General features: G+C 38.3%; 2 protein-coding genes across 5 annotated transcripts in view; both read right to left on the bottom strand.

Annotated features, from left to right (window-relative positions):
• Positions 1 to 4918: 4918 nt before the first annotated feature.
• On the bottom strand, positions 4919 to 93036 carry FANCC (FA complementation group C). Of its 2 annotated transcripts, none has more exons than XM_075078404.1 (15): positions 92965 to 93036; positions 78700 to 78873; positions 77008 to 77092; positions 71686 to 71780; positions 38226 to 38345; positions 37435 to 37499; positions 33426 to 33590; positions 30313 to 30469; positions 24575 to 24627; positions 20504 to 20603; positions 15738 to 15813; positions 14819 to 14900; positions 11411 to 11582; positions 8309 to 8509; positions 4919 to 6423 (listed from the first exon to the last, which is right to left on the bottom strand). In XM_075078404.1, exons 2-15 carry the CDS (start codon positions 78862 to 78864, stop codon positions 6280 to 6282), a joined length of 1680 nt encoding a protein of 559 aa, XP_074934505.1. In that variant the 5' UTR covers positions 78865 to 78873; positions 92965 to 93036; the 3' UTR covers positions 4919 to 6279. The 2 variants fall into 2 exon arrangements, with proteins under 2 accessions (XP_074934505.1, XP_074934506.1); XM_075078405.1 differs by lacking the exon at positions 92965 to 93036 and adding an exon at positions 92361 to 92451.
• Positions 93037 to 117408: 24372 nt separating this feature from the next.
• The window catches only part of PTCH1 (patched 1), a 75181-nt gene continuing 66349 nt past the window's right edge, over positions 117409 to 126240 (bottom strand). For 2 of the 3 annotated variants that reach the window (XM_075078203.1, XM_075078201.1), the window contains exons 21-24: positions 125536 to 125635; positions 123908 to 124162; positions 122300 to 122828; positions 117409 to 120622 (exon numbers count right to left, since the gene is read on the bottom strand). In XM_075078203.1, coding sequence (XP_074934304.1) covers positions 122301 to 122828; positions 123908 to 124162; positions 125536 to 125635 — 883 coding nt within the window. In that variant the 3' untranslated portion in view covers positions 117409 to 120622; position 122300. The remainder of the gene's footprint in view (positions 120623 to 122299; positions 122829 to 123907; positions 124163 to 125535; positions 125636 to 126240) is intronic. The other variant, XM_075078202.1, reaches the window with a different exon arrangement.

The following is a 126240-nucleotide window of genomic DNA, read 5'->3' as shown; positions in this document are numbered from 1 at the left end:
ACATGCCCCTTCCCTACAGCCGTGGCATCATCGTTTGTTTTGAACTATTGTTCCCTTCAGAAATACAGCAATATTGCTCTGCAACACTGCCGTTAAGGTTTTGTCATTGCCACCACTTGTCCTGAAACTGTCCATCATGCCCGAAACTCATTATCACCTCCTGTTCCTTTTGACTACAGGAAGGATTTTTAATAAGATCCCAATTTTAGTTGAGAGAAAAAATTGTCCCTTTGAATATAAAAATGCAACTACATTACATAAATGCTGAGCTTTTTTTTTTACATAGATGAAGAGTCAGATGAATAATGCCTCACAAGGTTGTCCATTTTATGTGAGAAAAAGTAAGCCCGTCTACTGATGTTTTTATGGTTTCTGTACACACCTTTTCTGCTTCTCTAGCAGTTGCCTCTGGTTTCTTCAGTCAAATCACACGAATGCACAGGTTCCCCCCTTGATAGCTTGGAGCAGGAATTAGGAAGCAGTCATACTAAGAAAACAATAGGACTGAAGTCTTTCTTAGGTCTTAAGCTAGCTGATTCTCTTTTACCAATATCATGTAGTATCAGCATCAGCTGTAGGATAGATGTGACGCTGAGAAAAACAATTGCTCTACACCACAGAACAAAGGTCAATGTTAAAACTTTGTGTATCTTTAGCATTATAGTTTATATTTTGGCATCAAGAGCATCTTGATGCTAGGCACCTAACGTAGCCTAGCAAAAAACCCAGTTGATTTTGGTTGCTTGATTCACTTTCGCCTAGAAACCCACTGTGGCTCATACCTACATTCATCTTGGATCCTGGGCAGACAGGGATAGGCGGGGGAAGAGAAAGAAAAGGCAATACTTCTGCCTAATGAGTAACTGCACCTGAGAGCTTGCTCTGCCAATATAGCAAGCAGCAGAATTGTTGAAAAGAAATCAAGATCAGAAAAGCTATGGTGAAAAACAGTCCACATCTATCATCTGAATCCTTTAAATCACAACAGAATTATCTTTCCAAAATGGATGTTATGGCTTAATTGCAAGGTTTGGGCTTGACATTTGCTCAGCATCCTTTTATGGCCAAGGTCAATCAGACCAGAGCAAGCAACTACAGCAATTCAGTCTGTCCCTGAACGTGTGCTGAACAGTGTATTGCTCACCATTGGTTATTTGTGTTTGCTAGAAGTAACCCACAAGAAAGGAAAGTTGAAACAGAATAGTGGTTTTTGCAACGCATTTTAAGAAGAAACTTAGTGGCCTATGGAGACAACATTTGTATTTTTGTCATGTATCCAGAAAAGATGGTAATGATCCTGCCTACTAGAAATTTCACAGATAATGCCTGAATTCACTGACACGCATATCAGTCATTTCCATCTTAAGAGTTATTTCTGTAGCAAATTTCAAGGCCTTTCTCCTCGTCAGTGTGATTCGATACTGGCTTTTCCCTCTCTATTCACAGCCATCTTAAGCTGATGTGGAAGTGCAGTACAATCATGAGATTAAAGGCACTTGAAACACTTACAGGGAACGATAATACAGATGAGAAATTCATATCTTTAGCTGCCATTACAAGTTAGTTTGGAACAAAAGAAATGGAAGTCCTATCTTTAGACAACATATACACAGTAGAAGTTACAGCATCATTAGTCAAAACAAAGAAAAGCTGCTTTCTCATACGTGAAATATTAAGGGAATTCTTAACAGCAGCATGCAAATGACATATTGTGTGCACCTGTTTTGGGAGCCCCAAACCCACACACTAAGAAATAAAACAGCAAGCATTGAATAAACTCTATAGATAGGCTAATTTGGCACATATGCATGGGAAATCTCAAGGACAGTGTAATTCAGAATGTGGATAACTAAGTGGAACGTTGATTACGGTCAAGAATTTATAACCATGTTCTTTTGAAGATGGCCATATGCATCTGCAAAAGTTCAAGGGCGTAACAGATATTTTTATTCAAAATAATAGAAAAGAGAGGGTCATTGTTCCTGAGGCGCTGCTTTTTTTATGAAATGAGTCTATCATCTGACATAATACAGAAGAGTTATGAAACATGGTTTTAAAATAGAAAGATTTGTTAAGAGATGGGAAGTTAGTTAAATGTACAGACCTATTAAAGACATAGTATTGCTGGTGTTTTTTCTGCTACTTGTTGACGTCCAGGTTAACTGTCTTACCTGGAACTGTAATTTCCTAATCCTATCAGCACTACAGTTACATTGAATATAAAAATCACAGCTAAGTTTCTGCAACTGAGTTTCAACATGCTGCATTTTTTCTTCCTTCTCACCCTCTCTCCCTTCATACATGTGCAATATAAAATACAAACTCAGTCACAATCCATGCCCACTAACTATATTGCTACAACTCAGCTACAGCCAGCTGACATTTCAAATTTCTGTTTCCGTGGCTGATGACAATCCAGTGCCTATCCCTAGCTGGCTCTTGGCCACTAAAAAGTCCCAGTCACTATGAGTACACTTAAGCCATCAGAAGGGGCTCATGAGGTTTATGCCTCTCCGGCAGCCAGACAGCTGGTTAAAGGGAGATGGCCAATGCAAGCAAGGGAAACTCCTTTTTGGCATTCGCTAGTGAACAGACCACCTAGCAGCAAATTCCCAGAATAAGTGACTCTCTGCTAAGGCGGCAAATGAAACAGCTACCATGAGCATATCTTTTAAATCCAGGCAAGCATTTAAGGAAAAATTGTATCACGAGTAAGAAAAACTTGCCAGAGAGGTAGGTGGAGTTAAACAGGCCCACATGTGAATACTGCTACGGATTAAGTGCTAGAAGGCTGCCTCTAGCACCAGCTAACTCAGCTACGTGGGTTTAACTTCTGGTGTTGCCCAGCAAAACATGCCGACTGCATAACAAACCCCTTGCAGGCTATCTGGAAAAGTATAAAAACATGGATTCAAAAACATGCTTGGTGCTCTTGTGAAGGACTCCTCCCATAACATTCTGGGTTTTGACTTGTCAAAATTGGGTCTAACAGAAATGCTCTTCAGTGTCAGAATTTCTCACCTTCCTATATCACATTTAATTAGCACAACATTACTCACACACATGAAACATTAGCATTTTTTCCTGTCATTGGATAATACAGCAAAGAAGTGGAGTAAACCTGTTTTAGTAGTGTTTGGTTTAATAACTGCAAGTAATTTTTGCTAGACATTTCACCCTACACTTGTATAATGCTTCAGAATTTTAAAAAATTTTTTTGAAAACCAAAATGAAACCAAACAGATACAGCCATGGCATGAATTCTAACTTACCAAAACTAATAGTAATTCACTTGCATCTTCAGTCGGACTTACTATTAACACCTCTTTGCACTTACAATGCTCCAAGTATGGAAACCTGATCGCAACTCCCAAAAATAACAGATTAACAGGTTATTGCTGGTCAGCTAAATTGCAATACCTGCTAACATACCTGTGCCTACCATATCTCTTAAAATAAAATGTATTCTGCTTTGTATACACACTGTACTAAGATCTCAGTTGAATGAAAGCCACAGAAGTGGCTTTTTTTTCTGAAGGAAATCCATAGAAACCACCCAGCCCCATGCTGGAAAGCTTGCAGAATTCAAAAAGCTATAACTTAGCAGTCTTAGACTGGAAAGAAACATCATCAACGAAAAAGATTGTAGGTGTATTCAAAACAACTCCTTGAAGCATAAAAATTTTGAAAAGCCCTCTATATTCAGTACAATATCCAGGATTAGTGTGTGTGCTGACATGGAGACTGGAGGGAAGGGAACAAGCTACTTGAAGCCTCATTTTAGGACTCACTGTCTGTTTCTGCATAAAAGTACAGCCCTGAAGGCTCCAAAGAACTTTTCCAGGACACAGTGATTACAGAGAAGACCCATCTTAGATGGATAATGCAGGAGCCACCATACAAGAAATCTTCCATTACTCAGATCTATCAAATCACGCTGTTGCCTTCCACTTGCAAACTAACAAAAGTGGCTTCAGCATGCCACAAAATCATGGTTTATATCAAAGTTAGATCATAATTAAAGCACTGCCAAAGAGCAAGGAAAAGAAATAGCAAAGATTTATAAAAACTATACTAAAAAAAAGAAAAATCATGCCACTACACATGTATCTTTTTAAAGTAACAGATAGCATCAAATAGGTTTCTTCCTTAAAGCCTCCTGAAACAAGCAAACCCTCCTTGTAATATTTAAATCATGCAGTATTTCTTAAGAAGCCAAAGTCAGGAAAACAAGAATGTACCGGTTCACTACTAATTTTGTTCTTTCTGCCCTTACTGCATGTTTCCTTTCTGCTTGAATTGACTTATCACTATTTAACTGGATATTTATTGATTTTGTTTAAGAAAGTGAGAAGACTTTTCATGTGCTTAGTTGGTGGGAAAGAAAATGACTGCACTGTGAAATAACAGTGAAAAATTAATCTCCAACAACTATAATACAGATAAAAATATAATATCCATATAATGAATCTAAAAGATTTTCAAGAATCCTATCTTGCAACTCTGCCAATCATTCCTTTAAGTAGTTAAAATTACATATAGTTGTAATATGGAGAGAACTTAAGGACAACCAGAGAATCTCACATCCAACAACCAGATTAGAAATCAAAGCAATAAAGAAAAATCATTCTTCCTTTAGAGACAAATTGTATATTATTTATCATTCTAGGTAGAACACTCTATACATATTCTCACTAGACAAATACCTCAGAGCCTGTGATCAACAACCAACTTTGTTTAATCCCATGCTTTTCAGGTATGATATTCAGGGAATAGAAAACTGGGTTGTTTGATTTTGCTTTTCTAGATATGTGTAGCTAAAAACAACTGAAAAATTTGCAACATATCTCTTTCTGATTTTTCATTCAGAAGTATTTGTAATCCAAAAAGAGGAAAAAAACTTTCTTCACAGATACACATTATGTATTTACTATTTTTTAATATGCTGGAATCAAATATTACAAACATTAACAAACTGAGAGGACATGTAACTTCTGTAATTTGGTCTGATATGACTCACTGGGAACAAAATTGTAAGAAATCAGTCAACAGCTTTACACAAAATATCCTTCCACTTCTCAGAGCCAAGGGACACTAAGCACATTGTTTTTCTTTTTCCTTGCTCAAAAACAAATGTTACATTCAGAGAGCTGTGTTAATTTAAGATACAGGCCTCTGATTTTGTATGCAAGGATAGTATTCCAAGTAGCATCTCTGAACATAGCACAAGTGTTGAGATTAAAGCTAGGTAATATATGAGAACAAAACTGAAAAGAGTTAAGATCCTCTGTTATTACTACTCTCCATGCTTATTTTTCTAGTTAAGCTAGAAACAGGTTCACAAAACTTCTTGGGACAAATACTTTCCTAAGGGTAAAACATTAAGCCATTGCTCCCTGTCCATGCTCTTTGCATGACACAAAAGCCTAATCAAAGAAGCAAGCAAACTACCACGGGACACAAAAAGGAAGGAGCTGAGTTGCAACCATATGCTCTCCTTAGGAAATTCGGCCCTCAAACTGGAAAGTTTCCTTATTCCTATCTTGTGCTTGCCCTTTTTTGTCTGAATGAAAAAAAAAAAGATTTCTTAAATGAATAAATGATAGCATGGCACACTGAAAGTAGGCTGTACTGCAAGCAACCTTCTACCTGCAGTACCTGTTGACAGAGACCAGCTATTCGTATAGTACTTTGCAGAGAACACTGTCCTATAAAAGCTGCAGTACTGAAAAAAATCATTTAGCAAATCTGAGAGGAGTTCTGGAAACATTCTCAGAAAGAACTAAAAGTTCAGGAAATACTTTTGATTTCCTGAGAACACAGAGGGCATTCTCCATGAATCACTCTCACTTGAGATCATCGTTAGTTTCAAAAAGCAAAATTATAGAACAAAACAGTTTAGGAACAACTTACCAACCAAGCAATTGGATATGATTTGTTAATAAAACCATGTGTAATCTGGGAGAAAAACTGATCCTCAGCCAGATAAACAACAAGGAGATGAGTGAACTGCTTTAAAGAATGTATGTCTCTTGTTAAAGAAGATGGTCAGAACAAAATTTTCACCCATCTTTAATACCTACTCTTATGTTCTAAAAGGTTAACATTTCCAAAACCAAGGGCCATTTTCAAATATATCTGAAGAAATACAAAGTTGAGGGATATGCTTAAGCAGATATTTTTCTACTCTTGGTAACCTGTGGTGCAAATGTTAATAAAAGCCTGACAAGTGGATAAAGATCTGACTTGTTGGCTTGATAAATAGGTAACATAAAAATTCTAAACTTTCAACATTAGTTTTTGAAGAATTTCATTCAGCAGCGTCACGGTCCTTTGGTTTTCTTCTCCATTATGATCCATCCTGTATGCAGTACGGATAAGAAGGCTACAAATTTCTTTGCTTGTATCAGTTGTCTCAGCAATCTGAAGGGAAACAGAGAAGATGGGAAATAATGCAATTATATGGCTAGGTACTAAGAATTCTCTGTTAATATATGCAACAAAACCACAGATTCATCCCTCACCACTGAACATGTGAGATGCTCTGAGTTCAAATGCAACTTCTGCCCAAGACGCCTCTTTTCGCACATCTTGGTGGAACTGAGCAACTTTGAGATTTCTACTGTTCTCTCAAATTTAAGTGAAGCAAATCAAGAGGTCAAGAAGTTTTTAAAGGAAACACAAATGGCCAGACAGCGTAACCATTTAGAAGTCATCTCCTTAGAAAACAACTAAAAGCACACGAAGGTTTTGGGGAGACAATTCAATGCTATAAAGCTTTCAAAAGTGAAAACAAATCCCTCCCCCAAAAGAAGACAAAATACCAGGAAAACACCCTTAGTTGCAGTGTTTGCAGATCAGGAGGGACTTTCTTCCACATTATCTCCTGTGTTAATCCCAAAGTTTACTAGGCTAACCAAAACCACTGCCCTGCATCCCAGTTTGGTTCCACACCATTCTGCCTGTCATATATTGCCTTCAGGCCTTTCAAATCACATGGAGAGCCTAGTTACACATTAATGATTACACAGATACAGTCAAAATTAATTAGACCTACATACTCGGGCCTACAACAGCTCATCACTACCCTGCAGTAGGGAATACTCAGAGTTTTGAAAGTCAGTTATGTTGCTTTCTATAAAGAAACAAAACATCGCCTTTGGTCTTCCTGAAGCAGTTTAAAGCAGCAGCCTAATATATTACAGCACAACTGCTCAACAGCCACACTCCTTGAAAGAGAAATACTAAAAACAGCAGACAGTAAAAATAAATATATACAACCCCCCTAATTATATCATTATATTCTTATGCTACTAAGAAATTGACCACTTGTGAACTTAACCTAAAATGGTAGAAATATCTTATTCCTTCTTAAACAGAAAAATGTTGTCTGTTTAGTCAGTCAGATGGAATAACCACTAAAATAGGTTTCCAGTTCCCTGTGTCATAAAATAAGACTCCTTATACATGACATATACCCTATACAGATAGAAGAACACACTGCTGCTGAAAGAAAAGAATCTTTTGAAGTGCTAAAACCACACACTAGCCCAAGACCTGCTTGCACAGGAGGCTTGTACTTCTTAAGACAGTATGGTTTCATTGTTAGAGAAGAATAAATTTCTAATCTCATACTAAGATGGCACTATTTATCTTGAGAGACAGAACCACATTATAACATTTGCACCAATATACCTGAAGGTTCTCATCAACAACAGCAAGATATTGTGGCATACTTTCAACATTTTAGTCCTCTTCAGCTTTTTTCACACTCTAAGTGACACTCTCTCAGGTCTTAGTTCTTTTTTCCTCTCAATTACTACACTGTCTTCCTCTCCGGCTTTAATAAAGCACCAAGCTTCTGACTCATCAATGCTAACACTTAGTAACCAGCTGTTTTACACAATGGAAAACAGAGAGAAGACAGTTCCATCATCTCTGCAGCAGCTGGATAATTAAGGGAGTGATTTATAAATGTGAAAAGCAAAATGTTTACACATGCTATCTATGCCAGGTGTAAATGAACTGTAGGTACCCCTTAACTGCAAGCTACTACTCCAACTGTTTCTGCAGCTGTGTAGTCAGGACAGCAACCTTTTCAGTGAGATCTTGTCAAGAAGTGTCAAGAAGGAAAATATTTTGACGGTAGCTGAAATATATATGTAGCACATTAGGTATAGTTACTGTAGTCACAATCTTCTTTAATTCTCTGTTATGTATTTTCTTTATTAAGAGGTAGGAACTTAAATCCAAAATGGTAAAAAAAATTTATATTTTACTTAAACTGAAAAAAGGAAGAAACACTTACATGGTAAATAAATTCCTGGGCAATCATATGTCCACCAGAAGAAAAGAGCAAAAAGTTGGTAAGAAGATGCGTGATAAGATGCTGGTTACAACACTTCTCTATACCCGTTACACTGTGTACAGCAGCCTCCAGATCTTTGACAGAAAGGACTGTACAGCTGAAGAACGTCATTAAATTATTGTAGACTGCTTGAGCTTCTACCTGTAAGAAACAGTTTCAAAGCACACAGGATCAGAGAAGAGTAAAGGTCATACCTATGGTATTTTTCCTTTGGATTTATTCACTAACAGGAAACAGAATCCTTGGCAGAAACTACCCAAACATTAAAAGAATTTGAATTTAAGAAGCAGAGAGAACAGGGAAGGAAGGGCTGTACACATTTCTTTTATACTGATTCACACACAGAAGTGGACAGAATGGATTTTTTAACTTTCTTCGGTCTTGCAAATTAAGCACGCAGGGCTTCAAGCCAGCATTTGACCTTTTTTAATAATAAAAGGAAATGGAGAGAGTCCCTCAGCAGAACATACTCAGATTTTTGCATTGTGGGAAAAAGAACAGAGGCTCCTCAAGGGCTCATTTCAGTATTGCTGCTTCAAATCAATTAAATCCCCATGCAACCTGACCTTGGCTGATAAAACCATCTGGTAAAAATGCAGTTTTTTCCTTCTTCCTGTGTTGTTTGTAACTTACGGTTTTACCTTTTGAGTTAGCCAGTAAAAACTAATTTTTAGTGGGAGTAGAAAACGGAAGATTTTGGCAACTACACAATGGAAAAGAACTATAAGCAACTATTGCAAAAAAATCCTAACAATAATTCTGTTCACTATATTAAAAATAAACCAAACAAACTGGTAGAAAAACCCCAAATGAGTAAGTGCAGGAACAATGAAAAAATATACCACTGCAGACCAAAGGAAAAGGACACCCATTTCTCAACCATGTTCATTAGGACAATTTATTTCAGTCGTTTACCTGACCTTGCTTTTCTCATCCCTGCCCTATTAACAATTCCAAATAAAATAGTCTGAAAAAGCTGCTGTTCTCGTATTATGTCCACAATTACATGTGAGGCAAGAAATGACACCAGAACCTAATGAAAGGTAACTGGAATTCTTCAAGATGCTTTTTCCCTCTGTGCATCTTATTCTTGGTGTGCCTCCATCCCATGTGCCAGAGACTGGAGACTGATACTAGCAGGCTCTGCTCCCATGAGCTCATGTACCCAAGGAGACTCATTCATAGTGCCAAAGTTACTGTGACCATCCTCCAAGTTTTGTTCCTCCAGTCTTTCAGAGTCCAAAGGTACGAAAGGGCTCCAATAAATTACTAAATATTGGGGAGCAGAATATTCAGTCCTGCACATATGAGTGAAGTCTAGTGAACAGCAAAAGTAGTCTTTTTCTTCTTTAAATCATTTTAACCCTACATACTCCACTTACAAGCTGCTACCTAAAGTAAGTAGCAGGAAGACAAAATCTTAAGTCATGAGTGTGTGCCTTTCCACACAAAAATATGCTGAATGGAAAGCTCCCCAGCTTAGCATCTGCCAGAAGTTCCCATCCCATCTTAATCCTCAACTGGTCAAAGTTGCACAGGTTGAGGAGGAAACCACTCCATTTGAAAGAGCTGAGAGCTAATCTGCCAAACTACAAATTAAAAGAAAAGGCAAATATCTAGCTGAAGGCAGAAGCTATGCATGAACTGTGAAAATGCTTCTGAAGTAGCCTGACCTGTGGGAAAAAAAAAAGTCTTACTTGAAGTAACTAAAGAAAAGAATCATAATGAACAGAAATATTAGACCTCTGGGAACACATGAGTAACAGCATGGGCTGTCAGTGGAAAAGCTTTTTTCTCATTAAAATTTGTCATACATTATGACAGAATAACAAACTGACAGAATAGGGGGGACACAGGGAGATGACTTTATATATGGGACACAGTGATTTCATTCTGTGGTACTGGAGTTAGAACAGTGTTCCATACATAGATCTGCACCTGTGGGCCTTCAGTTTCATTCACTCACGTTTATTGCTTGGGTGTTGCCTTTTTTCCCAAACCTGCATTCTAAAACCAACCCTGGTTTCTTTACTTCACTGAAGCTCTAACCTAACTCTGCTCAGTCAACATCTACCCCCGCCCCGCCCCCCCGCTTCTAGACTATAAGAAACTAAAGGGAAAAAATTTAAAAAGTGATTGGGATGTGAGCTTGCGTTTGTAGTGCCATCTGGGTGGCGGGAGGGGAAGGAAAGGAAATAAAATATTGCAGAACACACTGTTGTACATGGACCGTTAGATGTAAAATGAAAGCATTAATTTTTACTAGTGTGGTGTACTGAGCTGCATTTTTAAACCAAACAGAATCTGTTTTCAAATTACAGAAAACTAGAGGTGCTACAGCCAGATTTTGAATCCGGGCTTTGTAGATCAGATTGCTCGAGCTAGTTCAAATATGCATAATAGGTCTAAATTCAAGGCTTTCATGTATTTGCATGCATACACAGCACTCTTCATGCAGTACAGTGTGTGAGACTAGAATACTGCTTCCTTCTATTAGAAATCTAGCACGTGGGAATATAACGTACTTGTTACAATCTCATACATGCCAAAAATTAGTAAAGATACATATGAGAAATCAGAATAGATGGGCAAGATTGGGATTCAGGGCTGTGTCTGGTAAGTATCTTTACTGTTTCAACTGCTGTTGGGACTTCTCTTGTGTTTCCTTCTCAGAAGATGCCATTAATGCAGGAATGCTGAATTCTGCCACACAGTGATTTAAAAAATGCCATTCCCAGACTACTTTTACTTATGGTTAAAAGCACCCAAGATATTGGAAAAAAAAAAAGAAGTCAAGAAAGTGCTATTCTATATAATACACTACAAAGAGGAAAAGTGTTTTCTAAATGTCACGAAGAAAATCCACAAAAATTGTCTTCCAACTTCTCCACTAAAACACAATTCCCAGGAGACCTTGTAAAGCCAAAAGCTTCTCCAGTATAGACCTTTCATTTTTCTGGAGTGCACTATTTGTTTTATAGCAATAAGAGGTAAGCAAACTATTGACTGCTTATTGCTGCTTACTATCACTACATTACCCACAATTGTTTGAGTCCTTTGTTGATTTTCATTCTGAGGACTGTAGTAAAATGCCAGCAGCCACAGCAAAGCATCTGGTTCTACAGCAGCCTTCAGTAATTGTTCTGCTGCGATGTCCAGCCATTCTCCAAAACAAGCAACCAAAAACCAGATTTCAAAAAGGTTAGCAGGAGAACTGGAAAATAACAAAGACACAATTAAGTATTTCCTGTTATTTAACATTTTTAAAAGTCTTAAGTTAACTGCAGTGAGTGATGACATGAAAATAAAAATCATTAAACTACTCTTCAACAGATAATGCATTACCTGCTAAGCATACAGCCATGTACTACTCTATTATCTGCAGTCATGATCAAATGGGGAGATGTAAACTAATGGTAGCCATCTCCACAGCAAAAAGTCAAACTGAACGTGGAAGGAAAGACAGGCAGGAGGACAGCTGGAAGGAGATTAAGAACCAGGAACAATTCTTCCTATTAAGTTTGGCAAAAGTTTGAAGAACAGAGGTTTTTCTTATGTTTTATTCGTGGGAACTCCAAGAGCTGCTGTGCCACCCTTCCCAGGAAACTCCAAGACATCTTAAAATCTCAGGAGTTGATGAAGTCGTCTGATACCACCACTTAACCTGGAGAATGTGACAATGTCATAGTTGGAATAAACTGCTTTAACTTTAAGACTTTCTGAGGAGGTGGGAGGCACAGTTTTATGAATGAAGGTGTGGTGTGTGCAAATAGTATTCTATGTCCAGAGTACACTGGCAACTTATGTTTTCTACAGGTGTCCCAGAAATTATTGATCCTGTAAATGACAGAGTCTATATGCCACAGAATCTGAGGGTCTCAAAATCCTAACCCTAGGACACAAATCCACCACATTAGTATTCTGGGATAAGTGTGATCACTGACATCAGACATAAAAGATTTACATAGTGTGACAGAGTCATAGGGAGAAAGAGTACTGAGATGACTGCTATAAGAGTCACCGTTGTTGATATTCCACAGCTTTTGGAGGGGCAGCAGCATGGCTCAGACTGCAGGGAACTAGGGATGTGTGACAAACTCCAAGACTAAAATCCCTTAGCTAAAGGAACAGGATCAGCACTATTAAAGTCTTTGAAGATACTAGAATCCGGAAATGTAACTTAAAAACCTTTGCAAAAGCAAACAAATGTGATAGTGATCTAGGACAACAGCCCTCCCTTCAGCAAAATAATCTACTTATCTGACCACAAGTCAAAGTTGTGACAATATAAGTGTATAGGCTAGCGCTGAAACCCTGTGATGTACAATCAAAATGAAATTTAATTAGAAGTTAATTACTGAGAACAGATAACTATACTTCGCGAAGTATAAACAGTAGTTAAAACTGGAAGTGTTCATAGCTCAAAGGGCCCTTAAACAAGTCCTTGAACTTTAAGCATTAAACTAGTTTTAACAGGTACTTAGCAGAATAGAATTTAATTCTTGCCTAGAGACCCTAGGCACCGCTGCACTTGCAGCTCACCATACCTTTCCTGTACCATCACAGTGCCTGGTGTGGAGTCGTGTACCCTCCACTTCTGCCCACAGGGCTGTTTCTACCCACTCTGTAGTGGCACCTATGCCACTGCTCTACTCTAACTGCCAAAAAGTGGCCCTTCACTCTTTCTGGGACTTCCCCCCCCGCAAAATGTACATCAGTTGACTGCTTGTTTAAAATGTCACATAACATTTACTGTTCACTGAGATTACTGTATATAATAATAAATCATGGCACAGAAGCAATCTGTTGATTAGAAGTACAAAGAAAGCGCCTTACTGTAGGACTTATATTTGGTGTAAAATAAAATAATTGAAAAACAAGCTATATAAACAGAGAGCACTGACCATAAGAAGCAATAGGATATGCTTTATAGTAGTATATTTTGCTCCTCTGTTAATCCCATTAAGTAGAAAGGATGGGGAATCGGGAATAAAGCAATAAAACAAAATTGAATAGTTTCCTCATGATTATTAGTATTTAAAAACTTAAGCCAGATCCATTTTTGTTGTACCTGAGAGGGGTTTGGTGGAAAACATAATTGTTGCACATGTTCTAAAGGAAGTAAGAGGATGTTCTGGCAAGTACAATACTATTCAAACTAGTGTACTACCAAAGCAAAGGGGAGAAAAGACAATATAAGCCAAGAAAGGGCTAGGGAACAAAAGGAGAACAGGCATGCTTCTTTTATTACAACACATTATGAAGGATGATATTTGTTTTATTTGTTTGTTCTAAGTCTGAGTTACGTATTTCTTTAAGAAGCCAGGGTCACCTACTGGTCACAGTCCAAGGGCAGAAAGGTTTGACAGAATTCAGGGACAAACAAGCGAGACACAGCTGAACTGCAGCTCATACAGAAAGTGAGAAACTGCCAGCAGACAGCCCAGCCTCAGAGGGAACAGCAAAAAGGTTTTTTCTGCCATTTAACAGCAAAAATAAAAGCCTCCATGAGTTAACTAAAACCAAGCATGGATGGATGAAGGTATCTGCCTTCCAGGACACAGGGGGACAGTTGGTCTTCTTGTTTTGCAGGTCTATCTGGGCTAGGTGTTCCATGTTTTTATTGAAATATTTCAGGGTTTAAATGAAAATGAAATTGGTTTCTTTGAATTTTAAAGCTGTTTGATATTCTTTGGAAAGCTCACTCTCAGAGCAGATCTAAGCAGAGTCATACCCAAGATGTAAGCAAGTCAGATCTCATCACACACCTGATCAGAAAGATTTACAAGGCAGCAACAGACAAATATCTTATTTCATTCTTTCATATAGTTCTAGAGCATCTGCTACCAGAGCAGAATTCCTGTAGACAAACACTATCATTCATTATAGCAACTATTGGGACAAAAAAATGCTAAGGGCAACAGGTCAGAAACATGGGTTATCAGGTCAAAGAGTAATGTAACAAATGATACTGCATTCTAGCAGTCATTTCTTCATGAAAAAAAGTCAGGAACTTTGAATGTTTGCACAATCCTGCAGAAAGCCAATACAATCTCCTTTATAAAACAGTACCACTCACAACAGGCTCTTTCCAATATTAGCTGCTTTTCTAGTTGGAAGAGTTTTCTTGTTATTCAATCCAGAATCAGTTTTAAAAGTTTTGGGGGAGATGTGGGAGAATAGGCAAGTAAGTATTTCTGTTATACAGCTAGCTATTTGCCAAAATGAAAAGAATAAAAAGATTTTGTTTACTCAGATGCTATTGGTTGGGTCTATGGGTGCTACAAAGCTCAGGTTCTTTAATCTAAGTCCTATTCTTTAAAACAAAGCTCTATTTAGAGAATAATATGAAAGTGATGAAATGTAGCCACTAAAGACTTCAAATGACATGATATTTCACAAAGTAGCATACGCAAAGGACAAAAAGTTAGAAAATATAATATTGCTTACCTAATGTTTGTATCTTCTACTAATGCTTTGAGCATATCTGAAATGTGTTTCAAGTGTTGAGGCCAGTGTGTAGTTGGCAGTTCTGAGAAGGGAGGATGAAAATAAAACTCGTAAAAGTCTAGTCTGTCCAACTAGAACAGAACAGTGATATTAACCATATTAAGCTAGCATTAAAATTTGTGCAACTTGATTCAGCTATCACAAAGCATTTAAAACTACATTTTAAAATTTCCCAATTTTCAAGAATACCTATTACTGTGTTTCTTAGAACAATTCATTGACAAATCCATGTGAGGAAGTACAGCTAGTAAGAGTCAAATGAGGCTGATGTACCCTTGTGTAAATGCTACCTCAATATTAAATACATAATCAGTGGAGAAACATTCTCAGAGGCTCTTGTACTGAGCTGAAATTATTTCTCACGAAAAACTGTACCATATTGAGCAGTGGTTTCTTGATCTATAAAAATGGGAAACACGAAGAAAAATATTAGGTCTGCAATCCAAAAGATCAGCAGTATTCAAGCTTCAGAGACACAGCAAGGCTATTTCTTGTAATAGACATACAAATATTTTCGTAACCACCATTACTAATATTATAAGATAAGAATATTTAGCATTTTTACAATCTTGGTAACTTGTCTTCATTCCTAAAAAATTATGCACTCTTTCTTTGTTATTCACTTCTGGTTTAGTTTTCTTTAAAATTACTTCTGTATTATTGTTACATAAGAATTAGATGTTGCTGCAAAAAAATACATTAGAAGAATATTACTAAAATAAGTAACATACTTATGTAAGTCAACACACCCTATTCAGGAAATAGCAAAATTTCATCTTCATCCCTTTGAAGTTATTTTAAGACATATACAGATCATGCACATTGACTAACGCTGCAAGTATTTCATGAAGAAGCTTACCATAAGGACATCTGAACAAAGCTGTTACAAGAGGCTGGTGATGGTAAGGGAAGTAGGCCTTCAGTGGAAAATTATGCTAAGATAAAAAAACAAAAAGAAAAAAAAATTATTTTAAGAGCTTTCTGGTCAGTTTTCAAAACAAACCCAGAGTGAACCATCTCATCTTAGGCAGTAATTAACAGTACAGACTGGAGCAAGAGAACACAGAAACTCTACACTTAATTTTATGATTTTGCATAAAGAAAGAAGGGGAGTATTTAGGAAAAGCTTGCTTAGAGAAAGTAATTACAGATTTTTAAAAAACATGCATTAAAAAAGGTTCAGAGTATGAAGAAAATTACATCTGAATATTCTTGGGCTTTTTCCCTGTAATCAGAAAAGTCTTTGTTCTTAATAGGCAGAGGGAGACACTAATTAGTTTAATTTCATTTTCCAGTGTAAACAGGTTCACGGGTCATATTAAACTAAGAACTAATAACATCAAAATTGGAAACCTAAAATTCTTAGAATCTGATTCAGCACAAGGTAGGGTAGTCATAGATAGCAGACTTGCCCTCTATTTCTCTGGGTATGTGTGATTTGTATACTGCAAACGTTGCTGCTTGCCTGATTGAGACTAGCAGCAGCATACCTTTAACCGTTTTGTTATGCAAACATCTACTGCAGGCATGCCGAATGTGTAGGATGCATGTGCAAGTACAATATGAATTACCTTTGAGTTGGACTGAAAACTGGCTGAATGGCCAGGCCCAGAGGGTGGTGATCAGTGGCACAAAGTCTAGTGGGAGGTCAGGAACTAGTGGTGTATCCCAGGGGTCAATACTGGGACCATTTCTATTTAACATCTTCATTAGTGGTCTGGATGATGAGGCAGTGTTCCCTCGGCAAGTTTGCTGATGACACAAAACTGGGAAGAGTGGCTGATACACCAGAGAGTCTTGCTGCCATCCAGAGGGATCTTGACAGGCTGGAGAAATGGGCTGACAGAAGCCTCATAAAGTTCAACAACAAGAAAATACGAAGTCCTACACCTGGGAAGGAACAACCTCAGGCACCAGTACATGCTGGGAGCCAACCAGCTGGAAAGCAGTTTTGCAGAAAAGGACCTGAGGGTCGTGGTGGACACCAAGTTCAACGTGAGCCAGCAAGGTGCCCTTGTTGCAAAGGCAGCAAGTGGTATCTAATGCAGCTCAGCTCTGCTCAGCTGCATTAGGCAAACGATTGCCAGTGGGCTGAGGGAGGTGATCCTTCCCCTGTCCTCAGTACTGGTGAGCCGCCACTCTAGCAGCCAAACCTCGAGTACTATGTCTAGTGTTATGCTCCTTAGTATGAGAGAGACATGGACATACTGGAGAGAGTTCAACAAAGGGCCACAAGGATGATTAAGGGCCTGGAGCACCTCTCCTATGAGCAAAGGCTGAGAGAGCCTGGAGAAGAGAAGGCTCAAGGGGGATCTTATCAATGTACATAAATACCTGAAGGGAGGGTGCAAAGAAGATGGAGCTAGGCTCTCCTCAGTGGTGCCCAATAACAGGACCAGATGCAATGGGCACAAACTGAAACACAGGAGGTTCCAGCTGAATATCAGAACCCCCCTTTTTTAAAATTTTTTTTTACTGTGAGGGTGATGGAGCACTGGCACAGGTTGCCCAAGGGGGTTGCAGAGTCTCAGTTCCTGGATATATTCAAAAGCTGACCTGAGCAACTGGTTCTGGGTGGCCCTGCTTGAGCTGAGGGTTGGACAAGATGCCCTCCAAAGGTCCCTTCCAACCTCAACCGCTCTATGATTCTGTCATTTCAGTCTTCAAGTCTCCACACCAACGACCTTAGAACTCTTCTGTTTCTTTTATTTAGGAATAACAGGCTATTTAGCAAATAGGTCGTCTCTTGAAACACCGACTGGGACTACAGAATCTATAAAATGTGATAAATTTCTAAATCCAATGAAGACCGTATTTAGTAACTTACTTCTGTTGGGATATACATGCATGCAGCTTATAAACAAATGGAATGATTCATTCTTTCTCTACTCACTTTTTTGTTCTATAAACAATAGTTAATTGAAATTACATCACACTAATAAATACAGTATTCTCAGACAGTCTATGTGTCACTGGTACCATAAGACTCTAAAAGTCTACTTATCAAGTGGAATTAAGTTAATTTGAAATTAATAATTCCTACACTAAAGTATGCATGTCGCTAATTAGCTCGCACAAAAAATCCCCACGAAAAAGCAGCCCTTGACACAGCTAGTAGTAGCCAAGACAGCTTACAGCATGTTACATATGAAAACAGTATTGTCAAGTAAGTGAAAACCATTTTTCAGCATACTGTTTAAGCAAATCAAAAAAAGTTTGCTTCCTATCATACACACAGTATTTTAGGCAGTTCTTTCCTTACATAAGCCATCACAAAGTGCAAAACAAGGTAAAAGGATACAGAATTAGTTTGTATGTGGCTGGTGATAATAGTTGCCATGATCTATAACAGGAAGTAGAAGTTGAACATTGGCTTAAAGTATTTATTCAGCTATTCAAAATAAAATTTCCAGGTCAAAATCACTGACTATTCTAAAATGATTAAGGGAAAAAAATGCTGGAGAAAATTATGATTTCCATGAAATAAAAACATTAACTATAAGGTCATAAATTTACAACTAACACGACCCAAATATCCTTCGGTCAGCTTTCACTACCATCACGAACTTGAAGAAAATTTGCTTGTACAGAACATCGAAAGGATTATCCCTACAGTGATCTCAGCACACCCACTCTTAAATTTCTTATTTAATGACTACACAAATTATCTTCTTCCTTAAGTAGGTTTAAACTCCGTGTTCCATTCATATCTTTTTCAGTCTCCCAAAACACAGAGGAAACAAGGCTATTCCTAAACTCTGTAGCACTGTTTTTTCACACTCTTCAGCTTTTTTCTGCCAAACCTTATTCTCTCTAAATGGTCTACAAAGTTATTAGAAAACACAGCTATTTCTGACAACTTCCACAATTCAACAAACAATAGTTCTCCTACCTTGCAAACCTGTGCAACTGCCAGACATTACCTGGTTCTTTTGAAAATTTTGTGGACGCATCTGTTTGCCTAGCCTTTTTTCATTTAACGGTACCATAAATTGCTATGGTCTCAGATGCCCCAGTCAGAACCCTCTTCATCCTCTGTCGTTAATGGTTTTACCATTTCTCTCTGAAATGCTAATGGAGCACGTTATGTCCTGTCAAGAGCATCCAGATACCACAAAGATGGGTGCCTTATGAATAGATATACTATTGGTATGACAAAAAGATATGATCTGACCGATTTAAACAAAGTTTAGGAAGCAGTCCATGCCTGCAGTTTTGTACGCCAACTGTTAATTAACATTACAGTTGATTAATAAACTGTGAAACAAGAGGTTTTAAATTCTAATATGGAAGATAATACCTTAATTAAAGCCCCCTGAATTAAAGTGTATGCAAGTTAAACAGATGAAACTTAATATTTAAAACCACTTTAAAAAAGTGGGCAATATTCCATGTCACAATGCCAGCAGGTGAAGGACTTTCATCCTGAAGCAAATGCATCACCTGCACAATAGGATTAGCTCTTGGGTGTTTGATGGTTGTGGAATCTTTACTTGTATTCTCCACCCAGTCACCCCCACATGGGCTACACAGTGTTCTGCTGCCATGTAGTCAGGATGGCATGCAATTAACATGCACACCACCTATATATTAAGCAAGACAGCCACAATGTCATCCTTAATGCATGTTGCCTGAAGATAGAAGACACATTCAATCACACTGCTAATTAAAGGCCAGTACATCACAAGTTCCAAGAAGTCACAAAATTTTCTTAACTACCATGTCCCCAAAAAAGATGCAAAAATCAAAGCAACTGGAAATTTTCTTAAGTCTAAAGTGAAAGCTATTAAATGATAGGATACTTTCAAAGTTTTTGTCATATGAATTTGAGTTAAACCACCAAACAAAATGGTCAGCATGTGAAATGACAGGAACCTGCAAAGAAGCTTGCAACCTATAAACACAAGATATTTTCATCTCACCATTTTGAAATCTAAAAAACAAGGAACTGATTCTGCTCGTTTAAATTAACACATACAAAAGTAAGTCTACTTAATTCAGCTCAGTAAGACCTGTATAAAAATCTGTGCAGAAGAAGAGACACTAAGCTGGGAAATTTGAAGCTTTAGACAGAGGAAAAAGTTCTTAGAGGCCACTGTTGAAGACCAGAAGCTGAAATTTGTATGTATTCTATGTCTTTTACCTTTTGAACAGACAAATGTGACTATTTGGTGTCCTACTTACAATTATTTGGGGGAACGGGGATGGGGTTATTACCTCTGTTTCATTAGTTATCAGAAACACTGCTACTGCAAAAGGAAAAACACATCTGAAGCTTTTCATTCTTTGATATTTATCAAAGATGGATGACCATGATCATGTTCACTATGCAGGCAGAAACTTCAGCAGAATGGGGACTGCCCCTGCAAAAATCAGTTTAGATTGCAGGATTACTCCAGGGTAAAGTAAGGTAAATTGCTCTTACGTATTGGTTTCACACTATGATTTTATTCACAGGTGAAAATGTTTGAACTGAACTTCCGTATGTATATGCAGCTGTAGAGAGATGATATTATTCAGCTCATTATATTCAGTCACCATTCTTAACAACAGAATTGTTCTTTTCTTGTGGTGTTTCATACCTTCTCACTGAAAAGAAACATTAAGAAATAGATCTTGACTAACCTGCTTGTTTTTATTCTGATGAGCCTGAAGGAAGAGCTGTGTAAACACCTGTATTATGGTCATAACTTCTGGAGTTCCATTAGTTTCCAGCAGTGTGTTCCTAAGCATTGAAAAGTTAGATTATGACAGATCAGATAATTAGTCTGCCCGTCACGCCACTGTTAACTGAAATGAATGGGAAAAAAAAAAAAGGTACATTCTTTGTATGCTGTCAGTTCAAGCTGTGTCTAAGCTCATTATGCCAGTGTGGAAACTAATAGAAACACTAACTTTGCAGGTTTTTTAAATGTTATTTTTACTCTAAAAAAACCCCATATGCAACTCCTACAAATAAACTGGATTTAGTAAGTATATACAATATACAGGCAGGCACAAGTAATTTACCCTACCAATCGGGGAAAAAGTGTAAAACTAAAAAAGAGACTACCACAACTTTATTACGCAAATTTGGCATCTAAACAGTCTTATTGGGTTCAGAGCAACTATTCCCTTGCCTACAGTTAAGCGTACTTTAGTGCTTGGCAGGACTGCATCCCACAGGCCATCTCAAATTAGAGAGAAAGCACAATCTAGTACAATCTCCTGGGATATGGTATCTGCAGGAAAAAAAAATCTTGACTTAAACTCTTAAGTATAACACTCCTACTGGAGCCAGGGAAACTAACAAACAAAACTTGTTGATCAAATTTAAAAGTTACACATCTAAAAAACTATAGAAGGAGACTGAATTTAAATAGTACAGCTGGCTGTTCTATTCTATCAGGAGTCACTGTGACTCCTTAGTGATCATTAAGCAATGAATCAGAAGCACAAACAGAAATAAGCATATACTAAAGGCATACTTTAGATCAGTAATTACTACATATTTGGTTAGGGATGAGTGCATTCCAATGTGCTTTCAATGGTGAAATCATAAAATCCACTCTAGAGGTTCAGGAAGGTGAATGCTTTAACTGTCCTTCCACAGGGCATAATGTAACCTTGAGCAAATAGAGCAGAAAAGCATGGGCAGCAAAGTATAATTTTAATTCTCTAATTTGAAAGACATGTAGTAATAAGTAGAAAAAATGTTCACAGTAAGCTGCCACTGAGGTATAAGGTTTTATGAGAGAATTGTTTCATTCTTTCCATAATGATATAAAAGGTAAGAACACATTAGTGTAACAGAGACATTTCACAAAACTACAGACACAGATAATCATTAATACAAACACAAGAAATAGTACACAGAAACTCAAGACAGTCTAAGAGTGTGTACTTCTGTATAGCTGCACCCAGCAACAAAAAAAACTTCTACTTGGGAAATAAAAACACAAGTTAATAAGCCTGAGATAAAAAAATATAGCACAATCAACCTCAATAAAAAGCATGCAAACAGCAGGAACAGTTATTCCTGAAAGAGACCAAATGCTTAGATCATAGAAACATAGTGGTTGGAAAAGACTCTAGGATCATCAAGTCCAACCATCCACCCAATGCTTTATACATAAGTTTCATAGTTAGGTGATGATTTGTATGTGTTCTCAGAAAATCCACAGGGAGATGTCGTGCGTATGCAGGAGTGGTCATGGGTCAGCTGGATTCAGCAGAACAACAGCAGGGGGGAGTCCTGTGTGATCCAGCTGAAACTGCCATTGCAAGGACCTATGCAACACACTTTCCTTACACATTTAGAGAGCAGACAGCTATCCTTTTTGAGACACTGGATTCCCCAAACATATGTTACCCTATGCCAAGATCCCTCTTTTTTAACACTCTGTTATCTGTGCAATAGGCAACAAGAAAAATAGAGATACATACAGTATGTTTTGGATCTTTGCTTCTTCTAGCTATTCAAAATCAAAATTCTGCTTCAGTTGTTCCCAGGAGCCAGAGAGGTAGCTACCAGGTCCACAAATATGAGGAATACATCACCGGCTTTATCAGAAGGTGTAGAATTATTGCAGTTATGTTTATTTCCTTATGAGAGTTCAGTGAACTCTTGTAATCTGAGAGTTAGAGCACACCTTTATTTTCTTTTCAGATCTGTTTTCTTTTCCTTGAATTCTAATTCTATTCCTCTGGTTTAGATTTCTTTTATTCACTTTTTTATCTTCTGATACTACTGCTCTTATGTCTTGAACACTGCCAAAAAGTTGTTCCAGTTCATTTTTGGTTGGGGTGTTCTTGTTCAGTCATACCGTCCAAATTCCATTAACTCTTCTAATGCTGCTGCATTAACACCTACAACTTGTCCTGCCTAAATCTATGTTTCTTCAGTTGCATAGTTCTTCACAACAAAGACTTAACTACATAGTCTCTCCCAAGCTGATTCAAACTTTTCAGCATCTAATCCAGTATTATTCTGTTAAGTAGAAAAGCACAACATTGAACCTCACAGATTTAGGACTTTAGATGACATCAGATCTGTGCTTCTAACAGAATATGAACTCCCCCAAAATAAAAGAAATTTTCTGCCAGGTTTAGAAACATAAGTTTCCAAACAATTAAGTACAAGTTCTTTATCAGCAGCTCTCTATAATCTCACATGTGACTACTTCTAGAATAGTATCTTAATGTCTTGCACACCACTTGACAATAGTTGGAAGGATGTCAAAGACATACAACAAACATGAACACAAGGCTGCAGAAACCAAAAGGTCTCCAAAAGCGGGCTGATGTATATAGGTTACCTTAATACCAAGAGGACCTGAGACATAGTATTTTTAAAACTTATTAAGGGTTTAATACCAACAATGTAGAGGAACAGGCATACTAAGTAGAAAAAATGGAAAGCAAACAAGGGAGCGGAAATGTAGGCTGAGCACAGGAAAACATTATTAATTTCTAAGACAATTTGGAACACTAATAAAAGTGCAAAGTTCTATTAGGAATACTCTGCCAGACAGATTCCTGCAGTATCTGAGAAATGGCATCTCATCCATTTCTACTGCCTACCAAACAGAAAGGGTGCAAAAGAGTTACATAGCCTCATGTTACATTTAGAAAGTATTTTATATACCATGACCCTAAATAAGCCAAGAAGCTGAACAAATTTTGCTTCCTTATACCATCACAATATACAGCCTCCAGCCTACATTAGTTAGTACAGCTCTGTAGAAGTCACATAAATTTTCAAGTGCATTTTGCTTTGGGAAGGTGACTGGTCTCAACTATTCAGAAAATGGTAGCTGTGCTCAGACACTGGACCACAGCAACAGAAAGGACCGCCATAGCAATAGCTGCCAAGTGGTTCCACTCTCACAATACAGCAGCCTACAGTTTCTACAGCAAAGACTCTTCTGTAAGTGCCTGCACAAGCCTAAACATGCACAGAGACACACAAATGCCTCAAGATGTGGGAGCCCTTTTTTTCTTAAAAAAGGAAAACACTTGATGAACAAAGAATGTCAGTCACTAAATATGTTACTGTTGGATCGAAGTGGTAATACTGATAATCCTGGCAGTAGATCTGCTTAAAAAGAATGATAATATAGTACATCAAGTGAAGTGAAAAAGCCACTGAAAACTGAGTACAAAGGACTGGAAGCCCCCATGTGGTAAAAAATATATATTGCTTAAAAAAAATCTTAATGCATTCAGAGCCAAACTCATTATTAACAGGCAGATAAATAGTTTAATGCCATTAAGAGTGTATCTGGTATCAGTCCTGAAGACTATTAAGATAATGTAAAAAGGCTACACTGGTAAATCCACATTTTAGCTAAATTCCATCATCATGCTGGCATGGGCCAAACCATTTCAGCGTTTATAATTTTCACCTCAAAATTATATTTCAATCACAAATCTCTAATGAAGTATAAAATAAATTATAAATTATAAAAGCTAAAATAACAATGTAGTCAGCTGTATCAATTATTATTATAATGCAACTTTTATGTAAAGTTCGCAAGATTTTAAACATTTTTCAGTATTTGCAGTATGTTACCCAGAAGGGGACACTAGGCATACAGCTACAAAGACATCCTGAAATTATAATACATCCCAGATTATTATACTTCTTCTCATGAAGAAAACCTCAATGCATAAACTGACCATTGAAACACTTCCCACTAAAATTTCAAAACTTACTTGAAAATTTCATTAACAATCCTGAAAATGACAGGATGGCTTGCTGCTTGTGGCTGTTGATAAAAAAAATGAAAGACAATTAGTCATTAATAAGAAACAACTCAAATGCCACTGTATAATTGACAGCTTAACTCATGGATGCTATTACACTGCAATTACTAAACTGTAAATGGCAACCAACACTTATTAAAACCTCAGATTTTCTCAGAATTAGGTTCTTCAAAATTTCTACATCTAAGTCATGGAAGGAGATCCACAGCAATACCAAGCAGGCTAAAGAGCTGAAAAATGCACACACCTGGGATCCCAAACTTGTTTGTGACAACCATCACCAAAAATACTAAAGGTGGCAGATAGAAAGAAAAGGTTGTTGCACGTAATTGCTGGAGGCAAGAGACAGGGAGCAGATTTACAAAAAGCTTTTTCCTCCTCTTCACAGACAATCTCTTTTGGATGGACATTCTTAAATTCTAAGGTTTATTAGGCTTTTATAGAGCAGCAAGAATAAATAACTACTTACACATTCCCCAAAGTGTATTTGTCTAAGTTAAAAACAAAGTCATGCTTTGTGTTTTGAAGTTAGCACCTGCAGGTTTGATCAGAATATAGTTCTTGAACAATCTACATTGTTAATATGCTATTATTGTTGTTCAAGCAACGTCATTTTGATGTGTATCGATTGTTGATAGATAAACACATTTAATAAAATGCATTCAGGATTCACGGAAGGAATAGCGTTTATAAATGGCATTTATTGTAACAGCTTTAAGTGCCTGACACACTATTCCACAGAAAACTTTTATGCAGTTGTTTCAAGCTAAGAAGTTCCAAGTAGAATAGAATCTTTTTCCTTTTTAATCGCACACAGGCAGAATGAGGACATTACTCTATATGATCCCTATCTGATAGTCTCAGAAAATAAAGAGACAACCTTTAATACCAACTGTCTAGAACAGCTTCTTGTTTCTCACAGTTGTCTTTGCCATACAGGAAATACTTGGTGGCACCTCATCTTCACGTTTTACCACGCTTTGTCACACGGCTGTAGCTAAGTTGTCCTATTGAACGTGTGCCATCTAGTGTTGGAGAGTATTTACAGCCGGTTGTTCGGACGCATGAAGAACAGCATGCAGCTTGTTGCAAGGCTGGTCTCCAAACGTCCACTTCCCTATGGGGAGGAAAAAAACTGACTGGATGAGGCAAAAAAGAGAAATGTTCATCTCGGTTGTTTTTTTAAAGGAAAATTTGGACTCGATGATCTCCAGAGGCACCTTCCAACCCCAACCATTCTACAATTCTGTGAAAACAGCGGAAAGTGAGAAGTATGTTTTTCAGTCCTCTGGGCTAAACACTGAATTCAGCCATTTCTCTCCACTGCCTTTTCAGACACTCTACCTACCTTTGCACACATACTTCTGTGGTGGCATACAAACCCACTGTTGCTTAAGACAGGTTGAGCATAAACTAGAAAGGGTCCATCAGCACATTGCCGCACATAAAGATCAAATGATAGTTTTTTTGAACAACACTAAAATAAATGCTGTATGCAACGACAAACTCTCCACCCTTTCCTGCCAGATAGCAGCAATCTACAAGAAACCACAGTTAATAGCTCCTAATATTTAATCTACACTACACTCAGTATGTATTTCATTACTGGTATTTGAAAGGGGAAACCAAAAAAACCCCAAACTCCACCACTGTTATCTAATTCCACAAGATTCCGATCAATAGACTGCCTGGAATTAATCTGCATGCACTCAAAGTAAGAATGCTGTCACAGCGCGAAAGTCTCCAAGGCAGTTTGAAGATGTGCCTGTTTGCGTAGCAGGACTAGAGCAGGCAGTGCAGTTGTGCTGCGGCCAGCAGTGGTTCTGGAGTTTGGGACGGATTATCAATTTCAAGAGGGATTCTCATAGGGTTTTAATGATGTTGACATTATCTCCTTATTTTTTCAAAATAAAAAGGCATTTTGCATTTTAATAATCTTGTCTGTGACTATGCAATGTTTTTCACAGAAAGATCAGAAATCCAAACATGCTGTATACCAGGAGCTTGTCCCATCACCTTTAAAACATGCACAATATTTACAGCACAACACAAACTAAAACAGAAAGATCCAAACACAGGGAACTGGAGCTGCATATGTGACATCATGGTTACATATTTTAAGAACATGTGCTTCTTTAGAAAAAAAACCCACACAAACACACTGAGATTTTTTTAAAGAAATAAAATAGGAAAAATATACTGTGACATAAAGTATTACATACACAAGTTCTATAGAACTACACTACTTTTGTATCTGTATTATCAGAAAGAAGAATCCTAAACAACTAATTTACAATACAAAACCAGAGCTGAATACAGAAATATGAAAAATACATTTGTATCTACAGGTTGAAAGTAAATGGCACAAAGAGGGACAGACTAATAATCATATACTGCATTTTATTCCCATCATAGAATGCTCTGTAACAACTGCAAGTAAGAATAAACATAGGGAAACAAATTGTGCCCAAGATCACATAGCAACAGATTTGAGGTCGTAACACTGCAAATACCAGTTGTCTTGACTTCCAGACTCACATGCAATTAATTGGACACAACTCTTCTACCATTAAACACTTCTAGCTTTAAGAAACTACTACACTCCTGTATTTCAAATGTTATCTGTATTTCCAAATTGCCTACTTACCTGTATTCCTGAATTTTATATTTATCAATTAAAAATGAGAAATGTAACTTTTTTTTTTCTGATACCAACTGCTGAATGTATTTTTACTTTGAAGCATACACTTGTTTTGAAAGCACAAACATCTTTTTACAGAGGTTTAAAAAGCTCCTGAATTCATCAACATTATGAATAAATTAGTGTGCACTATTTCAAAAATTTTACCATAACAACACAGGTTTTGAAGACAGGCAATACTGAGGTAGCTAACTGTAACTTAGGTGGAATGTATTCCAACAGGAAAAAAACCTTCTCATTTTCTCTGTCTATCCTTCCCCCTTCTCCCTCGTTAATGACTATTTCGTTGGCACAGCTCCCAGTGAAAGGGAGCATGGATCCAGCTAGACTCAAAACTTGGGCATAAGGCACAGCTAGGGGGCAATGCAAGGGCATGGGAACCAGAGCAGTCTCCAGCTCGGTATCCTGTCAGGCAATACAAGAGTCACCATATCACCCACTAAAACTCTGGGTTTAGTTCTGTAATGCTGAAGTGAAAATAACAGCAAGGGAGACCCCACAGCTAGAGCTTTAACTGCAGAGCACAACGTAATTTCAGTTCTGGGCTGGACTTAGGAAAGCCAACAAGGCGGAAAAACAAAACCCAGCAGTAACAGATGGTGTTTAAAGCAGAAGCCGACAAGTTTTAAATCCTCTCAACCTATTGCACTTCTCTTGCAACATAACTTTGAAAGAAATAAAACTACTTTGGAAAGCTATCTAAGAACTGAACACAAACTATAACTGAGGCCGATTCATTCACATGCTTTAAAAATCTATTTATATACATACCTATGCATTTCTGGTAAAGCATAAAATTCTAATATGTGTATTTATTTAAATTTTAGTTGTTAATGCACACATACAAACCTTACAGTTACTTTAGAAAATAAGATATCAGCTCCCCCACCAAATTTTGAAGAAGCTAAAATATCATTTGTGATGGTCACTTAATCTGTTTCTATTACTTCTGAATAACTATAGAATTTCCAATATTAATTCCAGTGTAGCCTTGAAACCACAAACAGAATAGCATACTATATAAAACACAAGTTAGTAGACCATCATACTACAATTACTCTTGGAATTAAAATAGAAGAGTATTAGATATCAAGTTTCTTTCATAATAGAAATACAGTGGTTTACAGCTATCTGGGTACCACAGATGTCTATGAGGATTATGTACAGTTTCATTGCTGTGTCAAGATATTTTGTTTAGATAAGTGACTCTGATAATACAGTTATGAAAGAGCTTATTGAAATTTCCTTCTTACCATATACTATAATCAAATCACTTACATGTTTCTGCCTATTTGTACTCTAGAGGTTTTCTTCCAAATAGAAAAAAATGTATAGATCAAGTTTTGTCTCATGATTCCACTTTTTATTACCATACCCATAAGGCAAGCAGAGGCCACATCCTACAAAAACCACAATCCAACTGCCAAAAAATGCATACCTAAATGCATTCCTAAATAGATATTCAAATGTCTTTCAGGCAGGCTAAATTAATCATACTGTTGGATTCAAAGTGCTGTTATGTCACACAAGCATCTTTACAGAACCATGTACAAGCTGTACAGAATACCATTAAGTATTTTAGAACACAAACTCTGGATCAAATCTTTTCCTTCTATGCTGCCTCTCCGAAGCTTCTCATCCTATTGGTTTTAACTGGTATTCCATCTCCCATTTATGCACCCTCCCTCTTGTCAATGCCTATCAATCAGCAATATCCATCTTCCAACTGCTGTCTTCTTTATGCCTCCCTTCATCCTGCTCCCTGTCCACAGGAAGTCCTCTCTAAACTAGGATTCAGTGCTGTTGCACTCATCTTTCCACTCTGTGAATGCCTTATTTTGAAAGCACAAAGTCTTCGGAGCAGAGGAAATTGGGGACATAACCTAAGTGTGCTAGCACAGTAATGTTCCATTCTTTTCAGGGATCAGGATGTGAAGACAGGGTAAATACCAACACTGGTAATAAACAACAATAAATCAATAATTGAAACAAAGACTTTACTTCTTTTTATATATAACCTAGATATTTTTTCCCCCAGCCCTTTGTAGTACCATATGCTGTATTCAACTCAGTGTATCTGATACAGAAAAATTAGGCAGAGGCCTTGTGTATAGCCTTGTCTCCTGGGTTACCTACATCCCCAGATGACATATGAAGTGCTTTTGATGCCAAGCACTTTAATGAGATTTACAAGTATTGTAACGGATCCGTAACATAGAAATTTGCAGATTCAATTAAAAAGGAAGAATATTTAAAGGTATCATTCTTTTCCTGTCTAAAATACATACCCTGTAAGCAGTTTTATAGGCTGAAAATAAGATACTATGTGCCATTTTTAGTTCTATCCATTTTATGAAATAATTTAAGTACACAACACACATTCTATTTCACACTGTAATTAACAATTAAATTTACGCTTAGTGTTGCAGACTAGCTCATTATTTTGGAAAAGGTATTCTGTCATGTTTTCGCATAGGAAAGATTTTTGGTGCACCGCATAACACAGCATTTGAAAACAAACTTTAATTACAGTTTAGCAAATGTTTCAGATTAAGAATTTTGATCACATTTGCAAACAAAACCAAGTAACTAGGCAGTCCATAATAAAATAATCTACTAGGAATTTAAATTGTTTAAACTGCTAAACTCCCAAGGGTACAAAGATTGACGTAAAACCAGATTCAAATCCTCCCTGGACAAAGTTCGCCATTTTTTAACAAAAAGGCAGGTACTCAGTGCCCTTACCGGTCAGATTCTTGTCTCTTCATCCATTCTTCATCAGTGGATGAAATCTTTTTCTCTTTTACCAATTCAGTGTAAAAACTAAAAATTTAGTGACACCTGTAAGACTCAAGATTTGTAAGACTTTGCATTAGCAAGTTACATGCCACATGACAGCCATTTCCCTGAAAGATGCTGACATAAACTCTCTGGCACTTCTGAAGCATGAAGGAGCAGTATCAAATGTACTACATATTGCACATACCAGTAAGGATTTTTTTATGACACCAGCCACTTCTTCCAGTGAATTCAACTGAATGGAAACCAGCTGGTCTAAAAGATATACTGTGGCTTTTTCGAGGCTTGGTAAGTGACGAAGCCAGAGACTGAGGATAGCTGATTCAGTGAGGGAGATCTTCTTCCTGGTTTAGAAAGAAAAATACCGTTTTCCCTGAGAAACTGGAATGAAGACAAAAATGTGCTTTTGGTTTTTTTAAAGCACATCAGGGAAAAAGAAGACAAAGATCAACCTGTATCAAGAGAGAGAAAATCTTGCTTAGAGTACTTTGTTCAATATCAAATCATAATGGCAAAGAATAACAGGGCATCACCACCTATCTACAGTTGAAACCTAACCACATGGTTTTAAAATCCAAACATTTGGTTATGGTGGATTCCAGCAAATGGAAACAGAACTTTTAAGTCTGGAATTCCTTCTTCTCTAAAGGAAGGTCCTGCCCGGCCCTTGTGCTCTTTCAAACCCAGACTGCTTTCTGCAGACCGACCTGCTCAGAAAGTGTCAGCAGCTGACAGGTAAGCAGGAAGGTCCTGAATAATTTAACTGCTGGCTAAATCAAAGCATTACCTGTCTTTGCAAAGAAATAAGAAAAAATCCCTAAACCCGAGGTAGAGGCAGGTAAGTCTCTGGCCCACCAACACTGACCAGAGCCCTTTAAAAGATAAATGGTTAAGAAGGCAATTATATCTTCAGCTAAAACTTTCAGCTATAGCTCAGCTGAAGTATAGTGTTGTATCACTAGGAAATAAAAGACAGTTTATTTTGAGACAATACTGTAATTTGTGTGGACCAGCACAAATCAAAACATACTAAAAGTAACCACCTAAGGAGAAGAGCTATCACAGGAGGAAACATCCTGGAATATTTTTGCAGCTGTCATGATAGTTGCAAATTAGAAGGTTAAAAACAAAGAAATACATAAATAACAAGAAATATGTGCTGTGGTCTTAAATAGAGTTAAGATTAAAAAAAAATTAGGCTGGAAAGTAGATATGTGCTAAAGCCACTGATAAAAAAAGAAAAACATCAGCAGAAAGAAAGATTTAGCACCATTTTAGGATCTACTTTTAATGTTTGTATTTTACCACACATATGTTTAAATATCAGCCTTCAGAATTCTAGTTTCCATCCAAAAGCTGTATTTATTTCCATTCAAAACTACGTAATAGCTTAATTTAGAAGTGTATATCTGTAGACAAGAAATATATCAAAGTACATAAAATGTACTGCTCAATTTCAAGATTCTGTTTAATTAAGAATCACTACTAAAGCACATATGCCCATCAGAGTAAATTTAGAGTGACAAGAGATTACTCAATTTTGCCACAATTCTCTTCTTTGTTGTTTTTGTGGTAGCATGGCAGGTAGTGTTATGCCAGGAAAAGAAATCTAATAAGCTTACATAGAGGTGTTCCAACTCTGAGATTTAAAAAACATATAGGAAATAAACTGTAGTCATTATCCTTCTGCAACTGAACTTGCAGATGGTCCCACTGGGGCAATGCTGAATTCTATGGAGCACCCCAAGTCCCAGTATTTGGTAACCCTATTTCCTGGAGCAGGCTTTACCCATGTTCAGAAGGAAAACAAGTGTTCAGAACACCATGACAGAGTTAGGGAACTCAGAATTCAACTGTTAAAGTGGGGGAAAAAAAATAAAATACAAGCACATTCATGTTAAGATCACATGAGCTTCAGTGATAGGCCAGGAGTATAGCATGCAAAGCATGTGTGAGCCTACATGTGCTCTCAGGGAAGCCATATGATTTTGACATGGGCCCTGCAAGACTCACTTAGTCAAGAGCCATATCAATGGAATTATTTTTGCTCACTGTGATAAAAAAGTAGTTCAAAAGGTAAGCAAAAGGACATCTATTTCAGTCAGAAGAAACTTTTGTAACCATCTAAAGGATTCAGGCTCACACTATGAAGTGGCAAAAGTCTGTCATGGTGGACTGCCCGTTGGCTCACTGGCATCAGTATAGACCATCCATGCTGAACCTGTGAAATTGCTCTGAAAGTTTTCCAAACTGCGTTACTGCTTGTGGAACATGTCCAGTCTGAAGCCATGGAAGATGAGCAAGTGAAAGTTAGCTCTTTCTTTTCTGGGACACATCTTTCACGCCTTCACATTCCTTTTTCACTTCATTTCATCAGCTTCTAGTAACATGTACAAATCAGTAATTGTGCTTTTCCATTAATTATTTATTTTTGCTGGAGCCATCAATGGACCAATGTATCAGTCTTCACTGGAAGATCTCAGACATTATCATGTTTGGTACAGAGGAAGGAATTAATACTTTGATCAAAAAGGAGATGAATGGATAACTGAGGTAAGTGTTCCCAAAGGACCTCTTTTAGTATATAAAAAAAAGTTTATTATATAGTCCCTCAGCTACAACTTGAATAAAGCAACTCTCAAACAAAAATGGGCTGTGCTTTCCCTGATGTCTTTCCTACCCTGGCATAGCCAATCTTGCTGATGTTCAGCTTCGCCCAGCTGCCTTTCATCCATAGACTGATTTTATCAAAACAGTGGTTTCAGTGCCAGCAAAACAAGCAAAGTTATAGTTCACAAATTGTTCCTACCAGACTCACTAAAACTAATCTGCTGAAAAAGAAGAGAATTTAGAATCTTGAGAATCAATTTCACACACACACACAAAAAAAAAAAGAGAAATACGGAACCACTCAAACGTAAGGATCTATCTTGTACACAGAAAAATACAGATGGTTCTCAAAATGTCGTTAGGAATGTTGATACATTGATATGAAAGGTAAATAACATTTCTATGGAAAGTGATCATATCTTCCACAAAATTCCTAAAATCCATTGAAGACTTTAACCACCATTTTAGAAAAAAGGTGGGACAAAGTCCCAGTCAATATTAAAAACTGTTATGCCACAATTTGTGTTATCAGCATTTCAAAATTCTGCTTTGGCCTGCGACCTGAGCTCTACTATTCAACTGCAGAGCATGTACAGAGCATTCAGCATACAAACTCAGAGAAAAGACATTTAACTGCATTAACGATCTGTATGAAAAGAGCCTAAAAATCATACAGACCATACTACTTACTTTAAAAAGGCCTCATTCACAGCCTCCAGAAGCTCCAAACTGAGAATTTCTTTTGATGCACCTCCATGGTAAAGAAGAAGAGTTTCCAGAAATGGAGTAAGATCAGGCAAAGTAATGAGGGGGAGACAGAAACGGGACACAGCATTCACACAACTGGCTGAAACTCTGAGGGAAAAATACAGTTCATATTTTAGAAACATATAACTTTAATTTCTAAACTGATAAGGTCAAAAAAGATTTAAATAATTACAGAAGATTAAACGTAAGAGATGCATACCTAACTGCAGAAAAATTATTTACTGGAATGACTGTTGACATGTCATTACATATTGTCTGAAGAATCTTAAGGAGAAGTCAGATAAAATTTTGATATTTTAGTGCTCAAGGCAAACAACGTCAACCCAATTCTGAAGTGCAGCCAGTTGTGTTTGCTCAGTAATCACACCCTTCCTACCATGGAATGCTTTGTCTTTTCCAAAATCAGAGAAGAACAGGTAAGGAAGGCTACAGATTCACAGCTTCCATGGAGGTTTGCTAGACCCTCACAAGAGACCACCCAGCTGCTTTTAAGGCCTCCTGTTGTTTCCTTGAACATTTCCTCTCAACAGAAAAAACTTTTATGAACCAAACAATACGGAATCCTGCTCTCTTCAAGTGCTCAGTTGAAAAATTTTTGTCTTACAGATCTACAGTTGAAGGAAAATGAAACACTCTTGGATCTTAATATACGAACCACTTGACCTGCTTGCTAAAACTACATGCTTGGAAATAAAGACAGTGGAATATGGAACATAAACAAAACATGGAACCTTTGGAACATAAACAAAAATAAAAATGGCACACAATGTAAGAGATAACATTTGCAAAAGGAAACCACAAGTTTCCCAGAGTATGTATAGTTTCTAGCACATGAAACTGCAGGTTTTTCTAGATGCAGTTTTGACAGGAATATATTTATGAAGAACTTGAAAATACTGAATTCTAGCATATTAAAAAGTGCTAGGTTGTTTGTAAAAGGCTTCATTGAGTTCCTGCAAGTTTCTCCTGATTCCATTGTTCACTAAAAGGGGTGCATTCTGTGCAAGCACCTAAAACTGTTTTCTTTGGGGAGCCACCAATACAGTGTATGAAGAGCTGAGACAGGAATTACACTACAGGCTGCTCTGAGTAAGAGCTAATTCTGTTGCCCTGCATGTATTAAAGCTACTCCCAAATAGGTGTTGCCTAATGGTCACTGGCATATGCTGGGACAGAAGTGCTATGATTTGTGGACATGGGGTACCCCATTGTGGTTCCCACAGTGAAATAAAACATGACACATTTTCAAAGACTCAAATTTCTGAGTAGGTACCTAACCAAATATGTGTTAAAGCTTCGTACGCTGAAATACTTTGAGATGCAGTTTTACTGTAAGAAGTGTTTCTGTAGGAATGGTAATTCTTGGGCTGATATTTATTGTGCAGTAGTGTTTTTCAGGATATATATGTAAAGTTCACAAACCCAAAACTCTTTAAATCAGTCCCCTTTACAAAATTCTATTTCTAATTCCTTACCTAGGACTAGAAAATTTAGCAATTTACTTTACTCTTAACTTTGGAAGAAAAACCCTGCAAATGCAGTTTTCTTCTTCTGCTAAATAATCTTCAAAATATGTTCTTGGAGAATGTTGCACAGTGCATTCCACTGTGTGCAATGAATTTGCACAGACATTGTCAACTGCATTGCTGTCAGCATCACTGAATGGAGAAATGAGGCAAGGTACACCTCTAACTCCTACTTGAATATACAGCCATATCAAAATTTCTAGGATCAAAACAATCCTCGTAGAGTTCAAAGTTTTCCTTTTCTCCTAGTCGAATTCAGGAATTTCTCTTCCCGACAGTCTCATTTAGCTTTTCAGCTAAGCCTGTTTCACCCTACTTTACAAAATGTGAGTGGTTTGTTTTCTACATGATACAAAACTTTGTGATGATCTTCATTAACTGTGTGCATGATTTTCGCACTAAAGTCAGGTCTAAATGAATTCAGCTTATTTACTCTTCCTTAAGCAAACACCTCAGTGCAAGAAGGAAGGGAGAAAAACAGCCAAGCTATTGGCTTATGATATAAGGAAGATATTTCAGTCAGCCTCATCTTTCCTATAACTTTACAGGCTATGTGGTGTAAATAGGTCATGGAACTCATTTCATCATATCAGCAGCTTTGACTCTGAAGATCAATATAATATAAACAGCAGAGTCATAAAATTAAAAAAGACACAATTTGAGTATATAGTCTATATTAAAAATATCTATCCTTATTTTTACTTTTGTGTTTTAGCTGGAATACACTTAATTTACATGCATTCAAAACGATCTACTAACGTATTCAAATATGATAATTTTTAAAGTATTGACAAAAGACTATGATCAGTATAAGGGCACAAATTACAAATTATAGAGTTAAAAGGCATGATCATATCAAAAATAGTGACAACAGTAGCATTAGGCAAATGTATTCCCTTTTTTCTGGTCACAGATTTTGGCTTAATTCACTGTATTTACGTAGTGTGGATAAAGAAGGTGATTATTCTCACTGACTACACCTAGACATGTAGAAACACCCCACACAAGATGTCAAGGTGATTATTAGCATCTCCTGATAATCTGGATTGGAGATTTGGCCAGAACACATCACAATTTCCTTCCCACCCACTTTCTCAGACTTTCATCCTTAGAGAACCAGGCTGAACAAGCAGCTAAAGGGTGGAAATACTATGTGCTTGGGTACATTTAAAATAGTTTTATATCAAACACACAGTATTGCCACACTACTGTTTGGTACCAGATCAAGGAACTAATAGCAGGAAAATGAGAGGTTCTTGAAATAAGCATGGGCAAATTTTATCATTAAAACAAGTGCAAAGTAATTTCTATTCTATGAAATTAAACTACCACTCACACAAACAGTGGAATAAATTCCTTTGGAAATTTTTTTTTTGCTTTTTCTTATAGTAACCACCAGTTAACTTTGGCTATAAGGACACACACAGCAGCCAACATTATGATTATGAAGTTCATGAGGTTCAAAAAAGCCAAATGCAATGTCCTGCACCTGGGTCTGTGAAATCCCCAGTATCAATACAGGCTGGGGGATGAAGGGATTGAGAGCAGCCCTGCAGAGAAGGGCTTGGGGGTACTGGTGGATGAAAAATTGGGCATGAGCTGGCAATGTGCGCTTGCAGCCCAGAAGGCCAACCATATCCTGGGCTGCATAAAAGGAAGTGTGAGCAGCAGGCTGAGGGAGGTGATTCTGCCTCTCTACTCTGCCCTGGTGAGAACCCCCTGCAGTGCTGTGTCCAGCTCTGGAGTCCTCAGCACAGGAAAGACATGGACCTGTTGGAGCAGGTCCAGAGGAGGGCCACAAAAATGATAAGAGGGCTGGAGCACCTCTCCTATGAGGAAAGGCTGAGAGAGTTGGGGTTGTTCAGCCTGGAGAAGAGAAGGCTGTGGGGAGACCTTATTGCGGCCTTTCAATCTGTAAAGGGCGCTTCTAGAAAGACAGTCTTTTTACCAGGGCCAGTAGTGACAGGGCAAGGGGCAATGTTTTTAAACTGTAAGAGGATAGATATCGGTTAAATATAAGGAAGAGATTCTTTACAATGAGGGTGGTGAAACACTGGAACAGGTTGCCAAGAAAAGCTGTGCATGCTCCGTCCTTGGAAGTGTTGAAGGTCAGGCTGGATGGAGCTTTGAGCAACCTGGTCTAATGGAAGATGTCCCTGCCCAGAGCAGGGGGGTTGGACTAGATGGTCTTTTAAGGCCCCTTCCAATCCAAACCACCCTGTCACTTTCAAGTATAAACTGTTATCTGAAGAAGAACTTAACAAGCTTGTCCACACCTGAAATTATCTACATATATATCCAAAACTTTCCAACTGAAGCCTAAGTTGCCCAAGACTGTAAAAAGGTCCTCACTGAACTGTAACTGAACTAAAACGTATCAAAATGAAGTTTAGATTAACACCTACCTCCCCTGAACTTTAAGTCCATTGAACCAATATCCTCTGACTTCTGTTAGTAATGAAGAGACCATCTGTTAAATAACATAAATAACATAACATAAAATAACATAACATAAAATAACAGAACATAAAATAACATAAAATAACATAACATAAAATAACATAACAAAAAAATTAAATTAAATTAAAATAAATTAAAATAAAATAAAATAAAATAAAATAAAATAAAATAAAATAAAATAAAATAAAATAAAATAAAATAAAATAAAATAAAATAAAATAAAATAAAATACACATACTGCAAATAAGCAGACATTAGTTGCACGGTTCTCTGTGTGACTGACATACCATGGAGGTTTCTCTGTTCACTCAGTTTGATTTTTTAATATTTTAATTATTGGTGCTAAATTAAAGCTGATCAGATCACTGAATAAATTAAGCTGCAAAACATTTTTTGAACACATATCTGAAACTAAGAAGCTACTTATTTTAGCTTTGCTCCCCAAGACTTGAGGCAAAACTTTAATGACAGGGCAAATATTGTTTTTCTTATAACACATCAGCAAGAGGAATCTTGTTTTTATGAACATTTATTACAGTATACTCTAATAAAAATTTTTCTCATTTGTCCAGAGATATCCCACTTCATTTTTTCCCTTAAAAGGCTGTAAAAGTAACTGAGGTAAGAAAAGATGAACAAAGTCCAGTACATGTTCCTTATAACAATGACAGCTCTATATGTGCTTATAAACCGGTGATTTATTATTAACAAAATCCCAATTGCACAAAATACTTACCTTTTTAACTACGTGACTATGATAATTCGCTGACGTGTAGCCAAGAGTTGATAGGAAGGTACCGGTTTCAGCTTCATTACTTTCCCACTTAGAAGAAGAAAGGAAATGGCACAGCAAACTCTGTGAAGAATCAACAGAAGGGCAGTAAAAAAAAGTATTAGGCTACAACATGCTGTGTGAAATGAACTGTCCGCTATTGAACTATACCGGGGGTAAAATCTTTTGATCAGTTGTGGCCATGTCACACCATCAACACAGAAGAGGAGGCAGCTCCCATCAACCACAGGAAAACGCTGCAGCTGCCACAATTAAACGTGGGTTCACACACCAAACAATTTCAGCAGTTGTGCTATAGCAATAGAGACCATCTGTGTCAGAACCAGAGAGACGTTAGGTAGGTTGCAGTTCTCTGGGAGCCATTTCTGATATCATCTGGATAGCAGTAGTCGTGTTGCTACACAGCAAAAAAACTCACCTGTAGTCTTGATCAGTACCATGATCAAGAAAAGAAAGCACAAAGTTAACATTTACTTTTCCATATCACTCCTTCAAGAGGCCCCAGTATTTTTGACGGGATTCAGGGTCTGGCCTAATAACTTAATTTTCTTAATTTCCTCATTATCTTGAGAAGGTAATAACAAAATTCTAGTTTGACATTTACTTCTCTACCAATATCACTACACAATGCTTTAAGTCACATTTAATAAAAGCTTTTTAATACATCATATAAAAATCAAAACAATCCTTTGATGATAGATTCCAACTAAAGTCAGATTAACATATTTGATACACTGGTCCTACAGGCACATACAGAGGATTCTGAACATAGTACTCTGGTGTCATGCTTTCCCAGTTCTTCAGCGCTATACTAAAGCTCGGCTGTCTTTCGGACAGATCTTACACCCAGCACCTTCCCAGCTGAACTCATTTATGAAAGCTGTTGTGGTAAACCTTGAGCAGGTTTTTGCATCCTGCTGTCATAAGGGAGCAGAGGTAGTTTTATGTTTCTCATCAAATGATCAGCTCTGATTTTGTTAGCTGTCTTTTCTTCCTGTCCTCTGTTGCTGCATGCTGATACAACAGCAACTACATACCCTTTCCAGAGGTTCATTTCAGGGTTTTATATATCACTAACACTTAAAAGTATAAACTAAATTACACTTTGTATGGCAATAAGTATAAAAACCTTTGCAAAAGAGGGTCAGCATTAGCAAACACTGAAAAAGACCTTAATTTTTAAATTATGTAATTAGAAGGAAAGGTCAGAGAAAGCTCTGTGAACTCCATGGTCTTAGGGTGTTTCACTCTACATATTCTTTTTAAATGAGGGCTCTGATGAAAGATTCGAGACTAAAAAAGTAAAAATTAGTTAACCATTTTTTGCTTTCAGAATTCCAAACCAAATATTTATGCACACTTTCGTTGTGCCCTAAGCAACTGCTTCACAAGTCCTGGAATTAGATTGTCCATGTTTGATTAATGTCAGAGAGAAGATCGAATCAGCAGAAGCACACAAGACATCAAAGAAAATTCAGTACTATCAAAATAAGTAACAGGCATTTGGAACATCTTATTTATAGTACTTTTGTTTAAAATTATTTTACTACGTTGCAGACTTATGTTAAATGCTTAAATATCCTTTTCTTTCATCGTGAACCTTTTCTCCTACAAAGCCCTCAACAGGAGAAACTGCTGTTTTACCGCCATCTAGTGACTTTCCTAAAACTAAGGAGGAAGAAAAATGCTTGACAGCACAGTTTCAAAGAAGTAATGTATGTACAACTTCTGCATTCTTGAGAAAAAGACATTAAAATGTGGATTGTCAAATTGTACAAGCACCTAAATATATCAAAAGCTAAGATTAAAATCCACTAAACTGTACGTTCTCCAAACACCCCTTAATCAATTTATTAATATGGAACTATATATATTTTCATCGCCCTTTGCAACTATTACTAAAGTTAAAATTTGCTTACAGAACATTATCAAGGGTTCAGACAAGTAATTCCTACAAAACAGGATGGTTTGCCAAGTAGAATGAGATAAGGGATCAAACTGCAAGTTCAAAACAAAATAAAGGAGGGGTTAGCAGGAACAAACCTGGGATGCTACTTTTGCTAGAGGTAGGAGCAGGGTTTGAAAAGTAAAGTTTGTTGGGTTGCTCAGTGAAAGACTTGCAAAAAGCTTCACTGAGAGAAAAACATAACAAGCTCTGAAAAAGATTTGACAGGTTGACATGGCAGCTAATGACAGCTAAATGAGGGAGTAGCTTAAAACCCTGTAACACTAGAAAATACATTATCTAGTGACCCTCTCTGTAACTAGAATTTTCCTAAGGATAAAACTAATCCAACATTCTTTATGTGAAGAGTAATTTCAAAATTACTTTTCCCCTACCCGTGTGTAACAGGCATTGTCAGTTAAGCAATCAATAGAGGAAAAGACAAGACAAAATTACTATACATTGTCAGAGTCTGCATATGGTCTGCAATGCTTTCCTGGTTTTTTTTGTTTAGTTTGTTGGCTGGTTGTTTTTTTAGTCGGGTTCTCCTTTTCTGAGCACTTTACTATATCCATGCTAGGATTTTACAGATCACTTTAGTTGTTTTTTTTTTGGAACACACAAAATCTCTGAACAGCCAGAAGAGGGCAAGGGGAACAGGGGTAAGGAGATTTTGTAGACAGGAAGAAAGGAGGTATTAGGTATGTATAAAAGAAATGTATGTAATAAAGGTGAAAAACATTTAGAATTCAGTTCTGTATCTTAGGTATTTCATTTTACAGATGCTATTGCCAGTGCAAAGCCTCAGACGTACCTACATGCAACAAAGATAAGAAATTCGGTAACAGTAATTTAAAGCATTTCTCATTTGTGGTTTAAATGCTTTCTTTGGTCCCAAACATGTCCAGAAAGTTCTTCTCTCTAGAAAATGTAGCAGATTTACTGCACATAATTCTGGTTGTGATAATTCTTTTACTATGGTATACTGCATTAGCAGAAAGCTGCCTGAAAGAAAAGTAAATATTGACAATTCACTCTCTTATTTGACAAAGGGACTGTTAGATGGATAAAGAATCAGCTAGATAGCTGTCTCCAAAGAGTTGCACTCAATAGCTCAATCTCCAAATGGAAACCAGTAATGAGTGGTGTCCTGCATGGTTCCACACTGAGACCAATACTATTTAATTAATCTTCATCAATGGAATGGGACAGTGGGATTGAATGCACCCTCCACCAAGCTATGTGGTGCAATTGATTTGCTTGAGGGAAGGGATGCCATCCAGAGGGACCTTAACAGGCTTGAGGAGTGGGCCTGTGTGAAGGTCACAAATTTCAACAAGGCCAAGTACAAGGTCCTGTATCTGATCAGGACAATCCACCATATCAATGCAGACTGGGGGTGCTAATATCTTTAATATATTAATAACTTCATCAGTTGTCTGGACAAAGGGATCGAGTGCACCCTCAGTAAGTTTGCAGGCTACACCAAGTTGTGTGGGAGTGTCAATCTGCTCAAGGGTAGGAAGGCTCTGCAGAGGGACCTGGACAGGCTGGATCGATGGGCCAAGCCCAACTGTATGAGATTCAACAAGATGACATGCTGGGTACTTGGGGCACAACAACCCCATGCAACACTACAGGCTTGGGGAAGAGTGGCTGGAAAGCTGCCTTGCAGAGAAGGAACTGGGAATGCTGGCTGACAGCTGGCAGAACATGAGCCAGCAGTGTGCCCAGGTGGCCAAAAAGGCCAATAGCATCCTGTCTTATATCAGGAACAGTGTGGCCAGCAGGAATAGGGAAGTGATCGTGCCCCTGTACTTGGCACTTGTGAGGCCGCACCTTGAATACTCTGTTCAGTTTTGAGCCCCTCACTACAAGAAGGACATTTAGTTGCAGTGCTAGGTTAATAGTTAGACCTGATGATCTTAAGGGTGTCTTCCAACCTAAACAATTCCATGATTCTATGAATAGATTGAGAGCAGACTTGCAGAGCAGTACTTGGGGATACTGGTGGATGAAAAATTGGACATGAGCCAGCAACGTGTGCCTGAACCCCAGAAAGCCAGAGACACTGGAACATGTTGCCCAGAGAAGTTGTGGTTGACCCATCCTTGGAAGTGTTCAAGGTCAGGTTGGACAGAGCTTTGAGCAAATCATCTAGTGAAAATTTCCCTGCCCGTGGCAGGGGGTTCTGAGTAGGTGAAAGTTAAAAGGTCCCTTCCAACTCAAACCATTCCATGATTCTATGATTTGTGTAAGGCAACTGGTTTCTTGAAAACAAGATGCTTTCAGCTGTTCTATCACATGATCCTCTTGCAACAGTACACTTCTGTGGAAGTACACAGTGTGGAAGGGGTAGTATAATGGCCAGAAATAAAGCTTATACCTAATAACCTCCAACTAAAGACTATTTTTTTCTTATGCTATTTCCAGCCACTTAGCAGGTAAACTGAATAAGGCAAACTCAGCTGATGCAAGAAACTGAATTTTCCAGTTAGAACATGGAAAGAAAGATAAAACAAGCAAACCATACCAAGAGATAATCTCTAAAGAGACAAACTAACTGAGAACAAAAAGATCATCAGGTAATAATTTTCTTATGATATTTGCCCATGCTCTTTCATCCTATACATGATTAACTAGGTTATCAAAAATACACTGTAAACCAGGAATGGCTAATTTTTAATTAAATGGCAGTGAAAACTTGTTTTTACCTCAAGCTTCAAAGTTCATAATGTTTAAATTCCAGTAATTCTCAGATCTAAAGGGACTGTATCAGTAGTTATTTCACATCATACTTATATGTAAGTTTCTCCTTTCACTTTTGAAATCAAGACTTTCATAAAACACTATAGGGAAATCTAGAAGGCTTCGGGAGATTTTCTCACAGAGTTCCTTATACGATGCTATAGAAATAACAAACTTAGTAATAGGTTCCATTATTGCATTATGAATCCCCCACAAAGCACTGTGGAAAAGAAAAATACATAACCTTTTATACAGCCACAGCATGGATTCCTGGGGTCAGAAAGACTGATGATTTTACAGAATCATTTCAAATCCAACAGAAGGTATTCAAGAACATGATGGGAAAGCTGTCAATACTAAATGCATTCCTGCATTGATGATCTTAGTCATGAATCCTAGCCTAATCCAGCAAAGCAGACAATTTGAGATTTACATAATTGTCAGTTACTTTGGGGAGTAAATCAATTACCAGTCACTGTCTAATCCACTAATGCCATATTCTACAAGCCAGAAAAATGGATGAGCCTGTGGCAAAAGTGCTGCATTCAGAAGGAAAAATAACAAGGTGTCATGATTCTGGCAAATGAATAGCGGTCAGGCATACTGTGATATCAGAAATATCTTTCTTGATTTCCCTCACCACTGGCTAAATAGGGAGCAGGAAGGAAACCACCTTGGTTCTAGTTGCAAGATACATCCATTCCCATGGCCTTGGATTAAAGTTCTGCAACAAAATCCCTTTCAGCCTAAAATTGAATTAATGATTTTTCATAAAGCCCTCACAATGACCAACTTCCTTGAACAGCCTTGACAGTGTCTTTATTTTATTGGTGTAATTTATACTGAGTAATAGTCTAGATAACTCAATTTAACATCTACTGGTGCACTGAGATTTCTAATACCCTTAACAGGCAGATAATCCTAGGATCATTTGCATGAAGACATAAAAACATTTATTTTATCAGTGTAAAGACAGAGCTTCATATCTACCAGGCTTTGTAGTGGAGGAGGCCTGATTTAACATTTACTCCTCTGATTTACAGATTGGTTATAAGGCTGTCCCTTATTAAATCACTCAGGGAAGGTGGAGGGAATGAGAACAGATTTGAAACTGAAGACTTCTGAGAATACAAATGGATAAAAGAACTCTCTGTGTTCCCTGGTTACTGTCCAACTGTATCTAAACAGGACTAAGCAACTGAAAAACATTTCCTACTTATCACTTTTCAATTAAGCTAAGCCAACTCTTTTGGTATTCCTCTTTAAATAATGAAGTCTGATTTCCATGTGCTACAAGGGCTTTGTTGAGTTACTCTCCAAAGTTTGCTTCTCAGAGACAACCATCTCTTAGAGCATGTGTCTATGAAACCCTGGAAATTATTTTCCTGGAGCAGAATTTACCCCTCCACTGAGATAAGTAGCACAGTACCAGGCAGATACCTACTCAGCTACTGTCCACAACTCCAGAAAGGAGGAGGAGGTGCTTTAGTCTTCTGATACTTTACTGAGCCTTTACTAAGCAGGGATCCAAAAGCTCTGAAGCCTTTTCCCTCTTCTTTCTGTAATACAAAATATCTTCCTGCTCATGCCAATGGGAAAAAATATAGAAGCCTGAATTAAAGGCACAATTACCTCTGAAATTAGACATCAACACAGAAATAGCACTTGATTTTTATTACAGGACCACATGACAAGTTTTATGCTAGTAACTCTATTAGTGTAGCAACTGTTCCAGAATTTATGACACAGTTTCAAAGACATTCCAGGGGAACCAGATAAACCAATTTGTTTCTGGAAACTTCTCAACACACTCTGTCCAAACTATTTATGATTCTGAATGTCCTCAGAAGCAGATGTGAAAATCAACAGGGGCAATATATTTTGGAGAGAGGCGATGGATGGTTTCACTGGGATGAGCCATTCAAACCTGATACTGATTAGGACTTCCCAGCGACACTACTGGGCTCTTTTTTCCAACTTGGATGAGTCAGTCAAAGCTACAGATAGAGCAGGACGGAACAGAAGGATTAATCATTTATCCAAAAGGATAATTCTCTTCAGTATATTCTCCCTGAAACATAGAGTGACATTATTTTTTGAGAAGAGATCATTAATGACATTTTGCTGAAAATTATGAACTATGTGAATTTGTTGGAATTTGTACAACACAGAAACCCAAGGGTGAATTTCTGAAATCTGTTCAAGTAACAGGTTTGTTTCTGACCTTTACCTCTGCTTCGACGGGAACCAGATTTCCTCAGCTCTGCTAAGAAAAAGCAGGTACAATAAGAAAAGCTAAATCTTATTCAGAGGAAGCATTAGAAGTAAGTGCTATTTCCTCTTTGCATTTTACCAGATTTTGGAACGAGTATTTCTTGTATAGCAATGATTTCAAGAGTCTGTACATCAATTTTGTTCTTAGGTGTTCCCTGTACAGTCAAATGGCCCATTGCTTCCAACACAGGTCTAGAAGACAAAGAGATCAAGGTCTATTTCCAACCTGGCTTTAAAAAGACTTCAAAACTGTATAATCAATTACAACATTAATGGTAAGTTAGATAATATGATTTCCAATCATTATTAAAAAAAAATAAAAATGCTATAAAATAGGTACAATTTATTTCTTTAAATAGGTCAGAATAGGTTAGAATAGAGGATTCTAACATCCCAAATTACTTCCTAAATTATTTAAACAGAGTTCTCAGGAAGCAAGGTATACACATTGGTCTAATTTGTTTAAATGTAAATTAATTTGTTTGTTTGCTAGATTTCAGCAGCTCAGTCCTAACCAAATTCCTCCAGATACTTTTAACAATATTTTATTTAAAAACCTGTCTGAAGGCTTAAGAGTTTTATTGTGTCCCATGCTTTCTAGATTGAATGATCGACAATAAAACACAAACAGTATTTTTAGAACCTTTCTACTATGAAATAAACAGCCAGTTCTTGAGAATCGTAGTGCCTAAGTCAGTAAATGAGAAGGCAGGACGCTCATTCACAGACTGCTTCAACACCAACTGTTTATGAAATCAATTCTGTGAGCAGGATGCTGACCTAACAAAATTCATATTATTTCCACACACTTATCCAATCATAACAAAGTCTGAGACTTTTAATTCTGCTTACAAGACCTCTTGCTCACTTGCTCCTTGGTTCCAGGAAAGGACAGAAAATCAGTTTTCCACAAACCAAAACCAAAATGTAAAAGAAAATAAGGTAGTAAAACATCTTGCAGATTTAAATATAACATGCAGCTTTCAAAGTACTGTTTTACTCTAAACAATTCTATATTCTCAACATTTTATAAACATCTCAGTGTATAAATTAGGGGAAATTATATGGCATATGTTTGTTAACTTAATTATTATCTGTATGTAAGAGTGTATTTTAAAAGCTAGTAGAAGACATTTCTTAACTACTTACCATCGATAACCAAAATCTCTAATTTCTGCTTTAAAATTAAAGTTGTTTAAACACATTTCAAATAGACGAGATGTTACACTATGGATACACATATATTTCAATGATTAGCTAGTCTACACAACCTCCCACTTTACCAAATTGAGTCTATTACAGTAACCACTGAGAGGTTTTGCACAAAGAAATCACTTCAGTTTCAACCTAACTTTAAGAAAGTTTAGAATATTCTTCAGTAATTTACTGGATCAGGGCCAAAGTGCCTAAGTATATGGTGGGGAAGGGTTTTCTTCCCACATTTCTTTCTGACATTTACTGTCAGGAAGGGTTTTTTTTTGTTTCAGCACAGTTTATGGATACACATACTTTGCATTTATGGATGGTTTTCATTAGCTAAATTCTATACCGGCACACTAAATAAAATTGTTGGCCACAAGTACATGTTTAGGATTTATTGAAGCTTCTCATTTTTCTCCTTATTCACTTGGAATGACAATCTGACATCTGCCCACTTCTAAATATTCATTGATAACCATGAAGGACTAGTTGATGGTAAACAAATTATTCTGCTAAACACTCCTACAGAGACAAAGGTCTTGCCATTTAAGCATGTGATCAAGTTACAGAAAATCTACAGATAAATGACTAGACTGAGTGAGTATTACTTTAGAGTTAAAGAAAATTCAGGAATAATATTATACTTTCACAAAATTAATGTTGCCAGATGCACTGGCTTCATTGCTTTTCACATATTCCCAGTCAGGAAAACATAGACTCTATGAAGTTCTCCACACTGTACCTGATGCAACAGAGCCCTTCACCCTCTACTCTCCTCGAAGCATGTAAGCAGGCTTACCTTCAGTCAGCATCTGCAGTAAAGCTGCTCAAGTGCCCTTACCTTAGGCCAGTTTCTGTAACTTTGCTTCCACAACTGTAACTGCAATTTGTTTTTCAAAAAAAGTAATAATGGCAAAAATACACAAAAGGACCACGAAAACCTACTAGAAAAACTTAACTGAAAAAAAAAAATCAAAAACCCATTCAGACAGTTATGGTTTTTTTTTAGAAATTAATGTATGCTATGAATTGTGTTAATCTTTCTGATACCTGTATCTTGTTAAAAAGACTAGGCTCATATTCTACCTCTGCTTCTTAAAATTGAAGAAAAATGTTACATACTTCTATACAATTCAGAATGAACCTGATCCTACTTTCCAAACGATATGCAGCAAAGAAAATTATGGGAAGGGGCTGGGGAGGGGGGACAGGTTGCATTGTTGTTCCCTCACCAATTCAAGCTCAGTTAACTTCTGTGAGACTAGTATAGGAAAAACATGTTGCACTACTACTGTGGCTAAGACCACACAACTTTTTAATGGATGAGTTCCAAAGCCTAAGCTCCATCTGCAAATCACTAACAAACCCTTGGAAATCATAAGAAAGAAGCTAAAGAATTGTGGCTCTGGCAAGCTTTGAGTCTACTCTTGGCCTCAGACAGGAAAAGCTGTTTCAAATCTCTTTTCTTTTTCCTCCCTCTTTAAGAAGCACCCACCTAGAAAGTGCTATTACTCTTTGTATTAAAAAATGGGAGACTTCTGCTGATGAAATAAAACATACATTTACACTAACTTACAAAAGGAAATTCAATAGCTTTACCAGAGTCAACCATAAATCTTTTTTTTTTTTTACAGCCCTCTGGTTTAACTAGCCAGAGATTTAGAATTAATTTCCCTCTTCCCTCCACAATTTTCAAAAAACAAAATGCAAGCTTCCCACAGAAGAATTCCTTAATTCCACAGAAAAACTATGAGGATAAAAGGGATGAATAAATTTAAGTTTAGAAAGAGTGGATGCATCATAAAATGGTTTTACTTCTTGTTTAAATCTGAGAGTTCAGTAATTTCTAGAAAAAAGATTATCCTGAACATGCTTTTTTCAATAAATGTATGTGTCCAATGTCATCTCTATATTTCCAGTAGGTACATGTTGCAAATACCCCAGAATCACCTAACGTAGAATGATATTCAGGAGAAATTACTTTTAATCACTTGGTTTTGGACTTCGTAAGTATCAGGTTGTTAAATGTTTAAGGGAAGGAAAACTATCCCTGAACTTCTTAGCAAAAAAGGACAAAATATCTCTATAATGGTGATGCAGCAGCTGCAGGTAACTAATTATATTAGGCTGAGCAAAAATATCTAATGCCAGTAGAATTTCTTCAAATAGAGACCTCTTTTCGTTTGTCAGTATCAAATCATTTTTCTTTACTAGAGCCACCTGGCTCTGCTAAAGCACTGAGAAATGTCAGCTGGCTAGCAAATTGTGACACTTGCTGTTAAAGCTTGGGGAGCCTTGCAGGAAAGCGGAATCCTTAGTTTCTCATTTGTTCTTTGAGATACTTGGCTTTTGTTTATTTTGGCCCAGAAGCCAAGAAATTATTTACATTCATGTTAGCTTGGCATTATTAAAGTATTATCTATTTGGAAAGAAGAGTGGTCTGTTTTCTCCCAGCCCATTCATATTATCATATTATTTTTAACCAGAATAAAACGGTAATATTTGCAAATTTGCAAATCTTGCAAATTCTCTTACATCCTACCAACGCAGTTATCTATAGGTGACTAGAGAAGGTCCAAATCAGCTTAGAAAGTTGATTCATAAAGGGGTTAGTGCGAAGGCTAACAGTTTATATGTATAATCTTCAATAGGTTAGAAACAACCAAGAACTCCCTCCAGTTGACTTTCTCAAAACTGAAAGAACAACAACAACAACAACAAAATAATGCCAGTGAACTCAATAAAACTTCAGGACAAATAGCATCAGAAATTAATTATGTGCTGGGTATGAAAACCCATCTTCATTCTTAAATGTTCTCACACTACATTAAAAAAAGCCAGCCCCATCTCTTCCTGTATGAATATTTCTCAACATCTTCAATCACCCTCCTGTCCTTTATGAATAAAATTGTTTTAGAACTTATTCTACTAGAATTCTTTAATATATACGATCACTGTATCAACCACTTACTCATCTTAGATTCATGTCAGTTCCAATTTTCACTGCAATCTTCCCCCTCCTCCAGAAGCAACCCACTCAACCGTACCTAAGAACCTTGCTTTTTAACCTACTAGAGGCAGAACCGTATATTAGCAAGTTTAAGAGGCATGTATGTCAAATCTTTAGCATGAATTGCTGGGAGAAGTGCGTTTCCCTAGGCAGTCACACACACTTCAACAGCTGCTGCAGCTGAACCAAAATGTTAAACAATGGTTCCAAAATCACTCCATCTCTGGCCCATGTATTTTGTTTATGCACAGGACATACACACCAGAGACAGTAATAAAGAGGGCCAGCAGCTCTGAGGAGCCTGTTTCCCTTTCCAGGTTGGTACCCAGGACACAAATAAATCGTACAAAGGACTGAAAAAAGTGCCTTTATCACTCATTTCTCCCTTGGGACGCATTGCAAAGCACGCAGACTTGGTTCTCAAAACTGAATTTTAAGCAGTAATTTTAAAGTCGAAAGGTCCCATATCGCATTAGGAGTTCAATAAGCCATTGGGCTCTAATTAATGATGTCAGGTCTTAGAAGTGTGCATATATCTCATTTAACAGTCTTTTGCTTTCTGTTTTGATTCAAACAAAAATTTACTTTCAACTATCAGTTACCCAGTGAAAGTTAAGACGTTTCTTTCAAGCTCATTTGTACACTTCGTTCCACATATGCTCAAATACAATGTAAAAACTCATCTATCAGAATGTATCCTTTTTTGCCTATACACTTAAGTAACAGAATTACAGTCTCTGTCCTCAACTGCAGTCGATTTACATACTCCAAAAAGGCCTGTAAATGAAGTGTAAGTATTTGCATGATGCCAAATTTAGCCTTTTAAATCTATTTCATGAAACTCAAGATTCCAGATGAGTATGTGTCAAACATTAAGGAGGTGACATCAGCTTCCAAAGCAGTAAACTGGCTGCCAGGTTAAAAAAAAAAAAGTTCCTCTTCATTTTGGGTGGAGGAATAGTGCTGTGCTAATGGCTAGAGCAACAGTAAAATATTTTAGAGAAACAGTAAAACAACACCGAAGCAAAAAAAAAAAATTGAGACAATGAAAACAATGAAGAGGAAGGGCTTTTAAAAAAGGATTAAACATTATACTGCACTTAATATAAGTGCAGAGGTTACTTCTTATTATGAAATTTTAAAGTAACATATTTTAACCAAAAAAAACCAAAACAACAACAAAAAAAACACACACACACACACACAAAAAAAAAAACCACCACCAAAACAAACCCCAAACAACTTTTTGAAAAGTCTATACAGATAACATTATATACCGTATATATATATATATATATATACCATGTACTTCAAGCAGAACCAGTTTGGTAGGAAGCATGACCTATATGGGTTATGGCCATATGGGTTATGGCCGACAGAAGCAAGCAGGCAAAAGGAGGGGCAAAGAGACGCTATACTTTCTCAAAATTAAAAGACCCTAAAAGTCTGTGGAGTGCTGTTTACTTCAGCTCTGTTTTACAACCACTGCTGCATGGAGAAGGGATTGACTGAAATGCCTGCAGCCGTGGCCACCCACACTATGGGAAGCACTATGATTAAAGAGAGTGCTACGTTCTTGTGTCTGCCAGCGAAGTCTGCTCCATGCTGTAATTATTATACTTGCAGTCTTCTTATAATCTATTGCATCTGCTGCGGCAAGTCTCCTTACATTGTCCAACATGAAAACCATTGAACATGAACAGCAAGTTATTTTTAATGTGCACAAATGGCTTGAAAATTGGATACTTTAAATACTCCTCTTTTAAGTTTGTGAAAACATTTTGCCTTAGAGCATAGCCAATGCCATAGTGAAAGCAGATCTACCACTGAAACATTCACTTTAACCTACTTACCAAAAGTTACAGCCTGACACAACACCCTTTTACCCCACATCTTTATAATGAGCTAAGTTGTTGCTTTAGATCTTTAAAGCACAAAAACTATGTGAATTGTGGATTAGACACGTATCTAGAGAGCACTAAAATATTACAGTTCCATCCATCACTTTGTTAAGTGACTACACACATTGCACATTTCCGATGACCCTATGATTTAAATGCATTATAACTTCTCCCCTCTCTTTAAGAACATTTAATATTTTATAGTAACAGTAACTTTGAAAACAATAAGCCCTAAACATCAATGTAAGTAGCAGTTGTCCTAGCAGATTTCATTTTGAATCCTGATCTCTTCAATAAGTAGTAAAATAGTTCAAAACTTGTATTCCATGCATTCTCTTGATGCTGTTTGGTGCTCTATCACACAAAATTAAGCAGTACAATGCTGTTGTTGGAAGCACAACACAGAGCTGTTATTGCACTGCTCCCTGCCAAATTTATGAGGCAGTCTGTACCATTTCAACAATTTTGCCAGGAGTTGACTGCGTAGATGCTCCTGTGAAAAGCACAGATTGTCTACTGGCTATAAATACAAAGTGTTACACTAACTAGTGTGCCACCGCCTAGCAAAGGAGGGAAGAAGGCTGTACCAAAAGCAAGGCTGAATGAAAAAAATATCAAGGACTGGGTAAAAGCGCATTTGTCTCCACCGCTCCAGACCACTTCCTGAGGAAATGTCTTTAGACTCTCTTTGATATAAACCTTTGATTAGAGGTAAGGGTAAATTCCACATATAGTGACTGAGGAAAAGTGCTACAAAGACTCCTGAAGGACCAGAGAGAAATACAGAAAAAATTAATGGGAAAAGTATAAACAAGATACATACTTTAATCACCATCAGATGTCTTTCATCTGAAGGAATACACTATGGTCTTTTCAGCGATCAAAGTTCCTGATGATTATTTGCACAGGTTAGATGAGGAATGACAACTCCTCTTTTCCAAACATACCAAAAAAACCATAAGATCCCTAAAACCACTAAAGTGGTTAGTGAGATTCACTAAAAAAGTGAATCTCAGAAAGTGATTAAGTAACTTTGAACCACTTTGCTTCCCAGAGACCTAACATTTTCCATTTCTCTCTTGGACACATGCCCCCTGGAACACAGACGTCTCTCTTCCCACAACTGCTAGGGAAAAACAGATCCCCTGCTCCACACCTCCCTTTCTCTCTTAAACTGGCATTCCCATCTGATTATTTTGTATTTTACCTATAGTAAAATATTATAGTGATACTAACACAAAGATAAGAAATAGTCTAAAGCAACTAGTTATTTATCTTAGTCTGAAAATTACTAAAATTAGTGTTCTCCCCTTAGAAAGGGAAAACTTAGAAAAACGAAATTTCAAACATACTTGTAATAAAATCATGTTAAAGCCTATGCTCTGTGACACAGATTTTCTCCTCTAACTTTCTCAGTAATAATTAGCAGGTGAATTATGTTCATAATTTTAACTCTAATATCTCAGTTCAGCTCTTAATCTCCCTCTTTCAAAACTGTCTAGATAAGACGGAAAAAAACACCTTTCTCAGTATGACCTCTTGCAATTCATAAGCCTTTTAATAGACATGTTACCCATATATATAATTAATATTGTATTCTTATCTCATAGAGACCTTTTTTATTGTAAATCCAACTTTATTTTAATATTTTTCTGCATCAAATAGTCTTGGGACCCATTTGCCCCTGTGGAATGACAAATGACAAATGATTTAGGTTCTTCCTAACTTAATAAAGCAGATTAAAGAACAGGTCTTGAAGTTGACCATAATTTGTGCACTAAATATCTTCTTCACGTTACCTTAAATTCCCACCTCCCAGAAATATGTGACCTTGTAGATTTGCTTTCATAAAGACAAGAGAACACTTAAACAAATGGAAAAGCTTTTCACATTATATTTTGATTAATCTTAACATATCTTGTTCTTTCCTAGCATTTTCTGACGTGTTCTTAACCATCTGACAAGGCGTGCATATAAATAAAAATAGTACATAGTGAGTTTTATTATAAGGTGACAAATATACTGGTCACAAAATCAAATCAACACTCTTCTACCAAAACTGCAGTGTAAACCTACATCTTGATGTATAAATAAATGCATCTGTATTAAAGTTGGCGATATTACAGATAGAATGAAGAGATGGAACACTGTCTCCTTAAATCACAATGATCTAATTTATACTAAACTAAGCTTATAAACAACAATAGGAAAAGCAAGCCAAAAAAATGTTCTTTTATGATGGCCTCACCCTCCATTAATGTCATTCCTTTTCTTCTAAAAACTATAGAATAAAATGCAGTTGCAGGTCTTTAAGATGTGCTGGCATACAGACATATATTCCATCAACAGGGCATTCCAGGAAAAGGGAATGTTTTGCAAAAAGAGCATATCTTACCCTGCCCTACCTTGTGGCAGATGTGTGACCTCAAAAGGGTAGTATACACCCTAATAAATTCAATACCTACTAGAAAGAAGTTGGTAAGGAAGTTAATAAATGTTAACAGCTCTTCAGGTTATAAAGAGAAAACCTTTTCTCACTTTTGAGTACTTACCTGAATGCAAATTCATAGTGTGGGAAACTTCAGCCTAGCAGAGGATCTTGGAGTTGTCTTAGAAAAAGACATTCTGCCAAGGATGGTATTGTTTCAAGGACCCTCCAAGAGGACTTATTGTTTGGTGAACACATGAATAGAACTTCATCCCACACATACTGGAATGAGGCCCAATTTCTGGTGGAGTGTGCCTGGATCACTTGAATAATTTTGCACTCCTACAGTATACCCTAACAGAACTCCAAATCTTTACAGACATTTTCTTCACGCAAGCACTATGCCATGTTTATTTCAGCAACTGAAATAAAACAAATGGCAAGAATAACATAAGGTTGGTTTTTTTAAAGACCTAAATGTGAAGAAATATTAAACATCAGTTTTGGAGAAGAAAACAGCAAAGTGAAGCTAAGCCAAATATACAGACAGGAACTACAGCTGGAACCCAAAGAGACTAAGATATACAAACACTAAACAACCACTGATGCTGGGGGGGGGGGGGGAAGGGGAGGTGTGGGGGAGAAGGTACACCAGTCTCTAACCAACAGATGAGGACAGGAACTATAAAAAACCAAGATATGGAGAAGTTCTGGGGAAAAGGATCCCTTGTTCATTACTGCGGTTCACCTCAGGAAACCCTTGTAATCTTGTATCATAAAGACACCTTCATAAAGTCAAGGAGAAATTACAGACAAGTGGGTTTGACGATTCACAGTATGAACTACTGCCCACCTCAAAGAATATAATGTTCTATCTTTCTTTTTAATTAGGCAAAATACTTCTTAAAAATATTACCCACTATCATCTGGTTAGGATGATCAGCAGACAAGGATTATGAACAGTCTTGAACTCTCGAATGTTAATATGCAAGCTTCTCTTGACAGGACAACAAAAAGATTAAAACTGTTCAGCAGCTGTGAAATTGTCTCCCTGTCCAAAACTAGGTCACTATAACAGTCACCCAGGATAAAGGGGCAAAAAGTGAAACCAGCTCCCTTGACAGATGTTGAAGGACTTACCACCACAGAAGAAAGACTATTCCTGGATGCACAAAAGCTGAGTGAGTGGATTAGATATTGAGAAATCATTGTACATTTGAAGCTTAAAGGACCCCAGTGTGAAGTCTTATATAAGAAGTAAAGGCACTCGACTCAAACTTTCAGGTGAGATTCTAGTCTGACAGTACAGAGTTAAGGCCTTCCTAGTGGGAAAGTAGTTATGAAAGAACTATGCTAATGGACATCAAGTCAATCCTAAGGTCCCTTCTATTACTTCAACCAAGTGTATTAAAGGAGACTATATTTTTTATTGTTTACCTGAAGAACCATGATGATGAAAATATATGACATGTATGTCAGCCTGAGCTGCTAAGGCACTTTTGCATAGCAAGTTGTCTTGACAGAAGAGAATAAACCTCCTGCAACACCCACTGATAGGAGGAAGACTTTCACAGAAATCACTGGTGCTAAGGAAAGCCAAACACGTGCTCATAAGCATGAGCTGTTTTGAAGCACTGGTACTTACAGCGAGCGAGTGTTCATAAGGGAATTTGAGATTAGACTTTGAAATTCTGTCTACGTGACAGAAAAAACTGCTCCATTATAAAATATATTAGTCAACCTCTCTCTTATTTTTGTAGCAGCCTGTAACGGCTACAAATTACTCCACTAATCAGATTGAATCAAGTCATCTAGAGTTCCTGTGTGGACCTCTTACTTGCCAGTTAGACCAAGGAGAGAATGCTTGGATGGAGAATGTTCTTTGGGGTTTCACTTTCAAGGGATTTGGAAAGTGCCCAGGGAGCAGATAAAGCACTTTGCTGTCACGCACTTTCCACACCACGGGATGCTCCTTTCATCTACCAGCATACTGCCTGTTCCAGCAAGTTTATAATAGATAGCATCATACCCAGCATCAGTTTATTCTCAATCTATAACAAATGCACTCATCTTTGTGTTTCAGAAATTAAATCAACAAACTTTGCTTTGGCCATCCAGGAGAAACACACTGTGACCCTTCAGCAGAAAAAATTAACACCTAATAATCTGTCCCACTTCCCCACTAAAACTCTTTTCTATCACCATCTGTAGAGCTGTTCTCACAGTGCTCAGATTGTCCGGTTACCTCTCTATACTATACAAGTGGCAACTGAAAGACACAGGAAAATTAGCTTAATTGCCTAAGCCTTCCTAAAACTTTTCATGGAAAGTTTTAGAAACTGTATTCCTAGGTCTTCTAATTCACATCTGCAGAAACATCATATTTTATCACTCAAAAATAATTCAAGGCAAAAGTAAGACTGACAGAAATCTCAATCAGAAAACAAAGAAAAAAAATTCACTAGCGTGGCAAAACTCAAAACTAGCTTACGTATTTGGGCCCTACTAATATACTATATAGAAGAGTAATTCAAGCACTATACATATGCTGGATATGCTATGGCTATTAAAAATAAGTGAATAAGGAAAAAATCTTTATTAAATATAGTGTCTTATAGGGACATTATCTCTAGGAAATAGAGCAATAACCAAAGGACTTCTATTTTTCTAAAAAGTAAATCTATGCCTACCCAGCTTTAGAGGATTCTCACTTGACTTGTCCTGCAATTTCAAATTCTGAAATAAGCCTTAACAGATTTCTTTGTATCATGCCATATTCATTTGAGACCAGCCTAAAACACCTCTGTCAAAACTAAGAATTCTTAAACCTGTGAATAAGCTTTATTATTCTCTTTTAATATATATTTTTTCCAGTGTTTCAAAGGAACCACCATAACAAGGCTTAAAGAAACCATCAGAGTTCTACAATACCCTCTCTTGGTACTCTCAAACTGACAGCAATAATCAGAACTATGTTGTTGTGACCCTCTGAACTATCATTCTTGAACTCTTAAATTACACTCTCTAATGCTACCTCTAACAATTACTATACATGGTATGTTTGAAATGAGACAAGCTTAATTACACAGAAACAGAAATACCATAAAAATAGCTTTCTATCTAGCTAGTATCCTGTCTCTGACAAAACTCAAATGCAGAAGCCTTAGGAAAACTTGTGTGAACAGAGCAGGCATCTAGTTGTATCTTCCTTATCCCTCCTTCCTAGAGGTTTCGCTGCCCGCACTCAAGGTCAGCTGTCATACAGTACTGTGGTGAGCAAGAGGTTTAAGAAGCTGGGTCCTTCTGGCTTCACTTGGGAACCGCATTTAAGTACAGGCAAACAAGGCTTTTGGTCCTTACCTGAGCTATGTTGCAGCCGCGCCTGTGGCTGGTCATGCAACTTGCTGCTCTGGAGCCTGACTCACAGCTGTGACTTCCCAGCTTGACCTTGGACCTGCCTCATCACTGTGAACCTGGTCTGGCAATCACTGGACTCATGGCTGACCCTGGTGACTGTCACTGAACTTGCTTTGCTCATCTTGTGCAACTGCACCATTTCTGCATGTCGTGGTTCAGCCTCAGCTGGCAACTGAACACCACGCAGCCGCTCGCTCACACACCCCCCCCACCCCTGTGGGATGGGGAAGAGAATCGGACGAGCAAAAGAACTTGTGGGTTGAGATAAGCACAGTTTAATGATTACAATAAAATGATGATGATAAATGATTATGATAATAATGACAATAATGTTAATATAATAAAAGGGAAAAGGAAGGAAAGGGAAAACAGGGAAAAAAACGCAGAAACACGAACAATACAGCCGCTCACCACCTGCCGACTGACGCTGCCCGTCCCCGAGCCACGATTGCTCCCTCCCTCCCCCCGGCCAGCCCCTCCCAGGTAGCATATTGGGCATGACGTTACATGATATGGAATATCCCTTTGGTCAGTTTGAATCCGCTCTCTTAGCTGTGCCCCCTCCCCTCCCAGCTTCTTGTGCACCCAGCAGAGCACGGGAGGCTGGACATGTCCTTGACTAGTATAAGCGCTACCCAGCAACAGCCTAAACATCTGTGTGTTATCTCAACAGGGTTTTTTTCCATGCTAATTTCAAAGCACAGCACTATACCAGCTAGAGTGAAGAAAATTAACTCTATCCCAGCTGAAACCATGACACTGCATAAAGCCACAGCTGCACCTGCCTTCTAGTCACCTGTGGATCCTGGCTTGCCTTCCCCCATGGAGCAGCCTACCCTTGGCCCTCCCTCACACCTAGTGTGTCAGTGTCCATTTACCTATGCTCAGCTTCCTCTGTCATGTAATGGCCTCAATACTGAACCTCACAAGATGCCACTAACAAGTCTTTTCAATCAGCCTCTGCCTTCAGTACTCTCAGATCTAAGCTTTGCCTCACTGAGATTTTTCCAAATGCTTACTGGATTTTCCAGTAAACAGCAATTCTGCCCAACATCTGAATTTATCTTTGCAACTGCTATATTTAGAGGTGAAAAGTGTTTGATTACTAACTTCATCTTCATACATTTTTCCTGAGTGGCCACAACTGGTTTATTATCCTTTCAGCTGAAGTTTAATTTCCACCAAAGAACAACCCCAAACATTTTACTGCGAGAACTGAGGCCAGTGAAAGAGAGGGAGTTCTTACTCTTGCTTTTCTTAGGCCCATGATACAAAGAGCAACATTTTCCAGTTTTAACTGACACAACTGTGGTGATACCTTTTCTGGTTTTTTTTAGAGAGGTGGTCACAAGAATTGAGGATTATTTTCATAAATCCCTTCTGTTTCTCAAACACTTTTCACGAACTGCACAGAATGTTTATTAAAGAGTTTTGCACAACACACTCAAAAGGATGGCTCAAGGAGCTTGATTAAGGACATAAACTGCATTCTGAAGACTTTTTATACAGTCCATCCACATACATGATATTCTTCCGCAGTACAATCTGTCTTGCTATACACTTCTCACAGGTATGTTACATCTATGCAAGGGCATTTTTGCTTGTTTCATTTAACTCAGAAGTTCTGCTTCTTTCAAACATGGCTTGGAGCTTCTGCCCATATTCTTTATTGTTGGTTTGGGTATTATTATTTTCTTCCAGATTCATAAAAATACTTGATTTTTAAAAATATGTTGCTGCATTCTGGTGAGACAAAATGACTGCTGTAGCCAGCCCAAATGACAGCCAAAGAAACAATCAGTTTTCCCTATGGAGAGGGCTGAACTTGAAAACATTTGCTCTGTTTTCCTAAGAGCAACTATTAAGCCAGGGTATTACAGCAAGCTTAATATCTGGCATTTATCTGAAATGTTACTCCTTGTATGTTACCAGACATCCTCTTTTTAAATATTTAATCCAGTAAATTTTCAGTGGTTTTGGTTTGGGTTTATTTTGTACAAGGCCAACAAATATACCACTCGGGTGTTCTTCAGAACAGCCAGCCTTCAGGAAAGAGAAAGGGTCATGGAGTATTTAGGCCTCTTCAGCTTTATTATGCATGCTGAGTATTACTCTTCTGAACTGGAAGATTTTATTCCCTTTTTCTTTGTTTTGTTTTTGTTGGTTTGTTGTTTTTTTTTTTCCCTGTCCTCTGTGCCAGCTCCTGGTAAATGTTATGAAGAGCTCCACCAAGTATTTTTAGATCTGCATGCCCTTTCACTCATCTTTCTTTTTTTTCCCCATCATAATTTATTTGCTAACTGGCTATGACAAAAGGAGCACTCCTTCTCCCCATATTTTAGCTCTGACTGACACAAGCTTGTTTGCTTTTGACAGAACTCAAATTGTCAAATTGCTGCTTAACAAATACAAGGCATCAGAAGTTAGGTCTACACCTGCTAACATTTGTCTCACCCCTGGTTCCAAATCCTGATCACACTGTGATCTCTCACCTGAGAGTCAGCCCTTAAGTTTGTAAAACCAGGTTTTACACATCTGAGTCTTTTCTATGTCCTTTCAGCTATACAGGGGGTGGAATGTTGGCATTTAATGTGTTCTATCTAGTCAGAACAGGTTTTTAGTTTTTTGCTAGTATACATAACTGAAAAACCACTCCAGATTAAAGTACCCTTCAGATACCTGTTTTATTCTGCTCCTAAAATCTAGTCTAAAAATGTGCATATGCACTGTGTATCAAGAGAGGTGGACTAGGTGAGCAAAACACAATTTTATAGTCACTGCCATTATTACGTATTTAAACTTCCTTTTACTATTAGAATCATAGCATGGTTTGGGTTGGAAGGGACCTTAAAGCTCATCTAGTCCAACCCCACTGCCATAGGCAGGGACACCTTCCACTACACCAGGTTGCTCAAAGCATCAGGTTTGAGCATCAAAAACACCAGGTTGCTCATCCAACCTGGCCTTGAACACTTCCAGGGACGGGGCATCCACAGCTTCTCTGGGCAACCTGTTCCAGTGCCTCACCACCCTCAGAGTGAAGAATTTTTTGTCTTTCAGTTTAAAGCCATTACCCCTTGTCCTATCACTACATGCCCTTGTAAAAAGTCCCTCTCCTGCTTTCTTGTACTGAGAGGTTGCTATAAGGTCTCCCTGGGCTTCTCTTCTTCAGGCTGAACAACCCCAACTCTCCCATCCTTTCCTCAAAGAAGAGGTGCTCCAGCCCTCCTCTGGATTGACTCCAACAGGTGCATGTCTTTCCTGTGCAGAGGGCTCCAGAGCTGGATACTGTACTCCAGGTGGGGCCTCACCAGAGTAGAGGGGGAGAATCACCTCCCTTGTCCCACTGGTCATGCTTCTTTTGATGCAGGCCAGGATATGGTTGGCCTTCTGGGCTGCAAGCGCACATTGCTGGGTCATGGTGAGCTTCTCATCAACCAACACCCCAAGTCCTTCTCCTCAGGGCTGCTCTCAATCCAGTCTCTGCCCTGCCTGTATTTGTGCTTAGGATTGCCCTAATGCAGGTGCAGGACCCTGCACTTGGCCTTGTTGAACTTCATGAGATTTGCACAGGCCCACATCTCAAGCCTGTTCAAGGTACCTCTGGATGGCATCCCTTACCTCCAGCATGTCAACAACAACACATACCTTCATGTTGTCAGCAAACTTGCTAAGGGTGCACTCAATTCCACTGTCCATGTCCCCAAAGACGTTAAATAGCACCAGTCCCAATACCAACCCCTGAGGAACACCACTCATCACTGGTCTCCACTTGGACATCAAGCTGTTGACCACAACTCTTTCAGTGCAACCATCCAGCCAATTCTTTTTCCACGGAGTGGTCCATCCATCAAATCCATGTCTCTCCAGTATAGAGACAAGGGTGCGATGCAGGACAGTGTCAAATGCTTTGCACAAGTCCAGGTAGATGACATCAGTTCCTTATCCCTTATCCACCAATGCTGTAACCCCATTATAGAAGGCCACCAAATTTGTCAGGCACAATTTGCCCTTAGTGAAGCCATGTTTGCTGCCACCAATCACCTCCTTATTTTCCATGTGCCTTTGCATAGTTTCTAGAAGGATCTGCTCCATGATCTTGCCCAGCACAGAGGTGAGACTGACTGGCCAGTAGTTCCCTGGGTCTTCTGTTTTTCCCTTTTTAAAAATGGGCGTTATGTTTCCCCTTTTCCAGTCAGTGGGAACGTCACTGGACTGCCAACTTCTCAAATACAATAGATAGTGGCTTAAAAACTTCATCCACCAGTTCCCTCAGGACCTGTGGATGGATCTCATCAGGTCACATGGAGTTGTGCACCTTCAGGTCCTTTAGATGGTTTTGAACCTGATCTCCTCCTACTTCATTCTGCCAGTCCCTGCCTTTGCCTTCTGCGACTTGGGTAGTGTGGCTTGATCACTTGCTGGTGAAGACTGTGCCAAAAAACTCACTGAGCACCTCAGCTTTCTCCATACCCTGGGTAACCAGGTCTCCTGTTCCCTTCCAAAGAGGGCCCATGTTTTTCCTAGTCTTCCTTTTATTACCAGCGTACCTGTAGAGGCTTTTCTTGTTGCCCTTGACATCCCTGCCGGATTTAATTCTACCAGGGCTTTAGCTTTCCTAACCTGATCCCTGGCTGCTCCAATAATTTCTCTGTATTCCTCCCAGGCTACCTGTCCTTGCTTCCACCATCTGTAGCCTTCCTTTTTGTGTTTGAGTTTGTCCAGGAGATCCTTGTTCATCCATGCAGGCCTCCTGGCATTTTTGCCTGACTTCCTCTTTTCTGGGATGCACCAATCCTGAGCTCAGAGGTGTGCATTTCCCATCCTGTCCACAGGATATGAGCTGATGTGGGATTTAAAATTGGATTAAAATTTTCAAGAATGATGAGAACATTAATAATAGCATTGCATAACAATAAATTTTCTAAAATTACATTAAGTTCCAAGTGCTTCAATGTTCAGACCAATCATGAATTATAAGAATAATCTAAAAATCTCCAAACATAAACAAAAGAATATCATAAAAAGGAATCACTAGTCTGTAATTACCGAGCATTTCCTGCATGTTCACAAAAGCCTCCAGAACAGGCAACCATTCACAGCAGAATATTTGGAAGACTATTTTTGTTTGTTTCTATTTTTATGAGGCATATTTATTTAATAATTGCTCTTAGTTTTAACTAAGAATGGAAAACTTTTGTAACACAGAAGAGCTTAAGTTAAAGTACAATGCACAACAGCTAATTCCCAGTTTTTACCTCTTGTTACCAACTCCAGTGAATGGCCTGTTCATGCTTATTCTGTAATAGCATTATTTTACACGCATTAATTTGGTTGCAGAAGTCAAGTTCAACTTGGTCCTTCCTTAGAAAAAGCGCTCATGTTTGTCATCCTCATGACAAATTTGACAAATTAAAGGCAAACTACTGCATAATACTGCCTTTCTAACAAAACACATCCAGGTGGAACCAGGGAAAGGCTGCAATGTTATTACCATGAGTTTAATCTCTAGCAACATCTAAATTACCCTACTCTAAGAACAGTGTGTGAGAGTGCATGTTTCTGTCTGTACGCATGTTTGCATGATGGACATAGCAGCAATCACTTAATACAGAGAGTACCATCTACTGGTATCCAGTGGTACAAGTTTTTGCAGCTTATTATACTTGCTAGAGTTGCTGTCCTAATACACTGCAAAAGGCTCACTCTTAACAAGGTACCAGAAACAAATGGGTGCTTTGTTGTACCTGATATTGGCGGGAGAGCCTCGTGCCTACAGCAAATAAACTTTCTAAACCAGCAGCAGTAAAAAAGGTGACAGAATAAATAAAAACATGGAAGCAGCAAACAAAATAATATGACAGACTATCAAAACCATTCTGAAATAGAATGATGTCTTGTCCTTAAAAATACAGTTGCAGGACCATACATAAATGGATCACCATGAAAATGTGTAGGAAGTTTTGCCTAGGAAAAAAAACAGCAGAGGAGAAATACAGAAAACCTGCACTGTTCAGAATACTATTTGTAATTTTGTAAGAGTAAGGAAGGACGCAGCTAGAGGAAATGAATAGATGTTTCATTTTGATTCTTTTTTCTAAATCTATTTGCATGATCTTTCAATGTAACCACTTCAGAACCAAAAATGTTTCCTGAACTGTTTGTGTACAGTGTTTAACACAACAGATCCTCAGATACAAAGCCTCTAAGTAGTAAAAAAAAAAAAAGAAATAAATATGAAGAACTAGTCATTATCATAACAACAAGTGAAAACACAGGTAGAATTCTTCCGCATCTCTGGAGTAATTATGGGTAAGACGACAAAAATCAGTTCAACTGTATGCACTGTGCATACAGGAAAGAAGATCATTAAATTAACTTTCCTATTAATGAGTATTCTGAATTGTTGCAAAAAATTTCAGGAATCTTACCGCACAATTCACTAGTGCAGGCATCATTGGACATCTAAGACTCAAAATAATGCCACACAATCTGGGCAGCAGTGAATCTGGCTTCTAACCCAGAGACTACTATTAAAAGAAAATGTTCAACTTCCCTTAGAATATGTATTGGAACGCTATGAAATGGAAAGCTGTGTACATATTAATATAAAACAAACATATCTGTACCTGCATGTAGTATGAAGAATGCCACCTACTGGTATCTAAGAATATAAACCACTGTTCCTAAATTAGTAAATAGCATAAGCAGCAACAAAGTTGCTATTACTATGTACTGTGAACAACTGTGTCCAGTTCCAAACTCTTCCTCACATACTTGGCATACTGTATTTTCACAAATACATATAAGCCACATATCCTGCAAAATAAGCTTCTTCCCATAAAACAGACAGAGGAATAAAATACGATTTTCTTATTCTAAGGCCTTAAAAACTTATTGCAAGCTTTGAATAAAGAAAGGGGGCTTATAAGAAACAAGGGGACAAACTCTTCAGTAGGGTCTGTTGCTATAAGACAAGGGGTAATAATTTTAAACTAAAAAGAGTAGATTTAGATTGGACATAAGGAAGAAATTTTTTACAATGAGGGTGGTAAAACACTGGAACAGGTTGCCCAGAGAAGCTGTGGATGCCCCATCCCTGGAAGTGTTCAAGGCCAGGTTGGACGGTTCAAGGTCATGTTGCATGGGGCTCTGAGCAACCTGATCTAGTGGAAGATGACCCTGCTCTCTGCAGGGGGGTTGGACTAGATGGTTTTCAATCGTCTTTTCCATCCCCAACCATTCTGTAATTCTACAAAGAGAATTATAGAGTCTACCTCCCTTTTTCATCTTCATTTCATTTCACATAACAGCTGTTTTGGATACTTCATAAAGGTATGATGAGAAACCCTGCATTTTTCCCAAAGATAATCTAGTCCCTCTCAGTTCCATCATAATTTTCTGTGATTCCTTACTATCCTTATTGTGATAGAAATACTGAAAATGCTTTGGCACCTCATTCCAAATAGAAGCCAAAATACATTAAAACATATACACACATACACATTTCACACTCCCTGACCTTAACATGACTTCTTTCCATTTTTTTTCCAGCTATTCTCCACAACTTTTCTAGTTCCATCAACGTCTGCTTTCTAACTTTTCTTGTCATATTTCTATTTAAATTTGTATGAGACTTCCTCAGAACTAAATGATCTTGCAAAGTCTCAGTAAATCAATGAGCAACTCTTTGCTGACAAAACACTAAGTCCAATTAAATCCTAAAATTTTAAGAAACTTCATTTTGCTGAACTCTTGTTTTTATAACAGTGTGGTTTTTCTCCTATTCCTGAATACTGTTGCCTAACTAAAATATGTGTCAATGAATTGAACTATGAAGAATGACAAATATGGTAACAACTGATCAGACAGCTGGATGATCCAAGATACCAGCAAAGCAGCACTTGACATCGGAGGAGGAAAGGAAAACCACACATAAGTGCAAGTTTATCGTGAGAGGTAACTAAGCATTTCAGTGCAGGTGCATCTGTCCAAAGAAGTAAATCACAAACTCTTCCATTTTGAACCATCACTGAGAGACCATCCTTTCAATGTTAATTCATCACAGTCTTAGACATATTGCTACACAGAAAGTAACGGTCTTAAAAACCCATTTTGCTGAAAATTCTGGCACAGATTCAGAAGTAGGGGTGAAAGGTCAGTGCTTCATTAACTGAACCAACTCAATTAAAATTGTAGTTTAATTAAAAAGTCAAGATGATCACAAGAAAAAAGGTCATCTGGAGAACATCACTAAAAATCTCAAACATCCTGTGCTTAATTGGCAGTAAATTTCATGATTTGGCCTATCTGAGGAGTAGCAATCCACTGCGTAACACTAATACAATTTAATACAATAGACAGAATTCCACCAAATTGAGTCTAAACAAATACAACTTGAAGGTACATCAAAAGGTTGGCATGTGGAGGATAGGTATGTGCCTTCCATTCTTCTGGAAAACAAGACTTCCATTCAGATGCTTTAATGTCTCCTCCACAGGAGGCAAGTGTAACAATACTAAAGGGAAAGATCCCACACAGCAGGCCTTGACATCATGTTTTCAGATTTATAACTGAAATTAAAAAAAAAAAAACAAAACAAAAAAACACAAAACCCTTTTTACCAGAAGCATTCAAGCATTGCTGTACAAGCAGGGGTTCTACTAAACACATACCATATTAAACTAATGGTTTTCAAACATGTTTTCATGTTTGCTATTCAGAAAAGTAACAAGATGACATTGAAGTTCTGGTATACCTCTTATTTCCCTAAAAAGCAGAGAAATTCCAGCAAGCAAATGCTGCAGCTTTACCACAAACACTAAATTTGGCAAAATGGAAATCCTTTACCTGAAAAGGCTACGTTTGCATTCTCAAAGAGGTACTCTCAAGTGGTGAACTTTGTTCACTGAGTGCTGACAGTGTCCAAAGGAAATAATGTTACAGTCTCTGCTTTCCATTGCAGACATTTGGAAATAAGTGGTGTCCACCACTGTTCCACCAACATTGCTTAGCTCAGCAGAAAATTGTTAAACTCAAAGAGGGGGAGGAAAGGACTGCAGACCATAATTCAAAACTTTGATCTTACAGCAGAAATACCTCAGCAACATTCACACATGATTAATAGATGAGTCAGAGTTTTAAAGGCACTTTTTTCATTAACCACTTTTAGTATTTTCACAGAAACATTATTTTTACACAGATCTATTGAGGAACTAGAAACTCACTGACACAATAAAATTAAAACTTTCTGAATCAAAATTTTTACATCAATTTGGCATCATACCATCGTCAGTTCAAAAATTACCCAGAATAACACTGGTAAGAGAAAACATGTATGAAATCTTCAAGAAAGATAAACCACACAAGTGTCCTTAGGTGTTTTCCAAAAATACAACAAAAATTATTTTGTAATTCCAGTGCCATTAAAAATTACACTTACAAATAACACCTGTTACTTTTGCAGCCATTAGTACAATGTGGCCTTGCATAGGAAACAGATACCCAAAAGATCTACATATTTCCAGAGAGGAAAATTTGGCCAAGCCCAAAAACCACCTCTAAAAACACATGGCAAGGCTGGTAGGCCTTCCACTCCTATATTTCAGCTATTATATATACACTGTCTTGTTCCTTTATATTCCTTCAAGGGATAGTAAAGCATTGAGAAAATTAATTTTCTATTAAAATAAATAAATGAACAAACAAAAGAGGGATATTAACTGGTCCTATTTTACCTAATTTGAAAAAGAGATGGGCTGTAACTCTTTTTTTCACATGTATGGCCTTCCAAAACAGTACAACAAAAGCAGCACTTGAAACGAATTCCAAAGACATAAACAATTCATAAACACAGTTTATAAACCGATCTCTCTAGTTGCTGCAATGTAATTGCACAAGTAACCCACAGTGAAAGGAAGTTGGTCTAGCCCCACCAGACAGAGCACTTGTTAGAACCACTTACTGCACAGCTCCAAAACTCTCTCCTCAGAGAAGACCAGCTGGAGAACCTAAATCACTTTCTCAGAGACTGGTTTCACCGGGTCATGATTGATTTCATTAGTGAAAAATCTGTGGCAGCATGTATCTTGGTTTCCTACACTGTGTCTGGCTGCATAGACTTACGGAACCCAGATTCCAGCACTAAAATTCAGAATCATAAAAAACAAATTCTACCATTTTAAACTGTATCTGATCCTAAAAACACTGCAGTCTACATTGCACATTTTAATTAAATTCCAAGTCACTTCTTTGCATGTTTTATTCTTTCAGAGGACCTACAGACCTGCACGATCTTGGTTTCTGAAACTTACTAATGCGGTGCAAGTGGGTTGCTGTCCCTCTTGTCATTAAAAACAACACAGCTTTTCTGTGACAATGGCAGGAAAGTTAAAAAGCAAGCACGCATCAAATACATTTTTTGCTACTTTGAAATGCAATTTAATAGCTGAAAACAAAAGACCTGAGATCAGCCTTCCTGTCAGTGACCTTCGGCCACAAAGTATTTTTTAGGAACTCACGCTTGCCATGACAAAAAGGAACGTGTCATTAAAAGTTAATGTACATAGCTATAAAAACCAAAGGAAGAATATTCACCACTAAGTTGACTGAATAATATAATTTTACAATCAGATATAACTTTGCATTTTGGGAGGAAAATTTTCATGTAAGCCATATTTAAAACCCATAGAAGTAGGAAGCAATCTTTAAACGTTTTTCTTTTATTTTTTGTTGTTATTTTTAAAATTCATTAGTTAGTAGACAGCAGGTAAAGTCATCTGTCTCCACTACACTGTCTTCTTCATTTTTTAGTTGTTTGGGTGGGGTTTTTTGTTTGTTTGATTGGTTGGTTTGCTTTGCTTTTTTACATTTTCATTGTTCTATCGTCAACTGAATGTACACCCACAGGACCCAATTTATTTGATACATGATGGGTTACACAGTGAACTACGCTTAACTCTCAGCTGCAGGGCCAAAGGGCAAAACTACTGTGAAGGTCACTTCCAGAGAAGTTGAACAGCAGTTTCTATATGTAAACTGCTTTTCCATGACTCCTGTATCAGTGAGTATGGACCCAACACAGAGCCCCATTCTGTGTGGTCATGGGTGGCTTTCCACCCATACCTTCTAGGGAGAGCTTAAATAACTTAGATAATCTATAATTTCATTCCAAGTACGGGCAAAGTTTTCCATAATACTAAAACCTTAAGTGGCATTCAAATTTCAGAGCTTTATTTAAAATTAATTTCTGGATTTCAACTCCCTTTACATCATGTAGCAACAAAACGACCTTCCTCCACACCCCCAAGAATTTGTTTCAACTGTATACTTCAGGCTTTTGGCCATATTTTCCACAGTGTACCACAGTGTATTTGGCATCTTCTCCACCAGAGAGTGAATACCCCTGCTGTGAAGAGCTCCCACCATATTACAAACAAGGATGAGATCAGATCAAACCACTTCAGAGGTTGGTCATCCAGTCAATATGAAAACTGCTGATGCAAACTTCAGATATGGCACTGTCAGCAAATGTGCCTTGATCCCTCGTTTGACAGTGTTGTGTTTAACCTGGCAGGCAGCTAAACACTACACAGACATTCACTCACCAGGGCAATGGGGGAGAGAACTGGAAAAAAGGTAAAACTCACAGATTGAGATAAAGACAAGTTAATAGGACAGAGAAAGAAGGGAAAATAGTAATAGTACTACTAATAAAAGAATATACAAAATAAATGGTGCACAGTGCAACTGCTTACCACTCATTGACTGAAGCTTAGCCAGTTCTCAAGCAGCAGCTGCAACCCCCGGCCAATTCCCACCATTTTTTTTGTTCAGTATGACATCATATGGTATGGAATATCCCATTGGCCAGTTGGGGTCAGCTGTCCTGGCTGTGTCCCCTCCCAGCTTCTTACACACCTCCAGCCTCCTTGCTGGCAGAGCAGTGTGAGAAGCAGAAAAGTCACTGACTTAGTGTAAGCACTGGTCAGCAACAACTAAAACATCAGTGTGTTACCTACACTATTCTCATCTTAAATCCAAAACACAGCACTATACCATCTACTAGGAAGAAAATTCATTCTATTCCAGACAGAACCAGGACAGACAATCTTTTGAGACACATATTATATGAAAAATAAAGTAGTTCAAGAGGAAACAATGTTAAGTATGCACCAGGTGGGCTGACTTACTGAATGTTTATTTTTTAAAAAAATATGTTATTATCTCACATGGCAAAAGAAACCCTTGAAGAGAAGCAAAATATTTAACTTCGGTTCTTCCATACAAACAAGCATGATAGCCCTTATATCACAATTGCTGGTAACTAGAATCACAGTGCTGATTAGGAAAAAGAGATAAAACCACTTTGTTCAAAAAGCTTTGCGATGATGCATTCTGGACAGCAAGAAAACAAGAAGAAACTCTGATGACTAAAGGAAAAAAGAAGTAATAATACTCTTTCTTTAATCTCAACTTCTGTATCCTTATGCTGTGCATTTTACAACCTCCCTTACCCTTTCTTTTTTAATTGGAAGCTTTCCAAGAGCTGTTTCTTTCCCTCCCATCAAAATATGAATGTATTACATTTCCGATCATATTATGCTACACCCACTTCAGGCAACTAAGGAAGTGCTGAATGATAAAAATAGCTAGTAAGACATGTTTGTGCTTTGAATCCCTCCATGCCCTCTTCCCTATCACTTTTAGGTTAACTCTTGACCCATCAAGTCACAAATACTATTAAGGTTTATTCAAACACACACAGTGGGTGAAAAATTCCTGCAGATTACAGTGAGGCTTGAATCAAATGCTTACATGTTAGTTCCAGTCTAAGACAGCTTCAGGTGGCAGTGCTGTCAACAGCAGCAGTCCCACCTTCATCCATCCCCAACTGTTTGTTCTTGTTTATTGGATAGTTTTTCTAACCTCAGCAACACCAGTTGCTGAAACCAGTTCAGTTACATCAAGCAGATAAGGCAACTGATCTAGATTAAAACAACTGGTTTTTTCCCCTCCCAGAAATGGAAGCTATCTGTAGAAGATTGTCTGGGTACAACTCTCCCTCACCACTTAACAGTATTAGCGCATATGCTGCTGCTGCTAATAACCAAAAAAATGAGAAATTTTGCCCTGCATGATAACTAAGTGCATGCTATTGTGCATCCCATATGTTATTGTGAAGACTATATCCAACCAGCAAGACTACATTAGAAAAGGCAGAATTTTTTTTTGCATCACTTTACTTTGGTACTCAAGTATTGCTGCAATGTGAATTCCAAGTATACTATTCTCAGGAAAAACCTCATGAAAAAGGTGAAAGACAGGATGATTTTAGTTAGTATTAAGTTGTTGAGAATTTCATGGCGTGTGGTGCAAGCAATCAAATAGGTACGTATAGGCATCCAAGGGCATCTGAAAGTTTGTAAGAACTTCCTGCTGAGAACTAATGCACCTAAATCAACAATACCACGTAGTTACAGTTATTTACCAACAAAATCAGCAGTGTCACTACCTATTTTATAATAGTTTTTACATCCTGGTATTTTATGCATACCTAGATAAACTGATATGTACGAAGTCAACTAATTAAGAAATTAACTACTTGGAGAAGCCTAGAAGTACCTTCAGCTTTATCAGACATGTACATAAATGATGAGCAGGCTGCTACATTCTCACTAGTAGTGAAGACTATAAGATATTAAAAAAATATATTAACAATTCCATTAATATTTTTAACTGTACTTTGATAGGGACCTACAGAGAATGCAAGGACATAAAATCAATAACAATGCACCCTCAAATTGCTATTCAGCAATGTAAAGCATTAAGCATCACTGTGCTGCAAGTTATTTACATGTTGATGTGCTTTGCTAGTTCAGTGTGGAAATATATAAAATATGAACAGATGTGCCATGCAAAACCCTAAATTTGGGATTAAAGTTAAGGATTCATTATTCCTTAAGTCACTAAATAAAAATCCACACACAAGCACTAGCCCTCCCCTCTGCCTTTGATGAAAGTTTGGATACAATTAAATTCTTCATAGGCAGGAGATTAAACAAAAGCAAAAAAGAATTAAATTAAAAAGCAATTATAAGCTGTTTTCAAAACAAACTATGGCATTTCTCCAGGTTATTTATTTTATCCTAATTGAAAGGTTCTTTTTTTTTTTAATAACACTTGCTTCCCTTCTGATTTGTGGTCATTGCTCACTATTCACAGTTACTAGACTTGGTGAATATACTAGATTAAAAGCCATATAAACTATGCACTTCAAAATGTCACATCTTTTTAATATTTAAAATAACAGACTAGCACTGACTGTATTATAATTAGAGCGATACATTTTTCAAGACGATATGTATGTCAGTTGTGTTGGGAGAAGTTTCTTAAATGACAGTGTCTCTATGCTATAGATGTAGCACCTTTAAATAATCAATTTAATTCAAAGCAGTCCTGGAAAGGATTCATTCACTTACCCGTATCCAGCTGTTGGCCTTCAATTCCACAGGGTTCTGTGGTTCACTGCTGTATAGACAACATAAGCACCACATCAGAGTCTTCTGGCTTTCATCTGCAGGGGGAAAAAAGCAAATAAGGATATATTCAGAGAAAAAAAAAAAATCAAAACACTGACAGAATTACACACAACAATCCCTATCCACCCACAAAACTAAAGCCCTAAATATCAGTCTCAGCTCATAATGCTTCTATTCTACCAGATTCACACCACACATTTAATGTTATTCATATGTAGTTCTTGTGTAATTATTTCCTTCAATAGCAATTTAAAAGGTATCAAAGAGTCTACACAATATTTAGATGGTCTTATGTAAATTAATCACTAGGCCATGCATGTTTCTTAAATAATACTTGAAGCTACTCTCAAGGAAATTTCCATTCAGTATCTAAATAATATCATTAACAATAATCAACAGTAGTAAAATAGTTATTACATTTTGTCCAAAGCTCACACAACTAAAGAATGCTCACTTCTGTAAAAGTTAAGTTTGTGAAGTATGAAACCATTCGTAACAAGAATGTAAAACAGCGAGTTTTCTGTAAGAATATATTAAGATTCTCCATGCTTCATGAAAATTACATTTCTGCAGACAGCAGAATAGCTAAATGCTGATGGAAAAGTCCTGTTGTGATTTTCTGTTCAGGATCAGATCAGGTTTTACTTAATTCTAACCCACTGTTGGAAATGAGTTAACTTCTCTAAAAATGTACTATTACTGAGCAATACTGTCACTGCTCAGATGCGCAGTTATTATTATAGAGGACCTGATTATTTGGAGTAAGCAGGTGAAGAGCCACATAACTTGTGATTTTTTCCCACAACTTTGTTTTCAATAGGCTTTTTTTTCTTCAATATTCTTTGGCAGATACCAAGAGTGTCTATACTGAATTTCACCCCAGAATAAAACTGCATGATTGTAATAAAAATTTTGAAAACTGGATGTAGTATTGCAGCTCTGATATAGTATTCACTTAGTAAGCGATATTATTCTTGTTAAAAATAATACAAATGAGTAATACCACATGAGTTTTAGAAATTGTATTAGGAGACAATTTGATTATCAAGCTCAACAAGTGATTTATTTTGTTTCCTGTGTATTTGTTATCCAGGATGTAATAAACAGTATTATTTAGAAGTGCTTTGCTGACAAAGCCTAAAATAAAAATAAAAGCTCCGTTAAGCAATGCCTGTATTTTCACCAGGTGATCAGAGAAGTTAATATTGATTTAAACCAGTATTCTTCAATAAATGTCTAACATGCCTGTAGCCCATTACTGGCCTCCCACTGACTAACATCTCTGCACAGAAACAGTTTCTCAAACATACACATTTAACTGAGTACAGTTTGGGGTATTCTCCCATTATGCATTTGGAGATTTTTGTTTTTAACATGGATTTTTACGAGGCTAATAACTTCCTAGGTTGTTTAAGACTGGAGTTAAAGAAGACATCTTGCATACTGCTCAGCAGAAGTTCGAAGTATCCTTATACTTGGACTATAACTATATCCAACTAGCATTCAGACGTCAACACTAAGAGGCAACTCTAGAAAAAGAAAGGAAAGGGGTGAAAGAAATGCATGTAACTGTTAATTAGACTTCTGGGTGAGAAGACTTTTTGCTACACATGATGACTTGCTGCATACTATAAAGTAAATTGCATATATTGTTGCCTGTCAGGAATGTAAATCAGTATGATGAAAGCTAAAATGATGAAAACAAAAGCTCAGGTAAATGATATACCGGAGCACTTTGCCAGCATAATGAGTTTACACAGGTTTAGCTAGATACATTCAAACCTCAACCTAATTGAAGCCAACTTATATTGGTGTCATAGCTATGCGAACAGTTCCCAGAAATTAAGGTACTTGTACATCTTCACAATAATCCCAGTCAAAATTATTTATTGGCTACAACCAAAAATGAAGGAGCTTCCCATAGATCTGTGAAAAGTAGGCAAGGGGACCATACAGTACTCTTTGTGCAGTACCCAATAACACTCTGAGGGCTGCTCTCAGGTTCACTGTTTTCTTGTCGCAACTGCTCTGGAACTGGGGAGGAAAGATGGGAAGACTGAGAATAAGGGGTAAAGATCTTAAAATAATTATGGCAGCTGCAAAAGATAATCACATCAAAAGACCAAACACAGCCACAGAAAACTTACTCATGGGTTTTTTCCTCCCATTTTTCTAGTAACTGTGATCCCCATGGAAAACATACCATCATGGTATGCACTGAAAACCATTATCAGGATACAAACGAAGGCATTGATCTTATGGCATGAAAGAATGCTCACTACTCATGTAAGTACCTAATTAATACTTCCAGAGGAACAAAATTAGTAACTGAAAGTTGGAAATCATATCCCAGAAAAGGTCACCAACTATCTAGTGGACATCTTAAGTAAGTTAACGTTGTAATTCCAACTAAAGGAATGAAAATATTCTGTAGGAAATTTAAGACAGCTTGGAAGTCATTTTGCGGAAGAAAAAAAAAAAACAAACAACAACAACACCACGAACAAACAAAAGCCCAAACCTTTATGATTAATCAGATTGCACTTCTTCTCTGCCAGTCTCACATCAAAAAGAAAAAAAAAAAGGCAATATTTTTCTCATAACACAGTGTGGTCTCAATCATCCTATGATAAAGTCAGTTTATAAATACCCTGTCATGAACAGAGCCAGATGCAAGGAACTAATAAGAAAACCCTAATATTACAGCCAGAAATATTCTTTTTAGAGCTTGCTATAAAATTTTACTGAAATATATCAGAAAATGTTGATTAGCTAAACCTGAACTTTCTGTGGAAAACGAATGCATACATAAAAATGCACACTCACACACATATACTGACATACAGAGCCACCAAGAAATTTCCCAGCTTTTACAGCATTAGTTTGGGATTCAAGACATTTGGGCTCAAAATTCGAACCAGGAGGGTCCTACTGAGAAGATAATCCCCCAGCCCACAGAAAAAACATTGGAATTCCTCACCAAGACTGAATTCCTCATGTATCCCTTGTGGTTTAGGACCACAAGTACAGCCATGAGATTTTCTTCTGTTGTGCTTCCTTCACATTACCGTTCTAAATAAGGCTAAGTTGGTCACCTCCTGCTCAGGAGTGTTTATGAGGAGATTATTTTCCCTTGGGAACCACACTTCCTGCACTGAGTGGTCAGCTTCCAGCACCAACAGACATTGCTCTAAGGCAATAGGCGTTGTGGTTTGGACATGATGCAGAAGTATAATGTTTTTCCTCTTCCATTTATTAGTATGAAAGACTGAATTGAACAAAATTAGTTCCTTCTACTGCGAGGGTGGCCTGGTCTCAGACACATGCCTGAATGAGCTATTTATCCAAATCAGAAATTACATGAAACCCACTTGAGAGTCAGCATCTGCTATAGCCAGCACTATCTTAAAGAATATCTTCAGAACTAGTGCCAAAAAAATATAAAATCTGCTGAATCTAAAATGCCAGCAGTCCAAAGAGTGCTCAGGTGGCTCTAAAAAGAGGAAGTGGTGGGAATGTATAAGCAGGCATCTTCAGGTCTATTGAAACCCAAAAATCTCCTTGACTCATCTTTAAGCATTAAAGTGAAGGATTCCATTTTGAGGAAGTGAAGTTCTCTGAATTGGCTTGCTTGTAACTTTGAGACTGAAATTACCCTATAGTAAAACTCCATTCTCTTACAATCCTCAGAGGTGATGATCAACTTGCAGAAAAAGTGCTTTTTCTTGTATCAGAAAATGCTGAGGGATCCTAAAGAAGAGTAAGTAGAGGAAACCAAGAATGTATTACTGGGACTGCTGTGAAAAGGAGGCAAAAGCAGAAACAGATGGCTTTCAACTTTGATGAAAAATACAAATGAAGCTACTTTCTATACCGCCAAATATTGTCAGCTCAGAAAAACTGATGTTCTAAAGACTTGTATATTCCAAACAAAAACTTAGAAAAAAAGCATGTGTGTAATTGACACACATCAACTGTTATCAACATTCTCAAAACCTGGAACTATGATTTAAAAGGGAACCTTTTAAAAACCATTGTAAAAATAAGTCTATAAAGTATGAAAAGGCTTTTCTCAAAAGGTGGCACAAAAGCACACATTTGCTGCTCTGTGAAAGTGATCTATGTTTAAATCTAGGATTCCTTCCCAAATTTTCCTTTCAGAGGGGAAGTGCTGACATAACACACATCTACCATGTGTTTTGCAGACAAGTTCATTCTGCCTGTGCTGACTAGAAGAAGGCAAAGCCAAACCAGAAGACATATGATCACTTCAGCCTAATGCCATGCTTGACTTAATAAGCCCTTCCAGGTGAACACAAAAATTGTCCTTTCCTGTATTTCCCCAAAAGGAAGCACAAAGCAGAAGAGGCAAAACGCAAATTTCATGTTGTAGTAGTAGAAGACTGGCAAAAGATTATTTTAAGGGCCTCACAGAGAAGCTCAGAATTAGTTTTCTGCTTACAAGTAGATCCCGAGTCATTTATCATCATACCAACATCTCAGTTCCTGAGAAATGTACAGGAACTGCTGGTAAGGTAGCACAAGTAGTGTGTCCTCCCTCCCAAGAGTTTTCCTGTTCCCAATTTCTTTTCTCCTCTTTATTCTCACCTACACAAACATACACTACCAGTGAGAGGCTTCTGGTTTTTCACATGCGTTTTTCCTATGTTACTGCTTTACTATTTTGCTTTTGATTCAATGTGCATTTTCACTAGTTTGCAAGAGGGGAAACACACATTCAGAATAAACTCAACAAAAACAAACAAAATCATAGCTTAGTAGAATTTTAGACTTATGGAAAAAAACAAACTAAGGATCAGAATAATTAATTCTTCTATATTAGCATATGTAATAGAATACTCTGATGTATTACTGGAAGAAACTTCTGTTGAAAGTAACCTCAAACACTAGATTCTGTACATTTTGAGATCCTAATAAAATGTAATTAATACAACAAGAAAGTAAGAAACACGGAAATCATGATGCACATAAACACTCACTGGGTTTAAAACCTACTGCTCCCAAGTCAAGATTCTGTAACTAATCCATGAAATTAATTATCTCAAAAAGTAAATTTAAGATTTCTCAATGCCATATATTTAAAAAAACTTGGCTAACCTTTCCATCTCAATATTTACTTAAGCAAATAAGAATGCTGTGTTTTATGGAAAAAAATCAAAGTATATAACAAGTTGTATTTTCCTAATTCCTACAGAATAAAATTTATTGAACTGCTGCTAAAATATCATTACACATTCTTACCATATCCTATAACAAAAGGATTCCAAGAAAGTCTTCCTAGAAGCTGGCCAGTTAAAGGGAACTGCTGGATTCCTACAAGTGAATCCTGTTAAAACATAAAAACAAATGAAAAGATAATAAATATACTGCACATCAAAAGTAGGTTAGGAGAACTGTTAATGATATGGTGGTTGTATATTACAGTCTCAATGGTTTTGCTGTGAAATGCTCTGGAAGCAAAACACCTGCAGGTATGAAACAAACACAGAACTTCCTGGATTGGCTATAATATCATAATTCAAATAAGTTAAAGCTTAAGTAAGTAATTTCCTCACCTAATACTTAATTATGGTAGAAAATTTGTTCACTTACCTCATATCCAGTAATCAGAAAACAGAATTAGTAACCAAGATTTCATGATAATAAAAGCAAAATTAAACTATACCTTTGTTGATCCTCATTGCTTTAATATACCATCTCAGTTTCTGAAGAAATTAATACCTACTGTGGTATTTCACTAATTATCTTTCTGTTACTTTCACGTGCTTTCTTTAAATTAACTTACCTAATGACTAGCCAATAAAAAACTGGAATTTAACTTTTAAACAAATAGAAAGCAGCTTTATTATAGAAGTAGTAGACAATGCAGTTTATCTACAATCCTGTGTAGTCAATCTTATTTTTCCATTTTTGTAGCTTTACTATCTAATAAATGAAGGCTTTTAAAAATGGTGCTGTGCTGAGATAACATGCAAGTAGCAGGAACGATAACCATCTCCTGCTGCTGCAGTAAATTCCTTACATTTGTCTCACATTTGGGGCTAGCCCTAGACTTTCTGGGGCCATATTCACAAGGTCCATTTCAGGCCAAGCCTCAGATTACTTGAAGTAGCAACATTAAAAATAGATTTTTATTCCCCCTCTTAAGAAATAGACATATATAAATACGTGAAGAAACACTACTCCCCCAAAAATCTTTTACTTAAAAGGTAAACTCATTTCAGAAAAAAAATAACAACTCTGCAGGCTTCAGATAAGTAGAATATTTAAAAATAAGTACTTCCATAAGAAGTCAGCCACAGACTATAATGTAATATTTCTAAAGCTTATTATGCTGAATACATACACTGAAAAAGCCACACTTAGAAAAACATATACATAACTAAACATATAAACAACTACACTCACTTTTTAAAAAGTGCTCCAGTGAGTGCAGACAATAATTATATTACTAAAGAGAACAGCCAGCAACGTATGCCAAAGATCTGATTATGCTGCTAGAATTCACTAAGTGTGCCACAACGGTGGGGTTAACGTGTCAACAGACTCTCTAAGATTTAAAGGATCAGTTACAGTTTTGCATGTTAAGGTCTTTAAATAATCCAATTTATGACCTGACAACCAGAATCAAATTTTTGTTTATTTTAAAGAGTTTTTTAAAGAGGCTAGAGCATTGGCTGGGAAATCTCACATAACAACAACCAATCAAGAAGAAAAAGCTCCTTTCACAATAAATCAGGGAAATAGGAAGCACACTCCTGGTTGCATTACCTGTGACTATTTCCCCAATTTGCCTCTCTGATCCAGCAATACATTAGGTCAATAACACAAACCTCTTTGCTACTGTTAGCTTCTGTTTTTGTCAAAACAGGGTACAGACGGTTTCTGAGGGTGTCTTTAGAACAGGTCAGTCTTCCTTTTAATGTCACTTACCATATATTTTAAAGTTTCATAAACCTGATGTAGAAACTCCTGGAGCTGGGGCAAGTGAAGGCACACATTCTTCTGGGATTCCAATGTGGTGGTTTGACCCCATTCAATAGCTTTATCCAACCAATACTCAAAGTTTAGTTTGGGCACTGTAGTGTCCTGGGCCATTCCACAATACTGAAAAAAAAGATTATAAGTCCACATCAGGCAACACTGGCTTCAAACTAAGAAAGAATATGGGAAGAAGGATTTCTGTTAACTCTTTTTGTGTTCACATGTAAAGGGGGGCGTGAGGGGTGTCTTTGTATTTACACCTCATAAGGGTGCCAATTTTCTTTGTAGTAGTAAGAGGGTAAAATAATAACCCCATTGTGACAAAGTAGCAAAGGGGGCACAGTAATCGGTAAATTACCTTGGAATGTACCACCCAGCTGTGTCTCAGGCTTTTATTATCTGAATTTGTCATCACCAGTATTTCACTCAAAGTATATTATAATAATGTGTATGCATTTATTTAGAAAGTTTTGCCTGATGAAAAACTGAAAAATACCTGTTTCAAGATAAATGAAAGCATTAAAATAAGGCTCAATCAAAACGAAAGGAGTTAGGGGGCCTTTGCTTGTTTTAAGTTCTACATTTGTAAATGACCATTAGTTTTAAGTGCAAACAGAATATTCACCTTAAAGAAAACTAAAAAGTTTAGTATTTCAGCTGGTTTTCTTTGTATTATTACAAAAAGTAGAGGACAAACTAAGATCACATGCAGCTTTACATATAACTCTGTTCTGAATAAAAGCTGTATCATATATCATCTATATCCAATGGCATACTTCGCAGTAAAAACTGGGTCTTTGAGAGATGAACATTATTGCCAAGCCAGACTGTTAAAATCTAACCGAATTGCCCCAGTAAAAGACACCCCAAAATAACCCCACACGTTTTTTTCTGCTTTGCTATTATATTTTTCGTTGGCAGAAGGACAGAGAATAGCACAGCAGGCACTACACCAACCTTTAAATCTCTCTGAAAGAAACACCTCATAGGCTGAAACAGCAAACGAGCTCTTGCAGCCATTCAATCATTGTTCTTTCTGTCAAGACTGTAAAGACAACTGTCAATTAACACAAACGTGGTGGCAGTTTTCAGAAATGAACTGTTGCCCACTTGGAGACATTCAGACACTCATGGAAGCAACAGAAATCAGTGAATATTCATCACCAAAAAAAATAAACCTGAACCTGAGCAGCTGCCTTGCGAATCAAGTTTGCTTTATAAAGCTAACCCTTAAAATCACTTCACTTATATAGCATCCTAATCTGAGCCAGTCAAAAAACAAGTTTATTAATGATCTTCAAATTAATCTCTACAAGTAATGAATAAATAAATAAATACCCCATAGTGAACCACAACTATTATTTCACTTTGGATCCTGTCCAGCAAAAAAAAAAAAAAGTAAAGTAAAGCTGCTGGCTTGCCAGAGTTCAATGCATATTTGCCCTAAACATGTTCAAAGTAATGTTAGCAATGCCAATGCTTTTGTGTTCTTTATTACACTCCCATTTTTACCTGCAACTGTTGCTGTCAACAGAACTCTAACAAACCTGTACACTGCCAAGATCTTACTGATCCTCTGCATATCAAAAACAGGCTAAAAGGCTTCATCACCACAGCTCTCTGAAATGACATAGGTCAAACACCCAGCAGCAATTAGCCATCAAACACTCTCATCATCACTGGGACATAACAAAGACTTTAAGAACAAATTAAAGCCAGGAACTGAATGTACAGATTTGAGTAAATTAATGTGCCTGTTTGATGTTTGCAGGTAAGATTAATCCTCCTGAGTAACTGAAGAATAAGTCCCTTAACAAAATGGCTCCTAAAAGTTTAAGAAAAAGAAGGAAAAGGAGGGGGGGAAGGGGGGGGAAGGGGGACCATGAAGACCAGCATTTTGTGGCCAGTCACAGGAGTTCACTATGTATTAACAGAGAATTCAAGGAACAGAGGAAATCAGAGCAAATCAGGCAGGCTTTTCTTCTATGCCAGGCACCTGTGACTACTATTCCAGTACGCAGAATGGCACAGCCATTACAGGGTGAGGAAGGTCTTTTTCCAGAAGTCTGAAATCCCAGCTCCACAATAAGAAAGGTCTTCTATCTCCCTTCTTAATTATAGCTAAACTACAGCTAATCTGGATTGCTGGTCCAGAGAGGTTTCTTAGCAACATCTTGGCTGGTCAAGAGCCATTGCCTTATCGAAAAAACTGTCAAAGACTGATGTACATTCTTGTTTAAATACAAAAAAAAAAAGTCAAGGAGGATGTCAGCACAAATCATAAAAGAAAGGAAATCTTAGAAGTATATCTATACTATATGTTACTAACTGCAACTATGCATTTTTTTACAGTTTCTGATAGTTAATTCCCTTAAGATACCTGTCCTGGGTATCGTGGATATGAGCAAAGCACACTGCCGTGAACAGACTTGTACTAGCCACATAAATAAACCTGTCTTTCCTTCACTGAGAAAACAAAGCACTTCTGTGTTCAGCGCTATTGAAAATCCTCAGCTGAAATGCAGTATATTTTCCACAGTTGTCTTGTAGTATGAAAGTATAAGCAAAGGACTTGAACCAAAAAAACACACCTATACATTCTAGAGTTCAGAGCCTATCTTCAGAAAGACCAATACTCAACTTGCTCCTTTCACATCATTTTATGTCCGTCTTCTAAAAGAGAGGTCAGAAATTATAGCTGCAGTCTAATGCTCATTCATGGATAAGCTTACAGGCAAAAATGGAGAAGTCAGTTTTCCATCCCATTTCTAAAGTGGATTAAGTGACAAATAAATGTGTTTCCCTGTACAATTAATTTTCTGAAACTGCTCAAAATACTCTAATATCAGAAATAAGGAGCAAGTGATCTATATGACTAAAACAACAGGTAATTCACAGTGCATATCTGTAATAAACTGTGTTATATACACTGAAAAAAAATTGAAAATAAACCATTAAGAGTGACATGAATAACAATCTTTGTTTGCACTCTTTTTGGGGGCAGGAGGCAAGGTTGAGCACTTATGTAAAGCTTTATACAAGAACTACTCTTGCCAATTCAATGGTAGCAGAATACCTTACAGTGACTGTTAGGAGCTGAATCATAGCATAGTTTGGGTTGGAAGGGACCTTTAAAGGTCATTTAAGTCCAACCCCCCTGCAATGTAAATTTTCAAAAATTATCATCACAAAAAAAATCTGCAAGTGCTAAAAATATTGCTATTATCCGTTTTGGGATACCCTTAAATCATACTGTTATAAAACACATCCTGAGATTTACAGAAGAGTATATTAAAGTGACATTTCCAAGAATTGCTGCAGTGTTCATATAGGCCATTGGCCCTTGTTTAGCACTTAGTATGCACTTCAATTCATATTGATCAAGAACATGCTTAATCCAATATGCACTAACGTTTTGCTGCATCACAACACTGCTTATGCCACACTAAAAGAAAACTAGAAAAAAATTTCCCAAGTATCTGTTCTGTTTGCAATAGCATGATTTTTTTAAACTGTACTTATATGTTTGTGTTCTTCAGAAGCCTCCAATGAGATAGTTATATTGGTTGTTTATTTTAACTACAGCATCTAGTCCTGAAAAGAACAATTTTATTAATATAGCTTACTCTTCTCTTCACCTCAACATTACTGGAAAGCATACAGTAAAATCACTGAATATGTAAATAACATAAAAAGAAAACATAACACACCAAGCCTGACACACAGATTGTATCTCAAAAACTGCCACAGGATATGTAGTTTATTAACAAGAGAAATATAAAACTATTTGTAATTAAATATAATTTAAATGTTCAGATCCCAGTAAGACCCAGAACATATTAGAAGAAATTATAGATAATAAAGACTTGATTAATAATTTGAGTTGTCATACTGCCAAGCATATTCCTAAAGTCTCTTTCAGGTTCATTTCCACTCTCTTCATTTAGCTGGGTCTCCTTTTATTGCAGCTGCCAAATCAAAGACTGCTTCTTATTTATGACTATTTACTCCACAATATGAGAAAATCAGAAGCTGGATTTACCGTGAATTGCCTTAAAATATCCTTTACTCTAGAAAGAAGGGGAAGAAATAGTCCTCCTCTCTCAGAACCCCCCAGTCAAACCCTCCTGGGCTTGTACTTTCAAGCACAGGGAACCCTGTGGAGCTCAGGCATGAGGGTACTTGTATCTTTCAGAAACTGAAGGCAGCATTTCTAACAAGGAATGGATTAGCTTTATTCTGTCAAGTGAGCTATCTGGATTAGTGTCTGAAATGTAACACTTCAGTCAGTAACTTTTGTTACCACATCTTGAGGCAAAGCCCTACAGTATACCAGGGCACTTCACCGAACAACAGAGTTACTGCTACATCCTACAGAACGCACACACACACAAACACCTCAACTGCCACAGCCTTCCATCTTAGGCCATACCTGAATACTATACAAAGTTTTCTGAAAAATTCTCACAACTATCTCCTTATCAAGAGTCTGAAAATGAAATATTTGTGCATTCAATATGTAAAACAGTAAAACAATGAAGATTTTTTTCTCTTGATTTGTAGAAATATTTTAAAGTAAAACCATAAAAAGAGAACTAATCAAGTGAAAGATAAGTAACTTCCTTATTATTACAAATCCTGAAACTCAGGACTCAGCTATAATAAAAAGGGAATATGTGGATGCTAAAACATTAGAGGTCCTCAGGAAGAATTTCTGTCAATCATGGAAAATTCAGTAACAAACTTCCATAGCTTTCAGCGTCCCCAAATCTGGCTTTAATAGATTGCCAAAAATTACCACTAACCTTTTATTAATTTGTTTGTCTTTAATCTTATAAATTCAGCTGTTACTTTTAAATAAATAAAAACATTTCAAGGAGAAGGATCTTTGAGACACAATACCATTCAGGCACAATATTGCCTTATGTCACAGCATTCCAAATAAATGTGATCAAAACTTGCATTCAAGATATAAAGCTCTTATTGTATACTTTTATTTCTACCAGTGATAAGTAGCTGCACACTCCTAATCAACACTTCACTTTCGATTACTCCACCTCCTCTCTCAAATCTTGCCCATCACCAACCTCAGCTTGTGAGGAAAAAAACAAAACAAGAAAACAGTTAAAATACTTAAATGACATCAGGGTCCAAAGGCCCCAAGCAGAACAGGTCACCATTGAGCTAACAGAACACATAAACATACATTCCAAATTCCAAGCTACTTTTAGGACTGTTAATACTTACAAAAGCAGTAGAACAGTCCTTTCGTGCATGTTTATTACTCTAATAGATATTAGGACACTAACACTAGGAATCAGGAGGCTAGATATTAGGTAAGCACTTCAGTATATTATATAAGCGAAAGATACCAGGATTCTGACTCCTTGATTAACCCCCCTTAACTCGATTATTATAGAGTACGGTTGATACACCAATAGAGCAGAAGACCATTAACTTACTGTTTCCATGTTTCAAAGATGATGACAATCATGTCACAAATTTACTATCTAATGGATGATATTTTGAGGTTATGACAAGAGAAAAAAAAGGTAGCAGTTATCCAGAACACAGATACTATTTTCTCAATTTATTATTTCTCTACATCAAATGTCTATTAGGTTCTTTCACCTTGTCCCCACAAGCATATTTTTAATCTTCACCATGACAACTCTCCTTTTACTTGCCAAGACCAAAAAGAAAGTGTAATATATACTTAGTTAGGCAGTAAAATCAAACATGATTTATTTCCTACTTTAAAGGAAACTTATCACTAGCCCACGTCTCCCAGACAAAATTAGAAAAAGTTTATTAGGAAAAAAGTGAATAATTTTTTTAGAAACTTCAGAAAGGCCCAAGAGTAGTAAAGACTATGTGAAAATTAAAAATATGTATTATTTATTCCTAGCATCTTACTTTTCAGTGTCCATTGTTGAGAAAATAGGTTCACAGGCTGGTTTATAGGTTGGTATTAAGTATAATTTCACCTTACTGGCAGCCCAGCAGCCAAGAATAATCTAGAGAGCAACTTCCATATTGATTGCGGACAGCATGCTTACATCCAGTGTTGATTAGTTCTGATTTTTATATTTAATAACTTTTCAAGGTAAGAGCAAGTAGGCCTATTCCTCTTTGGGCCTCCATCCACAGATATTTTACAGCAACAACAAACCACTATTATAGAAAACTGCCTGTCTATATGCAGACTTTCCAAATTAAAACTAATTGCATACAAATATATCTTCCTCTGGAAATAAGACCAAAGAACAGAGTTTTGCCAAAAGAAAGGAACCAACAGAAGTAGACACTCCAGAAAGAAGAGCTGCTTTGCAGGGAGATCTGGATAGGCTGGAAGAGTGGGCCAGCAAGAACCTTATGAAGTTCAACAAGGAAAAGTGTAAGATCATGCACCTGGGAAAACATAATCCAGGAATGCAGTACAGACTGGGATCCACCTGGCTGGAGAGCAGCTCTGTGGAAAAGGACCTGGGGGTCCTGGTGGACAGGAAGCTCAACATGAGCGAACAGTGTGCTGCTGCGGCCAAGAAGGCCAACAGGATGCTGGGTTGCATCAAAAAGGGCATCGCCAGCAGAGATAAAGAAGTCATTATCCTGCTCTACTCAGCGATTGTCAGGCCACACCTGGAATACTGTCTACAGTTCTGGTCCCTGCTATACAAAAAGGATGTGGACAGTCTGGAAGGGGTCCAGAGAAGGGCCACCAAGATGATCAAAGGACTGGGAAGCTGCCATATAAGGACAGGCTGGGAGAACTGGGTTTGTTCAGCCTTGAGAAAAGGAGGCTTAGAGGGGATCTCATCACCATGTACCAGTACTTAAGGGGTAGCTACAAAGAAGATGGACACTCCCTTTTTACCAGGAGTCCCATGGAGAGGACAAGGGGGAATGGACACAAGTTGCTCTTGGGGAGATTCTGATTAGACACAAGAGGGAAATTTTTCACATTGAGGACAGTCAACCATTGGAATAATCTCCCCAGGGAAGTGGTTGACTCGGCCACGTTGGACACCTTTAAGAGTCATCTGGACAGGGTGCTGGGCCATCTTGTTTAGACTCCGCTCTTCCTAGAAAGGTTGGACTAGATGATCCCTGAGGTCCCTTCCAACCTGAGATTCTGTGATTCTGTGAACACTGGCTAAGCAGCACACTAAATCTGGTAATCTAAATAGCTGTCAAGCATATGGGTGGCATTATAATTCACCATTTAGACTAACAATTCTTCTAGATAAAGTAATTAACTCCTCTATTTTGCTCCTCTGTATTTGTTTCCGCTATTTAGTCCAATAATTAGTATTTTAAAAATTTGTCAGCTCTACCTTCTGAATTACATTATCAGGTCTCACTGGAAAAAGAGCCCAATTTTCATCTTCAGGGGACTCTGGCCACTAACAGGGCTACTTTCATGGACAGCATAGGTACTAAACCTCTTGCACAGGATTAACCTGAGTAACATCACTAACAGCAAAATTATGTTTCTAGCTGCATTCGGTTGCCCTGCGGGACTGGAGAAGACTCAATGACCTGAGGAAGCATGCATTGATGGGATTCATACAAGATCTCACTTTCTAGAGCACTCCAGAGACACAACACCTCCCTCTCCCCCCAAAAGGACTATATGTTCATAATAAGGCCTTCTCCTTCCCATTCATCAGGCTATAAGCATCATGACCAAAAAAATACTATTTATTAGCTTTCCCTGATAACAGCAACCACTTAACACAAAAATTAGTTTTAAAACTTTCTGATTCTGATGGCAGGCTTGTATCGCAGCAGATCTTCCTTCTGACCTACCCCATCTCAAGCAGCTAAGAATAAAACCTTATTTAATGGGAAAGGCAGAAATAACATCTCAGCATATCCATCTAACTCTTATCTTTTGCCCAAGGGAATAGCAAAAGAGTTTTAGGAGAGATACTGCTGAATTTTACAGATGTTATTTGTTACCTTTCTATAATGAACCTTAACAGGACAACAAGGCAATTATTTATCACTTCCATATCCAAAAAATGCAATTACAAGCCCACAGAATGGATGACTATGTTTCTAGGCCTAAACTGAATACAAAGTGTGATCACAAGCTGCTGGAAATCGCTCCTGCAAGAAACACACCAAGTTAGTTATTAAGACTCCAACACCACAAGTATTGATTTTTTGAAGTTAAGAGGACAAAACAGACAATGAGGTGAAGTACATTTGCATCTCTGGCAGAAGGTTCTGTACCACACCATACGATGCCCTAATTTAAAAGGATTTCAATGTCAGGACTAGCCAGATCAAAATCCAGCAAGGCCCACATAAAGCTGTCTGTACCACAAGGCAGGGAATCAGAGGCATATACAAAATGGAAATTTGTTTCAAGGCAATAAAGCAAATCCCAGATATGACCAGTGCACACTGACATTAAGCAGATCAAGATGCCTTCCAAAACAAAAGCCAGACTTGAAAGAAACAGGGGGCTTCTCGCTCACCCTTTAACTCCTTGCTTGTTCTTCCATATCTGAATTTCTTACCTCCCATCAGTACACAGAGATCTGCCACAGAAAGGTAAAAACAATATATGACAAAATACAGCAGAAGCTAGAAATTACATACTGGGCATGGTGAATGGAGCACAAACAGGTACACATCTTGTTAATCTTGTAGAGATGGGTCAGTGAAGTACGTGTCCTTTCAATGTATTTCCTCAGTAAAGCAAAAACTTACATACTTTGTCTTGCACGATCTACATAGCAAACCTAGAATATCATCTTCCTCCAACTAAGCTGTGAGGTAGATTCTGCAAATGGGTAGCACGGTCCAAAAATATTCACCTTTGTTTCACCATTTAAAAAAATAAAAGGGAGGAGGGGGTGAGGCAGAAGACAGGAACACAATCTATTTAGACATAGAGAATTACTAGCCTTTCTTTCTTCAATTAAAGTGTAAGTTAACACTAATGGGCTTCATGCTTCCAACAATTTTGCTTCTTTAATAGCCATCCAACTATGCTAAATTCAAGATATAAGACACAGATATAAGACAATACCTGGTCCATACTGCCTATGGTATTGATACCCAGAGCTGTTCATACAGTGTAATGTGTTGTCTTGCTCATACCAAGTGAATTCCTTTTCTCTGAAAATCTCTAGAACCGTTTAAGAATCTCTAGTATTGACTATAGTAATGAAGCCCATACCTTTCATTGAAATTCTTCAGCTCTACAGTTAAAGCATTTCTACATAGGAGTAAGGAAACAGAAGCACAAACAGAAAATGACTTATCCGAAGTCACTGAGGAAACAAACGACAAAGAGATAAAAGACACAAATCTCATATGTTCTAGCCCATTAGACAACACTGCTTCTCAAGGATTTCCTGTTATTCAACCTAAGCTCCTCAAGCATGACACACTGGTTTATGCAACGGTGAAGGGCAATATTCCACCAAAAAGAAAATGACCACACAACAATCATGGGAAAGTATTTTCTTCCCAAGTTTTATTATACAGACACCTTTGTATGAACTGTAGTGACAGCATAATATGTGTAAGTAAAAACGATACATGTTTATTCTAACATCAGCTGAGGCTACTGAAATTCTGTGGAAAGCATTCACATTGGCCACACAAAATGAAGGCAAGTTGCAAATGGAAGAATGCATTTCTCTTCAACATAAAAAAGCCCCACTTATCAAAGCATCTCATACTTTTCTCCCCTCTCTCCCTGACTACTCAGACCCAGATACAGCCACAGAATAAAATCTTCTGAATAAAGATGTATTTATGGGACTAAGTACACCTGACAGAAAAAGCAAAATGTATTATTCAGAAGAATAAGAATAACTTAATGACATCCACATCAACATTTACACCTTTTTGTTGTACATTATTTTAACACAGTCCCACAGACACTTGTCCCTGGAGTCCATTGACAAGGTTTCATGCTATTCACAGGCATTAAATCAGTCTATTCATTCTTTGCAAACAAGAAGAGATAAGTTTCCTCAGAAACATCTAAAGCAAAGGCTTTCAGTGATTCACTCAGTCAAACTCATACTGCAGCAAGAATTAGCTATGTGAGCATTTAGATTGGAGTCAGAGCACTGGCATTCAAAGCAATGAGGCACTGATTTGGGGAATTCTCAGTCACAATTATTCCTACATATTCTATGAGCATGTACTTTCTAGTGTGCTAATAGTGGATCCTGTGACTTGGCAGTAAAAATTTTATCACATCTGTTCAGGAAAAAACACTCACAATTTAGCAATACCACCCTTGGCATGATATTAAAGCTATATATTTCTGATATTCTATGGGAAGGGAGTTCCTTATGAATTTGCGTCAGCTGATGATAGATGAGAACTTTTAATGTACAGCATAGGAAAATAGTATTAGCTAGTGGTATGTCTCTTGTCCTCTTCTCCTTGGACATTCACATATGTCAATCTACTTGTATATTATGATACGTTATTACAGTCACTGTTCGGAATATTTCAATACTGTCACATAGTCAATCAAGATTTATAAAACAAACATGTCTAGTGAATCTTCTAGCAGGGAGGAAGGACAGCCTTGCAGTTTGGCCTCAGGAGTCAGAAATCTAGAAGTCTGATTCTCACTCCTGACACATCCCACACGTGACACTAAAGAAGTCATTTAAGTTTCCAAGGCCTGTTCTACTGTACCTCTACAGGAGCCTGATTAGTACTTTGCTAATTTTAATGTTTAACGGTAGAGTGTACTTCTTTTACTTTTTTTTTTTAATCAAACTAAAAATACATATCTGATAATATCAGATTCGCTCCACTTGCAGGTAAAAAGAATTTATTCTTGTCAAATATTAACAAAGTTACTGTGCTGCAGGAGCCACATGGACTTCGTTTTCCAACATTACCATAACTGATGCTGTGCAGATTACACTTAAGCAAGTCATCTGTCTTTAGATTGTGTCCAATAATATCTGTAAAATTCATGACTAGTTATGTTTATGAAAACGTAACTCATGGCATCGCTTTCCTACAGATTTATCTTTATGATTTATTTATTATTAATTTAGGTTTAGTTAGTTCATGATTAATACTAAAAAAAGAGTATATTTTTGTACTAGGGATAGAGTGTTCAACTCTGAATTGTCACAAGCTATTTGCCATAGCCATCTAAAAATCAATATTATTTCAATATTATTTCTGTAGCACGACTAAGTCTTACTAATTTTTAAATACTTTTGCAATACCCACAAAGTTATTAGCCATCACAAAGGAAAAATTATTTAACATATTCTACATTGCTGTAACCCACAAAGTAGCTATGTGGTCCTAAAGTGGTCTCAGAAGTTGGTGGGATTTGCAACCGAATTTCAAGACACAAAGGATTTTTTAATTCCAAAGCTACATGAAAGAAAATACAGATTTTTAATAAGCATTATCCTGACTTCATTTTAGCAACATTAATAATAATGACAGTAATTTATGATAGCATTAACCAGAAAATTCAGTCTGGGAATACCCTACTTGATGAAAATTAAAATTGTTTAATCCAAGATTTAGCTTGATTTTTGAAAGCTGTTCTAGTGTTTGTACATGCAATAAGATCTTTACAACCTGGCATACTTTTGCACATTTTTTAGTTCAGCTGGCACAAAATATGCCATATTCACAGACAAAATTCTGATAAGTCAAGACTGAAGATTTTTATTTGTCATTAATCTCATCCAATATATGCATCTTCCTGTAAATATGAAAAACCATTCTATGTATATCAAAGGACTCTAAGATTTTCTGAATTATTGTTTCAGGAAGAAATTGTTTCACCCATCCTTCATCCTTCACAAGATCCTTCACCCACCTTTTGAATTATATCTTTGTTAAACAAACAGCACCTTCACAGCTGTATGTCAGTATACTGAAACATATGGTTTAGGGGAAAAGAAAGAAAAGAAATAATGGTTTAAAAGTACATTGAGTGCACAAGGCTGCTCCATTAACAGGAGAACAACTGCATGTACTGCCTTCAGATTGGTATCCTTTGTTGCTTTAACTCTCCATAACATCACCCTTAAAACCACAACTCTTTTAGCCAGGGTATCCTATGGCTCAATTAGTGCGCATACCACCCAGTTGGCTCATTTGCATGTGCTGAGTAGATGGAGGACTACTGCCAAACAAAATGTGGAACGAGTGTCTCTATCTTTGACCCTGCCCTCAATTTCTAGAAAATACATAGGAATTGAATTATCTTCAAACCTTTACCCTGCTTCCAAACTTGGTTAATATTGACTAACGTGTTCAATTCTTAGCAGCCAAAGACAGGAAGGATCTGTGGTATCACACAGATATCATTACCTGAGGAAACTAAGACAAAAACCACGAAATTCTTATCAACACTTGATCCATGCCTCTCAGTGAAAAGACAACCTTCAGGATCTGTGCCCGACTCATACTTTCCTGCTGCCATGTTCTCTAAGGCCAAGGCTCCACTGAGGGACAAGATTAGCAGTATAGCAGCGTTTACATTCTCTTTACAAACCCATCAGTGGAGGACAACCATCACAGCCATTCAGCAGGCCTGCTTCTGTCCAAGAGATGGCAGTGGTGAACAAACAGCCACATAGGAAAGAGAGACTGCAACAGGGAGGGGAAAAAGGACAAGTAACAAGTAAGAGGGCTTTTGAGCAATGCCAAGATTCAACAGAGAGATGCCCGTAGGCCTGTCAGTAGCTCACAATGTAGTTTGATAACTTCAATTTCTGCTTCAAATGTCATATGATGATGAACTCTTATGACACAATTTTTGAACCTTGAGCAAAGAAGGGAAGATGAAGATAAAAACAAGTAACACTGTAGATAATCCATCTAACTCTGAATCTAAATTGAATGTTACTTCGTTTAGCGGCTGCAGACAGGAAAGCTTTCCTTTTTCAAAAGAGATTCATAGAGTTTGCACTCAGGGGAACAAAAAAAAAAAGATCTTTAGGTCCTTAAAATTACATACTGGAAAAAAATCCCAAATTCTTAGTATTCTCCTGGTTTTCAAAGGCCTGTCCCACAAATTCTACCGAAACGATTCTTCACTGTGATATAGAGCTATAACCATTAACCCCTTTTTAGTTATTCTTCCACATCAAAAATGATGATTTGTTAAGATTTTGAGAGCGTAAACTAGTTAACTACTTACATTTGTGAACCAATACCAAAAATAAAAATGGGAACTTCTCCCAACACTTACAAGGCATTGGTCTTCCCTAAACTTTGGTTTAAATAGAAGGACAGCTACACAATCTGACAGTATACTAAAAAAGCATACTGTGTGGAAGTTCCTCCTCTAGAGCAGATGTCCAGAAGTGTCAGACTGCACAGAACAAAAGTTGGCACATCTGCTGAGTCAGAAACAAAGCTGTAAACTTTCCACTCCCTCTCTCTGTGAACGATCTAGGGAGGTATCCAGGTATTACAGCCGCACTGACCTTGTACACATTTCACAAAATGACATTTTATCGCTCACTTTCCCGAGTTCCTAGAATGAAGAGGAAGAGCAAGATGCAGAGAGCGCAGATGTGCCAAGTCTTTTTTTTTTTTCCAAGTGTTTTCACTTGCAACCAAGCACCAGCTGTTACCTGGGACGCGCATGCGCTCCAGGAACCTTCCTCTACCACGGGCCATTCCACCTCCCGCAACCCGCTGCCTGACCGGCGTTCTCACCGGAAGGCTCAGCCCTTGCTTGGGGAAGCACCGCACAGCGGCCTCCCCCCGGCCTATAGGCGGGGACGAGGCACCGCGGCGGCACGGCCTCGCACACCGAGCACGGCCCCTGCGGGCACGGAAGAGCGTTCCGGGGGGAGCCGGGGCGGCTCGCCCCGACCCCTCGGTGCTGGCACCGGGCCCCTCGGCCGGTTCATTGCCGCCAGCTGCGGCGGGGAGCGCCCCCCGGCCGGGGGCGGCGGCTGCGGAGCCGGCCGCCCCCACACGCCCCCTCCTCAGCAGGACCCCGACTGCCGCCCGCACACCCGCGCATGCGCTAACCCTCCGCCGGGCGCCTGCGACCACCACCGAGGCGAGGCCACCGGGGGCGGGACAGGAAACACCGCCCCCCCTTTCAGTCAGTGGGAAGGGCCCCGCCGCCGCGGTGGAGTCCCCCGTTCCGGGAGAAGGAACGGGGACCCGCGCCCTGCGCCCCGTCCCTCACCGGCCCTCGGCTCCGCCCCATCCCCACGGCCTTACCCCGACGCCCTGCTCGCGCCGCCGGTTTGGGATTTTCGCGCGCTCCGCCGCGCGCCTGCGCGTGGGGGCGGGGCGGGGCGGGGGCGGGGCAGCGTTAGCCGCCGGGCGCATGTGTGGGCTCGGATACTGCACCCTCAAGGGGCTGCGAGGGGCGTGTGGTGCCTGCCTACCCAAAAATGTATGGGGCGAAACAGCACGAGATGGGTGAAGCCTGTGCGAGGGCCAAGCTAACGACTGTGCAGGGAGGTGAAAGTGATGAGGCGTTGTGACCATTTGGCTGTGGTGGCCGGGTGAGGGTCCCTGCCCGGGGCCCACTGCCCTGGTCTCTGACCACGAATGAATAAAACGCTTTGTTTCCCCCCGCTTCTGGTAGGGCTAAGTGCAAAACCTATTAAACTTCGGCTTGTTTTCCAACTCGTCAACACCAACAGGCCTTTTCACCTGTCTGAAACAAAAGCAAACATTACGAGTACAGATGTACAGTAGATAAGAAACTTTGAATAAACCTAGGGTTTGAAAAAATACCTGATTAACTGAAATTTGTGCTGGTGCTAAAATCAGAAATGCACACATGGTGCACTTCACTAGCCCTCAATTTGTTAAAAAGCTTCAGTAGTAAACTGCCAAGGCCTGTATTCTGTCACTTAGCCGCTGCTGAGTTATGCTCGTCCTCAAGGAAATCTTGAGGACCTGGTGATGATGTGCTGAAGATACCAACACTGCACAACCTGACTACTTAGTGCAGCTTTGCTCACCCCTCACTAGACCACTCACACACTCCTATCTTCTTCACCTTCCTGTCATTCTTCTTCTTTGGCTCATCTGCTCAACTCTTCCTCCTATTCACCCTTGTAGTTTTCCCACTCCTGACTGGTTTTGCCTCCACACTCACTACTTGCAGTGAAGAGGTGGTGGGAAATTGCTGCTGTATTTCTACCTGTCTTTTTGAGAAGCCATCAGCACTTAAAATTTCTTTATTTTCTGTCTCTGCCTCCTCCCAAACATGTATGCTTACACCACTTCGTCCTTTCTTCCTCCTTGAAGAAACTGTGGACAGTGAGGCACTCATTGCGATCCTAACTACAGAAAAACAAATTATTTGAAAGAACAAAGTCACTAAGGGAAAAAGTACTTATCTTGAACTTAGGTTGGAATGTATCTATTCAGATGACTTTTAAATTAAATCCCGCTGACATCGTTAGTCTGAATTGACAGGCTAGTTTTTATTAGATTTATGTTCAAGATTTGTACTCTGCATGAATGTAGGACTACCACTGCTGCTAAAGCTGAAGTTGCCATTTTCCTCTTTACAATTTACCCAGTCCAGCTGATGTTCAAACTCCTTATTCTCATTCTGCTTTTGTACTCATCTGTTCAGATTTTGTGCCAGTATGTCATCTTTTCTGATCACCACTGCTTTCAGTTTTCTGTAAAATGAGACAAAATGCCCTTCAGTACAAAAGCAAATTCAACCTACCCTGTATAGTGAAATTCCCCATGAATGAATACTTGCGTTACCTTTTTTCATTTCATCCTATCAAACCAGCAACCCCCTTAAGGCTTTACTGTGAAAGTTTCAAAGTACTTCCTTGGGAGACAGCGACTGCTCACCAGGCAACCCACCAAGACAAACTGGCGGGGATGTTTCCCACACATCCAGCACATCTGCAGAGCACAACGGAGAACTTTGGGTGTAATGCCTATATTTGCACTCCAAGTCCGGTTCATAACTCATTCAAGTCTTTAATCATTCTACTCCTTCTCTTTCTTGTCAAATGAAAACACAGGAGAATTTCTATTTGTTTTCTACCATCAATTGTGTTAACACTCCCTTAGATGTCAGCATTATTAATTATTTAATTGCTGAAATGTGTAACTGTTGTGGTACAGTGGAATAAGCTTGAGTGCAAGAAGTTTGATAACATAATTTTTCATCTTTCTGATTGAACATACTCCATTGTTGTCCCATGTCTGTTTCTAGCCCATAGTCACAGAGTAGCAAAAATCAGCCTTTGTGAATCAGCTGTTTATACCATCAGCAGAGCCAATTTTCTTCTTGCAATGCAAGAAGCCATATCCCAGTTCTCATGCACACCTAGACATATGGCCAAGGATCACTGTAATATACCAGAAGCTGTGAAAAATAAACCCAGGAATTTAAAAAAAAAAATTTAAAAGGCATTTAAGAAAGTCATGGGAAAGGGTATGGTACACAGATGTAATAAAATAGGAATAAATATAATAGCAAAGATGAAAGAAAACGGCTAATATGCATAAACTCCAGTGGGTGGAAGGAACACTTGGTAATATTACCTTCAAATGACCCTCATGTTAAATAGTCACAAAATAACTGGCAATGATATGAATAATGAATTAGGTCGTACAAATCAAGTGATTGCCAATACAAATGTTATGTTACTTCAGACATGCTGTGTGCAGTTTGCCACTCTCCTACATTTAATAAATGCAAAACATTTGAGTGTTAAAAAAATGTTATTGGGATCGTTTTTTGTGGTCTTGATCTTTAATAGCAAGTACTACTACACTTAGAGCTAATCCAGTTGCCTCATCTCAAACAGAGAATTACTAATAGTAAATATTTGAAACTTCCAAAAAACATTTGAAACTCTTAGAAGTCACCAGAAATAGTACTGTTTTAAGTAAGAATGCTGTGACTTCAAAACCTGAATGTTTAGGTAAGGGTCTTCCAAATACTGGAGAATTGCTTGCGGCTCCCTGAGGACCCTAGCAATCTTCTCTTCTGCAAGGTACGTTGCAAAAGCCCCCTGTTAAGTTGGCATTTAGATGAGATGGAGCAGATAGTACGCTTTGGTCCAGGGCAAAAAAAATCACCATTTTGTCTTTTGGCCAGTATTAATTTGGTAGGAAAAAAATTCCCTGTTGGGGGAAAAGGAGGAAATATATCTTTGACAGGTTTTGGAAAAATAAAAAAAAAGAAAAAAAGCCCCAGCTGTTTGAGGCTGCTCAGAGGTTTGGAATGTTAGAATAAATACTGGGGGAGATAGATTGATGGGACGAACTGCAGGTGAGGCACACAAAGGTGCATGGTAAATATAATTTATCAGTGCACATGACCACCACATATGTAATATATTTTATGCACGTTATAGCGATTAGCTAAAGAGCACATACTGCTTTAAGCAACAGAAGAGCTACTTAAACAAACAAATGCACAGTACCAAGCAAAATGCCCTCAGACCCTTTAGCTGAAGTGAATGTGATACGTGCCTTCATCTAGGTCTGTGGCTTGTTCAAAATGGTTGCTACAAGACAACGAGGACCTAATGTAGCTGCTGCATACATATTGTTGTCCCTTATGGATGGAATTGGAACTGCCCGAGTATGAGAGTGGCAAGCAAAGCAATAGTAATATTTGCGAGGTTTCCTGTCCTTCCAGAGAATACCACAGTGTGTAACAAGGCATCGATACGTTTTGGTTTGCTGCTGTTTGCTAGCCACATTGGGGGATTTCTGAATAGGCAGATGTGTGATTACTAGCTGGTGATTATATCTTTAGAAATTTCCCCACTAAAATACTGTATTTGGGGTGACTGTTAGTGTAATAGCGAGGCATACTAACATCCCTGAGTTCCAGGTGATCATTGTCTCCCCTATCCCCCATGCACTTTTCAGTATAATTTCATGGTTCAGCATTGCGTATGCTTTCTGTGCTGTTCTTTGAAAGAAACAAAGAACCACCTCGGTAACAAGAGGTGGAGTTGCTTCTTGGAGGCACCAGGCTCTGCAAATCTGATTGATGGTCTTTGTGAGTGGTGCTTGTCACACTGTCCTTATGTTGACACTGGAATAAGTTTTCCTCTTCTTTTGGTTGCTGATTTTCTGCTTGTTCTTTTGCTATGACAACCTGGAGAGGTTTACCTGCTCCTTAGAAGGGCAGGAACATTTGCTCTATTCCATGTCCTAAGTGATAGATGAATATGTTTGTTTTCCTCTTATTGCAAATACTATCGAGTCTTTAGCTGGGAAGCCTCTGTGGGGTTCTAAAAAATTGCCTCTGCATAGGCCGATGGTATTGAATGCTCCTTAAACCAGACCTGAGGAGTTCTCCTAGTATCTATTAAAGCTGTGCCCTTGGTATTTCTCAGTCTTGTATAAAACACGTGTTCACAAGGATAAATTTGGAGATTATACCAAATACCAATCAATTAGCTAATCTTGACACAGTCAAGATTTCATTGTTTGTCCTGTTGTGTAACCTTTCATTATGTGCATTATTAGAGAAGCTGAAGTATTTAGCTTGGTGATTGATTATGTTTCTATCTATAATTTCTAAACTTCCTTGTGGAAAATAAGTCTGAAAATAATTCATTTCCCTGCACCTATCTGTACTCTCAGCAGGTGCTCTAGAAGAAAACATGAGTGAAGTAAATCATTCACCAGACACTGAGACAGCAAAGATATAAAAATCTTCCATGGCGTCCTGCTGCTGTTGTGTGACACTTAAACATTTTAAGAATACCGGAGAGCATTTCTGAAGCTTGGTCTGCAGGAACTAAGTACAGTGTATAGGAGCAGAGAGCTTGCTCATGTCTGTGGTACTCCCTGTTGATACTCTGAAAAGTTTCTGTGGCATATACGGAAGGAGCATAAAATACTTGCTACGGAATGGAGAGTTAATGACTTTGCCTTGACCTGTTCTCTTACTGACAGCTGTTAACGTTATGAAATACTTCAGTGAGAAATTTGGTTTCATGTGTGTGACTGTATTCCTTCTTGCTTTATATAAAGCACTCTCCTTAACTAGAAGAGGTATTTACACATTCTAGAACCTGAACAGTTTTAGCGAAATTTAAGATAATAAAAAGGGAAATGCTGATTTTACTGGCAGCAAGAAGGAGCCAAAATAACAAATCAGCAAATGGTGATAAAGACCACATTTGAACCAATTTACGGAAGTTTGGGGGTATGGGAAACTGCCCACTGAGAATCAGAATGCAGCTACAAACTTTATATGCTTTCATGACTTACATCATTATTCAAACTCATGTCTAGTTATGAAGCATTAAATCTTAGAAAATTGAGTTGCGATCATAATTTGAAGTATATAAGTGAACTCAAAGACATCACATACTCAAATTCTTTAATTTTTTTCCTTTTCAAACTTGATTATTACAATTGAGATTTTCAAATTAAGAAATTAAATCCCAATAAATTTCTTTTTCTTCACATTTTAAGTATGAGAAAGCTGATCACTACTAGAAACTGAAATTTCAAACAAGCCCACAACACTGTAAAATGTTTCAAGTAACACAGTTTATACGTTCTTATTCCTTTAAATACAGGAAATTTGAAATAAAAAGCAAAATTCACACCCACACCCACAAAAGATATGCCTCAACTTTTCATGGCATAATACACATCATAAACTGACGTAAAAAGAGAATGTTGCCTTTTAACTTCCCACTATACTAAAAATGCAGCAAAACAGAGTCACTGTCCATGGAGAAGATGACAAGTGGGAGACTACAAGGAGAAAATGTAAGCATGTAAGTGGATACATTTCTCTTATAACTGCCTTTTATCATCTGGATGAAATGCTTTTATTAAAAATGAAAGCACAGTTGCCAAACTGACATAGTTTTGTTTGAAACATGAGACTGCCTTTTCATCTATAAGCCTTCCCAAGCATGTCTCCATCGAAACCAAACAAAACCAAAGTGTAAACATAAATACTAGACATCAGATGAAAAATGAAGAAATGACCAATATTTACTCAACGCAGGAATTTCCACCTATTAACCATAGTATTCCTAATGCTGATTTCTATGGTACATATTAAAAAAAAAAAAAGTAATAAAACATTAAAAGGCTGTAGAACACAGGAAGAGAAGACTGGATGGAGAGACAGTGAGAAGATCTCTCTCTTTGGTTTTAACTCAACCTCATGCTGGCATCTTTAGCTAATCAGTTTGAGAAATCCTGTCCATGGTCTGTACTTTTCAATGTTTGCTGAATGTTGTGTGTGGTCACAGGGAGATAGGCTAGTGTAGCTTCCATGCATTTCCAAATTGCACATTTTTTCAGTGTTGTAGACACCTGCCTCACAAAAAAGTCCGTAAGTAGGGATTACCTTCAAATTGGAAAAGAACTCCACTTACTGAGCATTACAGTAGCTACCAAAATAGTATATAGCACATCTGTGGAATCACAGTCATTCCAGCATGTCTAAATAAGGCTAAACAACATAGCTCTGTGGCAGGAAACAAGAACTGCAGTTCGTGGATTGCTAACTTTGCACCCTCGTTCTCTACACATTAACTGAAAACCTCATATTTCTCGTTTCTTCGTTTAGTTTATTGGACACTACAATATAGTGCTTCTTTGACCTCCCAAAGGAAATATAACTCCAATATTCTAGTGCCTTCACTGCTCCTTTAAACAGTTTGTCATCCACACTCCTTCGCATGCAATACTCATAGTTGCAACTCTGTGGAATGCACTCTTTCATAAATCTCCTCTTAATTGTTTTAGCAATCCTTCTTCCTTTATTGGTATTAACCTTGCTTTAACCTTGTCCATCTTCAGATTTAGTCCATTCCTCGTGACATCCCAGACAAAATATCAATTTGTTTTCCATCATTCTCTCATTAAAAGAGTGTTTCTTTGTTTCCTTAATTTCCATGCTGCATTAACTGAATATTTACATTAGATCACCTTTAAATGGTCTATAATTTAATATGGTGAATCTGATTCACAACTGATAATCATTTACATGCATATAATGCATATGGTTCAAAAGTGCTTTATTCCGCTTTTTACAGACCATGTAAAGCCTGGTTTAAAGGTGTTTCAGATATCTCTATACATTAAAAAATATATATGAGAATATGTGATAAATAATAAAATAGCAAAGACAAAATTTTATTATGATGGAGTTAAGGTTGAGAATTTATATCGGTAAATAACAAATCAATAAATTCAACACAAGTTGTGTTGAATTAATCCAAATCTGAGCATCACAGTGCCGATTTATTAATTAGGTTCACATATAAAATAAATCTAAATGTGATAAGAAACAAAGTAAGAGCCAAAAATATCATAAGGCTGTTCATGCAATAATCACAAGTTTAAGGCATAGAGTTTGTTGCTCTGTACAAGATTTTATCAATTTCGGAAATAGTTGCCTGCCCCTGTTTCTCTTGTACCTACAATGTCACACCCCTTGTTTTCTCTCAGCAGTGTCTGTGGAAGCTTGCTCAAGAGCTTTAGCTCAAACCTAGAATTTAACTATGCATTTCCTTACATTTACATACTTCTTTCATTTCATAGGACATAAAATAACTCTGGGGGCAGCTTCAACATCGTTAGACACTCTTTCATATTTGATCCTGTAAAATAGTTTTTGTCATGAATACAGTATGATAGCAAATGAAAATATGAAGCAGAATCCCCTCCCTGCTGAGCGCTACTATATGGAGCTCCTAGTGACCTAAAAATAAGTGCAAACAACCTTCTTGCCTACTAAACTCTTATCTGAAATTCACTGTTCTGGACAAAGCATCAAATAAAGAAATTGTGCAGGAAGCCCCGTATTTTAAACTGATGTATCCACGCTTTAAGTGCTCCTCAGTTCTCTTGTGTCAGTGTGTCCAGCTGTGAGGGCAGAACTGTGCAAGGGAGCCTTTCAGGTACTAGAAGAGTCCTAAAAATATCTCAGTAACCAGGCTTTTACTTCATATGATTGAATTGTACAAATTGACCAAGTGGCCAACAACATTTGGAAAAACTCCAGGAACAGGTGGTATCTGACTGTAAGAGAGCAAAGGTTGTATCCTTTTCCTCCATGAGCTCCACCTATGCCTGCATGTAAAATATGTCCAGCCTGACCTCACCAAAAAAGCTAATGACCTGGGAATCCATTTCTATCCTATCTAGAAATGTTATGCTCCCTCCTTGAAGTCACAGTGTCTTGTGCACAAGCGTGTCACCACCGTAAAATTATATTCAAAATGCACCTAGTGGGCAATGAATTTTGCGGAGACTGCACTGGATGAACCATGAGTCTTCTGGGTGATTGAAAGCGTTTTATGTCCTTCCTCCAAGTGGCAAATTTTCCCCATTTGGTAAATGGGAAAAGTGATACTAGCCTTGTAAAGTGCTCTAGGAATGAAGACGAAGGAACACGATGTAAAATGTAAGTCTAATAATTATTGTAGAGGAAGAAAGACATTGAAATGATAGGAGTCAAGAAGCCTGGTTCCTCAGAGCCTTCATTAATTGGCTTTGTGATTGCTAGGAATACATTAACCTTTGCCTTTTCCATGCACTAACTAAATACTGCAAGGCCCTAATTAAAAGTAAAAATATTAAAGTGTCAGTAGCTTTAGTAACTGAGTAGGAAAATTAAAGTGTCACTGGGAAAGTATCTACAATGCAAAAAGGCTTGAGTCGTTTCCCAGTGAGTTTATTTACTGGAAACATACGGGATACAGCAGTGAAATGTTGTAAACGTGGTAGTATGTAGCTGTAACACATAATTACAGCATATTAAATGCTGCAAACAAGTAACTATATTAGTTAGGGAGACATTTTCTATCTTCAGTGGGTCCAACTTCCTCAATATTCAAAACCTATGTAGGGGCTGAAACATTAATTGTCATCTCCCAAAAACCCTTCTCTGTGCGACGGGGTGAGAGCCGAGCTGTTGATGGGAACAGATGGCCAAAAGGACGAGGAGACTGGGAGCTTGACCCCTGTCTGGAATTTTTCTCAGGCTGTAACAAGGGTGGAGCAAAAACTCCACCAGCAAGACCTTCTGCCTTGTGCTGAGCTGACCTTGTGCCGCTGCTGACATCTTGATGATTCACACTTTGCCAGGCACTCTGTTCAGTGACGGCTGCTCCGTAGCTTCGAGAGGAATCAAAAATGGAACACGATTAAATGCTGCTCCAAGTTGTGCCAGTGCATTAATGGGAATGGAAAAGACATGTGAAGACTGATCTGTAACTGGATAATGGTGAGACACCCATTTGTCATGGAATAAAGAAAGCCTAATTAAGAAACAGCAGGGAGAAAACACAAGAGGTCTGTTCTTTTATGAAAGTCTGCAGCCACTGAAAAAAAGGTTTTAAAATGTCATTTTGCTAGCTTCAGCAGCATTCTATTTAAAATTGTAGTAAAAGCCTCTAGTACTTGTTCAGAGAACTTGTAACCATGTTAGACGTAGAAAATTGATGGTAGTCCAGTTGCAAATAATGATATAATTAAAAGGATCACTGCTGTGAAATATCCTTTATCAGAAAGACATTTTCTCTGTCAGCTGTGGATTTGAGGTTGTGAACTCTGTAGTAGCTTTGTGCTCATCACCAGTTTTCATTCATATCCACATGATAAAATTCCTTAACCAATGTGTGTCAAAAGTAATTTATCATATTATATTTAGCACTGTTACAAATCTGTAGAATCACTGTCCCCTCATTTGCAATTTTAAAACAGGCAGGTTTAACAGTGGCTTGTTATGAATTCATTTCAGGCTCCAGGAACTCTGTGTTTCTGTATAGTGCAGCTGCATGCCTAGTAAAGCCTTCTGTACAGCCTTTGCTGATAGCCTGGCACAGCCCTTGGCCCTGTGCCTAAAGTTAGGCCGAGTATTGCAACAAGTGACAGTGCAACTGATGTGCATGCTGTTAAGCGCAAGCTTACATGATATCTCAACATCAGGGCTAACTTCCTCAGCACCTCATTAATGCTTGTGTTTGAATGGGAAATGGTGGTCTGAATGCGCCCCCTTTGAACACACTGTCTCTTCATCCTTCTGGTTACTAGTGTCTCTGTGGATGTTCTTGAAGCCATGTCAGAAATCAAGAGTTCTTTTGTCCAGCTCATCCCTTTCAGTAATCACATGTTCCACTCCTAAGTCCCCTGCAACATGCAGCCGTCACAGATACAGCTACACTGCTTTAGATGTTGTACCTATAAAATCAGACTTAACCACAGACCACTTATAAGCATTTTTATTTTTTTTTTTGCATATTGGAACTCTGGTGGCAGACATTTGCAGACTTTTGACATGTTTCTCCAGAAGACTGGTAAATGTTCACAAGATTCAGATCCTCTTGGTCAACAGCCAGGGCTAGAAAAGGGTAATGCTAATGGTTCTCTAGCCTACAGCCAGAAACACCAGCAGAGGGCAATGAGACAACCCTAAGGGTGGCTAATTTCTCAGAGACACACTGAGAATATGCATCTTCTTAGTGTTGTCTGTTACAAAATAGGCTATTTTCCCAGCAACAAAAATCGTCTTTGCTTGCTTTTTTTCAGAACCCTTGGCTTGTGAATATTTTGGAGTCTTTTCTGAAGGAAGGTACTATGTGCATTTAACAATAATAATATTTTCTCTGCTAATAGCAATTAACAGTCTAGGTTGTCATGCCCTTAAGCAGTAACAATCAAGGAACAGAGCATTTCCTAGGAATTAATGGCTGGCTGGGCACAGTTTAAAGCCTGAGGTGCAGCCAGAGGCTATTAACTCCAGCTGGTCATTAAAAATCCTTTGGAAATACCTTGCTCTAAGGTCAGTATTACTGTTAAAACAAATGTAGGCAGATAGATTTATTTCATGGGTTGCATTTTCAGTTGGTATGCATAGGGCTTTTCTGGAGAATTTACACCTTCTTAACATTGGCCAGCCAATTCCTTGAGTCACCTCTCAGCATTCCAGTCATACAGTTTTAATTATACTTATTATGAAAAATGGAAGTACAGCACTCTGGCAACTTTCAGATCAGTTTATCTGATTATCATTTCAGATCTGCTGGCAGGCATCAGGTGTTTTTTGCCTACCTGAAATGTGCATATATTCACCAAGAAGTGAGTACTCCATCTACTTCTCCTTTTTATCTAGTACGTTTGCATAAAGACATGATCATTCGGAATACCAGCTGGCCAACAGGCCAAAATGAAAATTTAACATAGGCAGGGTTTTATAGGCTTTAACAAGAACCTATAAATAATAAATAAGTCCCCTTAAAACATCTTCTAGGGAGAGAGCGTAGTAGCAAAAGAAGAATTCAAGAAACTACATTTGGAATCAATTTGCTGGAAGGGAAAAGGAGTGTTCAGTGGAAGTATTCCTGCTCATAAGTGGAGATGGGCATAGTTCAGAATAAAACAGGAATTGATTTAAGCTCTACAAACTACTGAATAGATCTTGAAACTTATATGTCTAATAGGTCAGTTATCTTTCAGAACAGCCATCCACACATGGCTGTATATTTTTGTAATATTCAGATTTAAAAAAAAAACAACAAACCCCACAGTAAAAACATTGTCATTGAAATATTGCTACTGCTGCTAGGGGAAAAAAGGAAATTCTGGAAGTTTAGTAGAAAACATTATTTTTTACTGTTTTATGTGTTTGTACTGTGGTAACACAAATAAGCTCAGATGGGTGTCAGTATATCCAGTACGGATAAAGCTGAAACCTCTCACTCTGCCAATTCTGTAATATCTGAGTCTTTTATCTCACTACCGATTTTCATAGTAGAATGCAGATGACTCATCTGAAGCTTCTGAGCTTGATGGGTGCATAAAACCAGTTGTGCTCTTGTCAAATGACAGATTTTTATTTTGCCAGAATTTAACTCCCTGGGTGATTACCTTTACAGGGAGGTGGCAGGGCTTTGGGATTTTACTTCACCACTTTTAATAAGATGAAGGTTAAGCATCAACACATCCCTCTCAGCTGCTGTTGGAGCTGCTATCAGTAAATGGGCAAGTTTCTAAAGCTAGTCACCCTGCTAGGCAAATTATGTTTCATCAGTGAAAGTAATTATTTTCTAAAGGTGCTCAGAGCTGTAGAGCCGAAGATGAATCCAGCAGTCCTGTCAATGTCCTGTTGCACTACAAAATCTTGTATCACTTCTGCTGAAATACTCTTGTAGCTATTTGCTTGCTTTCCATACACACATATACACCCCAATAGCTGTTCCATCCTATTTTAAGATTATTTCCACTGGCATATGGGTTTCTTCTATTTTCGTTTCAAAAATGTTTCAACACCTCAACAATGTGCATATGTGTTACCTTAAGGCATCTGAATATCCCAAACCTGACCTCCATTCAGCTTGGTAGGATACAGAGCAAGTCCTGAGGCACAAATCCTGCAAACAGTTACACATCTGCTTAATCTTACAGACTTAAGAGTCCTCTGAGAGTTAAGCACTTAGTAAACATTTGCAGGATTGAAGCTTAAGTATTTTTATTGTAATATTTCATTATGCATGTAGGAGTATGCTTACATCCCATGACTTTACTGTCTGTTCAAAAGTAAATTTTCCCTCTCAGCCACCAACTTCTGATAGCAATAGCCAAATGCAATCCATGAGGTCAGACTCCCAACCTGAATTCAAGACACTCTAAGACATGCAGGTTTCTCCAACAAAAAAAAAGGCGCTTTCCCAGTTTAGGTTGAAATAATTGCAAATGCTGCCTGTGGCTGGGCATGAATTATGGACTTCTATACACTGTTTGAAAATCTGTGCTTTTAGTGTAAGAGACAGTGTGTATAAAACGAAATTTTGTCCATCTAAATGTGTTTGCGAGATGAAACATCCACCCCTTCAACATTAACTGGATAAGTTGCAGCAGTTAGAGTGAAAGGATGCCAAGACTAAACTATTTACTTAAAGGATTCCAATTTGTCCAAGCACCAAATGGTTTAAGTCTCTTAACCAGACAATTAATAATAAAAACACCATTCCAAAACACAGTTTAGCACCCCAGATATATAACCAAGTTTAGCAATATCTGATTGTCCAACATGTTGCACATTGCTCTGAACAAAAATTTTGCACCAAATGGATAGCTTCAATCCTGAAATCCATATCAGACATTCAGAAGGAATAGCGGCAAACAATTTAAATGCCTCTAGGTTTTAAATTGCAGCTTTTCTTCCTGCAGACAAATACTTGAAAGAAAAACCCTTTGAAAATACTTTTGTTTTCACTGGGATATTCCAAGAATTAACAGTTCTTCATAGTGATCAGGTTTTAAGCAGACTTCTTTCCCAGTGAGGATAGTTAGATGTCACTCATCTGGGTAGAAAATGCATTTTCCATGAACTGAACAGGTTGCATCAAAATAAAAATACCCTTCTTGCAGCATTACACCTTATCGTGTATTATTTCTGTGTTACTGACACCTGTTTAGAGGGCCAAACTCAAGTGTTTCAGTTTTTAATGTGGACAGAAGGGGGAAATCAGGGCAAACACAAGTAAAAATCAAAGTGAAAACCGTACATGAACGTATATAAACAATATGGAGGTCCAAAACAGAATGCTGGAAACTAGAAGCAAATACAAATTTCTGTATTTTTATAAAAGACATACAGCCACTGCAGAAACTTGCCACAGTCACAGACCCTAGTAAGCAACATCCACTGAATTCAGTTCACAATTCTGAAGTCAAGCCATTCCAAATGGTAGGTGCTCACATGATAATGTGGTTAGATTCCATGAAGGATTAAACTAATCTATGCCCAAAGTTCCTAGGTTTTACTGCAATGCCGGAACCACTACCAACGATGCCCAGAATAAAAATTTGGATGCATGTCTACTAGAAAGATGAGTTATTGAGGGTAGTAGACACATCTTGGAATCACAGTATTTCATAGGAAAAGCAGTGCATCCTCTGTAATAGGATTCCAGGTATAATTTTATTTATTCCCAGGGTCTTCCTCAGATCCATCTTTATTTGATCTCATGTACCATAAAGATTTTAGAGAGAACCTAACAGAGGTGCTTTTGTTTAGGTTCCTTGAACCTATAAATTTTTATATATAGGAGCGTATGAAGTTGTACATTTCATAGAGGCAATGACTTCTTTCAGCAGCTTGCAAACAACATGCAATTTCAAACTTTGTATGCTCTGGAGTGCTGTACAACATTGTTCCCTAGCTGTGACAACAAACTGCTTAAATGGCCGTGTACCTAGACATACCATTTTTATCAGAGGGCATGGGAAGGAGGACCAGTATTGTGGCTATGTTTCTGCTGACTCAGCGAACACCCTTTTTCAGTAGCATGTTTTGCAGTACATACTGAGCTCAAGAAGTAACTACCTGACCAGACTACCTGATCTAAAGACTTTGCATTAGCATAAATCCTGCTATCAGATATCTACATTCACTTCAGCTCATTTTATCTCAACTAGTTACAGAAAAATCCTTCCTCAGTGCCTCCTTCTGAGCTACTAAACATGGAACTTTCATTCTGTGGAAAAGCAGAAGAGAATTAAAACCCTGATAGAGATACGGAAGAAAGTTTAAATCAAGTTTAATTTTATGAAACTGGAAGTCACACTTTTTTTTATTAGTCTAAAAGATTACACTGCTGGTCCATTTATCGATTTTCTACTTACAGGACCACTCAAAATCCATTCGTATTAACAAGCAATAAGCCATTTAGAAAAATTTAATGATAACAAGTTAATCGGTGAAAGCGCTGAGCTAACTAATCCAACAATGATAGGATAATTTTTTTATTTAATATCCTTTAAGGGACAAATCACAAATCTATGTTTTCCATTAGAGTGGCAGGAGAGATCTTAATAAAAAGGCCTCATTATGAAATATGCTTCAGCTCAAAATTCTCTGGAGAAAATGCTCTGAACCTATAGTGCCGTTTAAGAAGATCATATTGGATCAAAGGCCCACTGGGATATGGAGCATCTGTAGTGGATGAAAGGCTTAGATCTTATCAGTTCTTGTAAGATATAATCATAAAAGAATGGGAAAAGATTCATGGCACACAATAAATAAGATGTGTAGCCACTTTTAATTTTAAAACAGAAATTAAAGAACACTTCAATATCAGTATTTTAGGTAGATTACTACTATCCATTATGATTTTCATATATTTTCAGGTGACAATACAGCTACCTCTGTTCTCCCAACAACGCAGCACTGGGAGAGTCTGAAAACGCAGAGCAGCAGTTAAACAGATGAACAAGTATCAAATTTAAGCCATGATTTACAACAGTGAATGTTTCCAGAACCCACTTCCTTTGGAACAAAGTCTAGTGAGAAAAAAAAGAGAAAAAAGCTTTGATAGTTCTTTCCTACCTCTGTAGGGTGGAACCAAGGGGCCAGCATCCAACAGAGAAACCATAGCTGAGTTCTCAGCCCTCTTGAAGGTTTGGTGACCTATTTTCTTGCCTAAATAAAACTGTATGATCCTGGAGAGGGCCACAGGATAAACCAAAGCCAGAAGCGACTTGCAGGAAGGTAGAATTCCCAATCCACTTGTCACAGTTCTACAGTGTCACTTCTTTCTATCATGGCTCTTTTCTGCTTGTTTTAAGCAGTGTTTTGTTCTCAAAGCTTTAGAGAAACAAATGTTTGAGATGCTAACTCAGTGGGAAGTGTTCTTTGACTGTAGATGTGCATCTATGAACTTGCAAGCAGAATTTCTGAAGTTAAAGAATATCTTTAACTGCCTGGGTATTCATAGCAAGGTTATACTCTTACTGACAGCCTTTCACAAAATCCCACTTGCCTTTTAAGTCTGTCTTTATAAAACAGCTAAAAGTCATCAAATTGATCTTGGAAAAAAGGACTTATTCGTAGCCAAAGCTGGGGAAAAAAAGTATATTCTTTCCTGTTGTCGATTTTAGTGTAGCAGAATTTTGAAAGAAAAGGATTAGGACAACATTGGCACCTCTTATGTTTTGGGGGTTTTTGTGTCATTGAGAATTAAAAAAAAAAAAATTGCAGCAAAATGGGCAAAGTGCCAACAGAATCACATTTATAAGAGGATCTAGCCTCCAGTTAGCCAATGCAAGACCCCTTCTCTCGGTTTTGTGAACTGCAAGTGCATCACATACCCCTGTGATGGTCATGCCTCCAAACAATGCCCTAATCTTGTGTAGTATTTATTATTATTATTGTATGGTAGGACTCTTAAATACAGTATTTGGACTGAACAGATCATAACTATTCCATACATTTAGTGAGTATTTTACAAGGGCTGATTTCTTGTGCTGATAACAATTTTGATGATGTTGTATTATATTTTAATTACAATGGCATTGTTTTCTGTATGTTTCATTGGTCTGTCACAAAGTTCTATGAATATTTTAAGTTTTTTAATATTTTGAAGTGCAGAAGCTGGATTTATTTCACAGCTATGCATTTGCTTTTCTGTACATTTTCATTGAAAAACTCCCCATTTCCCAAACTGATCCCAACTTCTTGCTCTCTCCAAACCACCAGCCCATGCTTCCATCTCAGAAGTCCCCTGCTCCTTCTAACCCATCCTCTCCTGGCTGAAGCCCCTTGTAACCTTCCCCAGCCAAATCCCCAGCTTCTCAAAACCTCCCAGGTCTTCTTTTGTCACTGCCTGAACACAAAGATGGGCTTTCTTCCCCAGTTCCCGTGGCTGTTCAAGGGAATACTGCTGCTGCTGTCCGTAATTCACGCCCAGACAATGCCCTTTCTGGCACTTTTCTCCCCATCTGCCACCCTTTTACTGGCTTTCATGCCTAGCCAAGTCCGTTCACTCTTTCGTTTCATTTTGACCAGAGTGCAGGGACTGAAAAATGCACACCAAGACGCACGTATCACGAATCCCCACAGAAAGGCCAGGAAAAGACAGTGCGACAGCCAGACTCCCAGCTGTCCCATAAGCAATGGCTTCCTATACACCCCTACTGCAATGCTTCTTCATGAAGGCTTCCAGAGTCTTTGGTTTTTCACATACTTAGCCTGTTAGGTGGCATGTGAGGAATAATATGGTGGTTATTAGGGGGATGTGTGTTCTCTGGAACAGGAAAAAAGTGTCTGCTGGGCCACAGCCCACTTCTGGGTCTGACACACAATTTCAATGGGAAAAAATTAAGCGTCAGTCCAAGTATCCATGCAAAGAAGACCTTAAAGGGAAGGGTACTCTGAGGCCAGAGAAAATAATTTTAAATGCCACAGTGGAGTGTCTTCAATTCAAAGCCTTTTTCTTCTATTACATGTACATTAAGGAAGCTAACAAGACTATTTCCAGTAAGTCAGTACCCTTCCATTCTCCTTAATCCCTACTTGTACTCTGAAGAAATTAATCAAAACAACAGGAGTGTGGAAAGGAGGTCTAGAGACTCCCATAGTCTGTAGCACAGTGCAGAAGAAAACTTTTTAGGAAGAGTCAGTGAAGCCAGCCCCCAGACCAAGAAAAACCGCTTGTCTGGAGCCTCTTCTTCTAAGCTTCCCTTCAGGAGTTTGCCAAACAACAAAAATTAAAGCAGAAACAGAAAATGAAGCGATGTGCACCGGGAACGTCAGCCCCAAGAAAATTGTGAAACCCCAGGTGCAACTTCCTGCATTTTGGAAGACTTTTAAAACATTTCAGGACAAAAAAGCACATGTGAAAATATAAGCCTACCTGGTATTTATCTTGGACTCGGTGCTAGAATAACTTGCCAGTAGCAAATTCCACACACTGAAACCACAGTTCTTACTACACACTAGTGTGTTTCCCATCATGCACACTCACACACACATAGACACACACACGTTGCATAGAAAAACATTCAAAAAGCCAGCATCAACATTATAAAAAATATCCCCCAAAGCAAGTTATCACCTCCCGTATGAGCAGGAACACTGGGCTCTTATGCTCAGCATCCAGGCACAGCCAAGCCTCCCTTGTCCAGCAGAATGACACCCCTACTCACTTTACACAAAGTTCAAATGCACCTTTTAAAGAAAGTTCTGTGAGTCCTCCCACATGGGCTCAGGTATAGTTCTTTCTCATTTCTTTTTCTGCTGTTTCCTTTCACTTTCTACTGTACGGCTCACTGGATTTTTTGCTTCTCTGTGTCTCAGCATCCCTTCACACTGCATCTGTGGAGGCAAGCAAATAAGCACCACAACATATGTGTGTGTGCGCTACTGCATGGAGAATATCCAAGTCCCGTGTTGCCAAGCTGAACCAACCCTCATCATCATTAGTAGTAAAACTCAAACTTTCTTACATGTACTTTTATCAGTTGCAGCACTCACACCCCATTTCTGCAACTACTTAAGTACTTATTTAATTTTTCCAGTTTGAATAGTCCAAGCTACTCACTGTGATTGTGAAACAAAGGACTTAAATGCTCAAAGGATCAGAGCCCATGCCACTTTTTGTTGGGAGAATCTTGAGTCTGCTGTAAAACAAGGTTGGACTAGATGATCCCTGAGGTCCCTTCCAACCTGTGAGTCTGTGATTCTGTGAATAGTGTTTTTTTCTGCTAAACATGTCTGATACAAATGACTTGGCTTTCAAAAAGGTAAAACTCTCCATTAGACGCATGCAAAACCTGAGCCATAATACAATTTGTGAAACATATGCACAAAGCAGAGAAAGAAAACAAAGCAAAAGAAACACAGGTAATCATTTCCCGGGGAACATACTCTGAGAGGTTTCTTAGAGAGATTTCTTTTCTGGGGTTCGTCAGTCCTGCCCAGCCCCAGATCTGTACTATCTTACTGGTGCACAAGAGATCTTGTACTTCTGTATAAGTTCTTTTCACTGGCTTTTTGGAACAGCTCCGTTCAAACTGCATACCACAGGTATCTCTGGTCATATCTGCATTCACCAGCTAACCATGAGCCATGCTGGATGCCATACTGACATCCCCACGGGGATGCGCAAGGGGGAGGGCAAGGAAGGGGGAGGGCAAAGAGAGCAAGAAGTGTTGTAGTTGAGAGTAAAATCATATTTGCGGGGGGGCGGGGTGAAGATGAAGACCTATTTCCCTGCAGAGATCTAATTCCAGAGAGATAAAAGGTGCAATCTAGGTCATGACACTTAGGTTACAGCAATTTTCTTAAAAGGTATTGTAAGATTTAAACAGAAGGAGAATTAAAAAGATGATAATTTAATACAGAATGGCCAAAACAGAACAAAATTATAAAATATCACAATAATGAGAGAAAGACTGGATGTAATGGCAGTGACCTGGAGGCCTAGGATTAAGGTTCACAAGCATATTCCAGCATAGCTCTTCTCCACGTCTCCGCGAGATAGGCCGCTTCCACAAACAAAACCTACAGCTTGTTGGTTTTCTTTGTGCAACTCTGTTTCAGACGCAGCTCAAAAAGGCTCCTGAACTATGCAAATCCGTTCAAGAAGTCCCAGAACACCACTGACTAAATTATGATTTACAGTCTGAGGGGGGAAAACCCTGATTTTTTTTACTTGATGCCCTCAGCTATGAGCTGGAGCCTCTACAGTCAGAAATCGGTTTACCTTTTGAAGTCAATGACAGCCGAGGGACACCTCCACAGGGTTTACTCACTGTGCCCAAGTTACATACTGCGGTTAAAGGACAAGGATGAATAGCATATCAGGACCACACTTTTCAGTGCACAGTCTGTGGACCAAACCATGCAAAAATTAATACAAATGCAGTTTTACCTATGAGTAATCCCACCAAAGACAATTTAAAAGCAATATTTTCTTAAGGCTCTTAAACACCCTTGCTGACTCATGGCTTATTCCCCTCAGATTTGGCAGGAATTTCCGTGCTCCATGTGTGCTTATTTCAATAACAAAATGTCTAAATATTCTCAATAGAAAGAGGAAAGGAAAACGAAGAGGAAAAAATGGAAAGTGGAAAAAAGGAAAGAGGAAAAAAGGCAAAGGAAAAAAGGGAAAATATATTTTCAGTTGGAAGGGACCTACAACAATCATCTAGTCCAACTACCTGACCAATTCAGGGCTGACCAAAAGTTAAATCATGTTATTACGGGCTTTGTCCAAATGCCTCTTTTTAAGGCACTGACAGCCATGGGGCATCAGCCACCTCTCTAGGAACACTGTTCCAGTGTTTGACCACCCTCTTGGTATAGAAATGCTTCCTAATGTCCAGCCGAAACCTCCCCTGGTGCAGCTTTGGACCATTCCCATACAGCCTGGATCCCAGGCAGGAGAGATCAGCACCTCCCTCTCCACTTCCCCCCTCAGGAAGCTGTGGGGAGCAGTGAGGTCACCCCTCAGCCTCCTTTTCTCCAAACTAGACAAGCCCAGAGTCCTCAGCCTCTCCTCACAGGACATGCCTTCCAGCCCTGTCACCAGCTTTGTTGCCCTCCTCTGGGTGCATTCAAGGGCCTTCACATCCTTCTCAAATTCTGGGGTTCCTAAGGAACCATGGCCAACTAATGTGTAAATCCTCATTAGTTCATGGGTTACTGATTCAATGGACTGTAATGGTTACTTTGGAGCATTACAGTCTATTGCATTAGAGAACATCCATTGAAATTGGTTTAAATCCATGTACTGTCTAATTAATAGGGAAAGCTATTTATGAATGAGATTAAAGCTTTCACAGACAGGGTGCTTACAATCACTTTTTGCCCCCATACATACACTTTTCCTTGAAATTATGTTGAAATGCCTGACAACAGCATAGAGGTGCAGAGTTAAAAGTTAAATTAACTAAATGAAGTAATGTTAAATAACTTCAGCAGAGGAGCTGGATGCCACAGCTTGTGTATTGGTTAGTATTTTCACCAGTCATATGCTTAATCATTATAGTCATATGCAGATCTTTTTAGGTGCTAAAAAATAACTCCTCTTAATTTATAGTTCTGTTTCTTCACTTCATTCACCATGGGCCAGGCTGAAATAAACTATAAATACATGGCATTCACAGAGCTTGTGCCATGGATACTTCTGTTCCATTAATTTAGCTTTACAAGACCTTTGTTGACACTTTTTTGCAAATGTTGAGAAGTGAACAAAAAGAGCCTCCCTGAGCCCTTCTGCCAGGTAGACACCTCTATACTACTAACACCCAAAATGAAAAGTTTTAGCTGTCTTTTAGATGCCATCTGACAATTTGCATAAGTGCTACATTAAGGTGCCTGGTGCTGTACAATAACACCCTCCCTTAGTCTTTACAGCCATTTAAAGTAGCCTCCTAAAAAGTTGCAAAATGGTACAGAAGCTGCCAGAAGTAAGGGTTCTTGAAATAAATAGCCTACTTTAAATGATTGCATAATAGGGAAGCAATAAAGTGAAAGAGGATTTGAATTCTCTTACAGCAAATGCTAGTTATTTGGGGTGAAAGTTGTGAGTTTCCTGTTTACCACAGTTATTCTTACTGAAATAATGTACTCAAATCTTTAACCTTTATTAGCCTTAACATCTAATAAAATATCTCGTCTCTTATTTAATGAGAAGATATAACCCATTTTGCTCAGAGAGGTAAACTGTAATTACAGTTTTTAGGCTTATATGTTTGGTAACTAAGAAAGGGCTAATTGGCACTTTAACCTCAAGATTATTAGTTCAAGTCCAGCCATCTCAAAGGTCATTTGTCACCCATGTCTGGTGACTGACAGAGTCACGTGCACTTTCAGTAAAGCCACCTTAGTGCAGGAGCAGCATACTGTGGTGGGAGGCTCTCGCGAAGCCTTGCCGGTATCTGGCAGACCAGAGAGGTGCAACCTCCTGCCTTCAGAGCGAGACACAACATGTGTCACAAGGGAGAGAAAGAAGAAAGGTTTCCCTTTGTCAGCATAGCAAAATCTGGGAAAAGGGAACATAATATTCTTTGAGTCCTTTCTAGTTACCAAGTAATTCTTGTTTAATCCCTTTCCCTTCCCCTCTCTTTCAAAAGGCTAGCCAGACATTCCTCCCCACAAGTCTATTCCCTGACATAAACTTCAGAACAAAAAATCCAGGATTGCTGAACAGGACACAACGTGGAACAGAAAAATTGTTCTTACCTAGGCTTTGAAATACATTTGCAATACCATTTTGGGTCTCCTAAATCAGATGGTGGAGCTCTCCCTCTTCCAGAGCACCCAGGGTCTCTCACTTCTCCCATAAATCACTTTTCAAACACTTCAGTGGTCTTTCCCCCTCAATGGATGGAGACACCCACCTAATTCACTCACCCATGAATGAAGCCTGGCCCCTGCTCCCCAGCCCTTCCTCTTCAACCGAGCCAGAGCCCTCCATTGCTTGGGAAGCAGTTTCCAACCTCTCCCTTCCCGGCTGCCATGGCATACAGCCTGGCTCCCCAGCAGGTTGCACAAGGCTGTGGTGTCTGTAGGCAGCTGGGGACCTGCAAAGTCAGCCCCATTGCAAAGGTTTGAGCTCAAGGGATGAAAATCAGACGGAAAAGCCACAGGATTTTGTGCTCTGTTGTGCAAAAGTGTATCTCCACCACGTGAATGTGAGGCTACAATGCAGATGAGCTGACTCAAAGATCCAGCAATTCCTAACTGGCAGCTTGGGTTAAGCATGGACAAGAGCCTGGGAGGATGCTCTGATTAGCAAAACAAATTAAAATGCATGCTGCCTTGTGTTCAGTTTTTCTCAAGGCAAGCTGGGTTACAGCAAGCTCACTAACCCAAGGGACATAAAATTTTCTCCATTGCAGCCTTACCTGACACCAGTGGCAAGCAGGTATAGCTGACATGGCAGCAGAAACACTCGTGACATGTGCAGTCACAGCTCTTAAAATGAGGGTGGAAATGTTACTAAGAAAAGCTATTGTAAGGTGCTAAGTGTCCTGGATGGCACTGCGGGCAACCAAAAAATCTGAGGTAGAGATTGCCTTTGCTTACCTAGTATCCAGAAGCAGAATGGTTTCTGTAGTACCCAGTATGCCAGGATATATGCTAAACTTCTTTTTGTCAAAGCAGCAGTACTGCTTCATTTATGTGTTTAATTAGCTGTGGTTAACAATGTGAAGTTAAACTGGGCATGTATTTTTTTAAGCCACGTAGGCTGGGTAGTGCTGTTTCCTGGCACGCATCCTGTTCTAGTGGTAAGGTTCGACATGTCTGCCACAAAAAGGACAAGAATGATTACATGGAGGAGGGAAGTAGTAATTGTTCTCATTACTTGCAGCAGCCATTAAAAGTTATTACAATTTGGCAATGGTGGTTTTCAGATATAAACAGTCGGTGTCTCAGATGCTCACTGGGAGTGAAAGTTAACAAAAATGAAACACCTGTTCATACATCAGTTCTGCTGCATTTTAGAAGCATGCAGCATTCCTGAAGCTGTTAAATACATGTATTATGCCAACAAAAATTTGGCCACATGTTTACTTAAGGCCTGAATAAATATGGCCAATCTCTGACAAAAACCTGATTAAGGTCTTACCTGGGGTTAGCAAGGCTGACAGCAAGAACAGCTATTTATAAGAAATCTAAACATGACAGGTAACGTACAGTAAATAGCTATCGTTGATGCAAAATGGAATTTTTAAAGAAAAACCCTGTGTTCTGACTGGCAGAATGTATTGATTTATTCATACGGTTTTCAGTCCTGTGAATGGAGCTGCTCCCATGAATGGCTAGGACACAAAAGGCAAAGTCTGTGAGTTGTGCTCATGCAGGACTTCATTGGCCACTGGCCTCACGGGCTGTAACCCACCAAGGCCGAACCTGCAACCTGATGCAGTCTGGCTACTCCCAAGGATCTGAAGTAGAGCATTTGGAGTAGCAAAAAAACACGTGTAGGAGGTTTGCAGTTCTAGTCTTTTAACTGTATTTTTCTCTTTTCTGGTTAAACCTCCAGCAAATGTAAAATAAAAAGTTTTATTTCCTCTGACCATGAAAAGCAGAGGCTGAATTATAAATTATCCCAAGACATGTTTGGGCTTTTTGTTTATGAGAAGTTTAGAAGACGCATGGAAAAATCACTTACGGGTTATAGGATAAAGCGAAGGATTGCTGGCTCTGTGGCACTTCAGTGAATGCTCAGCAGAGCACGTTTGCACAGGACAACGCACACTGATGTTTATCATGCAAGTGACTTCAGACAGATGCTGCTGCTCACAACCTTCACCCTGCTGCCTGCAGTAGCCTCTCCTCCTTCCCAAGCAGTGCCCGTGTGGGGCGCAGGGAGCTGCGCCCCGGCTTGCAGTTGCTAGCACACTGCCTGGAAGGAGCTTTGCCAAGGGTCTTCCCTGCTTATGGAGCGCTCTAGTTTTCAGAACTTCTTGTTTATTTATTTTCTTTGTTCCACAAACTGGGAAAAACGGACTATTTCTCTGATCCAGTTTAGGGAGCAACCAGAGAGATGGAAAAAGACAAAGAATTTCCTCACACTTCTAAGCAGAAATAACCTGTACAGAAAGTGCTTTACCGAAGGGTTCAAAGCCTGCATAAAATGCTTCATTCAGAGTAAGAATGAAAGGTATAATCCAGTCCTAAAACTATCCCCCAAGACATAAAAACGACAACAGAATCAACAGACAAGCAGCAGCTTGTTACAATTTAGACAGGATTTTCAAATTGCCTCCTGCTCCAAAATGGGCAAATCTGAATCTCCCAAACATCCCAAATACTGAAACATGCCAAATTCATGCTCCAGATCAGAATGACTGCATCACTGTACCTGCACAGCTGACCAGCAGTACAGAAAGAAGTATTCTATAAACAACCAAACCCATAACCGATAAGTTATATTTTTTTATTCATGTTAGAATTTCTATCAGTGTTTGAACATTAATATTTAGAGAGTTTGTACAATTTTGATTCAAAGTTTAAAATGAGAACCACACTAGATCACAAAATGGTAACTAAAACACAGTTCAGAATTGTATGAATATTCACACTCTCTTTCTCTCTTAACATTGTTAAACACTTTCTTTTCTGCCAGGGGGTTTACAAGGAAAAGTGTGCACCGTAATTTTATCTCAGCAGTGTTCCAAAACATAATGGCATCATCATTACATATAAACTCTTTAAAAATATACTTCTGTCAAAAGACTTGATGACTACTATGTACACTACAAAAATAAATTTTCATATAAATAAATTATATGGCATAATTTTATCTTTGTAACTGAAATGACACAAACTCACTCCTACCGGAACAGGCAGGCAATGAGACCCAGTTTGAATATTTATTTCCTTTTCACTCCTTATGCTAAAAGCTACGATGAGTCCTTAATGTAAATGTTATATAATCTTTCCTATTTAACATTAGTAAGCACTCTATACAAATAAAAATCCATTAAACAGTAAAAACATAGCTGTAATAGTGTTTCCAATAGAAATAAAATCCCTGCATCTTGTTTGTTATAAACTGGCATGACAAATACTGTAAGACAACATTCTTATATAAAAATATAAATATCACCCATGATTAAAAAAGTTAAAAAAACCCAAAATAAATGTTGCCAGCCACTGAGTTCTCCCCTTGCCAATGTGACTATCGGAGAAGAAGGTCTACATTGTGCACGAAGCAGCAGGCAGCTCACCCACACACAAGCACGCAGGAGGACTTGGGCAGGGGCAGGTGGGAGACACCGTGGCTGGCCTTGGCCCCCTTCCCTTGTGAGGAAGAGGAGGGAGCGAGGCAGCCCACCGTGGTGGTGGTGTCAGTGGGAGCCCTGCCGACCTCTGACACGGGAGCGCACACGCTTGGCGGTTGAAGGTAGCTTCCAATTAGTATCATACCGTTTTGTTGCCAAGTTCGTATGATCTGAGGTCACTATGCTGCTAGTGCTAAATTGGGGCCCCTTGTCTTTTTGTCATTAAGAGTTTTCACGTTAGACAGTGAACTGGACCAGTAGGCAGTTGCGACATTAACCCTTAGTGTGCATTGAGACAGTAGCTTATGTATCACGGGAATGACACCAGGCTCTCGCCACCTGCTCTTCGAGCGTTCACATTGGACATCTGTAAACAAGTGCCTCATATCAAAGTGTTTTCAAGTGAGCAAAAAAGGCATGGAAATTTGTGCATTCTAATTATCCCCATTCGTTATGCTGGCAAGGTCTGTGGACAAAGATAGACTCCCTGAAGCCACTGGAGAAAAACACTTTCCCATTCAAAGACTTGGCCACTGCCGTTCAGGCATCATACTTAAAGAAAAGCCCTACCACTGCTGTGTTTAGAAACTGAATATTGGTTTTGTTTGTCTGGCGCTGAATACACCATTGAACATCTACCTGCTCTAAAAAACAGCTTGGAGAAGGGCAGGGAAAAGGTGAAGAGAGAGGAAGACAGAGATAATGAAAACTTTTGTTCCGTTATTTTAAATTAAGGTTCTCCATTCTTAGGGTTTGTTTCCAACTGGAACACAGATTGTAGCTTTTTTTCAGACCCTTCACCTGCAGTAATCCCCTTTTAGTTTAAAAATAATAATACAAAAAGCTAAATTAGTTTCGCAAAGAGATCCCAGTTTAGCTGTTTCAATTAAAAGTGCCAATGCAGCATGGGAAAACACAAACAATAGAGAAAAGAACACCCCAAGCCTTATGTGTCATGACAGTCCTGGACCCATCAGAAAGTCACATTTAAAAAGTGAAAATAAGGTTGGTGGTTTTTTTTTATCCTTCTATTTGATTTTTATCACTCACTGTTAACTTCCTGCCATGAAAATAAGGTGACCAAAGATACTGCTTTTGATGCTGTAAGGACACAGCTGAGCTGTGGCTCACCGTCAAAGAACTCAATTATCCAGCTTCTAATGCCACCCATAGTTAACAGTATCAATACCAAAATAAGGCATATGTTCACTGAATTTCTATAACCACCAGCACCTCTCAATATCCAGCACCTCTCAATATCCAGCACCTTTGGAAGTGAAAAAATAATGGTTAGAGTGTTTGCACTTACCTGGCACCTTTTGCAAAAAGAAAAAAGGAAAAAAAAAATCAAAGCACTACACGAAGAGTGATTAAGCCTCACAACATTTCTGGGAGGTAGGTAAGTGTAATTATACCCATTTTGCAGAATAAAAAACTGAGGCATGGGGCAGTTAAGTTACTTGACCAAAGTCACGAGAACCAAGTCATTAAGAGTGTGGGAAACTGAACCACAACCCCAAACCTTGACTCCCTGTCTTCTGTTTTAGTTGGGCCTTTGATGATGGCAGTCTATGGTTTATGTTGGTGAACACCAACAGTTTTCACTAGTGCCTATTAACAGGGAAAGCCAGACTCGCATCAGCATCAGTGGGTTTATAAGCCCACTAAGTGTTACCATACAGTAAAAGAGAAACTACAGTACATCAGAAACATACACAAAAAAGCATGCACACTTCCAGATGCACACATGGATACACACAGCAAAACAAAACCTGCACATAGCTAAATCTATTTAAGCCTCCCAGATTAACTTGCTTTTCTTCATATCTGCTTATTTTAAAAATTACCACGCATAGCGTGTTTGAAAGTTAACCGTAACATTTCATACTACCACAGGGTTGTGATACGCAAATTTAAAATATTTTAAACAGACATGTACCTTTTAAAAAAACCCCAACCTATTACATAAGCAATATTTGCATAGAATTATACAAGTAAATTATACAATATTTAAGCAGCAGCAACTTATGCTGAAATTTAGAACTACATTAAGCTTAGTTGTGGCACAGATATCAATGTACAAGAAGTACAAAGCGCACACAATCTTGTCCCCATTCCATTGCCCAGAGGCAAATGGCTCCAGATTATACTACTTTACATTGTTCTTTTGTATATTACATATGTGTACATCTTTTAAATACTTAAAGAAATATTTAACAAAATAATACAATAGGTTACAGTAACAGTGAACTGTTGTCCTGATGCAGCATGTCCTTTTCTACAACTTCAAGCAGTTCTTCTCTTCAAGCAGTCCTGGAAGTAAGAGTTTTCCATCTTTGGCCTCTTCTTTGCTTCAGTTACTACCCTTTACAAATAAAGACAGAAGAAAAACAAACATTCATTAAAGTTCAAGAAAAACAAACAAATCAAGCTAACCCAAAACTCATTTCATGATTATTGTGGTTACAGTTAGCGGTCAGGAAACGTGGGCTCTGCTTTCATCTTGGTCATGAATTTCCTGGTAAAGAAGTACTGATACCAATTTAAAAAGTGCGGATGCTTTAATTTCTCAGTTTCCACAGCTTTAGATACCTGTGACAAATTCAGTCAAAACCAATGAATGCTTCAAGGAGAAACATGCTACATCGAATACTGTGCACAGTTAAGAATCTCAAATTACTATGCAGTTCAGCGTGAAAAAGCTGAGCCCGAGTATTTCCTTATTCTAAGGATACTATTACTTGCCATACTTCTAGATACTAAAGGCATTCATTCCTGTTTGCACTTTGAGATGTCTGGAGAGACATTTTAAAACCAGAAGGCAATTTTATTACGAGTCATCAAGAAATTTCCATCAAAACTCTGTGTGTGTTTGTGTGTGCGTGCGTGTGTGCGCGCACATGCGTACATGTATAATAGTTCTACAACCGAAATAAAATGGCTTGCCCTGGTCAAACTGCCACTGTAAAGCTCTGAAAAGCAAAGAGAGAAAACAGGGATCCACAGCTATTTTATACTTCCTCTTTCTCCCAAAAGGGAAAAACAGAGTTAAAAAAGTGAGAAATGGTTTCTCAGGCACAAGCCCCAGAAAGCTTTCAGGGTAAAAACTCTGTTGGTTTCTCCCCTTCGAAGTTCCCTATAAAAATAATGGAAGTTTTTCAAGAAAATGAACAGCTTTATTCTTCTCCAAACACCTGCTAATATCCTGTCCTTTCTAAACAGTCCTGTTTCCTTGTAACCTTCTCTTGCCAGCCTAACAGGCTGTCAACGGTTTAGGTATCAAGTCTCACAAGTTTTTGGATGTACCTATTGTTTCACAGCAGCACGATAAATGCCATACTAGGTCAGCTCTACCCCACGCAAATCTGCAACAGTCACCGCAGCTGCCCATGGCAAGGGAGAGATTGGCCCACGGACCCCTCCAGCGTTTTGAGTTTGCTGGGTGCGTCTCAGAAAGCCCCTGAAAGCGCAGGGGACACCCCACCATGCAGCAATGCACTCGGCACAGAGGGGCCATATTCCAGAGGGATTCAGTCGTCGCTACGGACTTCAAATTCTTTCACGGAGTTTTATTCAAGGGAGGAAAACTCTTAAAGTAGCTGGCAATTTTACACTCTCCTAGGCAATGTCATTCTGTACAGTGTTTTAGAACATGCCTGATTCAGGGATCAGAAGACAGGACCTATCAACAGTAAACGCAGTTGCACAGCTCTAAAGACATTGGTCAACATTTCTGCTTCATTCTCCTCGTCTGGTAAACTGGGACTGTACAACGTACTTACCCAGTTTGTACGGCTCCTGGAAGTAATTCGTGCCTGAACCTGCTATAACTTCTCAGTGTTGGAAAGTACTATCTTATCCAACCTGATTTCTAATGCAAAAGGTACTATATTCACAGTCAGCAGATTTAAGATGGTGAGGGACCAGTAAGTAAACCCACCTGAAGGAAAGGTACCTCAGAGACATTTTTACTTTCTCTTTTCTTTCAATCACACCATTGCCTGGCACAGGCAAAGCTTGCAGCTATAGGACACAGACCTACCTTACTGTGAGCTGTTGCCAGGTGTCCTTTCCTCACATTCAACATCTTGCAGTTCTATAACTTCTACTTTAGAATTTCTTCTTTCACACCGAACATTAAAAGGCACATGAGGGTCCTCAAATGGCCCATGGTCAGCTTCATGGTATCCCTCGCAGGATGGAAAGCTCCCTCCCCGAGAGCTGTGGCTGTGCACCGGCGGGTGGACAGCAACAGTCACTGAAGCTGAGGCAGTCACAGTAGTGATAGGCTGGCAGTATGCTGGTCCTGCGGCGCCCATGGCGCCGAACGCCGGGCTTCTCATGTTATGAGAACGAGCCTTGTGGCCCAAGCGATCCCTATTGCTAGGTCCTGAATGCCCTTCAGTGGAAATTTCAAAAGCGTCCCTGCGAGGGCGGTAAGGAGGTGGTCGCAGCCCTTCCCTCGCTTCCCGTTTGGGTTGTCTGCCCTGACGCCACGCCTGCTGCGTGCTGGACTCCGGATTTGATTGTAATCTGGGACTTGACTGATGCCTTGGGTCTGGCTGAACCACCTGAAAGAAAGATGCACAGTTATGCCTGACACAGCTAGGCAAACAAACACAACGCTTGCTTGTATTTTAAGTTGAGAACAATTATGATAATGCTGTCCTGGCTCTAACTCTACAAAGGTAGATTCCTGAAGTCTGACAATTGTTGTTTTTTCCGGGTAGTTTTTGCCTGAAGTTACTAAAACCTGGGAAGCATACCTTCAGAACAACACAGGATGACAGCTGAAAACGTTATTGTAAGCTTCCTACATTCTGGTCCCTCTTTTCAAAGGGATGGGTGACAAGCACTTCATCTTAACTCGTTCAACAGGCAGAATTGCAGGCATTTGGAAAAGGCTCTATTCCATACCGGGTATGCACAGGATGTTAGTAGGGTAGTTTGTATAGACTGTAGGAATCTGTTTTCTGATTTCTGTAAAAAGCGTGAAGCACAGCGGCCACATCAGTCAATAAACCGTGACCAACTTCAAATGTGGCTGTGCTTGTACCTACTTCTAGGCCTCTGCTGAACAAAAACAGATCCACATTGCAGCTCAGCATGCAGCATCAGCAGGGGTAGGAGACAGAGCTTTTTCACTTTCCTTTGAAATCACAGTTATGGCAACCCAGTAGCAAGATGCAACAGGGCCAAGATTTGGTACACCCCTGGAACTGTTTTCTTCTAGCTCTATCAATTTTTCTCCCCAAAATGTGCTGTCAGAGAGAGGTATGTGAGATGGTGATCCACAAGGACCTGTGTGGGAGGGAAGAGGTCTGGATCTTTTAATCTCTCCCTGTTCTCTCTCTGATAACAGCCATCAAACAGACAGAGAGCTCTCTCTTGTGGCTGGTGCCAGTGTGATAGAACAGCAATTATGCATGCCAAAGACCTCTGCTTTCATACCATCATTTTACACCTAACTTGATTCTGAAGGACAGGATGAGGAAAGCCCTTCATGCTCTGCTTACAAGTTTTGGCACAAAGTCACAAAGCATAATCAGCCACAATATGAAAGAGCTTTCCACAAAAATAAGTAGATTTAAATAAAAACCCCCAAACACGCTTCTTGCCCTCCTGCTGGTCAATATGTGGAGCTACTTACAGTGGATCTTGCAAAGACAGGATTCTCAGTGGCTTCCACTATTACTTGATGGACTGGTGCCCCAGGGCCTCGGGTGGCCTCATACTGATGAAGCTCTTCACTGATGCCGGACACTGTGGTTTGAGAGCTGTACTCTGAATCAGAGGAATCTGATCCGTTATTTGTGTGGCCGGGTGGCAGCGCAAACCTCACAATGCTGGGGGGCGGCTCAGGAGATGGTGTGGGCAGTCTGTTTCGTCCATTGGCTGGAGAAACCTGAGAGTGGCAATGCATTCAGTAACATTCAATTAGCATTACACTTTTAATCATTTTAAGCATTTACCCTTTAAAGCATTACCCTTTTAATTTGTTTGACACGAATGTTCTTCTGCCAAATACACCCTCCCATGCCATGAGAACCTTAGCGCCAGTTTTGTGATGAACATTTATACTGAACTGAAAAAATTAACGAAAGAAAAAGAGACACGATCTCAATCTGCGGATGTGTATGTAAACAGGATTACACAAACTCTTCATTGTCTCAGGAAGTGCACGTATGCATCTGCGTGCATGTACTTGCACTTACAAATATAAAAGTAACACATGGACTTGCTTCCCCCTTCAGCATCCGTTAACAGTGATTTCATAAAGTCACCTCAAATGTGTATGTATAGCATGGTTCAGTGTCTATTTGAAAACAGAGATGGACATACACATAATAGCAACGTCTGTGGTAATTACATATGGTCATATACATTGCTTAACTAAGGGACAGGTCATGTATACTGTTAGGAATATAAGAGATTATACACTGTTGATACTAAAAAAAGCAAATACTTCTGAGATATTACCAGTGCTGTATACAGACCTTGCGTTTTATTCTTGTATACACACAGACACGTGAAGCATAGCGCACTGATTCTACTAGTATGGGATAAAGATAGCCCTATGTTACAGTGTAATTGTGTTAACTATAGAGTAGGTAATGAATAATTAACAAATTTGGTATCTGCGAATCCTTTTTTGCTGGACTTGAGCTTTATGCTGTAAAGTCATCAACATCTAACTGAAGCCTTCCACTCATCAAAAACACTGCTTGAGCCAAAAGCATACTACGGGGGGGAGGCGCGACTGGACGGGGGGACCTTCTGGCAGACCGGTCATGGTTATCAAGGTGTGGTCTGTGGACCACCACTGGTGTGTGTTGGTCCACACAGGCCTTCCTGGTGGTCTGCTCAGTTAAATATTTTGAGGAAAGCAACAGAGGCAGCGAGGCAGGAAAGAAGAAGGTATGTGTACAAAACAAACTGTCTTTTGCAAAATACTGGGGAAAATCCTTATTTTATGGACTTACGCTTTTAAAGGCATAAATAATCCTACACTTGTATTAAGTTTGCTGATTGCAGCCTCTAAAACAATACTTATTAAAAAACCTTTAAAAATATAAGTATCAACTAAATAACAAAGAGCACATTTAATAAAGATAAAAAAAGCAGTAGAGCAAGAAACTTATACACCGGGGGTGGGGTAGAGTGGAGAAATCCAAGAGAATTTAAAAAATAGAGCTTCTAAAAAAGGGGAGTGATCTGGGGGCGGGCAGGACTGCAGAGCTAGTATTATTTATTCTGTTCACCGTGAATTTTACTGACCTCAGGGTATGGTCCAAAGAATGACAGAAGAACAGGAAGCAGCACCAATCCATTGAGAACTCCCAGAATGGTTAAGATTGCCAGAACAGCAAAGAAATACCTGAAGTAGGGTTTAAGGGGTTTGAGGGTGAGAATAGCCACAAATCTTGTTAGAAATAAGGGACTACAAATCACTCCTAAATATGTCAAAATAATACATATACTACATTAAATCTAGAATATTACTACCATTATACTAAATAAGTATATAACTTTCCATTTAAATATATAGGGCTTTTTACCTTTCGAATTAGGGAAGCTACATTCCACAACCCAAAGTGTTAGTTGATAAAGGAAAGAAAAAAATTACATTTGTTAATTTCCCAGAATCTGGAAGCATGTAATGTTATTTATGAATGTGTTACACAAACACAAAAATATGGAATGTGCAGTGAATAGCTGAATGGATTGAAAGCACAAATACAATGAAAAGGGGCCCCCATTAGTGAAAACCCAGCAGAAGCAAACAAATGAAGTGAAGGGTGTAGAATTTAAACAATTTAGCCTAGAAGGAAAAGAAGCCCTCTTCTCCCAGCAGCTAATCCACTGTGAAATGCTTCTGCATCTTACAGCAGAATCTCTAATTAAATCTCCAGTGTATCAGGTAAGGGTTTCCTTTGCTGTTCATTAATCACAACTTTCCGCCTAGAATTCTGTGAGTTCCAG

This window comes from Phalacrocorax aristotelis, chromosome Z (assembly GCF_949628215.1).
Source record: "Phalacrocorax aristotelis chromosome Z, bGulAri2.1, whole genome shotgun sequence".
NCBI lineage: Eukaryota > Metazoa > Chordata > Aves > Suliformes > Phalacrocoracidae > Phalacrocorax > Phalacrocorax aristotelis.
This window is presented reverse-complemented; position numbering and strand designations above follow the sequence as displayed.

What these genes read in the sequence shown, in the direction of transcription:
- FANCC (XM_075078404.1), bottom strand. Translation starts at nt 78,864, where the DNA reads ATGGCCCAGGACACTACAGTGCCCAAACTAAACTTTGAGTATTGGTTG. An exon ending in GGACTTAAAGTTCAGGGGAG is followed by an intron (nt 33,591 to 37,434) that starts GTAGGTGTTAAT and finishes TTTTTCCCTCAG; the next exon opens with AGTTTCAGCCAGTTGTGTGA. An exon ending in ATCAGAATAAAAACAAGCAG is followed by an intron (nt 15,814 to 20,503) that starts GTTAGTCAAGAT and finishes TTTTTATCTTAG; the next exon opens with CATAATTTTCCACTGAAGGC.